This window comes from Podarcis liolepis (assembly GCF_965112155.1).
Source record: "Podarcis liolepis genome assembly, chromosome: 4".
Classification (NCBI taxonomy): Eukaryota; Metazoa; Chordata; class Lepidosauria; order Squamata; family Lacertidae; genus Podarcis; species Podarcis liolepis.
Genome location: NC_139558.1, coordinates 89,745,143 through 89,889,321, shown reverse-complemented (window position 1 = coordinate 89,889,321; position 144,179 = coordinate 89,745,143). Strand labels below are relative to the sequence as shown.

At 45.3% G+C, this 144,179-nt stretch overlaps 1 protein-coding gene across 4 annotated transcripts; it reads right to left on the bottom strand.

Moving 5' to 3' along the window:
• Window positions 1-37,105: 37,105 nt before the first annotated feature.
• On the bottom strand, window positions 37,106-142,081 carry SLC36A4 (solute carrier family 36 member 4). 4 transcript variants are annotated; one of them, XR_014525192.1, is made up of 12 exons: window positions 129,732-129,794; window positions 127,238-127,355; window positions 126,300-126,390; window positions 124,417-124,505; window positions 123,346-123,441; window positions 121,184-121,268; window positions 111,962-112,186; window positions 109,492-109,590; window positions 99,395-99,561; window positions 93,683-93,852; window positions 68,721-68,900; window positions 41,149-41,244 (listed from the first exon to the last, which is right to left on the bottom strand). XR_014525192.1 is itself a non-coding variant. In XM_083499748.1 (11 exons), the coding sequence occupies exons 1-11, from the start codon at window positions 142,002-142,004 to the stop codon at window positions 40,922-40,924; spliced, it is 1,491 nt and encodes a 496-aa protein (XP_083355874.1). In that variant the 5' UTR covers window positions 142,005-142,081; the 3' UTR covers window positions 37,106-40,921. The 4 variants fall into 4 exon arrangements, 3 of the variants coding, with proteins under 3 accessions (XP_083355874.1, XP_083355875.1, XP_083355873.1); XM_083499748.1 differs by lacking the exons at window positions 68,721-68,900; window positions 129,732-129,794 and adding an exon at window positions 141,977-142,081 and having other exon boundaries at window positions 37,106-41,244; XM_083499749.1 differs by lacking the exon at window positions 68,721-68,900 and having other exon boundaries at window positions 37,106-41,244; window positions 129,754-129,893.
• Window positions 142,082-144,179: the final 2,098 nt, after the last annotated feature.

Genomic DNA, 144,179 nt, shown 5'->3' with positions numbered 1-144,179 from the left:
TTGGTTCTAGCAAACAGCCAATAGGAATTTCAACCAGGCTGATTGCACAGAGGCAGCCAAAGGAGGAGCAAGGGGGCTGGGCTGAGGAAATATAAGTGCTGGCCATCAGGGCTGGAGTGGGCAGAGCTTTGGTAACCATATACCACTGTGTCTCTCATTTATTTGTCTGACAAATAAATTATTATTTTAATTTCTCTATTGCTGCATTGAATATTTCATTCCAGCTAAGCGTTAACCACAAGCAGGGTGCTACACTTGCACTGGCGTGCTTTCAAACTGCTAGGTTGGCAGGAGCTGGGACAGAGCAACGGGAGCTCACTCCGGGATTCGAACCATTGACCTTCTGATCAGCAAGCCCAAGAGGCTCAGTGGTTTAGACCACAGCACCACCCGCATCCCTTTTAAAGGTAAGATATGAAAACAATTAATGTTAAGAAATGTATATGCCACTTTATCTTCAAAAAGATACCATTTGTATGCCACTTCTTTGCAAATTTCTGCTGAAGATGACTTGCAACATATCAAAATACGGTTTGAGCATATTACATCCATCTTGGCCTGATTGCACTGGCTGCCAATTAGTTCACAGGCCCAATTCAAAGCACTAGTCTTGACCATAAAAGCCTTAAATGGCTCAGGACTGCAATACCTCAAGGACTGCCTCTCTGCATATGAACCCACCAAGACCCTGAGATCATCATCTGCGGCCTTTCTTTGTGTGCCTCCCCCACAAGGGGTCTGGAGGGTGGCAACATGAGAACAGGGCCTTTTCTGTGGTGGCTCCCCGTTTGTGGAATGCTCTCCCCAGGGATGTTCAGTTGATGCCTTCACTATACACCTTCAGGCACCAAGCGAAACCGTCTTCAACCAAGCCTTTGACTGATTAACAACCTATATCCTTTTAAATGAATGGGGGGGGAGGTGGTTATTGGTTTGGTTTGGTTTGGTTTGGTCTTGTTTTTATTATGTATTTTGTGCAGGACTGGTTTTAGGTTTGATGGGGCCCTAAGCTACTGAAGGCAATGGGGCCCTTTATATGTCCAGCTGTCCTTTGTCAACAACAAATGGCCACTGTTTTTTGTGTTGAATATATGCTATATGGTAATTTATGGACCGAATAGGTATCTAAAGCCATTTGCACATAACAAAATATGTATTTTATCAAAGTAATTGTTGAACTAAAATACAATTAAGAAGAAGTATATTAATAGTCAAAATAAAAAAATTCCTTCCAGTAGCACTTTAAAGACCAACTAAGTTAGTTCTTGGTATGAGCTTTCGTGTGCATGCACACTTCTTCAGATACACTGAAACAGAAGTTGCCAGATCCTTCTATATAGTGAGAAGGTGGGGAGGGGTATTACTCAGAAGGGTGGTGGGAAAGGGAGATTGGCAGATAGCTGAGATGAGATGAGATGCATGCACACGAAAGCTCATACCAAGAACTAACTTAGTTGGTCTTTAAGGTGCTACTGGAAGGAATTTTTTTATTTTGACTATGGCAGACCAACACGGCTACCTATCTGTATATTAATAGTGACATCATAGGAGCCTACACAACACAAAACATTGTTGCTGTATGTAGGTTTTATTTTATTGGTTTTTTTATCTTATATTTTGGAAATGTACATCCAGGTTTTTTCCCTTTAATTTTTTTGGGGGGGCCCAAGAGAGTGGGGCCCTAAGCTATAGCTTATTTAGCTTATACGTAATTCCAGCACTGATTTTTGGGGGGGTTATCTTGTATTTTTATGTTGTGAACCCCTCTGAGTTCTACCGATGAGTTATACCAATCAGCCCTGCCCCCCCTTCCTCTAATATTCCCCCAGTGTCACAATTTTAGATTTGCAAGGACGTCGGGGACGGGAGCTGTCCTCTTGTGCTTACAGAGTATCATGCACGCATATGATGACGGTGATGATGATGATTGCCAAAATGGTTTTGAAGCCATTTACAAGCATGAAACCAATTGCAATATATATATAAATAGACAATTAAAATTCACAATAAAACGACTCTATCAAAGTATTAAACTCCCACAATTAAAATGAGCAACGAAACAAGCCCATTAAAATAGCAAAACAATTAAAACAGTTAAATTAGGAAGACAGAGGCAGAGTAGATATCCTTATATATCAAGCAAAAAACAACATCATCTTGGGAGCTTAGCTGAGTTCTAACTATGCCTTCATATTATCCTTGGCATTTCTGCACAGTCATTGCGCAGGAGACCAGGCTAGAACAAAACACAAACTTAGGAATTAAGTCATTGCCTTTTAATTAACGTTATGTACTTAAAGAACATTAGGAAGGGTTTCCTGGCACCTGCAATTCCCAGGCTCCCGCTTGCATTTGGGGCAAAGCCCAGCTTTTACCGCAACTCCTGGATTTTATCCAGTGTTTCTTGATTAAGTAAAAGTTTTGAGACAATAACCAGTTTGGAAAATAATTCCAGAACATCAGTTTTTAAGAAGACGACTCTATGGAGCTCAGCTTAATATTTTGCAGCTGAGCACTTCATTAAAAAAATTTAAAATAATAATAATCCTCATTCTGTTGTTAACTACAATGGATGCCGCAAGCAGGTGGTAATTAGTATGTGTATGACATCAATTTAAGTGGCTTGTTTGTGGGAAGCAAAGACGAAACTACCGTTTGTTCTCAGTAAACAGGTTACAATAAGAACAACCACATTAGCAATCAAAGGTTTGGGCCATTGCAAATCGAGCATCTCGGAAGACGTTTATTCAATAGTGACTGTTGTGTTTGCCTGTTCTGCTAGCCAGCCTAACCCATTGCTCTCTCTCCTTCCCCTTCTAATCCAATTTTGTGTTGGGCTTCAGTCACAGGGCCAGGTCTACCATTCGGCAGGTTGATGCCATCCCCTCCAAGCATCCCAGTTTTCCACGACAGTCCCGGAATTACAGAAGCCACCCCGGCTTCGGCTTTGATCCTGGAATGTCCCTATTTCCCCTGCCTGTGCTGCCACCAATGAGCTTGGATAGAGGGATGAGCCAGAGCTTGTCTGTCAGGAGTGTGTGCAGGAGCCAGGCCCTGTGACCAGTAGGGCTTCGCAGGATTGGGGCCTTCTAAGTTTGTTCTGAGGAGGCACGGTGAGGCCAATTGGTAACTCACAGCACCTGGTGGCAAGAGCCAGGAAGAGATATTAGGTCAGCATTTCCCTTCAGCTCTTGGCCACAGCAACACGCTTCCTGCCTTGCTGCCTTCCTGCCCACACACTACAGCTCTTCCCCATCACAAGCTGCTCCTAAGTGCTGAAAGACCTTCTGGAATAGTGCAGCAAATAGTACAGAGATCTATAGCACTGGCAAAAACCAAGGCACATTGTCTTGTATGGATGGGTTTGCTTTTTCCTGCTGCAAAACCACCAATGGATTAATGTTGTTGTTGCTGTCATTGGCATTCAACTGAACTTACCTCTGGCTGCACTTCCTGTTCAAGCCAATGATCTCAGCAGTCCCACTGCAGGACCCAGATGTGCGCAGAGTTGCCCAGGATCCAAGAACTGGCATTGATGCTCAGCACAACTACCCAAGGAGAGGGACTAAGTGTCACCTGTAGGAACGTTGGTCATAACTTGAGACACTGTAGCTTGAGCTTATTGACAACACTGACAAGCCAAATGCCAACTATATTGGGATCCAGTCAGTTTGAAGCTCTTAGAACATAATTGTTTTTCCTATAAGAGACCCGAGTCTCGGAGGGAATGATGTAGCTGAACAAAACCCAACTTCGCTAGTCCCAACAGAAGTACTTCATTAGGCACACAAATTATGAATGGCTTAATTACGTTCCTCTAAGTCTAGGGTGGTGGGTCATTGACTGCTTTTCAAAAGATTTAAAAGGAATATTGAACTGCGGGGAGAGAAAGTATCTTTTTTTAACTCGGTCTTTCATGGAAACTGCAAACAAAAAAGAACATTCCAAATACAGCTATAATTTTCATATATAGCGTGCAGCTGTGATCTTTACTTTCAAAGAAACGCATTCCTGTTGTAATTTACTTTGGAATTGCCATTACTTTCTAGTTAAAAACGTTTGGTTTCAATTTTTTTTTATCTCCTTTCACTAGGGATTTGGGAGTTCAGTGATTAAAACAGAATCGTTTTCTACATTTAGAGGAGATGGAGGAACCTGCTCCATCAGATAATGCTAGACTGCACAATTTGCGACTCTTCTCCCCAGCCAGATATCCCACATAGCACTAACAGGAGCTCTTCAAAACAAAAAACAAAATACTATCTGTCTGATAGGGATGTGGGGAAGGGCTATAACTCAGTGGTAGAATGCATGCTTCCCACACAGCAGGTTCCAGGCTCAATTCCAGCCTTGGTGGTTGATGTACATTGGGAACTGGTAGAGAGGAAGACAGGGAGGACAACCGTAGGTCGAGGAAGAGTCAATTATAGTGGGAGCTGGAGTCCAATGATGCCTGAGGAGCAACCCAGGTTCTCCATCTCTTAATGGCACCTCTGTCAAGAAGGATGAAGATAATTTATTGATATGAGTTTGTTTTCTTTCTTAGCTTTCTTTCTTGTGCTTTTATTATTTGTTGCTGGGAGCCTCCCAGAGTGGCTGGGGCCACCTAGTCCAGGGGTCAGCAAACTTTTTCAGCAGGGGGCCGGTCCACTGTCCCTCAGACCTTGGGGGGGGGAGGCCGGACTATATTTTTTTGGGGGGGGAATGAACAAATTCCTATGCCCCACAAATAACCCAGAGATGCATTTTAAATAAAAGCACACGTTTTACTCATGTAAAAATGCCAGGCAGGCCCCACAAATAACCCAGAGATGCACCCTGTTTAGAGAAGCTTTTAATGTTTGATGTATTAAGGTATTTTAATATTTTGTTGGAAGCTGCCCAATTATAATTATAATTATAATTATAATTTAATTATAATTATAATTAATAATTATTATTTATTTTAAATAGAAGGACACATTCTACTCATGTAAAAACACAATGATTCCTGGACCGTCCGTGGGCCGGATTGAGAAGGTGATGGGGCCAGATCTGGCCCCCAGGCCTTAGTTTGCCTACCCATGATCCTAGTCAGATGGGTGGCATATCAATAAATCATCATCATCATCATCATCATCATCATCATCATCATCATCCTTGACAGAGATATTATTAAAAGACAAAGAGAGCAGAGTACTGGGTCATTAAGAGCAATGTAAATACTGTCCTTCCCCTTCCCCTGGCTTTCAGTAATGGACATAGACATAAGAATTGGGAGGGGGAGGTTGCCAGGGTTACAGGGGACATGATGTCAACATAGGAAGGGAGGGGAAGTATGGCAGTTGCCCCAGTTCAAAGTATCATAGAGTTGGAAGGGACCCTGAGGGTCATTTTGTCCAACCTGAATATGCAGCTGTCCCATACGGGGATCAAACTTGCAACCTTGGTTATTAGTAGCACCACGCTCTAACCAGCTGAGCTATCCTTCGTTTTGTGGGTTCCGTTGAAGACCAAGGCTATAAACCAAGGATGGGGGAGTGTGTGGCCCTGCAGAGGTTGATGGACACCAACTCCCAGCATGGCCGATCATCAGTGATGGACGATGACATAACCATGCGTGCCCTTGACGTCTTCCCACCAGTTGTGTGAAACTTCCATTGTCTTTTTTGACGCTCGAGACTTGTTTAATTTCCCAACCCTTTGAGAGTTTGCTTCTGCTTATCCATAGACATATGTAAATGAGTCAGAGTGATTCAGTCGTCCTTGTGAAGTGCCTAGCAAGAAAGGCATGCTATCACCAAGGATGTTGGGAGGAATGGAAGTAATTGCCAGCTGAACCCGATGTCCTCATATCATGCTTCACAAACACACAATGAAGCGCTGCATTCAAGTAGACTTGAGGGGTCTGAATCCGGCATTTCATGACTCACATCCACCTCTAAATTTATTGACAGCATCTTGGATTGGAGACTTTCTTTTCTCTGAAGGTTCTGTAGGAAAGGTCAGAGCATGCTATCAATTAACTTACGGAAAGCAACACGGCCAGGCTGTAAAATTGAATTTGCTGGCCTAGTGAAAAGAAGCAAAAACAGGGAGATTGGCTCTTTGAAAAAGGGAGCAGGAAAGGGATAAGGGAGGGTTTTGGGTCCCCAAACCATCACTTGAAAAATTAGTGGTTAGACAGGAACGACAAATACAACTAAAGGCAGAATCTTTTGAGCTGGTGTATTCAATCATTGGTTCATTTTATTTGCATGTCTCTCTCTCTCTCTCTCACTCACACACACACACACACACACACAAACAGACACACACAATCCTGCTCAAAGCAGCTTACAACAAAGAAACGAGAATGCATTTCAAACAAACATTCCCAATACTGTTAAGTTGTGGGTGAACATATCAGACGACACCGCGATTCTCCAAACAGCTCTTTTTTATTCACAGGTCAGGTCAGAACTGAACTGAAGGGTTCAGCCAGCCTGCTTATATAGAGCTCCATTAGAGCGCAACAGTAACCACTTTCTGTAACTATCCAATCACTGAACGTCACTTTCGATCCCTTATTTGCATATGTGGACCTGAACTATCTACAGTATCCCCCTGCTGGCCCAGGGTGAGAACTTCAGTACATAACAAAAACAATGTCACAATAATATAGCAAAACTATAACATAGCAACAATAACACAGCAAAATGAAAATATAACAACGTTCAATAAACCACATTTCAATACTATAAATAGAGCAAGATTACTTGAACCGCATGCAGCAACCAACAGCAAAAATAACAAGGGAGATTCAGTGTTTCACCTTAGTCCTGGAAATACCCCTCCCTGTAAATACCCCTCCCATGAGGTTAATGGGAGTGTCCAATTCAAACTCAAAAGAATCCCTTGCCTGTCACTGCCTTCTTCACCTCTCTGCTCCAATAATAATAATAATAATAATAATAATAATAATATAAACAATAATAATGTATTATTTATAGCCCGCCCATCTGCCTGGGCTTCCCCAGCCACTCTGGGCGGCTTCCAACAAAATATTAAAATACAATAGTCTATTAAACATTAAAAGCTTCCCTGAACAGGGCTGCCTTCAGATGTCTTCTAAAAGTCTGGTAGTTGTTGTTCTCTTTGACATCTGGTGGGAGGGCGTTCCACAGGGCAGGCACCACTACTGAGAAAGCCCTCTCAGTAGTGCTCCAAGACTTACCTTGGCAGCTTCAGCATGTAAGATGGCAGGCTGCCATGGACCCAGAGGTCACCAGCAATTGAGACTCACAGTCAGCTCAAAACTGGGCTCATATGTACCAGATCTGCAATCTGTCCATAGATTAGGTTGGCTGAAGAAGATGTGATAGCATTCCCCTTTAAGATTCATCCCATTCGTGACAGTAATGGGTTTTTGTTTTTGTTTTCTGCATTCAAAAGTATTCACAGCCTCGATGGTAGTGAGAAGAAGATACTTAGCTATCCCAGAATTAGAGCGTCTCTGCAAATGCAGAAAACAGGAACCCGATACTCTAGAGCAGTGTTTCCCAACCGGTGTTCCGCGGCACACGAGTGTGCCGTGAGACATCGGCTGGTGTGCCGCGAGATGCCTGGAGGGAGGCGGGCGAGTCGGGCGGCGAGAGGCGGGGCGGCGGCGGCGGCGAGGAGAGGCCGCGCCTCCTGCTGCTGCCTGGCGCTCCTCCTCGCAGCCGGCAGCGCTGCCTGGGCGCCTCCGCGCGACTCTGCCTCGCTGGGTTTGGTCTCCCAGCAGAGACGGGTCACATGCGCCCCTCCCTCCCTCCCTCAGCCTGCGCGGAGGGAGAGCCAGAGAGAGGCATCGCTCCTGCGCTCCGAGGCGGATTGAGCGCAGCTGAGAGGAGCTGCCGAGGGAAAAAACTTTCACTTTTGTGCGTCCCTCCCGGCGTGACGCTGCGCGCTGACGTCACGGGGCGGGGCTTTAATGGTGGTGTGCCGCGAGATTTTTTTTCAGTAAACAGGTGTGCCGTTGCCCAAAAACGTTTGGGAAACACTGCTCTAGAGCATATATTCTTTTCCTGTGATTTCGGCAGTTATGCCAGAAAACAATTATTTGAGGCCCTAAAATTTAATAGACAGATTTTTACACAACCAACTGTTCAGGACCTGCTGGCGGACAGCGATGATCAAATTACATTAATAGCGGCTGAATTTTTAAGTGCTGTCCATGAAGAAAGAATGGGCCATGATAAAGAGACTTAGTGGTTTTTAATGGTAGGTGATGTTGCTGTGTTGTATTATATTATCTTTGTACATCGATTCATTTCTTGGAGTTAAGAATAGGACTAGGATAAATTATGTTCGTTGAGCCCGTATTTTATACAGTCTGTATATGATGTTTGTTTGTTAATGTGTGGTGTGTTATGCCTAATAAAGGATTTTGAATTTTATTCACAGCCTTTAATTTTTATTGTATCAGCTAGCCTGGTGTGTTGTTGTTGTTGTTGTTGTTGTTAGCCCAATAAATGAATAAAAACTTATGGTGAGCCACAGGTTCCCCATGCCTGGCCGAAGCCTATGGTTTGAAACTGGAGCTAAGGTACCACTGCTGGCTTTGCCTTGCCCATTAGCAGAGCAGTAAAAATGTGGGAGAGATATTAAATCCTCAGCAGTCACAGCTCTTGAGGGATTAGGAATTAATTTAAAATAAATTGGACACTCGATATTTTTCACAAGGGAAAGACATCCGTGAAAAGCAAATGACTTCCAAATATTTGCTTTTGTAGCTTCTAACTGCAGCACTAACCTCAAAGATTTTCTAACAATGGATGCTCCCAAATGAGTATAAGATATGATACAACGCTCAAAAGATACAAAATTGATATCCTTTAACGTAAGAGCCTACACACAACTCCTGAACAACTCCTGAATTGGATGAGGCATGGATCTTGTTATTATACAAGAGAAACGAAAGCTGCATTCTCTGATTAAAGAGCAGGAATTGAACTTCTGAGGAATCTGTGTGGTTGTTTTTAAAAGCACCCGATAATTCCTAGTTCTGTCACAAATATGGCAGCAAATCAGGATTCAGCTGATGAGTCAGAACAATTTATCTAATTCCATAGATAACTGCAATTATCACTTGAGCATCTGAATGGATAGGGCTGCAGTAATCAGTAATATTCCAGTATGTCACCACAGATCTTCACTACTTGATCACTTGTTACTTACTGAATTTTCTTACGCAACTGACCAACATAGCAGACCCAGTCCAATTTCTCTTTGTCCACCATGCCTGCAAAAGGAAAAACAAAATAATGATGAAAATAAATATAAACTTTATTATACAGTGGTACCTCGGGTATTATACAGTGGTACCACATGACCCGGAAGTGTCTTCGGACAGCGCTGGCTCCCGGCCTCTTAAGCGAGATGAGCACGCAACCCCAGAGTCGGACACGACTGGCCCGTACGGGCAGGGGTACCTTTACCTCGGGTTACATACGCTTCAGGTTACATACGCTTCAGGTTACAGATTCCGCTAACCCAGAAATAGTGCTTCAGGTTAAGAACTTTGCTTCAGGATGAGAACAGAATTCGTGCTCGAATTCGTGCAGAATTCAGCGGCGTGGCAGCAGCAGGAGGCCCCGTTAGCTAAAGTGGTGCTTCAGGTTAAGAACAGTTTCAGGTTAAGAACGGACCTCCAGAACAAATTAAGTACTTAACCTGAGGTACCACTGTATATAGAAAAGGGGGAGAAATGTATGTATGTATGTATGTATGTATGTATGTATGTATGTATGTATGTATAGCAAAGCAGACTAAGGTCACATCTACACCAAACATTTAATCACAAGAGGAGGCACCAGCAAAAATCACGATACAGGAAAAATCTCAAAACGAGCAAAGCTCCATCCTTATTTCAGATATTGCGATATAATGTATAGTAAGGTTCCCAGATTTTTTTCCCAATGAATCCGGGGACACTTTTCAACTTCAATGGATTTTGTATGGTGACTAATTTGTAAATCCGGGGACTGTCCCCGGGAAATGGGGACATCTGGTAAACTTACTGAATAGATATATCGAGATGTTTATCACAGTGTTGAAGACCAGATATTGCCCTGCCCTACAATACACCCAGTATACTTAATTCCCACTTTTAAAGAAGGTGGGGAGAGATTGGTGTATAATTGCTGCTTTATGATGCATGTTGAATTCACTGCAGTTGTGGGTTTCAAACTATCTAGATATTGGCTCCATGTGCTCCCCCACAACCCTTCCTCCCAAACCAAGTTTCCTGAAGGTAGGAAGTTTAACAACCACCCCCCTATTGAACAAATAAATATTTAGATGTGGCCTCTCAAAGGGGAGCATTCATAAATAAGCAAACTTTCCTTGGATTATTGACATTCCTTCATGCAATAACCGCCTGATCTCAAAATTTTCTGTCTTTTTGGTCCGCAAGGTTGGAAAACAAAACGATCGGAAAAGGATCAGAAGGCAGAATCTATGCTCTGAAATCTTAGCATGTCAAAGCCGGGGAACAGCGGGAGAGGAGTAAAAAACCAGGAACCCTGGGACAAGGCAGAAGTCAGGCCTGAAGGGCATGTCAGATCTGAAACGGAAGGCAGGGGAGGAGGCAGAAGCAAGGAGATAGTCGGAAAACAGGGTCAAAGGATAAAAGGAATAACTGGAACATTGGATAATTTAATAGCTAGACTAGGTGGGTAGAGTCCGGGACCCGAAGGTACTTCACTAAAGAGCTGTGATTTGTTGCTTATGTGATAGGAATTTTGAGGTCTTAGATATATGGTAATGTTCATAAGCGTACTAACCAAGCACGTACATAGATCAGCACAGGAAGACCAACCTGGAACCATTTTGATTCCTAAACTGAGCAAATGTTTTCTCTGCAAGATCAAAGTGGGAAACCTCCCCATTCTCTCTTTCCTCACAAATCCTGTCTTAAGGGCACATTTAACATATGAATAGGGTGTGAGCCTGTAACCTGGCCCAGGAACTAAGTATTTATCACTACAAAAGACTGGCCAGGCTCCCCAGGCAATCCAATCAAGTAACCTGCCAGACAGGAGAAAAACAATGACAGGAGAAAAACAGCATTCAAATTTCTGTTTTAGACCGCCTTTTCTGTGATGTAGGTATGATGTATCTGTGGGGTGGTCTTAGGTTACACCCCTTCTGTGATGTATGTATGATGTTTCTGGGGGTGGTCTTGATCTACAGGGTGGCAATTTCAAAAGTCTTTATAAGGTCTTGCGCACCATTTTTCTGAGTTCCTCCTCTCTCCTGTGGGTAAGGGGAGCACCCTGTTGCCACAGATCAATAAAGATCAAGCTTACTAGCTGCTTTGCTTCTCAATATTCTCTGGTTGGCCTCTGTTATTTTCTCCTACCAATAGGGAACCTACGTAAGGACTCTATATGGGCTCCTTGATACCCCATAAGGGAAAAGGGCAATTTTTGTTTACAGCACTTATCACAAGGCAAGCTGTTCCCAGAGTTGCCCCGTGAGTGGAATTGCCCATGACAGCGTAGTGTAATATGTAGTTACTGTTGGGATACCGGAAGCCAAAACCCAAGTTTGGGGCATGCATTCTTTGCTGAGAGAATCCCAGCAGAGATTTAACATCGCAAAACATGCACAAGGGAAAACGTGGACATTTAGGCTGTAAAAGAATCTTTAAAATGTGCCCTTCCAGGGAACCCCAACATTGCCACCTTTTAAAAGTTCTTTCCAAACTGTCACTCTTCCCTTTGACAGAGATAGACCACGCATTTTGTAAGCTGCAAAATGGTTTCTAAGCTATTGGTATACAGTGGTACCTCAGGTTAAGAACTTAATTCATTCTGGAGGTCCGTTCTTAACCTGAAACTGTTCTTAACCTGAGGTACCACTTTAGCTAATGGGGCCTCCACACGTCTTCTGTTCACATCCCGAAGCAAAGTTCTTAACCTGAGGTACTATTTCTGGGTTAGCAGACTCTGTAACCTGAAGCGTCTGTAACCTGAAGCGTCTGTAACCTGAGGTACCACTGTAGGTAGAAGAATGCTCATTTCAGACGCCATTCTGGTCTGAAACAAAAGAGGCTGGTTAAAGCCATGCGGCTGGCTGGAGCGACTGGCTCAGAGCTCCTTACATACCAATATTCACATGGCGACTGCATTAACAAAAAGGCTTGGTTACCTATTTTCTCCCAAGGTGTGGAGAAGTGACATAGGCTAAGCCTGGCAGGACAGTTTACTCTATGGTTTTAACCCCTTCATGCATTCTGAGACTCAAGCATGCTGGTTATATATAACAGAGACATGTTTCTTGCCTCTGTTTTGCATAGACAGTCAGCTCTTGACAATTCACACAAGCTGTTTCACAGGCTATAAGTTTAATAAATCACTGCCAACCACAGCAGTACAAGCCATTTCTTCCCATCATTAAACTGCTGCAGCCTGTGATACTACCCTATTTAATAGTCATTAGCGCTGTCTTTTGTTACACCATGGAGCTGTAGCAGAATCTTTATTAATTAGCCCATTACAGGATCAACAAAAACGACTCCAGTGTTATTCTGAGTGGCCGAATCCGCCCCCTTCTCTCTATTGAAATCCAGGCGTTGTTACTTCCTGATAGCACAGAAAGCAACAAGAAGAAAGTACAGCATTATTTAATTCTAGATGATGAGGCTGGCAAATATCAAAGCCCACAAGGGGGTTGTGTGCCACAACTTGTATCAAAATCCCCCCAAGCTCTGTTGTTAAATCTTTAGAGAAATCTAAGGGGATGCAAGTGGTATTCCTACCGTCTAGTTTGCTGAAGACTCTGCTCATTTTCCCAGGTGATGCTTTCCATCTATTCTCTTTCCATCTCCCACAGTGGCAGCAAATATCCATCACATGCATACGATTTATAAGGGAGCGGGTGGCGCTGTGGTCTAAACTACTGAGCCTCTTGGGCTTGCCGATCAGAAGGTTGGCGCTTCGAATCCTCACGATGGAGTGAGTTCTTGTTGCTTGGTCCCAGCTCCTGCCAACCTAGCAGTTTGAAAGCATGCCAGTGCAAGGAGATAAATAGGTATCACTGCAGCAGGAAGGTAAACGGCGTTTCCGTGCTTTGGTTTCCGTCATGGTTTTCTGTTGCGCCAGTAGCGGTTTAATCATACTGGCCACATGACCTGGAAAGCTGCCTGTGGACAAATGCCGGCTCCCTTGGCCTGAAGCGAGATGAGTGCCGCAACCCTATAGTCTGGGTTTAACTGTCCAGGGGTCCTTTACCTTTTTACCTTTTTTTACGATTTATAAATAACATCTAGGATTTACAGACTTTTGTCCCCAAATGAGATTTATGGACACCCCCACACAAACAATGGGACGTGGGTGGCGCTGTGGGTTAAACCACAGACTCAGTACTTGCCAATCAGAAGGTCGGTAGTTCGAATCCCCATGACAGGCTGAGCTCCCATTGCTCGGTCCCTGCTCCTGCCAACCTAGCAGTTTGAAAGCAAATCAAAGTGCAAGTAGATAAATAGGTACCGCTCCGGCAGGAAGGTAAACGGCATTTCCGTGTGCTGCTCTGGTTCACCAGAAGCGGCTTAGCCATGCTAGCCACATGACCCGGAAGTTGTATGCCGGCTCCCTCGGCCAATAAAGCGAGATGAGCGCCGCAACCCCAGAGTCGTCTGTGACTGGACCTAACAGTCAGGGGTCCCTTTACCTTTACCTTTACACAAACATTGCATTCATCTGAAAATCTATGGCTCGAAGAAGAACACAGGCGTCTGCTTGGAGCTGTTGCCAGACCTTCTGCTTTGAGCCAAGATGGACAACAAACAAACAAAACCCCATTTTTTTTATTTGAAGCTAGATTTCCATAGGTTTGATTCTTTCAACTTACATTCCTAACTTCAAGCCTGTCTTCAACTGTAAGCAAGTTGAGCTTGTATTGATTCTAGTTTCTGCTTTATTTCCTTTTTTTAAAAAAAGCAACAACTTTCAAGTACTTATCTGTTATCTTTCATCAGTATTGGTTCAACAATCAATGTCACAGGAATGACACAAACCATCTCAGGCTAATCATTCTGTACCCCTGCTGGGGCTGTCAGCCTCCCTTAATTCAGTTATCTCTGGGATGGGATGGTATTTTTCACTTAGGTAACAAATTGATTGGGCTGTCAAGTTCTGTAAAATAATTTGTGAAGCCTTCTCAGGGCTTCCCATCACTGTTTTGCTGAATTAAAAAAATAATGGAGAAATGCTCTAAGACTCTTTAAAGCTCTTATGATTGTCAGGGAACAGTTTCACTCCAGATATCTCATCCATGAGTCACCCATCAGATCATAATCTCCGGATTAGATCAGTAATACCTCTGCTGTGTGGTATTCCCTCTAGTCTTTAAAATATGGTAGGAAGATGAATGATGCAAAAAAAGGAGTTTCAGTAAAAAGTAAGCATACATTAACATGATCTCTTGGTAAATTACAGAGATGACTGCAGCACTCTTCAATGTTGGGTCTCCAGGTGTTCCTGGACTACAAATCCCATCATCCCCAATGGCCAGGGATGATGGGATGTAGGGATGTAGCATACACACCCAAGCGTGCAACGCCTCGCCTTCCTATTGAAAGCGATGCCATCCAGAAATATTTGTACAGAGGGATGTACTCTTTCTACAGTCAGGCGATGTGAGCCCCCTGCTGCAACTCCATTTTTATACTGCCGCCGCCAGTCAATGGGCAGGATTTTAAAAAGCAAAAATCTATTTCCTCGAGTTCAAGTGAGCTTTAACTTCCAAACAGCTCAAGTGGGTTTCAGCCACTGCTGCTGCAAGGCAAAAGGCTTTGGAAACAGAGGTGACTTGCAAAAAAAACATGTGCGATGAGGCACAAAGAGCAGTTCTTCAAAGAAAGGAATTTGGAAGCCTCAATGGGCAGGAGCAAGCCTTTTGCACAAGCTGAAATACAGTGGTGCCCCGCAAGACGAATGCCTCGCAAGACAAAAAACTCGCTAGACGAAAGGGTTTTGCATTTTTTGAGCTGCTTCGCAAGACGAATTTCCCTATGGGCTTGCTTCACAAGACGAAAAACGAAAACGTCTTGCAAGTTGGTTTCCTTTTTCTTAACACCGTTAATACAGTTGCGACTTGACTTCGAGGAGCAACTCCTAGAACGCGGTGTGGTAGCCTTTTTTGAGGTTTTTGAAGACTTTGGTGATTTTTGAAGCTTTTCCAAAACTTCTTTTGCAGCCATTTGGTAAGTTAAACTTTTAAAACTTTTTTGGGGGGTTTTGGATTTTGGGTTGGGGTGTTTGGAATTCAAGGACTTGGTGTTGGGGAGGGGTTTGCAAGAATCTGGAAGCTTGTGTGTTTTTTTCCTGCATTTTTATGATTTTCTGTGACCATTGGGCCACTCTGCTGTTTTTTTTAAAAAAATCTGGATTTGAATTTCTGTGTGGTGGGCGGCTGGGGGAACAGTTGAGGAGGGGGTTCTTCAGCAAGAAGCAAAGAGTGGAAGAGGAACCTTCTTCGAGTTGTCCCCCAGAGTCTTAGAAAATGTACTGTACACTTTGTTGATTTTTAAATGTTTTTCTGTCATGTTTAGAAACTTAATTTATTGTTCCTTCAATTTTTGAAATGCTCTTTACAGTATGTGTGACTTTAAAGAGCACTTAATAAACTCTTGTTGTACCAAATTTGGCTTTGTTTGGACTTTTTTTGACCATAGGAACGCATTAATTGAATTTCAATGCATTCCTATGGGATTTCGTGCTTCGCAAGACGAAAAATTCGCTAGACGAAAAAACTCACGGAACGAATTAATTTCGTCTTGCGAGGCACCACTGTAGCTCTCTGGATCGCAGTCAGTGCTGTAAATACTGAGTTGGGTCCTTGGAAAAATTAACCAACAGTGTTTGCCTGCACAATAGCTCAGTCAGTAGACTCTTCATCTCAGGGTTGTGGGTTCGAATCCCATGTTAGGCAAAAAGCTTGCAGGGGGTTGGACTGGATGACCCTCGTGGTCCCTTCCAGCTCTACAGTTATTTGATTCTATGAATAGTTTCCTGACCCTTCCATCAGCCTGCAGCCCCTGTGATTCCAAAAAGTCTCTCCCAAAGGTTGGGAGCCCTGCCTCTGAGGTTCAGCTGGTCTTTAACAGAGACAGATCTTTAGCTCGAGAAGCCCTCCCCTGTGGAACTCCTTGCCACTAGAGATTGGGCAGGAGCCACCCCTGCTCATTGTGAAACACCGTCTAAAAACTGTATCATTCAGACAGGTCTTTCAGACTTGAGAGTCTTTGCCAACCAGCTCTTAAAGATATGTTTGACATTTGTATTGTTTTCATTGTAATGTTGTGTTTTTAGTCTGCATACTGTATTCTCATATACTATACGAGAGAGAGAGAGACGTGGGATGGGGTGCAAAGGGATCGCCAAGGGGAGGAAGAGATGGGTAACTTTCCTTATTTCCCGAAGTTAACTTTTCTTAGGGTCCAAGCCACTGTCTGTATCCTCAAACAACAGCCAGCCAGTTCTTAAGAATTGCTCTGGTCCTTTCAAAGAAAACAGTGAGAAGTTTAGGATAACAGACATCTGTCACAGATAGGTAGCCGTGTTGGTCTGCCATAGTCAAAATAAAAAAAATTCCTTCCAGTAGCACCTTAAAGACCAACTAAGTTAGTTCTTGGTATGAGCTTTCGTGTGCATGCACACTTCTTCAGATACACCATGTACGCCATTTTAATTTCAAGTCTCCACATTTCCTCATCAGTCTGCAATTTTTTTTAAAGTCCTCATGCAAGCCCATCAGCATTTTAGTAAGATTTCTCCTAATATACACGTTTGCATGCAATTTTGCCCAATATTTTTGCAAAACAACACTCCCAAATGTAATGCATTTAATATTCTTTTCACTAACGTATGCACATGCATTTTTGACTACACTGCTTGACCAAAGAGCTGCATTGCACCGCACTGCAAATTTTAGAAAAAGTGCAAAATTCTGAAGGGCGGCTGGGTTTCAAGTTCATGCATTGCTTCGGAAGATGTGGACCAGTTAGGTTCACATTTAAATGCAGACGGAATCAAATTCCTCTCCCTTCCCTAGTGCCGATATTATTTCGAAGACAATGTAGGTCAGGGAGAGTATGTAGGAGGGCGAATTATCATGGGAGGATGTGGGGGCACCAAAATGTAGGAGGAAAAGGGTTTTGAGAGCACACTGTGCTGCCAGCAAAAACTGTTTCCTTTTATATATATATATATCAATTATTTATCATTAACCTCAGCTAATGCTGAATGGAATAATCACTTGTGAATCAGGACGAGAGGCCAATGGCCGAGTCCATCTGCCTCTTTAGTTTAGCATAGAATCCAGCAGTGCCAATTCAACCCGAAGAGAGTCACTTGCCCCAAACAGGCAGGCAGCAAGACTGGTTGGCATCCCTGGACACTTGCCAAGGCTGCTGCTGCTGCTGCTGCTGCTGCTGCTGCTGCTGCTGCTTCTTCTTCTTCTTCTTCTTCTTCTTCTTCTTCTTCTTCTTCTTCTTCTTCTTCTTCTCCTCCTCCTCCTCCTCCTCCTCCTCCTCCTCCTCCTCCTCCTTCTCCTCCTCCTCCTCCTCCTCCTCCTCTTTGGTGATCACTCGTAGCCAAGTAAGATCGTCTTCTATAAACATGGTTTTAACAATGAGTCCGTAAGTGACTGTGGAGGCCAATTCTGGATCCACAGGTCCTTCCACAGTGAGGACATTGGTTTCCAGGTGGGAGTTGATCACGGTGTGGATTTACCAAGCATGCCTTCCTCCTAGCACATTTCTCCCTTGCATCCTGAGTTCGAGTGTCTTCAAAGCCCATGACACCTTTGGTAAAGGCTGTTCTCCAATTGGAGCGCTCGCAGGCAAGTGTTTCCCAATTGTTGGTGTTTATACTACATTTTTTAAAAAATTGCATCGAGACAAGTCTTTAAACCTGTTTTGTTGACCACCAGCATTACGCTTTCCATTTTTAAGTTTGGAACAGAGCAGTTGCTTTGGATGACGATCCAAACGTGACCAGTCCAACGAAGTTGATGTTGGCTAAGACAAAGACTAAGAGGTGATATGATTGTTGTTGTTTAATCATTTAGTCGTGTCTGACTCTTTGTGACCCCATGGACCAGAGCACGCCAGGCACTCCTGTCTTCTACTGCCTCCCGCAGTTTGGTCAAACTCATGCTGGTAGCTTCAAGAATACTGCCCAACCATCTCATCCTGTGTCGTCCCCTTCTCCTTGTGCCCTCCATCTTTCCCAACATCAGGATCTTTTCCAGGGAGTCTTCTCTTCTCATGAGGTGGCCAAAGTATTGGAGCCTCAGCTTCACGATCTGTCCTTCCAGTGAGCACTCAGGGCTGATTTCCTTCAGAATGGAGAGGTTTGATCTTCTTGCAGTCCATGGGACTCTCAAGTGTCTCCTCCAGCACCATAATTCAAAAGCATCAATTCTTCGGCGATCACCCTTCTTTATGGTCCAGCTTTCACTTCCATACATCACTAGGTGATATGATAGTCACCTTCAAATATCTGAAGGGCTGTCACACCGATAATGGAGAAAGTTTGTCTCCTGCTGTTTTGTGTTGTGCAAAACAGCACAAAAAAGATGGACATGATCAGGTAAGGAAACATCAGGGAGATGGGATGAAGCGCTGTCTGCATGTGGCCAAAGACCCTCCTTGCCTGAAGCATAAGTCTCTCACCAGCCTGCTTCCTGCCCATCTGCTCCTCAGCTTGTTAACCTGCCTTCACAGGACAGCTGCCTTCTTTGGCATGGGGGCCTGACTCTTCAGCAAAATATAAAAGCACTGGGAAACAAAGAGCCACTGGAAGGGCTCTCTCTGAGGATGATGCTGAACTTTCCTCTTGTAAAAAGATAACAGGAGAGTCAAAGTTGATTTCTTAAAAAATCAGGGACGGTTCTCCTGCTGTGAGGGCCCGCAGTCTGTGAGTTGCACAGTGCTTTTCTTGATGGCACAAAGGGCTGCTGCTTCTGCTGCTCGACAGAGTGGGCTCCTTTTATAATATTGTTTTTATTTTTTATCTATGTCATTTTAAATTGTTATTGATATTAATGTTGTATTTTTAGTTTTAGACTGTATGATTTATGTGGAAATTGTTTTCCCTTTGGTTGTGTGCCTTTTGATGTGTTTTATTTATTGTTTATGACTTTTGTTATGTTGGTAATTATGTAAATCTTGTTATGTTGTGAGCCACCCTGACCATGGAAAGGCGGCATACACATAAAATGATGATGATGATGATGATGACGATGATGATGATGATGCCTTTGGTTTCTCCTCATCCCCATAAGCATAGTTCATCCTTTCCAAAGCCTTTGCAAAGGAGGAGCCAAGAAGACCAGGACAGAATAACCTCTTAGAGGGCAGGAGCTGTCTCACAAAGCACACCCTGTTCTGCTCCATAATGGAACACAGCAGCCTAGGAAGCTGCCTTATTGAGCCAAAGATTGTTGATGCATCGAGTTTGGTATTTCCCACACCAGCTGTGGCTATCCAGGATTTCAGACGGGGTCTCTGCCCATCCCAGCCCTACCTAGGGATGGCAAGGATTGAACCAGGGGCAATCTTCATGCAGAGCAGATGCCCAAGAACTGAGCTATGGGGAGCTAGCAGCAAGCTGCCCTTGGAAGGAAGGAGATTTTTAGAGGGGGAATGAGCACACATCACCGCCCCTCAAAGACTTCTGGGCAATGTATATGACCTAGGACCCTCGTACCTACGGGACCGCCTCTCCTGGCATGTCCCACAGAGGAACTTATGGTCTTCAAACAAAAACATCTTGGAGATCCCAAGCCACAGGGAGGTTAGGCTGGCCTCAAACAGAGCCAGGGCTTTTTTGGCTGTGGCCCCGATCTGGTGGAACGCTCTGTCACAAGAGACTAGGACCCTGCGGGACTTGACATCTTTCCGCAGGGCCTGCAAGACAGAGCTGTTCCACCAGGCCTTTGGCCAGGGCACAGCCTGACCCCCTCCTTTGGTAATCCTCACAGAACTCTAGCCCAATGGTTGCCATTAATTTGGTTTTGAATTGATTTTAGAATGAATTGATTTTAGAATGCTGTGTTACTTTTATTGTTGTTAGCCACTCTGAGCCCGGCTTCGGCTGGGGAGGGCGGGATATAAATAAAAAAATATTATTATTACAGTGGTACCTCGGGTTACATACGCTTCAGGATACATACGCTTCAGGTTACAGACTCCGCTAACCCAGAAATAGTGCTTCAGGTTAAGAACTTTGCTTCAGGATGAGAACAGAAATTGTGCAGTGGTGGCACGGCGGCAGCAGGAGGCCCCATTAGCTAAAGTGGTGCTTCAGGTTAAGAACAGTTTCAGGTTAAGTACGGACCTCCGGAACGAATTAAGTACTTAACCCGAGGTACCACTGTATTATTATTATGGGTGAACTACAGGGCCCAGAATTCTTCCAGGGAATGAATATGTTTTGAATGTGTTTTTTAGCAATGTGTACACAGTCAGGATCCAGGTTAAGTGCTGAAACAGTTCCACGCTGTCTGCCTAAGGGCATCAAATGTTTTGTTAAATCCCTTGGAAATCAAGAGTTGATCCTCTAACCTTACCCACACACACACACATATACACACACCACTTCATATAGAGTCATGGTGATGACTTTTAGGAATAAAACTCTGCCATAAAGGCTGCTGTGAATTGCCCTCTGCTTACAGAAGGGAGACTGTAACAGCATATTAAGCATGCAGTGCGGTGCCCTGAATTTTGTTTCGGCAGGCATAGCTGCAAGAGCCGAAGAAGGGAGTCTCCAGAGAGGGATCCACTTCATCATCTTTAAAGCCCTAATGTTCTAATTACTGTACTGGAGAGAATGAAAGGCAGCCTGTTTGCCAATTCAGAGAGAGGCACGAGACAGGAGAAAGGGTAGGGAGGAAAGCTATGATGGATCACTATCGTTAAGAGAAAGAGTATTGCTTTGCCATAAATCCCTGGCAAATCTGCCTTTGTGTTGCAAATAATGAGCCACCATATATCTGCTGAAGCAAAGTAACACCTGTATGCCGCATAACTGAGAACGTGGCCGTGGGTATTTGAGAACAGACAGGACCAGCCCAGGAAATTTTGCTGCCCGAGGCAAAGGACAAGATTCTCACACACTCCCAATGCACAATAACCAGCTGCACGAATATAAGATGGGGGACACCTGGCTTGCCAGTAATGCAAGGATCTCAGCAGTCTTTGTAGACCACAAGCTTAACATGAGTCAACAGAGGATGCAGCAGCAAAAGAAGAAGAAAAAGCTAATGCAAATCTAAGCCGCATCAACAGAAGTCTAGTGTCTAGATCATGGGAAGTAATATTACCACTCTATACTGCCTCGGTCAGACCACACCTGGAATACTGTGTCCAGTTCTGGGGGCCACAATTTAAGAAGGATGTTGACAAGCTGGAACATGTGCAGAGGAGGGCAACCAAGGTGATCAAGGGTCTGGAAATCACGCCTTATGAGGAATGGTTGAAGGAGCTGGGTATGTTTAGCCTGAAAAAGAGGAGACTGAGAGGAGATATGAAAGCCATCTTCAAATATCTAAAGGGCTGTGCCAAGGAGGCTGGAGCAAGCTTGTTTGTCTCTTGCTCCAGAGGGTAGGACCCAGACGATGGATTCACGTTACAAGAAAGGAAAGCACAACAAAACAGCTAGAAAAACTTTCTGACGGTAAAAGCTGTTGACCGTGGAACGGTCTCCCTTGGGAGCTTGTGGACTCCCCTTCCTCGGAGGTTTTTAAGCAGAGATTGGATGGCCATCTGTCATTGATGTTTTGGCTGAGATTCCTGCATTGCAGGGGGTTGGACATTTTATCCCACAATGTCCTTAGTGCATGTAAAAAGGATCTAGGAGCCCTCGTATTTACAGGACCGCCTCTCCTGGTATGCTCCACAGAGGACCTTAAGGTCCATGAATAACCATAGTTTAGAGGTCCCAGGCCCCAAGGAAGTCAGACTATCCTCCACCAGGGCCAGGGCCTTCTCAGTGATGGCTCCGACCTGGTGGAATGCTCTGTCCCATGAGCCTAGGGCCCTGCAGGATTTAACCTCCTTCCATTGGGCCTGTAAGACAGAGCTATTCTGCCTGGCCTTTAATTTGAACTCAGCCTGATCTTTTATTTCCCTTCTCTTCCCTCCCCCTCCTCTTTTATGAAGATTACCCGCTCTGAGACTCCACAGCAAATTCTCCCCTGGCCTCCTCGCTGGCCCAAGTAGGACCAATTCAGCCAGCTAGCCCTGGGGATTATCTAATGCTTATTTCCCCTAAACTGATTTCTGAATTTTGAATTTTATTGTTATTCATGTTTTTATACTGTGTTTTATGCTGCTTTTACAATTAAGTGTTTTAAATTTGTTGTTAGCCAGTCCAGTTTTTGAACCAGGAAAGGCGGGGTATAAATAAAAATTTATCATTATTATTAGTAGTAGTACACCCCAAGCTGAACAGTGTGATGCAACAGCAAAAACAGCTAACGCTCTTGCAGGCGACATCAACAGAAGTATAGCATCCAGGCAAGGGAACTAATAATCAGTGGCGTAGCGTGGGGGGTGCAGGGGGGGCCGGCCGCACCGGGAGCAACATCTGGGGGGGGCACTCGCACTCGCAGCTCTCTGCCCCTACCTGGCTCACTGCTAAAATCCATAGGTTAGGGGCCGCAAATTACTTGCCTTGTCCCGGGTGCTGACAACCCACGCTACGCCACTGCTAATAATACCACCCTGTTCTATTTTATACTGAGTCAGGACATTGGTCCTGCACAATATAATCCACAGTGACTGGCAGTGTCTCTCTGGGGTTTCTTACATCTTGCATCTCTCAGCCCCACCTGGGGATGTTTGGGATTGAACCTGAGACCCCCCACTTGAAAAACAGATGCTCTGTCTTTGGGCTGCAGCCCTACCCCTCTCAGGAGGAGTGCCAGGGGAAAAAATTCCATGTTAAGCTGCTCCAAATGAATCCAAGACCCAGTTAATACGCTACAGCTGTGGGTTATTATCAGTTGATCACAATTCATTTATCTAGTCCAGAAAAGGCTCAGATTGTGTGCTCTTGGAGGTCTTTCCATCATTACATGGATGGGGAAGGGGATATGTAGCCAGATGCACAGCTGAGTTGGCTACACAAACAGAAAACTGGTCCAGGACACAGATATCCCTTGCTGGCTTGGGACAAATATTAGCTATTTTATTTTGCCCGTTTTGTTTCAAGTGCTGGAAAAGGGCAAATAGCTCAATAAAGCTGTCTGAAACCTCACAACAAGAAGGGAAAAACAACAACACCCTTTCAATGAGGGGTTGAAAATGCATATTGCTGGGTCCATTCTGTTGTAAACAAAAATCTGCCCTTTTTCTCCTTATGGGGTATCCAAGAACCCATATAGAGTCCTTATGTAGGTTGCCTATTGGTGGGAGAAAATAACAGAGGCCAACCAGAGAATATTGAGAAGCAAAGCAGCTAGTAAGCCTGATCTTTATTGATCTGTTGCAACAGGGTGCTCCCCTCACACAGAGGAGGACCCAGAACAAAAGTGTGCCTGCCCTTATATAGACATTTTAAATTCCCTGCCCTGGAGCTCAAGACCACCCCTCCATACATCATACATACATCACAGAAGGGGTGTAACCTAAGACCATCCCCCAGAGACATCATACCTACATCACAGAAAAGGCAATCTACAGCAGAAATCTGAGTGCGTTTTTTATCTCATCTGTCAGGGCTGCCTCAGGTCTCAGCTCACAAAAGACCAACGCCAAGTTCTTCTTATATACAAGGATGTTTATTGCAGTTCATAGTAAGTTCCACAACCGAGGCGTGCAGCCCCCACGTCTGTTAACCTTAGACCATAGAAGTCCCCTCTGAATCAGTCCCTCCCCTGCACCAGTTTAAGAGGCTTACGCTGCTCCACCTCTTTCTCTCCTTCCTTTTCCGCAGGGTCTTTCTGCCCGCTGGGGTTCCGCTTCTCCTGGATTCCCCTGACGCGGAATCCCCAGACTGCTCTTCCCCCCTCCTGCAGGCTTTGGGACCTGGCTCCTCCTCCGGGCTCCCTGTTCTTCCGCGCGCCTCCTCATTTGAACTTGGCGCGTGCGCCCAACCTCTAACCTTCCTTTTGACAGTTATGCTACTCCCCTCACTGCCCTCCTCCCCTTCCGGGAGAATGGCTTGCTCTGACCCCTCCTCCTTCTCTGCTGCCGGAGCTGTTTCCCCTGACACACTGGAACCTTCCCCCCCCCCTTCGCTGCGCTCTGGTGGGGAAGCTGGCCCTGATTCCCAGCTGCCGCTTTGGGGTCCCCTGCTGCCCCCCCCCACTCCTGACACTTTCCCCCTGGGGCTCCCCTTGCCCTGACCACAGACGCCCCCTTCTGGGAATCCTCTGATTCGCTGGAGAGACTCATGGAATCCCTTGCGTCACTGCCATCCTCTTCCTCGCAGTCCTGGGATTCCTCTCCATCGCTCTCCATTTCCTGCCTTCCCTGTGCCTCTGCCCCTGTACCCCTGACATCATCTGACAGGTTACCTGTTAATGCTCACTTGATTGGATACCCTGGGGAGCCTGGCCAGTCTTTTGCAATGATAAATACTTAATTCCTGGGCCAGGTCACAGGCTCACCCTAGTCAAACACAGACATACCCTTAAGACAGGATTTGTGAAGGAAAAGACAATGGGGAGGCTTTTCCATTTTCCGCTGACCTTGCAGAGAAAACATTTGGTCAGTTTGGGAATCAAAAATGGTTTCAGGTCGGTCTTCCTGTGCTGATCTATGTACGTGCTTGGTTGGTACATTTATGAACATTTAATATATATCTAAGACTTTAAAATTCTTATCACAATACTAAGGCTTGCAGTCCTGTATCCACATACCTGGCAGACAGCCTCACTGAACTCAGTGGGACTTACTGCCAAGTAGGCATACACAGGGTTGCATTATAAGCCACTTGACCTTAACTCCCATTGAAATTAATGGGATAACCTAATCATGCCTTGGTTTCAATGGGCACTCAATTCAAGCAACCTATTCTGAAGCCCAAGCTGAAGGCTGTGTCATGGAGGATGGAGCAAGCTTGTTTTCTCCTGCTCTGGAGGGTAGGACTCGGACCAATGGATTCAAGTTACAAGGAAGGAGATTCTGACTGAACACCGGGAAGATCTTTCTGACAGTCAGAGCTGTTTGACTGTGGAACAGTCTCCCTCTGGAGGTTGTGGGCTTTCCTTCCTTGGAGGTATTTAAGCAGAGGTTGGGTGGCCATCTGCCATGGATGCTTGAGCTGAGATTCCTACATTGCAATGCCCTCTGGGGTCTCCTTTCAACTCTACGATTCTAAGCCAACAAATCATATACAGTGGTGCCTCGCAAGACGAAAAGAATCCGTTCTGTGATTCTCTTCGTCTAGCGGTTTTTTTCGTCTTGCGAAGCAAGCCCATTGAAGGATTAGTGGATTAGCGCTATTAGCGGCTTTTAGAGGCTTTTAGTGGCTTATCTGCTGATCGGATCAGCTGATAAGCAGCTTAGCGGCTTAGAAAAGGGGGGGGGAAACCCCGCAGGAACTCGCAAGACATTGTCGTCTTGCGAAGCAAGCCCATAGGAGATTCGTTTTGCGAAGCACCTCCAAAACGGAAAACTCTTTCGTCTAGCGAGTTTTCCGTCTTGCGAGGCATTCGTCTTGCGGGGCACCACTGTAGTAGAACCTACTGTAGGCATTCTCAGTGTAGACTTCTTTTTTTGCTGATGGAGTATACACATTATTTAAATGTCTATTACCTCCTTGTGGAAAAGTAGCATACAGTGGTACCTCAGTTTACGCACTTTTTAAATATATATATATATAAAATTATTAGTTTTTTAACATACCATTTTCAACAATAATTAAACATACTTTTCCATCTTATTCAATTTTTTTGACTTAGATCAGTCCTGCCTGAAAATTTTCCAATCTAATCTCTTAGTATGCATTTCTTATTTTCCCTATTACATTTCAAACTCATAACCAATATCTCTATCTTTTTCTACTTTGTAACACTTCGTATATTTCTCCTTACGAAATTTCTTGTAGTCCTACTAGCGTAATTTGTTGATTACAATTGCTTTTCAAATAATTCATATACTTCTTCCAATCTTCTGTAAATCTCTGGTTTACGAACTTAATCTGTTCCGGAAGTCCATTCTTAAACCGAAACTATTCCCAAACTGAGGCATGTTTTCCCTAATGAGGGGTCCCGCCGCCAGTGCCCTTCCACTGTTCGACTTCCGTTCTTAGACTGAGGTAAAGTTCGCAAACCGGAGTTCATAAACTGAATAGTTCATAAACAGGGCTGTTCTTAAACCGAGGTACCACTGTATAAGTAAACACAACCAATCAATCAATCAATCATCAGGCTGAGGTGGGGGTTTTTCTCCCGTGACTTTTACATTAGGGATGGGGAAACTACAGCCCTTCAAATGTTGCTGAGCATGGCCATTCCTAACTACTGGTCATGCTGACTGGGGATGATGGAAGCTGGGAGCCCGACAACAACTGGAAGTTGTTGTTTAGTTGTTTAGTCGTGTCCGACTCTTCATGGCCCCATGGACCAGAGCACGCCAGGCACTCCTGTCTTCCACTGCCTCCCACAGTTTGGCCAAACTCATGCTGGTAGCTTCGCGAACACTATCCAGCCATCTTGTCCTCTGTCGTCCCCTTCTCCTTGTGCCCTCCATCTTTCCCAACATCAGGGTCTTTTCCAGGGAGTCTTCTCTTCTCATGAGGTGGCCAAAGTATTGGAGCCTCAGCTTCAGGATCTGTCCTTCCAGTGAACAACTGGAGGTTATTGGTCCTTCAACCTTGTTTCGAGCTGTGCGCCGATTAGTTGGGTGCCCTGCCGCAAGTTCCTTATTCAGCTTCTTCTTGCAGCTCACTTCTCTTCCCCCACAGCTCCTTGAGGATGAAAACCATCTTGAAAAAACGCAGGCGATTTAAAATGCCTTGAAGCAACCCAGAGGAGAGACTTCAAGAAAAACAGGCACCCTCTGGATATGTGGGTTTCTAAATGCCTTGCCTCATTTGCAGCAAATATCAATTCCTCCAGGAAGGCCCTTCAGATAAGTATTTGCATAAGTAGCTTGATAAAACATTTTCAGTCAATACAAATTTGCCTGGAGGGGAGGGGAAGGGGGGGAGGAGAGAACCAGCTACTCAGTCCCTTTAATCCTTCTCGAAGAATTTTTCAGAGCTGCTAGTAAGAGAACCACTAAAAGCAACAATGGCAAAAAATCCACCCAGCCCCAGTGCTTTTGTGAATCACATCGCTCCAAGAACAATGAGAATGCATCGCTACATATGGCTGGCGTTTGTATAAAAATTTAATAATAGTGTCATTAGCTTCACTTAGAGGGAAAACCAATCTCATTTAACATCGAACCACGGCACTGCAAAAATATTTTGCGTTTCCAACAGTTCATAGCGCCTTTGAAGAGTAACCTGGGTTTCAAAAATTAAATCAATCATGGGCTGCTCTCAGAACACACTGTCTGGAACCTCCCCAACGCCACATCCCAAAAAGAGACTTTCTTTTTTGTGACAAACAAGCCAATGGGGGGGGGGGACTGCTGTCATTTGTTTCCCCGTTTTTTGCCTCGGCTCACTAAACAAGTATTGAAAGTCAATCATCACCGACAACGTCGGTGAAATTGAGCAGAAGAGGACAGAAGCCTTTGCACTACAATCTGAAACACTCCCATCTCAGAAACTAGTTTGGATTTATAGATAGTTTTTGTACCAGAGGTCTGTTTTGAAAGCAAGATCGAAAGGAGAAAAGCAGGGCATGGTGTCCAGTTAGTTTCCGTACCGCCCCTCAAGGTATTTTCAAACACAGATCCCTTTGGGAAAGCCTGCGAGCGCTCCAACTGGAGAACAGCCTTTACCAAAGGTGTCATGGACTGTGAAGACGCTCGAAGTCAGGACAAAAAGGGAAAACATGCCAAGAGGAAGGCACACTTGGCAAACCCTCACCATGATCAACTCCCACCTGGAAACCTCTGCCCCCACTGTGGAAGGACGTGTGGATCCAGAATTGGCCTCCATAGTCACTTACAGACTCCCTGTTAAGACTATGGAAGACAATTTTACTCAGCTACGAGTGATCGCCAAAGAAGCAGCAGCAGCAGCAGCGCTGGAGTCAAAGGCATCTCTCCCAGCCAGCCTTCAGCCGGCCTGCCCAAGATGGATCTGTCCTTGTCCTCCCATCTCAAGCCTCCTATAAAGAAGGCCCTAAACTCTTCCTGTGACAACACACCTTTTACCCTGGCAACCTTCCACATGTCCACCTCAGAACAGCAAGAAAGGACAGTTCTCTTGCATTGCCAATGCCCCTCGCTGGCCCTGTATTGTTTCTTAAGGGTCCTAGCTTGTCCAGGTCATTTAGCATAGGCTAGCTCAGGAATTCCTCTGCGGCTTGGATTTTCCCTTCTTATCCCAAAATAATCAAAATCCCACCCATTTATTAATTTATAGGGTTTAGCAGGGTTCCACCCCACAAAAGCTATAGCAATGACTCCTGCTTCCCCACCAGTTTACCCCATAATCTGATATACAGTGGTACTTGGGGTTACATACACTTTAGGTTACATACGCTTCAGGTTACAGACTCTGCTAACCCAGAAATAGTACCTCGGGTTAAGAACTTTGCTTCAGGATGAGAACAGAAATCGCGTGGCGGCAGCGTGGCAGCAGCGGGAGGCCCCATTAGCTAAAGTGGTGCTTCAGGTTAAGAACAGTTTCAGGTTAAGAATGGACCTCCGGAACAAATTAAGTACGTAACCAGAGGTACCACTGTAGTTTCCTGATCAAGGCTAGCTGTCATGAAACTCAGGTCCCCCTCTTCACCTTAAAATATATATATCTGTAGCCATGGCCCCAGGGGCGGAGGGAAATAAGCAATAACAAGGCAACTCTGATCAATGTTGTAGGTAACTTTTCCAATTCAGATAACGCAAAGAGTAATGAGATTATATTCCCCACAGTACAATGTCACTGAGGGGTTCTGACATGGGCCGTTCCTTTCTTTCCCCTGTTCAGTCATGTTGCGTATCTTTTACCGATCCAAAATTTCATTTGAAACTTTTGGATTAATTCAGCCCAGAATTAATCATTACAGACTGCTGGGAGAAAACACACAAAAAACGTATTCAGTAACCAAGACTGCAGCTTTCCTTGCCAGCATGGTGTCATCTAAGAAGCTTCATGACAAGAGAAAATTGTGGGATGTTGGAGAGAATGCCTGCTTTGGAATAGATTTAGGACAAAGCCGTGTAATTCAGAATATATTCCGAGGCTTAGCTGTTTGCAGATCACCCCTCCAGGAGCTCAAAAAAGCACCAGAAGGGAGATACGGAAATGCTGAGCTGAAATACTTGCGGAGCAGGATTAAGAATCCCTTTTTAAAATTATTTATCACGAGGCACTATTGCAACTCTTTGGGCAGAAATGGATTTAAAAAATAAATAAATAAAACATGGAATGCTCACAGGTAAACAAAAAGCCAGGTGGGAACTTTCCATTTCTTCAAAACTTGGCAAGGGAACAAAACAGATCTAGCAGCAGTTTTAATGTGTGTCTAGGGGAGGGAGGCAGCTTAAAGTGTTTACAGACCGATATTTTTCGCGGCTGCAAAAGATGTATTCGTGGTTCCTTTCCCAACCGTGACTTGGAGGCTGCCAGACATGGCTGAGATTGTGTCATTTGCCAGCAGAGAAAATTGCCGCTTCTCCTTTGGCTTCATGGGCCAAATCACGCCTTCTGAAATAGGAGCATTAATACAAACAATGATGGGGAAGGGGTGTAGCTTGGAGGGCAGAGCATGTGGTTTAGGCGTAGAAGGTCACAGGTTCAATCCCCCACATCTCCAGGTGAGGCTGGAAAAGACTCCTAGCCCCATAGCCTGGAAAGCTGCTACAGGTGGGCAGGAAGCTGATGCACCACAGGTCCAGCTGGCAGGCCCTCCGCAGGCATCTGATGGGCCACTGTGAGAACAGGGTGTCAGGCTAGATAGGCAGCAGACCTTGATCCCAGCAGGATGTAACAGTGCCACTTGGTCTCCATATTAAGCCAAGACCTTTCGGTTGCAGGAGATAAGGCTATTGATCAGAAGCTGCTAGTCACAATGGCTATTACTATATTTTTCGCTCTATTAGATGCACCAGACCATAAGACGCACCTAGTTTTTAGGGGAGGAAAACAAGAAATAAGAAAGCAACGCAAAGCTTTGCGGGGCTATCCCTGAAGCCAGGAGAGCAAGTGGGATCGGTGTGCACCAATCCCTCTTGGCTTCAGCAAAAGTAGGCCTACTGGCTTTCCCCCCACCTCCTGCAAGAACCGTGCGCTCTTTAAAGGGAGCGTGGCTCTTGGGGGCTTTTCTGGGAGGTGGGGGGAGGCACAGAGACCCCGCTGCCCTGAGGAGGCTTCCCGCGGCTAAGCCAGAAGCTAGAAAAGCTAGAGGGAGCACTGCGCAGCACTGCCTCCAGCTGTTCTGGCTTTTGGATAGCCCCGCAAAGCCTCCGCAGGGCACAGGGATGAAGGCTCCCCAAGCCCTGCGGAGGCTTCGCACAGCTAAGCCAGAAGCTAGAACAGCCAGCAGGATCACAGCACTGCGATCCCGCTCGCTGTCCCGGCTTCTTGCTTGGCTGCACGAAGCCTCTCCCGGGCAAGGGGAGCCTTCTGTTATGATATTGAAGCAATGCAGCCGCGAGCTGCTGGTATCTTGAAAACAAAACATAATGGGAATGTTGGGACTGTTCCGTGGGAAACAGAGGGACAGTCAATTCACAGTGCAGAGGGCACCGGAATTAGCTCAGAGTGTAATATGAGCTGTACAGGAAGTACAGGAGGAGTTTGTCTCTCGACTGTTGGAGTTTGAAGAGAGCAGTCATGTTTTCTGTAACGCTGCAAAGACAGAAATAAAGGCATGTAAATACGTTTCTGTCTATCTCTTTCCCCTGCCTTGGGGGGCAGGAAAAAGGGGTGTGTTCTTCTCACGCTGAGAAGGATCGCCTATCGCGACCTCTGCCTGGATCTTGCTGGGAAAGTAGACAGGGAGGTCAACAGGAGACCAAGCCGGGTGCCTGGGAGAGTTGCCAGTTTCTCCTGATAAAGGCTTGATTTCCGACACCTTCATCCCCTGCCCGGGAGAGGCTGCACGCGGCCAAGGCTCCCCCCCATGAGCCGTGCTCCCTTTAAAGAGCACGCAAAGTATGTGTGCAGATCTTGGGGGCTTTTCCTGAGGAGGGAGAAGGGCAGCTCTTCTCCCTCCTTGGTGAAAAGCCCCAAAGAGCCACACACACGTTCCACGCGGCTCTTTAAAGGGAGCGCTGAGCAGAGCCTCCCACCTGCATTCGCTCCATAAGACGCACACACGTTTCCCCTTACTTTTTAGGAGGGGGAAAGTGTGTCTTATACAGCGAAAAATACAGTAATTGCTTCCAGGATAAGAGGCAGCATGGTTCTCAATGCCAGTTCCTTGGGAACAGCAGCAAGGCAAGGCTATTCCCTTCATGCCCCACTTGCTGTGGTCTAAACCACTGAGCCTCTTGGGCTTGCCGATCAGAAGTCTGGTGGTTTGAATCCCCACGACGGGGTGAGCTCCCGTTGCTGTGTCCCAGCCAACCTAGTTTGAAAGCACACCAGTGCAAGTAGATAAATAGGTACTGCTATGGCGGGAAGATAAACAGTGTTTCCATGCAGCTCTGGCTTCCGTCACGGTGTTCTGTTGCGCCGGAAGCAGTTTAGTCATGCTGGCCACGTGACTTGGAAAGCTGTATGTGGACAAACACGGGCTCCCTTGGTCTGAAAGCGAGATGAGTGCCGCACACCATAGTCACCTTTGACTGGACTTAACAGTCCAGGGGTCCTTTACCCTTTACCTTACCATACCACTCTCAGCACCGTTCCTCCATGAACCGTTCCTCCATGTGGGGCTGGGACTGGTGAAGCCACCACTCTGACTGCAGTGTAATTGGAGTGGGGAGAAGGAGTTAGACTGGGCCCAGTGGAAGACACCTGGAATGGACAGATAATGGTGATTTCAAGGTCTGTGCTTGCCGCCATCACCACCACCATCCTGACCATGATGGGCAAAGCAGATGGAGTCTGTGTTGGGAAATAACTGAGGTCAGTCCTGAAGTCTCATGTGTTTGAGGAACTACAAATGAAAAAAATGGCTGACTGCCTGAATTCAAAAAGCACACAGGGCTTGGCTCACTCTTTAGCCAGAACAGCCCTCAGCAGAATTTAAACACAAATCTATGCAGCATTTGCAAAGCATGGGAAATATAGGTTGCTAGACCTTTAAATGTCCCAGTATTAAGTGCTTACAGTTCTCTACCCCTCTCAGAGTGAATAGACCACAAACCTGAGTGAGTTTAAATGCTTTGCTTACAGTAATCACAGGTCTCACTCATGCATCGTTCAGCACATTAGCAGAAACAGCACAAGTAAAAGCTTCTTTAGTATAAAGTACAAAAGTATCTTCAAGCATGGAGTATGGACCTGGGAGCTCCAGCCACATGAGTGGTCAGTTACATAGTTCAAAACAGAGAGGGAGGAACGGTAAACAAACAATACTTCCTTCCTTCTCTAGGAATTTACAGCTCTGTAGTCCTTAACCCTTTCATTTGCTAACTAGCATAGATATGCATTGTTAGGTTTGACTGCAAAAGCTCCCACATTCTGGAAAACTGTTGCCCCACTAACACAGCCACCTGCAGGCAGGGCCTGTTGCTGACTTCTGCTGGGTTTTTGCTGCTTCTGCTGGAGCAGGGCGAGTTCCCTGCCACTGGCCAGTACCCAACAGTTGGGGGAAAGGATAAGTGAGTGGTAAAACACAAACAGGTTCTTCTTTGCTGCTGTTCACAGGGGGAATGGGAGAGATGGGAAGCGGGGCTCCTTCCATCAGCTCTGCTGGGACAGACCAGGTCTATCAGGCTTCCTCTCCCTCAGCTGTCACCTGGGGGCAGATGTTCCCTAAGGCTGCCTTAGTAGGAGAGATGGGAAGCAGAGCTCACATTGTACTTCATTATGAAGCTCCCTCCCAATGGGAGCCCATCTGACACCAACATCATGAAGAAGCAAGAAACCACCACTCTTGTGTCCTGAGAGCAAAAGGTCAGATTCAGGAAGGCCTTTCCTCACATCTAGCAAAAAAAGTCCCTGACTATGTGCCAGAAGTCTCCTTCTGAGCTCATACAAAACAAAAAACAAATGCCGCCCTCAGGAACATAATGAATGCATTTCTAGAGCTTAAAACTGCAAAATAAATCAAAATTTGAAAAATCCCATCTCCAGGTAATAAGTGTACCCTTTGCAAAACGATTAGTTTAAGCTCCTAATAATTTAAATATTTACGCCTGCAAGGGGAGATGGAAGATGAAGATAGGGTAATTTATGACACGATGTTTATTCTCCACTAATATAAAAACCAAGAAGAAAGAAAGCAAACCACTTACAACTAACAGGCAATAGACTTACTTGTTTTCATCCACTAATTCCTTGTTGCCCTGAAGCTCTTGAGATCCATTTTGCATTTAGCTGATAATGCACGCCTTACATAAATGGGCAACAAGCGACGTGAGGTAATCTTGTGTGGAAACCTGCCCCCCTCCCCCCCACACATTTCTCAAACGTTTTCTTCCCCATGAAAGAGGCTCCTGTTTTTCTGCCTCCTTAGCAAGGTGTCTTATAATGTCTTTATAACATGGGTAGGAAGCTTCAGGTCCGGGGGCCAATTGCATCTCTGTCTTGCCCTTGGGACACTCTAGAGCAGCCTTTCCTCAACCTGTGGGTCCCCAGATGTTGTTGAACTACAATTCCCATCACCCCTAGCTAGCAAGGCCAGAGCTCAGGGATGATGGGAGTTGTAGTCCAACAACATCTGGGGACTCACAGGTTGAGAACTGCTGCTCTAGAGGCTACATCTCCTTCCTCTCTCCTCAGGTTCCACTCCTCACCAGTCGTCCTGCATCTCTGTGTGTCCTGTTGCCTGGCTGGAGTGAGTCCTCAAACTCAGATGATGACTCCTTCTTGCCTGGATGGAGGATGGAGATGGGTTTGTGAGCGTGGGTGGAAACTCCTCTTCTGTGCTGCAGAGAACGACAGCAGAATGTTCCGGAAACAATCCAGTTAACTCAGGAGCAAAGCGACAAAAATTGGGGGAGCCATACCAGCATCCAGTTCTTTCCTGCTCTTTTCACGCAGGAATTGTGAGGTAATAGAAGCTTTGGAAAGGTTTGGGGAGCAGCAATGTTGTTCGGCGACGTCCGATGTTGTGCTGCACCGCACAACACCGGTGTGGACAAAATGTGGCATGGCATGGCAGTGCATCGGTCAAATAGCCAGTATTTTCTAATGCAACAAGTTATTGCAGTGCAAAAGAAATGTTAGGAATTGGGAGAGAAGCTAACGAAATTCTCCGCATGTCTGAACTAAGTCTCTTCTCCTACAGAAAGCAAGGAGAGGGTTGCCATGGACCGAGTGAGGGAAAGGGGCCATGGTACCAGTCGTCCAGTTTATAGTTTGATAACCTAAAACAAGTTTGTTTCTCTCCCCACTCCAATAAAAAATATGACAAAATGGATGGAACGTAACAGTGTGGTTGGAGGAGGCTGGCATCAAAACATCTCTCTTGCAAAAGGGAACAAAGAACCTTTGGAAGGGAAAAGACAAGACCATGTCGCTGGGGAAACCAAGAGGCTCCAGAGGCGTTAGTAATAGCAGCAGCTTGTTCTATCTGCATGTTTCTGCTGTGCTCACACAGTGTTACTTCCCCAGAGCAGCCAATAACCACCAGGAAGTATCAGCAGCCAGGCAGCACTATGTCCTGAGGATTCCTTCCCTCCTGTGTACACAATTTCCAGAGCAAGGCAGCTTTATGGCAGTTGTTATTTGCCATCTTGTTTCAGTGTCAGAAGCTGCTCGTCTCTACCTCAGAACAGTGAGGAGTGTTGTCTTAAGGTGAAAAAACAGGGATGCTATTGGTGTGGCTGTAGCACCTTTAGTGGGCCTGAACAACTTCCCTCTGACAGTTTCCTCCACCCGGGTGACCTCCTTTAGCTCAAGACAACAAGCAGATACACACCACACATTGAAAGCACACCAAACAGGCATGTAAAGGACATGGCTTCAAAGAATTCTGGGAGTTGTAGTACCCCCCCCCCCTCACAGAGCAGCAATTTCCAGCATCTTTCACAAACCAAAGTTCCATAGTTGGGGAAGGCTGGTCTGACTTAAGCTGTAACTTTTGCATGTTGTACAGCGGACGCTCGGGTTGCAAACGTGATCCGTGCGGGAGGCACATTCGCAACCCGCAGTGCCGCTTCTGCGCATGCGCAATCACCGAAACCCGGAAGTAACCCGTTCCGGTACTTCCAGGTTCAGCGCAGTGCACAACCCGAAAATATGCAACCTGAAGTGTCTGTAACCCGAGGTATGACTGTATTCATTTAATTCTTCTAGAGCCCCTCAGGTATTCTCTTAAGAGCAAAAGAGTGGCCATTGTGTGTGTGTGTGTGTGTGTGTGTGTGTGTGTGTGTGTGTGTGTTTTAAAGGCATTTTATAATAGAGTTTTGACATCGCAGTGGATGTGGTTGAGATTACAGAATGTTTTGCTGCTCGCTTTCCAGCAATATTTACCATCTGGCAAGGCGATTATGGACAGGATGGAAGAGAAATTGCGCAAGGGCTATAGACAGAACAGACCACTATTTGAAGGCTCTGAATGGATTCAAGTTACCAGAAAGGACATTCCAACTATACAAGGACATTCCATTCTATACAAGATCTCAAAGTAGCTGTTTTACTACAAAGGAATTTCAGAAATAGACTGGAAAGAGAAGCTGCTGAATTGCAACTCATTACCAAACTTAAAACCATGGAGAGACCTGGTCTGAACAGAGACATTGGATTCTTATCCCATTATACATGACTAAGCCATTTCTCACCTTCTCACCCCTTGCCTTTTCCTGTAAGACCTATTGCAGTTGTTAAGTTATCTGCCAATCACCCATTCCCACCACCCTTCTGAGTAATACCCCTCCCCACCTTCTCACTATATAGAAGGATCTGGCAACTTCTGTTTCAGTGTATCTGAAGAAGTGTGCATGCACACGAAAGCTCATACCAAGAACTAACTTAGTTGGTCTTTAAGGTGCTACCGGTAGGAATTTTTTATTTTGACTATGGCAGACCAACACGGCTACCTATCTGTAATTCCAACTAAACATCAGGGAGAACTTTCTGGTGGCAAACATTGTTCTGACAGTGGAGCAGACTCTCTCGGATGGTGAGAGGCTTTTAAGCAGAGGCTGGGTGTCCATCTGTCATGGATGCTTTAGTTGAGATTCCTTCATTGCAGGGGTTTGGACTAGATGATCTAACTCTACAATTCTGTGGTTCTAAGGTGTCTGCAAATGGCAACATTTTTTGCCTCAAAATATTGGTCGTCAAATGACGGGCCAGTCCTACAGCTGAAAAGCTACCCTAAAATATACTTGTTGCTTACTTTGAAGGCCTATACTGTCTTCCAATCAAATGACTCCAAAGGCAGCTTACAACCAACAGGTAATCTCTCTCTCTCTCTCATTCACTCACAAATAGTCCTTAGTCCTCTGAATGACAGAGGAACCCAGAACATGTCACCCTTTGGGTCTGGAGCTGTGTGTCCTTTCAGGCAGGGAAGAGGGAAGCGAACTCCCAGCGGCTGCTTCTCTTCTTCGGCCAATGGATGTCGCCTTACCACAATAGTCTTCCTGGGGGTCAGGGGTGCAACCGCACAGGAAGCTAACTTCACACAGTGAGTCAGACCACTGGCCGTTCTACATCAAAATGATGTCCACTCTTGATGGCCAACAGTTCTCCCAAGATTTCAGAAAAGGGATTTCCCAGTCCTGTACTTGGGAGATGGTGAGGACTGAGCCTATGACCATCAACCCAAGCCTCTGCCATCAGCCAGACTGCCTCTCCCAGTAGACCTTTGTCCCTTGACTGGCGGTGGAGGCCAGAGCATGCATCCCTTCCCCATTGCACCCTGAAGGTCCATCATGAAAGAAAAGGAAAGCAGATAATTGTGTTTCCATTTTTATTTGATACAGGCAAAGTAGGGCTACCGAACACATAAACTCACAGCCCTCTGGCCCAGCATCTGTGAATAAGCTACATTAAAACTGCTCAGAATATAGCCCACTTAAATATAAATTCCCATACGGCATATAAACATAATTCAATTGTATTCAATGCTTTGCGAACATAAAAAAAAACACACACCATTTATCTTACTTGCGGATGATTATTTCTGTTCCCATCTTTAAATACATGTCAGAGTCAAGTTCTACAGTCATTCATTAGTGCCATCTGCCTTCATCTAAGCATCTCAACTCGTTTGCAACATCTTTTAAAAAAAATACTACGTCACTATCTTATTTTAAAAAGAAGACTTTTGCTACATTTAAAGATCTTTGGCAAGTATTCCCCGGAACTTTTATTTTGTACATGCCAGCTGCTCTGGTTTCAATGTCTTTAGACCAGCTGAAGCCCAAGACACAACGCTAGAATACAAGAGTAGTGCCATCGACACAAGAGGCAATACACCTGTGCAAAAACTGCTGTGAATCAGCAAACACCAGAAGTAGCCAGGTCCTACACAGTAGGAAAATACACTGAAACATACACAGTGCAAACGCTTTAAATATTCACACATACAGAACGAACTCCCAGGCGCCGCGCGGTTTCCAGTTAAGCCGCATCTGTCGGCATGTTCAAATACGCTAGGCGGAAATTAAGGAGTCCTTCACACTCAGGTGGTGCCCAGGAAAGCAAGCCTGACCAGCTGGCCAAGTGAGGGGAACAACCAGATGAGAAAGCATTTAAGCTTTGCTGGTAGAGCGGAGAGTCTGCCACACGCTTTTGCCAAGGTTGTCGGCATCGAATCCTTGCAAGAGACAGGAACTAAATGCTCCCGATGCCCTGGATTTTGGAAGATGGAGTCTATTTTACAGCGGCAGGTGCTGGGGGTGCTCAGAGCTTGAGGATTCTGCCCCCAGCCCTGTTTACAAAAGGCACTTGTGGACTTACCAAACATGACTTTGGACGGAACGGCCTCTCAGCCTCGCCATCCAGGTTGTGTGGGCCAAAGACTCCTGCCAGCCAAGCATTAAGGGCTCAGTTCTTTCAGTGCATTTGGAGCAGGCTTTGCGCAGTCATCTCCAAGTGGGATTTATGGGGCAGGGAACAGATAAGCCAAGTGGATCTGGCAGCTTTATATCCCCTGAAGGCACACAGAGGATTGCCAGAACCACGGGAGCAGGGGAGAGAGAGAGAAATTAAACTTCGCTAGAGTTCTCAATCTGTTTTTAAAGTCTCTGCACAGCAGGGGTAGCCAACAGGGTGCGCTTCAGATGTTACATCCCACCCCACATCTCCCCTGGCCATTGGCCACTCAGGCTGGGCCTGATGGGAGTTATAGTCCGGCAATATCAAGAATGCACCATGTGAACAGATGCAGAGTAGTCAAGCCGAGGGCTGAAGTGAAGGAAATGGCAGCCAACCTGAGGTTCTGAACATTAATCTGCTGTGTTCGGGGTGGAAAAGAGAAAAGGTCGGATTTCGGGATCAAAGCAGGGGGGAGCGTGGATCTCTCCCCATATGCAGCTTAGCTGCCAGCAGCAGCCCTAGACGCAGAGCACCTGGGGAGCAAAGTGATGCTTTTGCTCATGGCGGGCATTCTACCAGCTCCGTAGGCTTTTTTCCGGGACTGCAGATCTAGGATTAAAGAAGCACACAGATCTAGTGGCAACATGCATTTTCACCAACTCAGTCCAAAGCGGTTGCTTTGCAAAGCAGGGTTTTTGAACCATCCTGCGTGGTGACGTGCAGCCTCCAGGTATCTTTTGCAAACAGCCCGGGGGAAGAGGCAGGGAAGAAGAGTCGAAAGCGTTGATGCTTTATGTTTTTATCATGCAGTGCAGGGTTTCTCAAAATTGGGTCTCCAGCTGTTTTCAGACTACCGCTCCCATCATCCCTGACCACTGGTCCCTGCTAGCTAGGGATGATGGGAGTTGTAGTCAAAAAAACAGCTAGAGACCCAAGTTTGGGAAACTCTGGTGTAGTGGTATCCATGGAAAGAACAACATTAGTGCTGATGTTAACTGTTGCATAGGCTTTTTTCATTAAAAAAGTGCAGGACACGACTACAGTTTTAAATGCAATTCAACACATACACACACACACAGAGAGAGAGAGAGAGAGAGAGAGAGAGAGAGAGAGAGAGAGAGAGATATCCTGGACAGGCAGAATGAAGCACGGATCCTGGACAGGCAGAATGAAGCAGAATGACTCCAGAAGCCCCACTCTGTGGCATGTAGTGTTAGCACTCAATTCATACACACAGAATTCACACTCTCCCCCAGTTTTAGGAGGGGAAAGGATCGCATGAATCAGGCCTACATTCAGGTGGGAGAAGGTGGCACAGATCCTGGGGGCCAGGATAAGACCCCTAGCTGGATTTAGGTGTGATCTGGCTTTTTATGAAGTAAGGGGTTCCATCTCAGCTGCTGATGAAGAGAAGTTAAAGGGGCCTGTAATACAGAACACACACACCCCCCCATCGTCATTTGAACAGGGCAAAAATCTAGCCTGGGCAAGCTTCACTGAAATTAAAAGGGATCTGCACACCGTCATTTCCATGGGAGCTTACACAAAAGGAACTTCCTAAAGTATGGAGAAGAACACCATACTGGCTGCACTCTTGAAGAAGATTACGACAAAGGAGAGATATTAGGAAGAACGAGTGCAGCCCCAAGTTAAGAGCCCTTTGACACCTGAAGTCCAAGTAGTTTCAACATGGTTCAAAACTCTAGACTCCTTTCAATTACGCCCAAGGCATTTACATACAATCGAAATTTGATTCCTAAAAGCAGAAGTGGGTGGAAACCTCATGAACTCAATGCAGCATGTTACGTTACTGTTGTTTTTTGCTTAAAGTAGAATACTGGAGAAATATCTCCTTCACAATGTACACTGCTCAAGTACAAAATAGAGGAATTGCTCTATAGTGTTAGGAATAAAATAGAAAAATATACAGGAGCTTGCAAGTTTGTAGAGTCAAAATCAAGTTACGACGGAGAGAGAGAGAGAAAAAACCATTTAAAACAAGCTTGCATGGGTACTCATAATCGTGGTTCTGCTCCGCAAAAAATAACTAAGCAGACATTGCACGTGCAAAATCTCATCGCGGCAGAGGTTATTTTTGTTGTTTTGCGTAAACAGGTTTTAATATCCTCATTGCTGCAATCGAAGACACAATTTCGACACATTTGGTCTCTCTTTACCCCATGCTATGGAACCTGTTCACTTAGTTACACTTCATTTCATGGGCAGTGACCCGCAAGGGGAAGGAAACTGCAGCAAAGGAGCTAGCTCAAAACCTGGCCCCTGGTGGAGCAGAATCTACTGAGTGGTGCCTGTGGCTAAGCCCCATAACCAACCTAACACAATTCACATTTTAAAAGCACATCTGTATTCTCTCAACTGCTGTGGGGCTTGCGATGGAGGAGATCTTAGACAGGCAGATTGTGGCCAAACAAGACATGAACAGGATAGTCGTTGGTTTGTATCGGCCAAACATGGTGTCAGAATAGTGTTTTGCTCTCTGGTCCCATTTGCAAATAAATATGTGGAAAGCCATAATGCTTTGAAACAGTACTCTTCACGAGGTCATATGGGAAAGGAAGGAATGCAAAGACCTTGGGCCCGAACAACTTGAATGTTGGAACAGGAGTGGCTTTAGGTTCTCAGAAATGCACTTGACAGGCTCCCATCTCTAAACCTTCCCATTCAGAATTTTTGGTTCTCAAAGAAGTCCAGAACAAGGAGCTCTGGAAAGTTCATACTTTTCCAAGGTTAACCGGCGTTCCGGCCAAGTGCGAAACATTGAAAGAGCCCGGAGACGGCTCTGTAGTGTTGAGAGACAAGAAAGAAGCTGGATAAACTATCTCTTTCATGGCCACGTACGTTCCGGTTACGAAGCCAATCACGCCCAGGGAGGCAATGCAGACGTCTTTCAAAAGCATCCACAGACTTTGCTTCTCCTTGTAAAACGTGAGGATTTCGACCAGCGGTGGCAGGATCAAGGCTAGTGTGCTGCTGCTGATGGCTCCGACGAGAGAGATGACGATGTCCAGGCGAGGGACTGAAACAGCCAGAATGCCTAAGAAGAGAGGAATGGGAGAGAGAGGCATGTTATTTTCAACTTTAAGGTATCTGGCGCAAGGATGGAAGAATGAGGAAATCCCGACGAAAGAGAAATTGATGAACTACGCAGAAATGGCTAAATTGACACACAAGCTGAGAGATAAGGACAACTGTGACTTTAAAGAAGAATGGGAACTTTTCACATATTACTTAAAAAGACAACAACATGAATTGGACTCCTTGGCAGGTTTTGAATAAGCATACACAAATCTATTGATTGTTAATGTAGTAGATAGATAATATAAGGAGTTATACAATTTTACAGTGTGCAGAGAACAATATGAGTTGAGAAATCAGAAAGAGGAGCTGAGGGGGGAGGGTTTGATGGGAAATGGGGGGGAAATGATGAATATGAGATGTTTTGATATGTTATTATGTTGAAATTGTTAATATTTTTTAAATAAAATAAAATAAGGTATCTACATGAAACAGAAGTGAACAAGTTGAAGCTCTCAGAGCTGAAGGATTCTGGGGGGTCTGAGAAAGCAGAGCTAATTCACTGCCAATAGCCTTAGGATGAATGAACCTGTCAATTTTGCTTTCTTTCTGTTTCTTGTTTTCTCATTGTAGGGTTCCATTGACCATATTTCCACATCAGTTTGCAAAATAAAAATAAAAATCCTCACGAGAATTCGCCAACATTTCCCCTAACACTTCTGCAACGGATTTTGCCTGCTGCATGCATCTTTTCTACTAAATCTTCTCTAGCAAAATGCACATTGTATCTTGGTTACATCAATGCATGTATTTTTGTGCATATTCTTGGGCTGCGGAACTGCACTGCAAAATTTGGAGAACCACGAATTCTGAAGGACACCTAAAGTTTTGGTTCTCCTTGCATTGTTTCCAGCAGTATGAATTAGGTCGACTTTGCATTAAAATGCCAACTAAATTTAATTACTTCGTCATCGCTACCACCGGACGGCCAGCAGACAGCTGCTTTCCACAGAAGGGTACAGGTCAAATGGGACCGTTCTACAGAAATGTGCAAGACTTGATGTTAGAAGGAAAAGTCTCCTGACTCAGTTGTTGTGGGGAAACAGATCTGGGCATTATCGGCGTATTGTAAGTGCCTCCGCTATGGAGGTGAGAGGAGATCACCACAGAAATATTTATTTCTCTCTGCTTTGTGGAAGAGACAGACAAACAGACTAAATGGCCTTTGGGTGGTTTGATGGAGGGTGGAATTCTGTTGCTTCAGTTCAAAAGAAACACCAGTCCAAGTGTGTTAAGCCTGAAGCCATATTTAAGTCTACAAATTATACCCCACAGGAATGTGGTAAACACGCCAATATATTATGTACTTAAATTTTAGATAAATTCCACTTTATCCCAGATGTTTGATGTGCGGAGTGTAGAGATGCAAAACCAAGACAGAATCCCACCAACAATAGCAAATCCAGGGAATGCCATGTATCCCAGGTGCACAACATTTAAAATCCCAGCTATATCATCCCCACCTCTGGGTAACAAATTTGACAAGCAATATTTGATAAACTGTTCCCAAGTCTCTTACCCTTCTCTGCTGGGAGGGGAAAAAAGATTATCAGCATCAGCATTTTTTGTACTCTCATAATTCAGATGTCTGTATAGCATGAAAATTATACAAATTGCCCCAGCAGGTGAACATCAGTTATAAAGTAATCTCAGCCTCTTTTAATTGGGCGTGAAATCCAGGTTGTTCTATAAAATGAGAAAATTCATCACAAAGTGCACTTTGCTAGCACATTTTTAATTCCGTTCTCCCTTCACGGAGTTTAGGGGCAATGTGCAGGGATCTCTCCAGCAACTCATTTCTCATGACAACCCTATGGGGTATAGCAGCAACTGGAGCAAGGTCACCTAGCAAGCTTAAATGGGGGGTGGGGGTTGAAACTGAACCCAGACCTTCCCTGTTCCAGACCTTCAGATACACCGGTTCGCACCTTTCGGTGCAATGTGACTTGCAAAGCAAACCGATTTTTGTGCAGCAGAATCAGTGCAGCTGGTTTGTAATCTGCAGCAACGGGTGCAAGCTCTGCATAATGACCCATCTGTCGGAATCTCCGCTCGACCGAGCTGATAAAGCTCATCTTCTAGAATCGCCCTTCGTAATTAACGACCTGAGCCTCTGATAAGGCTCCAGGCACATCCCCCATTCAGCAGAGTTTCCAGCACAAGAGACAAGAAGGTATGAACTGCATGCTAGGTTTTATTACTAAGCTACACAGACAGAAAGAAATGCATCCTCTCTCTGTGAGAGCAGAGAGCAACTGAAACAAAGGAAAAGGAAACCAGTACATCACATCCGTCTCCAGTCTCCCGTGAGACTTCCAACAGCCTGTAATGTCTCTGGAATGTAAACAGAGTCTTGTGACTTCAAAACACTGCACAGTGGCAAACAGAAACTAACACCATCTGCAGCTGATATTACTATGCAGAAGCCTTGAGACTCAATACATATATTTGGGGAGGGAGAAGGGAAAGAATGGACGCCAGTCAAACAGAGGGCAAGCGCTAGGAATTTATGAATTTATTAGTGAAACCGTTATACACAGCGTCTTCCGAGCCCAATAGCCCCTCCAGGGCAACTTAACAATTATAACTGTTGTAATAAATTTAATTAAATCTGAGAGCACCAAACAATTTTTACAAACTACGGAGTTGTCTTTTTCGCCACAACAGACTAACAGCGCTAGAATCACCTCTAAAAATTTATCAAGAGAACGCACTGCAGTTTTCCTAAATACACCATCAGAATCAGAAGGCTGTTGCCAAATAATTTCCTGGGTTCATCTGAATAAATGTGGCCTCCCTGCTCAGGACCTGCTCAATCTCACAGGTCCCTTAGTTTTATCAGGAGCAAAGGCAGCAATGATGGGAAAAATCTGGCGGCCTTTGGACTTCTAAGCCCTTCTTAAGGAGATGTCTCCGGTTCTAGACCTGGCAGTGCTATGTTCTAGATCTGTGTTTCTCAACTTTGGGTCCCCAGCTGTTGTTGGACTACAACTCCCATCATCCCTAGCTAGCAGGACCAGTGGTCGGAGATGATGGGAGTTGTAGTCCAACAGTATATGGGGACCCAAGGTTGGGAATCGCTGCTCTAGATAGCTTTACCTCAGACATCTCTCTCTCCCTGACCTCAGACTCAAGTCACACTTGAAAACACAGGGGGTTTGGAAACACAGGGGCAGTAAGGCTTCACTTCTGTGGGAAAAACAGGAGCAGCCATCAAGCAAGTGCTGAACCAGCATGATTACAAGCCACTTTTAAAAAGGAAGGACTTAATTAACTGCAGAAGTAATTACATAAACAAGTTTAATATAATTAATTAGAGTAGGGACCTGCTGATCCCAGTAGGACTGCAGAATGAGGCCAGAGATGACTCCTCTGCCGTTACACTGCTAACTGGAAATGGCGCGTTCCTGTTTCACAATTCGGAGACGCCATGTTTGCGAGCGACAGGACCAGAAATCTGCAACAGGGCGCCCTCCCATCTGCCATAGATATTTTCTTCTGTGGTCTCTGCCCAGCTGGAAAGAGGTGCACCATTAACTGCCCTCAGACCCTCTGGACTAAGAGCTTGACTTCCCGAACTGGCTGCCTTTTCAGAGTGCTGGCAGCAGCTGTGAGAAACCTATTTCTCTCGTCTCTCTCATGCCCTGACCTCAATTGGGGCCTGGGCCAAGCCCAGTGGATCTCCCACAGCCCCTCTCTACCTGAGTCTAATGGTGAGACAGGAAGATATGGGAGGGGGGGGGGAGACAGAACAACTTTACCCACCCTAGATCTCTCCAGGCATTGGACTGCAACTCCCAGAAGCCCCAGTCAGAACAGTCAACAGTCAAGGATGATGGGAGTTGGAGTCCAACAATGTTGGGAGGGTACCACACTGGGGAAGACTGAAATCAAGCATTCCTGTCCCCATTAACTGCCCTTCCCCTCCTCAGCAGTAGCATTTCCCAGCCTTCTCTGCTTGGTCAGAGACAATATCGCTGCTCTTCTCAGTCAGGCCTGTAACTGCTGCCTGAGGCGGTGCAGTTTCAGTCTGTTGTGTGAAGGCAAGTGTGTGAAATTTGGGCGACGAGAGCCACCTTTGGGTCTGGCCTGGCGCCACCTTGAGACCAGACTTCTCTGCTGCCAAGAGCTGCCAAGTGTTATGGCTGACACATGATTCAGGAGTGTCACCCTGATCAGGGCACACAGGAAAGATCAAGCAAAGAATAGAAGCAGTACGACGATAGCGTTAGGAGGGCAGCCATAACACACCCTTAATAAGATTTGCATTAAGGCTCTCTTGCTGGCAACACTATTTTAAAGGGCTTCTGTGACAGTCTGTTTCTGCACAACAGATGTCATCCAAGACTAAAATTCTGTTAAGAAGAAGAAGAAGAAGAGTTTGGATTTGATATCCCACCTTTCACTCCCTTTAAGGAGTCTCAAAGTGGCTAACATTCTCCTTTCCCTTCCTCCCCCACAACAAACACTCTGTGAGGTGAGTGGGGCTGAGAGACTTCAAGGAAGTGTGACTGGCCCAAGGTCACCCAGCAGCTGCATGTGGAGGAGCAGAGACGCGAACCCGGTTCCCCAGATTAGGAGTCTACCGCTCTTAACCACTACACCACACTGGCTCCTGTATGAATAGGTGTTCTGCAGCTAGGGCACAGAGCATCTGTGAAGAGAACTGAAGGACAGGACAAAATTATGTTGAATCTTCTCACCCACCCTTGCCTCCTGCCAACCTCAGATGCTGCTCCAATGCAGAGCGCAATTTCTTTGCCTCACTAGTATTCACAAAATGAAGGCCAGAATTAATGCAACGACTCCAGCAAACATGAAAGACATGTCCGAGAGCTCACCGTCCCCTTTCTTCCATCATATCCTAAGACCAAACCAGCATACGCATTTTAAGTAAGTTCCCATTCTTTAGAGACTCCTGCTTTGACCATGGCAAATGTTAAGACCTCGTCTCTTAACCATGGTTAAGAGATTGGGGGTTGGCCATGGGACAGAGTAGACTATGACTACCATCCTCAGCCCCTTCCATTTTATCTGCACATTCCTCCCTCACTTTCCTCGATGGTTTCAACCAGGGTTCAGCATTACACCTGCACGGAACTAACCATGGTTAAGCCCTCACCAGGTCCCACGACCCACATCGGGGTATGGCGGTCCTATCATTTGTGAACTGGTCTGATCACCTCCTCTGGCAAGCCATGGCACTTTGAGAATCTAGGAAGGTTCAAAGCACTTTGAGAATCTAGGAAGGTTCAGAATTTCTGTATCAACTTCTCTCTCATCACCTCCCTTCTCTCTCAACAGATGCCCAAGTGACAATGCAACCTTTGTGATGAGCCAGTGGAAAGGCTAAGTTAAGAAAGAGTCACATGGCTAAACTCATCCAGTGTACTTCATAGCTGAGCAGGGATTTGGGTATCAGTTTTCCACATCCAAACCTGAGCTACCAATTTGGCTCTCCAACATTTTGTTGTTTAGTTGTGTCCGATTCTTCGTGACCCCATGGACCAGAGCATGCCAGGCACTCCTGTCTTCCACTGCCTCCTGCAGTTTGGTCAAACTCATGCTGGTCGCTTCGAGAAGACTGTGCAACCATCTCGTCCTTTGTTGTCCCCTTCTCCTTATGCCCCCCCCCAATCTTTCCCAACATCAGGGTCTTTTCCAGGGAGTCTTCTCTTCTCAGGAGGTGGCCAAAGTATTGGAGCCTTATCAGTTTTCCACACCCAAACCTAAGCTACCAATTTGGCTCTCCAACATAACACACTGGATATAAATGAAATAAACGCCACACTTTGGAGGAGAAATGCCGCTAGGTACTGCTTGGTTTACAAACACTTCAGAATCCCCGCTTAAAAGAAAGCAAGGCTTTAAAAATGAACCAGGGACTTGTTAGCCTCAAGGATGCAGTAAGAATATGGCTAGGTTTGCTAATCGCTCCCATCTTCTGAACACCCCTGTTCTGTGTTTTTGTGCCTTCACTTGCAGAGATCCCTTTAGTGAAGAGGAGTCCCCCCACACTTCTTGAAATTCCCAGATGTTATTTAAACAGCCGAAGGCAGAGGCAATCTGGCTTGCAGTTCCACTTGCTCATAAAGCATGATTGCAAATGAACGAAGCAAGAAGAAACTCTGCAATTCGGGTTTTAACAAGTTCACGACCTGGTGGTTTGATAAAGAAACACAGCTGCAATATGGAGCAGTAGCAACTTAAACAAAGATTTTCTGAGAACGCATTGAATCAATATAGAATTTAGGATAGTGTGGGGATTTTGTGTCGTGTTTTCATTTTGTTATTTGTTTTTTAACTGACAATACACATGGAGAGGGGACGTGGGTGGCGCTGTGGGTTAAACCACAGAGCCTAGGACTTGCTGATCAGAAGGTCAGCGGTTCGAATCCCCGTGACGGGGAGAGCTCCTGTCACTCGGTCCCTTCTCCTGCCAACCTAGCAGTTCGAAAGCACATCAAAGTGCAAGTAGATAAATAGGTACTGCTCCGGTGGGAAGGTAAACGGCATTTCCGTGCGCTGCTCTGGTTTGCCAGAAGCAGCTTGGTCATGCTGGCCACATGACCCGGAAGCTGTACGCTGGCTCCCTCGGCCAGTAAAGCGAGATGAGCGCCGCAACCCCAGAGTCAGCCACGACTGGACCTAGTGGTTAGGGGTCCCTTTACCTTTCCTTTACACACGGAGACAGATACACACATCTGAAACCGGTTAGTTCATTTATTTATAATAAAATTTAACTCCCATTTTTTCCTGCAACAAGGTCAAGATGGCCTGCATTGCTCTCCCCATCTCCATACCATCCTCACAGCAAACTCAAGAGGTAGGTCAGTTTGAAAGTGGGTGACTGGGTTAGGGTCACCCAGTGAGCTTAGCTTCATGGCTGAATGGAGATGAGTGGAGATTGGAACCCTGTTCTTCTAGGGTTCTGTGTTACGATATAGAAGCGATGCGGCCGCGAGCTGGCAGCTTGAAAGCAAAACATAATGGGAATGTTGGGACTGTTTCCGTGGGAAACAGAGGGACGGTCTTTTCACAGTGCGAAGCACTGGAATTAGCTCACAGTGTAATATGAGCTGTACAGGAAGTACAGTAGGTGGAGTTTCTCTCTCTGCTGTTGGAGTTTGAAGAGAGCAGACGTGTTTTTCTGTAACGCTGCAAAGACAGAAATAAAGGCATGTAAATACGTTTCTGTCTATCTCTTTCCCCTGCCCACGGGGGGGGGGGCAGGAAAGAGGGGGGGTGTTCTCCTCACGCTGGGGAGGATCGCAGATCGCGACCTTGCCTGGATCTTGCCGGGAATGCAGACAGGGAGGTCAACCGGTGATTCAAGCTGGGTGCCTGGAGAGTGGCCAGTTTCTCCTGAAGGCAGGCTTGAATCCCGACATCCTGATCCAACACTATTACACCGCATGGGGGTGGGGCTGCATTTTTTTCAAAAAGTGAGCAATCTGGCACAGAGGGGAACAGATGGTCTGACAGGCACCTTGGCATACCTAGAGAGTTTATCCCCGCAGCTTGACTGTACAGTCTTAATTCCTGTACTGTTCAGAATCTTCAGTGTTTATTTTTGTCTTCATACTCATGCTCAAATTAAAACAGGGGATGCGGCACCATTCATGTACCGTGTTCATACAGACAATCTGAGTGAGAAACGACTCATTCAGGCTTGGAAATAGCTGCTTGCCTGCTCAGCAAGAAATAATTGCATCCAAGGTAACATATAGCATCTTAAAAAACAGAGACACCACCTTGCCGACAAAGGCCCGTATAGTTAAAGCTATGGTTTTCCCTGTAGTGATGTATGGAAGTAAGAGCTGGACCATAAAGAAGGCTGAAGAATTGATGCTTTTGAATTCTGGTGCTGGAGGAGACTCTTGAGAGTCCCACGGACTGCAAGAAGATCAAACCTCTACATTCTGAAGGAAATCAGCCCTGAGTGCTCACTGGAAGGACAGATCCTGAAGCTGAGGCTCCAATACTTTGGCCACCTCATGAGAAGAGAAGACTCCCTGGAAAAGACCCTGATGTTGGGAAAGATGGAGGGCACAAGGAGAAGGGGACGACAGAGGACGAGATGGCTGGACAGTGTTCTCGAAGCTACCAGCATGAGTTTGACCAAACTGCGGGAGACAGTGGAAGACAGGAGTGCCTGGTGTGCTCTGGTCCAGGGGGTCACGAAGAGTCAGTCACGACTAAATGACTAAACAACAACAACAACAACCCAAAAGCGATGTTAACAAGCTGGACACAAAGTTCAGAGGATTCTAAAGGATCTAGAAAAATAATTGTTTAGTCGGACACAACTAAACGACTAAACAATAACAACATATAGCCAGGGAAATAAGCATCCATTGTAAGGCTGGTGCCCTGCCTCCTCACTTTCAGGTTGTCAATGTGTCATCAACGAGAAACATAGGAATGTGTAAGCAGGTGGGCTAGTCAGTTTGGTGGGTTTGCAAAACTAATTAGCTTCTGTTCTCTCTCAGACCTGTGATGAATAATTTGAGGAGTGGAGTTCTGAGAGACTAGCTCCATGAGGCAAGCCCTGTTTTTATATTCAAGTTAAAAACAAACAAAACGCAACTGTCTTTTCTGGGTTTTGTTCCCAGAAAGAAGACCTTTCCCCAACATTATCATCAAGCGATAAAGGGAAGGCACAGTTCGCCATAACAGTACTTCTAAGACTTCTTTCCTAGTGTTCACAAATGTGCTCTTTTACATTGACAAAGCAAGCAAAAGGGTCAAGCAAAGGAAAATGATTTAAAAATGCAGTACTTATCTTCCCAGTTATGTGGAAGTCGTCGCCAAGAGCGTGCAAGGCTCATAACCAATTGCTTTAGATACAACCCATTCCCCATGCATCACCAAAACATTAACTTTCCCTTTTTATTTATTTGCACCTGTCCTCAAAAGATACAGGGCAAATAACATACCGTATTTTTTGCTCTATAAGACACACTTTTCCCATCCTAAAAAGTAAGGGGAAATGTTTTTTTTCTTATTTTCCTCTTCCAAAACCTAGGTGCGTCTTATGGTCTGGTGCATCTTATAGAGCGAAAAATACGGTAATTCATGTAGAAACTTTTGTGGCAGTTTTCAGTGGTTCCCAGTCTGCTTCCAGGCCCGGTTCAAAGTCTTGTGCCTACCTTAAAGCCCTGCTTGGGATCCAGGTGTCACTAGGCAGGCTCTCTCCCTAAACCCACCAATGAATTGTGAACACAATACATGAACTCTTAAAATCCTGACGAGGCTTCCCAATAGCCAAGGGATGAGCCTAGCCCCACGTACAGCAATGGAATACACAAAAAAGATTGTTATTATTTATTAAATACCTTGTCGGATTCTCAGGCCTTGCAGTCAGAGGTAACTGGCCTTACTCCAGGCATTCGGCCTGAGATCCTTGTTGACCTTCCCGTCTGCGTCTCCCGGCAGGATACAGGTAAGGTCACATTCGGCGATCCCACTCAGCGTGAGAGGGACACACCTCTCCCCCCTCCTCCCTGCTTCCCTCAGGGAGGGGAAAGAGTCAGACAGAAATCTATTTACATCGCTTTATTTCTGTCATTGCAGCAGTACAGAGAAACGTGTCTGCACTCTCCAGTCTCCAACAGTAGAGTGAGAAACTAACTCCACCCCTGTACTTCCAGTACAGGTCAGATGACACTCTGAGCTAACATCCGGTGCTCAGAACAGTGAATAGACTGCCCCTTTGTTCCAATAGTACAGTCCCACACATCAACATCCTGTTTTGCATTCCAGACACCTGCAGCTCGCTCTAGCATTGCTGCTTTTTCCTGACATACCTCCCTATACCCATGGGTCTCAGGGTGGTTCACAACGTAAAATCACAATATAAAAAGACAAAATACATATTAAAAAATAAAAACAAGAACAACCTAATAATCCCCTCCTCCCCAACACATTTTAAAAGGGCATTGGATGTCAAAATCAAAAATAGATGCCCGCTTAATATATACCGGTCACAGAACAGCTTTTCCTGGGGCCAAATTTGCATATAATGGCTGGGATGTAATTGGGCACCAAGGGAAGGCACAGGGAAGTCTGTTGTTGCCTTGGCGACGTTCCAACCTGACCTGGAAGCTTTTATTGTTCTTCCAGGTCAAGGGGAGCCAATGGCTGGCCCGGGCAGGCAGAGACATTCCAGAACCTAGGGACACTTAAGCCCCTAGGAAACCATTCATTGTGTAGCCCCGGTAGCTCACCATGTTAGGTAGTAGGCTATGAATCAGATGGTTGCTGGTTCTACTCCCGGGAGATCCTGACACTGAACTTCCGGGTGGCAGGCTTTTGAAATTTGAATTTTCTTTTAAGAGCAGCATTCATATAGCTAGCTGTTCTTTCAGAAAGCCTTGAATGCAGAATTAACCCGAACTTCCATGGACATAGAAGTATGGGCGCAGCCTCTCCCAGGCAGGGGGTGAAGGCTCCCCTTGCCTGGGAGAGGCTGCAGGCGGCTATCCCATAAGCCAGGACAGCCAGCAGGATCGCTGCGCTGCGATCCCAATAGCTGTCCTGGCTTCTGGGATTCAGAATTTTTTTTTTCTTGTTTTCCTCTTCCAAAACCTAGGTGCGTCTTATGGTCTGGTGCATCTTATAGAGCGAAAAATATGGTATTTCTTATCTGTTGCTTAAAGCAAATTACCACAATTCATTACAAAACGTTACCACTGGGCATTGAAACTAGAACCAAGGCTGGAATAAATAATCAAGCCAACTGTGGCCAAAATGAAAATCAAACACAACCTTAGCTAAATAAAATGGGAGCAGATTTCAAAAAGTTTCATTGACCTGATTTTTGTTACCCCAAAATGTGCAAAGTAACTAATAACAAAGGGTGTTTATCTTCTGATAAGACCAAACTCTCAAGAAAGGACAAATCAGAAGTCCCTTACCTTGCACATCGAACTACAGTGGTGCCCCGCAAGACAAATGCCTCGCAAGACAGAAAACTCGCTAGACGAAAGAGTTTTCCGTTTTGGAGGTGCTTTGCAAAACGAATCTCCTATGGGCTTGCTTCGCAAGACGAAAATGTCTTGCGAGTTCCTGCGGGTTCCCCCCCCCCTTTTCTAAGCCGCTAAGCCGCTTATCAGCTGATCCGATAAGCCGATAAGCCGCTAAAAGCCACTAATAGAGCTAATAGCGCTAATCCGCTAATAGGCTTGCTTCGCAAGACGAAAAAACCGCTAGACGAAGAGAATCACAGAACGGATTCTTTTCGTCTTGCGAGGCACCACTGTACCTTGAACTACCTTGCACAGAACTACAGCGTTAAGTACAGAACTACTTTGCTGGATGATATCAGTGCTCAAGCATCTAGTCCAGCATTTGGTTTCCCAACAACCAAGCAGGGCATGCAGTCAACAGCTCTGCCTACACTGCAATATCTACTCCTCTGAAGAAAAACATTCCATTTAGACAGAAGAGGATGTGAGTTCTGCACAGGTGCAGCTGTTTACGTTGCAAAGGAAAGGCGTTCTTCCCATCCTTCAAATGTACCGCCTTTACTTCAGGCAGAGCCCCAACACTGAAAATATGTCAGGGGCAGGAACTGGATCCAGCCGGGGGGACCATTCCTTATCTCCCCCATCTCTGTGGGGAGAATCTGGCATATGGTCAATCGCTTGACATGACAATGGTCCATTTTTGCACTGAGTTTTACAACAGGAGAAAACAAATATGTTCCATCCTCAGTGGCACGGCTTTTTAGATACAATGGTACCTCGGGTTACAGACACTTCAGGTTACGTATGCTTCAGGTTACAGACGCTTCAGGTTACATATGCTTCAGGTTACAGACGCTTCAGGTTACAGACTCCGCTAACCCAATAAGTTATACAAAAAAATTATGAAAAGCTTTCTTTTTCTTTTTCTTTTACTTTCTTTTCTTATGTATAATGTTAATGTTAATGTATTTGTGTGTTTAATATGTGTTTTAAGTTTGAAAACTTAATAAAATATTTATAAAAAAACAGACTCCGCTAACCCAGAAATAGTACCTCAGGTTAAGAACTTTGCTTCAGGATGAGAACAGAAATCGCACGGCGGCGGCAGGAGGCCCCATTAGCTAAAGTGGTACCTCAGGTTAAGAACAGTTTTGGCTTAAGAAAGGACCTCCAGAACGAATTAGGTTCTTAACCTGAGGTACCTGAAGATGGCTATGAGATTTTCCTCTCCTCTTATCCAGGCCAAACATACCCAACTCCCTCAACTGTTCCTCATCAGGCTTGGTTTCCAGACCCCTGATCATCTTGGTTGCCCTCCTCTGCACACGTTCCAGCTCGTCAACATCCTTCTTAAACTGTGGTGCCCAGAACTGGACACAGTATTCCAGGTGGGGTCTGAGCAAGGTGTCAGGTATAGAGCAGGTGCGTGTGGCTTGGTCAAAATGGCCTCATAGGCCGAGTTCTTGGTAAGCTAGTTGAGCATTATTAGGCCTGTGGGGCCAGAGCACAGCTGTCAACTTTTCCCTTTTCTTGCAAGGAATCCTATTCGGAATAAGGGAATTTCCCTTAAAAAAAGGGAAACGTTGACAGCTGTGGGCCAGAGGCTCCCCCAGCCAGGAAGCTGAGTTTCATAACTTGTGTTCAGGACAACATGCAGAATCCAAGCCCAGGATGAAAAAAGGAGGAGGAGAAGCCACCCACATAATCTATATTCTCTTTCAAGATTACAGCATCTTTGTTAGATGTCCTTCAAAGGGAGTAAATGAATTCAATCTGCTCAACTTTTAAATATTCAGTACTATACATTTATTCCATAAGTACTGTTCGTGTGGGGGCAGAGTGACAGTGAAAAACACCTCCAGCAGGAGTTATAATTACCATCATTTATCCCTTAGGCTTCTTACATTATCATTTCATAACCAAAAATTTTACATCTCTTCCTATTAGGGGTAATTAAAAAGAAGCCAATAACAGGAGAACAGGAGATTAATTTTTTTTAAAAAAGTCTTCTACCCAGTTCTCTCACTAGCAGAAGATTATTATAAGAGTAGCCAGAAAAGTGATGTTGATAGTTGTGGATAATTTATTTTCTCTAATTGCCACCTTAGGAGTAATGTGTATTTAATAAGATAAGAAGATTTTTTTTAAGAGTTCCAAAACATGAAGGACTTCTCTGGGAGCCTCTGGCAAGAAACGCCCCCCCCCCAACTCATTAATACTCAATTAACCTTCAACTCTCTTCGCTGTCACTCGGAGGAGTCCATTAAAAAGTGGGGAACACAACTACGCCAGCATGCGGCCTCTTGGGGCATTCTGTCGGAAAACCGGCACGCCGTGATTTACGACGGATTAAAACACTGCTTCCTTACACCTGTTTGAGAACAAACAGGCAAATGGATATGTATTTGTTCTTAAGGGTCGGTGCCAGTTCCACGTGTGCCCCAAATTATGACGCAAATGGGTGAACTGGAGAAGGTTCTATATCCAATTATGGCATCCCACTTGCACAACAAACTCCAGAGGGTTGACGGATCCCTACAGAGCTGCAGGGCATTATGGCAGGAGGAGTGGAAAAGGAAAAATCCACTGGCCCAACACTGGATCTTGCCCACACAGTTCAAACCTAGGCATGTTTACTCAGAAAGAAGATCCTTGGCATTCAGATGGACATATTCTCAGGTAAGCGTGCCTGTGATTGCGGCAGATTTCTGCAGATCAGTTGAATAACACCCTAATCCAGAAAATACCAAATGGTGGCCCAGAGGTTAGAACCAGCCTCCAAAGGACACCCCCCCCCGCACCCCCACCCTTTAAACTCCCATCCAAACTCCCATCCACATACTGACCAGACCAAGACTAGAAACTGGGTTTCAGTTGTCTCATTTCATCAATGCAATGCGAGAATTCATGGAAACTACCAACGAAAGCAGAAGTTTATGGTTCCAAGGAGAGACATAAATTCAATACCAGCGTGCCCCATTTTCAGTCTCTGGATACAAACTTTGTGAAGCCAAAAGGGGAATCTCACGTGTACAAAAACAAGAGACTGGTACACCCACGCAAAGAGCAAACCTTTAAAAGAATTTTTAAACAGTTACCTTGCAGTTAAAAAACATTTAAGCTTCAAATCCCTTCTTTAAAAGGAATTTCTTTTTCCCCCTTTTTCTTTTTTAAAGCACCACACAACATCAGAAGGCCCCGAAGAGGCAGGTTTTCAGATAAAATCTTTAATTAAAGTTTAATTTAAATCTAGTATTATATATTTACTTTTCCTGAATAATTAATCAATGAACAGACAGTTAAAGGTAATAGGATTTTGCGCTCTCTCTCACTTTTTTTGCTGATATAAACGACTCTGAAGTTCAATGTCAACATAAAAGGACATCTTAAAAGGAGACAATTACGCCAGTGTTTGGTTTCAGCATGGGCGTTTGAATACTGGGGAAGTATCGGCTAAAAAAAAAAGGTCTCAAGAGTGGCTGGAGATTATCAGCTCTGGAAACCCTGCTATTACCAAAAAGGAAAAAAGAGTGGAGATGACTCATCAAGACAGAGAGTACCAGTCCTTCAATATGGCCTCACAGGTACTCAATGCATAGGGGAAAAGAAACAACAGGAAATCCACCCAGCTCCTAGGGAGTCACACCCACAACGAGCAGGTTGCATTCACCTTGGTGAGTCATAAAATTGTGCAGGGCTATGATAACTCAGGATCCAGGTAGATGTAGAGTGCTCTGTTGTTGTCAGCATCCGTCTGTCTCAGGAGACAACGGAGGAGTGCGCCTTTGGGGTGAAGTCAAACTGCCAGGAGGTTACAGCGCCTGCTGTGGCTGTAGAGACGGATATGGGAGAGACATGTAGGGTTGCAAGGATAATAAAATAAGACAGGGTTGGGGAACCTGTGACCCTCTAGGTCAGCGGTTCTCAACCTGTGGGTCCCCAGATGTTGCTGGACTACAACTCCCATCATTCCTTACCAGCATGACCAGTGGTCGGGGTGATGGGAGTTGTAGTCCAACAAATATCTGGGGACCCACAGGTTGAGAACCGCTGCTCTAGGTGTTGTGGGACTCCAACTCTCGTAAGCCCAGCTAATTCACTAAGAAGAAAAAGGCCGCAGGAGAGGGCTTGTGGGAAACCCAGCCTCTTGCAAAATAGCCTTTTCTAACTTTTTTTTCAAGGGAGAAAATGCATTTTCTGTGAGGATTCGGATTTCAGATACTTTTGCAAGGATCTTAAGGACACATGCAATATTATTTCTAGCGCCCTCATGCATGGCTTGGGGGTGTTGTGGTACGGAGGGAGACAACAGAAGATGAGAAGAATAGCAAATGTGACTTCAGGCATGTTAGGAGAAAGCAAAAGCAATAAAGCAAGTTGTTTCCACCACACCCCATTAAAAATAAAACAAATGAACAGAGGTTCTGAAAATCAGTCTTAGCAGCCTGGTAACTAAAATTCTCACAGCTCTTACAAGGCTTATATGCAAGTACTGAACAAGTATCAGAGATATGCCTAGAGACAAATGTTGGTTAAAATATTTAATGTTTCTGCACCTAACTGAATCTTCTTAAAAATGCAGAAATGAACTGTTTTCATTTAAGATGCAGCTGGTCAGCAGTGTGCAAAAAACAACAACAACTCTTCAGAATATGAACTCTCCTTCCAGTGACTGAGTCATTAGCAGGACTGAGTTGTACACAGATGCAGAATCAGCGCCTCCCTTCATCTTATGTAGAGGGTAGTACTAAAAGGGCAGAAAGATTTAATTCTATATATTTAACCATCGAAGTGGGGAAGGGGAAGGAGGGGAACATCAACATGTGGAGGGGATCAGTATATCTATCTCTGTATACAGTGGTACCTCAGGTTAAGTACTTAATTCGTTCCGGAGGTCCGTTCTTAACCTAAAACTGTTCTTAACCTGAAGCACCACTTTAGCTAATGGGGCCTCCTGCTGCCACTGTGCCGCTGGAGCACGATTTCTGTTCTCATCCTGAAGCAAAGTTCTTAACCTGAAGCACTATTTCTGGGTTAGCGGAGTCTGTAACCTGAAGCGTATGTAACCCAAGGTACCACTGTATCTATGTTTGTGTGTGTATTACTTACCCTTATTACAATTCTGGGGAATTCTCTTGCATGCTTGTTATTTATGATCTGAAGCCTTGACTTTTACAAAATTAATTAGGACAATAAAAAAACAAACAAACACACACACACAACGCATCGTATGGTGGGAAAAATCTGTGGATAGGATTCACCTAATGAGAACCTGTGCAAGGACTTCCGCTCACACAAAGGGGCTTTCCCTTCCTTTCCTTACCCCCTGCAATGCCCCCTGAAGTGGGGGACAGTCAGGAGAACCCCCAAAATAGTTCACAGGGAGAGGAGAGAGGTGGGATCAAGATGTGATGCTTGCCCAGATGGACTGTTGCATCACTGTATTCTACCCTGTTAGATTTTGTCCAAACCCACAGACTGAGTCACGTGGCACTTGCAACACCCCAAGACAGTGAATCTGTAACAGGATCAAAATGTCTTCATCCAGCCACAGCCTAGCTTATCCTTGCCAGCTTTGATCAGCTCATTAAGAATCAGAACACTACAAAACTGAACAGCCTCCTATGTGTATAACAGAAAATGAAACTCTGGCATCACGTTCAAGGGATGGTCTTAATATTTAGGGTTTTGCTATTGTGCACTAGCTGACTGTACTCTTTGTTAGGATATTTCCGTTCCACCTTAAAAAGTGAGCAGGCTGTTGTGTGTCACAAGCCTGCATACTTCCTGCTCACAGGAAGTTTCTGTTTTGTATATAGCTTTTGTTTTCAGTCTGTTGCCTCGACACGAAGGCAGGCAGTCATGTTTTTCCTTTGTTCCGACCAACGTTGAATAAATCTGTAAAATATGCTCTCCTGGGTGAATCTTTCATTGTGGAAACTCTGCAAAAAGGGAGTGCACGAGTCCTGGAATGTGGACAGCTATTTCTGAGGCTCGTGTTGCTAATCGGCTGATACTGTTTCCACGGGAGACCGGGAGACGGCGTGGAGGCATGGTGGCGTTTGTCTCCCTGGCAGTATCCGAACACTCTTCCCATGTAGCCTTTTGCAAACCCACCAACTCACGCCAATAAATTTTGGACTACAGTTCTCACAAAACTTTACTGAAACTTCACAGCTAAGCAACATGCCCCTCAGTGCCATGTGCCATGTTGAGCACCGATCAATAAGCTTCACCATCACTTCATCATTTCTAAGCCCACCCTTGAACGGACTTCAATAAACAAATAACGATTTCAAGCTTACCCGTGCAACAACTTTAGCTTTGCAAAGTAAGAGTGTCTTATGGAATCGCTTTGTGCTTATAATTCACTCCCACCGGTACTCAAGCATGTAGGTTTAACTACCGCAGAGTTGCTTCAGTGTTAATGCAGCACAGCACTCAAATTAAAGCTAGCTGATAATCATAGAAATACAACATTGTGAACACATTAAATGGAAGAACAGTTAATCTTATGGTTCTAAAAAGCAACTTGGTGTGTTTCTAGTACAATCAATTTACAGAGTTTCTAAGAACCCAATAACAAAAGAGGCAATAGTATTACTTTAGGTTGGGATAGCCAATGTGGAGTTCCTGTGAGTGGTACTGGACCAGAATTTCCATTATCCCAACCACTGACCAGGCTGGCTGGGGCTAGAGAGTCCATCAGCATTGGGGGTACATCATTTGCTGCCACTGTTCCACTGGATTGGTTGATTAGACCTCTGTTCAACGCCTACTCAGCCTTGCATCTCATCGGAAAACCTTTGACACATCACCCTCTTCCAACCTGGCTAGGCCACAGCAAAAATGGTCTACGACAGGTCACTTAAGCAAAAAACTGTTTCTTGCTTTGGTCATGGCAAGGTATGTCTTACATTTATTGTCTTTCATGCCATCTTCATCACCTGAAGCATACCACCAACAAAATACAAAAGTAGGGGGAATGTTTTTTTAAGCTTCTGTTCTACAAGACACAAAATACTGGTCTTGAACTTCACTTGGCAATTAACCCTAAAACCCTGCTAGCGATCCAGAGCAGCGTGGAGCTATAACAAGAACTTAATTCCTCCAGATTACAGTATGGCAATCCATTTTTAATGGCTTGCTATCGTTTATGCCCTGACTCAGAAAATTGCTATGGCATACGACACACATTACTCTGCACGGTGTATTACATGGGGCATCGGGCTGTAGCTACACATGGCTCAGGACTGAGTAGCAACTAATGGACTGCTAAAACCAGGTCCCTAGAAGCGAGTCCAGGTAGGAAGCACAGCTTCAGGACCTTGGAAAGCTCCCAGGCACGAAAGAGGCTTCCATGGTGATCTGAGCACCCAAAACATCTCCTCAGACTCCCAGTCTTCTGCTAGCAAGTTTTTAAAAAAACGATCATGGACTTGGCATACTGGCACTCCTGGGTAGTGTTCTCTAGATGCACCTTCTATCTTCTCTAACAGCAATGTAGAGCAAAAAGCCTTGCAGCTGCAAATTGTTGCTTTAGGAAGCTCAGCTCCTGAAAAGCAGGAAAGCCTATGGAATGGTGCTCTCCTAGAACCGCCTAACTTGGCAGGAGAGCTCCCTTACTACAGCATCGTAGAACTGCAGAGTTAGTAGGGGCCACAAGGGTCATCTAGCCCAACCCCCTGCAAGGCAGGAATATTTCACCCAACATAGGCCTCGAACCTACAACCCTGAAATTAAGGGGTCTCATGCTCTAGCCAGTTGAGCTATCTATATGAATTCTTTTACATCGGCAAAAGACAGACAATCTAGGAAACTGCCTCAAATTATGGAAGACCATTTTTCCATCTAGCTTGGTATTTTCCTAGGCCAACTGGAGATGCCAAGGATTGAACCATCGAGAGCAGGTTCTCTACCACTGAGTACACCATTCTTCTGGCCCCCTCATTGTGGAAAGCAAGCACAATTCAACACTGAATGAGCTATTTTCAGTATGGGAAAAAACCATTGTCCACAAGAAACTTGAGAGTAAAGCACTCTCCCCCTGCGTGGAAGAGGACGAAGAGCTTCCAGCGCAAGCCAGTTCATATTTTTGGCTTCCCACTGTATTAGCTTACAACGGTTGTTGTATAAATAGCTTACTACAAAAATAGATTATCTGAAGCAGTAAATGTAACAAAATCCATAAGGTCTCTGCAGCTTTCTTGGATAACCTTGTTTGTTGAAGCTAGACTTTAATAAGCTGTTGTGGTTATTTTCGAACACCCCTCCTGTCCTCTGTGTAACCTCACATCTCTTTGGATTTCCTTGCCAGTCCATTCAGCTGTGTACACACTCATGCTGGACAAGGGGAAAACTACATGACCCACCTGCCCTCCACAAAGAGGAGAGGGGAGTATTTAAAGAACTGAACTGCTGACTCCCAGTTCCTCAATTATTTAAAGGCAAGATTAACTTTGTACCCACACTTAAGTGAAGTGTGTAGCACTGCAATCACAGGTCTTAAGAGGCACACAACACTCTTAAACCCTCTGGCACACTGACTGCGCAGCATTCTAGATAACACAACACTACCGTCTCAGCAAAGGGATGTGGGTGGCGCTGTGGTTTAAACCACAGAGCCTAGGACTTGCCGATCAAAAGGTCGGCGGTTCGAATCCCTGTGACAGGGTGAGCTCCCATTGCTCGGTCCCTGCTCCTGCCAACCTAGCAGTTCGAAAGCACGTCAAAGTGCAAGTAGATAAATAGGTATTGCTCCGGCAGGAAGGTAAACGGCATTTCTATGTGCTGCTCTGGTTTGCCAGAAGCAGCTTAGTCATGCTGGCCACATGACCCTGAAGCTGTACGCCGGCTCCCTCAGCCAATAAAGTGAGATGAGCGCTGCAACCCGAGAGTCGTCCGCGACTGGACCAAATGGTCAGGGGTCCCTTTACCTTTACCTTACCATCTCAGCAGATACATCAAATAATAATCAACGTGCTGCCAGATGGTCAGTACCTTTATAATGGTCATCAGAACTATCTCATGTTAAAACACAGAGCACAAATTATTATCAGCTGTTGTTATTAATCATTAGATTTGTATACTGCCCTTCATCTGAAGGCTCACATCATAAAAATACAAAATGAGAACGCAAACTACATAATGAAGCAAAAACAAACCGTTAACACAGCTCCCACAGACACAATTAAAAGGGCATGGATGGTTTAATCAGCCAAAGGCCTGGTTATAGAGAAACATTTCTGCCAGGTGCCTAAAGATATGTAGTGAAAGTGTCAGGCATGCCTCCCTGGAGAGAGCATTCCACAAGCAGGGGGCCACCACAGAAAAGGCCCTTTCTCGTGTTGCCATCTCGCGTGGCGGAGGCCCACAAAGAAAGGCCTCAGGTGGTGATCACAGGGACTGGGTCAGTGAATACAGGGAGAGGTGGTCCTTAAAGTATTGCAGTCTGGAGTCATTTAAGGCTTTGCAGGTCAAAACTAGCACCTTTAATTGGGTCCAGAAACTAATCATGCACAAACCATAAAATTTCTCCAATTTAGTTAATAATCGATGTGCTACTACCTAGGACCACCCCACCCCCAATAGCTGTGTGCCAGTGGACGTGGACTATGTAAAGTAAAGCTACAAAGGCAACAGAGTGCCTGGGATCGGCCGACAGTGGCCTTTTCACTGAAATTTTTCTCTCCAGCAAAAACAGAAGGTGAGGGTAATCTCTTGGTTGGTCAGCAAGGAAAACTGGAAAATACAGCTACAAAGAGAGAAGGGTGGGGGAGAGAACGGTGTTTACAAATTAACTTTTATTCAGAGCAGACCTACTGAAATTAATGCACTGAAGTTAGCCATGGCAATTAAATTAATCGAGTCTAGTCTGAGTAAATGTTAGCTGAATACAACGCCAGCCTTCATGCCACGATAGAATCTGAGTTGAGCAATATATGGGCCTTCTGGTCTAAACCTGAAAAAGGGACCCCCATGTATAGAACTGCCAGAAGACCCCCTATTCAGCCTTATCCTCAACCCTCCAGACAAAGAGACCCAACGCTGTCCTGTTTCCTAGGCATCTCTGTCTGTTTTTGGCCACCCTTCCCAAGCTGGTGCTCTCCAAATGTTCGGGACGCCCATTTCCGCTGTCTACGATCACTAGCTGTGCTGGATGGGGATCGTGGGACTTTGGGTTCAAAACATCTGGCGCAAAATGGGCTGGGGAAGGCGGATTTAAGGCATGGTTAATTCCAAGGCAAGACACAAATGAGAAAGCCTTCTTCTATGTTTAACCCCATCATTATTATGTAAGTGAAATAGTTTCAAGCTGGCCTGTATATCTTATTACAGAGCACTGCGCTAAGCTTATTTTAATGCTTCGAGGCATTTTTAATGTAATTTTTGGGAATATTGTTAACGTAATATTACACGGTTGCTCGTAGTTTTTAAATTAGCAGTTGCAAGTTGACCTAGACCCTTGAATGTGAGCAGGGTAGAAATGATCCGTAATGAAGAAAGATAACTCTACCTTCATTTTATTATACCTTGAGGACATAGGCAGAGGCATTTTCAATTCCTTTTGAGAGACTTCTAAACAGTTAATTTCCTAATTTCTAATCATTTAAATCCCTGTGTTAAATATTTAAATATCCATAAGCACATTTTATCATTCCCCCAAGCCCACCCCTAATTGATTCTCTAGGCAATAAACCTATCCCCACAGGATTTCATGCTAACAAATTATTTTTCTAGATCCTTTAGAATCCTCTGAACTTTGTGTCCAGCTTGTTAACATCGCTTTTGGGTTGTTGTTGTTTAGTCGTGTCCGACTCTTCGTGACCCCAAGGACCAGAGCACGCCAGGCACTCCTGTCTTTCACTGTCTCCCGCAGTTTGGTCAAACTCATGCTGGTAGCTTCGAGAACACTGTCCAACCATCTCGTCCTCTGTCGTCCCCTTCTCCTTGTGCCCTCCATCTTTCCCAACATCAGGGTCTTTTCCAGGGAGTCTTCTCTTCTCATGAGGTGGTCAAAGTATTGGAGCCTCAGCTTCAGGATCTGTCCTTCCAGTGAACACTCAGGGCTGATTTCCTTCAGAATGAAGAGGTTTGATCTTCTTGCAGTCCATGGGACTCTCAAGAGTCTCCTCCAGCACCAGAATTTTGGGTAGCAACGTCCAAAAATGAGAGCCAGTGTGGTGTAGTGGTTAGGGTGTTGGCCCAGGATGTGGGAATCCAGGGTTCAAATTCCCACTCTAGAATGAAGCTCACTGAGTGAACTTAGCCCAGTCACTGCTTCTCAGCCTAACCAACCTCCTCATCCTGTTCCTTCACAAGCAATCTGAGGTCTTGCCTATCTTTGCTCCGCCCTCTTCATACATCTCCTGGTCCTGGGAGACCGGGGTGGTGGCGGTGCTTGTTGCAGCAGGAAGGGGAGGCAGCCTGGCTTCCTCACCAGCTCAACTCAGCTCTGCCTCTTGCCTCCCTCTCCTGTCAAGCCTCTTCTTTTGCCTCTGGTTCTGGACTGTTCTCTGCCACAGCCTCTTCCTGCTCACTAAGGCCTGTTACCGCTTCAGCAGGAGTAAGCTAGGCTACAGTCCTTTCCTTGGCACCTAGTTTTCCATGGGCAAGGAACAGCAGTTCGATCATGCCATCTCCCCCTTGCCATCAGAAGTGGAACGGTTCAGGAAAGATTTTACCGCGTGATCCCTCGCTCACGTAGTTCAGGTCTTCGACGCAGGAAGTTCAGCTAACTTTCTTGCTCGAGATTCTTTGCCGCAGTTCAGCTGAGGTTCCCAGCGCAAGTGTATAAGCGAACAGAATCAAGACAAGGTTTAATTTCCTCCTGCGGCAATATGCAATTAAAAAAAAGGAGCAAGGAGGGAGTGTCTGAGGGGGAGTTGCAGAGGCAGCGATATGAAGCTTCCCGACAGGTTGTCAAAGAGTCCGTGGCTCTAGAAGATTGTATCATCTCCTGTGTTTCTGCTGAGATTTAAGTTTCTCTCTCTTCAGTATTTCCCCATATTCTTTAAAAATTAAAAATAAACCCCCCATTGCACCAACTTCCCTACCCCCCCCCCCGGCATGGCCATTAAGAGGAGACGGGAAGTTATTGGCTTCCATTTTTGTTTATCCACAGTTTAGTGTTAGGCCCAAACTCCTAAACTGTGGTTCATCTGAACTATGGCTTCCTGAAGCAAGCCAGTTCAGCTAAGTAGTTGCACATAGCTTGCTCACATCAACTTGCAGAGAAAGCCAAAAGTGTGAAGTTGCATAAATGCAGAGGCTGCAAAAATGAGAAAGGCACCAATCTGGGTATTTGGCAGCAACATTTCACCCCCACTGGAAGATGTGAAGCACCGACTAAAAGACAAGCAAGTCACAGTACATTTGCAAGAATTTTCCCAGATACATTAGAAAGCCTAAGTTGATTATGTCTCAAGAGCATTGCCCGGAATTGCAGATTATGAGACGTATTCAAAAGCAGTGACGAATACTTAGAGGTGCGCCTTCTCTCTCCCCCTCTCCCCCGAAACATTTAAGAGCTTCAGCTATGCAACGAAAGCATTTCTTAACTCTCTGGAGAGCAGTATTTATATAGCTCTAAGTGTTTCAAACTGAAACTGAAAATTGAAACAAACAGGAGCTGATCACTCATTTAGAGTTTCACCTAAGATGTGAACAAAAGCAAAAGCTGACAGGATCTTTTGTTTGGTGCTACAAAACAGCAAGTAAGTTTTTTTTCCCCCATTAATTTTTTTTAAGTGGAACCTGTAAGAAAATGCTGCAGTGCAGTGTGTTCTCGTTCAGGGTTGCTGCCAGCCAGCCAGACCCTTTTCCTGCAGATACTGTCAGGCACGGAATTAACTCTTGTCAAAAGTACACTTACAAGTTAGGAAGAGGCATGCCCATTAAGTTCCACATCTCTCAGCTACTCTTGGGTGAGCACCCAATGAGGCTGTTGCTGCAACAGAGAGGCTCCGCCCCTAACCTTAGCTTAGGTATCTTTCCCACCTGAGCTGCACACAAGCAGGTGAAGACTATGCCTGTGTGTAACCTTCTGCTCCTCTCGCTTTCATCCTCTACTGGTCCTGGGAGACAGTGGAGCAGGAGAGGTGAGGGCAGCAGGAGGAGGCATAGAAGCCCTAGATTCTACACTAACCTGGCCTCTGCCTCCCTCCTCCCTCACCTGTTCTTCACTCCCCAATCCTGCACCTTCTCCTGCCTCTGGCTCTCATCTCCCAGTTGTTACAAGTTCCCCCAATTCCCCGATCCCTTCTTCCAAGTCAGCCTCCAACCCCCATTTCTCCCGGTGCCCAGAATCCAGCCACCCCTGCCCAGCATCCGGCCAGTCCCTGATAATGCCCCATTCTGTTCTTCTTCTCTCCCCTCTCTCTGCTAATGATGCCATGCTGCTCCCTGGCCTTTCCTAAGGATGCTACAGTAGGGAAAATCAGCAGCGTGATCAGAAATAAAACTCTCCGAATGTCATAATGCCATTAACACAAATCTATGGCAAGACTGCACTGGGAATAACTGTGTAGAGTTCCAATCACCTCATCTCTAGAAGAATACTGCAGAGTTGGGAAGGGTTCAAGAAAGGGCAACCAAAATGATCAAAGGACTGGAGCAATTCCCCTATGGGGAACAGTTGCAGCGTTGGGGACGTTTTACTTTAGAGCAGTGTCTCCCAAACTTAGGTCTTCAGCTGTTTTCGGACTACCATCACCCCTGACTTGCTAGCTAAGGATGATGGGAATTGTAGTCCAACAACAGCTGGAAACCAAAGTTTGGGAAACACTGGTTTAGAGGGAAGGCAAGGTGGCGTGTTAGAAGTTCATGACCCTCAGGGTCCCTTTCAACTCAACTCTATTAACAGTGAACAAACTGTACCAAGGGACACGGGTGGCGCTGTGGGTTAAACCACAGAGCCTAGGACTTCCTGATCAGAAGGTTGGCGGTTCAAATCCCCATGACGGGGTGAGCTCCTGTTGCTCAGTCCCTGCTCCTGCCAACCTAGCAGTTCGAAAGCATGAAATGCAAGTAGATAAATAGGTACCGCTCCAGCGGGAAGGTAAACGGCGTTTCCATGCACTGCTCTGGTTCGCCAAAAGCGGCTCAGTCATGCTGGCCACATGACCTGGAAGCTGTACGCCGGCTCCCTCAGCCAATAAAGTGAGATAAGCGCCGCAACCCCAGAGTCAGCCATGACTGGACCTAATGGTCAGGGGTCCCTTTACCTTTTAACTGTACCAAACTAGTTGGTATATGGTGCGCGCGCGCACACACACACACACACACACACACACACATACACAGCCTTTACTTCCATTATTGGACCGCCACATGCATCTGAAATCAGTTTCAACATTGCTGTCACAATGCTGAGAGAGGTGGGGAGCTTATTCCACATAACAACTCAGCAGTGGTCTATAAATGTGCACGCGGGGCCTCTTTTCGGGGGCCGCACTGGAAAAGACCCAAAACGTCGCCACTTCGCCAACCTGAGAACAGTCTCCTGACACAAAAGCCAAGCTTGCAGCTGAATTGAGATGTTACTCCTGCATTGGAGAAACCAACAACCCCACCCCACCCCACCCGCCATGAACAGACAACAGAGAAACTACAGCCTACTCGCCTCCCGAGCTTAATTGATGCTACTGGGCATCTCTATATCTGGAAACCGCTCCATATATTTTAGTTAAGTATAGAGGACCAGCCTCAATTGCTCAACAAGCCATAATCAGCCTGTTGAGGAGTTTCCAGTTGTGCCTGGGCTTTTCTTCCTCTTTTTTGGAATACTGCATTTCCACGCAACAGCTGCATGGTAGAAACAATATAGAGAATGCTGTGAATAAACAACGTTTTTTGAAAAAGGGAAAGAAAAGAAGCTGTTTCAAGGGTTGGCAGAGCAGCTCTGCATTAAATGATAAATGTAGCTTTTTGGAAACCCAAGGTGCTGCACAAACAGAACGTCTCGTTACAACACCAGCCGAGCTGCTAAGTTATTGCTCAGAAAACACCAAGGCCTCTTAGCAAGAGAGGCAGAAGGGACACAGCTCAGTGACAAGAGCAGGTGATTTTGAAGGCACAAAATCCCAGGCCAAATCCCTGGTATTTCCAGTTAAAACCTTCCAGGCAGAAGGTGATGGGAAAGACTCTCTGCCTAGACCCTGGGGGACACACACAACACTCAGTGGAGAGGACATGCTCCACATGCAGAAGAGTTCCAGATCAGATCCAATGCACATCTCTCACCATCGTAGGTGAGAGATGGTGAGAAAGGTCTTTATCTGCTGCAGACTAATCAGTGTTAGAAACTCAAGATATATAAGCTAGGTGCTAAATGGCTCCTCAAACCAAGGTTAAAGTGGCCAAAATAGAATGTCTTCTTGCCATTTGGGGGCAAGACGGATCTAAAGTCTTATTTTTCAAATGATGGGCTGAGTGTGATTGATCCAGCGATGACAACCTTCAGCTAGGATAAGAACTTGGAGAACTTAAGAAGAGTCACTTGATCCAGAGACAGACCACATTTGGATTAGCCTGTTCCTATCTCTTTCTCTTAATGGCGACTGTTCCTGCTCAGACTGTGCAGAAAAAGCGTTTTGGTGCCAGAAATCCATTCCAACTGTGAAGATAAAATATAGAATTCTACAGGATGGGGTATTAGTGTGTGAAAACAGTCCAGATCCAATGATCCCCAGATGGTGTAATGTCAGGCGCCATCCTGGCACCCAGGCATCTTCACTTGGTCGCAAGTGGTCGAAAGGCAGGAGCAAAAGGCGCCTGGCACCTGGCTAATTTCGAACACCAGCTGCAGACCTTGGACAGTTTCTGCCAGTCAGAGAAGATGACACTGGGCAAGACTCAGTACAAGGCAGCTTTATATGCAGCTACTAAGCCCTAGCTCACCTGCTTTCACCACTGAGAGCCAGTGTGGTGTAGTGGTTAAGAGCGGTGGACTCATAATCTGGTGAACCGGGTTCGCTTCCCCGCTCCTCCACATGCAGCTGCTGGGTGACCTTGGGCCAGTCACACTTCTCAAAGTCTCTCAGCCCCACTCACCTCACAAAGTGTTTGTTGTGGGGGAGGAAGGGAAAGGAGATTGTTAGCCGCTTTGAGACTCCTTAGGGTAGTGATTAAGCGGGATATCAAATCCAAACTCTTCTTCTACTCTTCTTCTTGCTGCCACTACCCTTGTCCTCTCTCGGGGGAATTACATATTTTTCCTGCATTTGGCTAAGGAACTCCCCATTCTTATTACTGCCCCTAGAGAGGATGACAGACGTCGGATCTAAATCTGCTTAGAGGACTCCAAGGCCCCATACCAAGCAAAACTGAACTATCAACACCTGGCAATAAAACACTCTGAACGCCTGGGGTTTTGGTGAAATAACTGATGGTGTCTGTGTGTGTTTAAAGCCACTGAAATGCTGCAATGAGATCAAACTCACACCAAATTAGAACTGATTCTTACCCATACTGATGAGTCCTCTAGAGCTTTAAACGTGACACATTCGAAGAGCCGGCTTGCAGTCCTCCTTTGAGGACTTTTCCTGAAGTTTCGATTTGTATGCCACCAGCCATGCCAAATAATAAATTAGCTTGGAGAGTTTCTATACAGTGAGGTGGCTACATCCCCTTTCCTCCACATCGCCTGTTGACAACATTAAAATTTTAACTAAGAGAGTAATTATACAGTCTGGGCCTCAAGGAAAAGCCAATAAAACCATAACTGGTAAGGCACAAACAACTCATTTTAATGTGCATCCAACGAAGATTCAGCTTCCGGGCATTAATAATAAAAGGCACCCCATACGTGATGCTTCACTGTAAGCTTTTTCTCACATGCAGAAAATTAAGCATGAAAATGCTTAACTCCTTTGCAACGGGAGTTTGCAAACTAATGCGTATTTTAAAAATCTGAAATGCAGATAGGCAAGCACATGATGCACAGATGGTCCATTTGAAATCCGGGTAAGAGTCATGGCCTGGTTCACATGGCAAGCTAAGCCAAATTCACACTAAGTTTTGTGTGAATGTGCAAGCAGACAGGCAGGCTCCAGGACAGGAGAACATGGCTGCTTGGCTCCTCTGTGCTTATTTTGGGCTCAGGATTCACTGGTTCAGCTTACCCCAAACCTTGGACAAACCTTGGTTACAGCTTGTGGTTAATCTGGAGAATGCTAAACCATGGCCCCATACTAAGCCAAACCATAGATTAATACAGTACAGCAGTTACGTACACTCCATCCGCTCTGCTGAGAGACACCAGTTTTGTTTGTCTCCAGTGTGGTGTAGTGGTTAAGAGCGGTAGACTCATAATCTGGTGAACCGGGTTTGCGTCTCCGCTCCACCACATGCAGCTGCTGGGTGACCTTGGGCTAGTCACACTTCTCTGAAGTCTCTCAGCCTCACTCACCTCACAAAGTGTTTGTTGTGGGGGAGGAAGGAAAGGAGAATGTTAGCCGCTTTGAGAATCCTTAGGGTAGTGATAAAGCGGGATATCAAATCCAAACTCTTCTTCTTCTTCTCCTCTCCCTACCCAATTTCCATTCTAGCTTGCCATTATGTTTAACTTTGAAGAAACGGTGTCTGAGCTTAACTCATTTTCTTCTTTCCTCCTCATCCCCTTTTTCCTTCTGTATTGTGGCTTTTAGCCTATGGGCAAGGGCTGTCATGTTATGTGCTGATCTTCAGCCACGTTTTCAGCTGAGGAACGCTTTAAAACCAACAAGATGTCTCGCCAGTTCTTGAGACTCTGCGAGGTTTCGTATAAACTTCAAGAAAGACCTCGTGGCTCCTCTCGCACATCTGGAACTGAGCATCTTGGTAGTAAAGGCCAGTGGTCAACTGACAAGTGTATTTGCAGACCCCTTGCTAAGACTTCAGTGAATTTAACTGAACTGTTGGTCACTCAGCTTTCCAAATACGCTTCACACCCTGCTGAAAACTCCTTCTTTTTTAAGTGTTAAAAGTTCCACTGCAACTTTTCCGCACCAGCTATTAAGCGCACCCCTATCAGAAATGCCCAAATCACAACCAGCCAAATCGCAAGTTGAATACATTTTTAAAAAGAATCAAAATATGGCATTGGAGGCTGTCGAAAGCATTCTGAGAGAAGTGCAGGGAGAAGGAAGACGAGGGAACAGCTGAAAGAACTGCCAAGAGAATAGGTACAACCCTTAAGGTATCTTCAAGGTATCTTCAGGGTGGCTAACAACAAGTACTTAATTCGTTCCGGAGGTCCGTTCTTAACCTGAAACTGTTCTTAACCTGAGGTACCACTTTAGCTAATGGGGCCTCCTGCTGCCGCTGCACTGCCAGAGCACGATTTCTGTTCTCATCCTGAAGCAAAGTTCTTAACCCGAGGTACTATTTCTGGGTTAGCGGAGTCTGTAACTTGAAGCGTATGTAACCCAAGGTACCACTGTAATAGTAAGGCCAGAAGGAGCCTGGTTTTCATTTTCTCTTTCTGTCTCTTTTCATTCTGGTATGGTGTTCTGTACATAGTCTGCTTAGTGTTAAGGTTTAGACTTATTTACAGTGGTACCTTGGTTTATGAACATAATCCGTTCCAGAAGTCCGTTCTTAAACCAAAGCATTCTAAAACCAAGGCGTGCTTTCCCATAGCAGCGGGAGACTCAATTTACAAATGGAACACACTCAACAGGAAGTGGAACATGTTCTGCTTCCAGGGCAAAGTTCACAAACCAAAACACCTACTTCCGGGTTTGCAGCATTCTTAATCCAAGTTGTTCATAAACTAAGCTGTTCTTAAACCAAGGTACCACTGCATCGTAAGTTTGAGCTAAGTCTGCTGCAACTGGATTTCTTATGGACAGTGCCAACCCTGAATGTATTGGATTTGTGACCATTATGCTCATTTGCCGTCAGCAGCAGTAAAGCTCTACTGGATGAAATACAATTGCCTCTGGTCTGTTTTTGGGGAATCCTGCAACGTGTTTAAGTTGTTACTAATTATTATTATTACTATTATTTATTTATTTATACCCCGCCCATCTGGCTGAGTCTCCCCAGCCACTCTGGGCAGCTCCCAATCAAGTGTTAAAAACAATACAGCATTAAATATTAAAAACTTCCCTAAACAGGGCTGCCTTCAGATGTCTTTTAAAGATAGGATAGCTGCTTATTTCCCTCACATCTGAAGGGAGGGTGTTCCACAGGGCGGGCACCACCACCGAGAAGGCCCTCTGCCTGGTTCCCTGTAACCTCTCTTCTCGCAATGAGGGAGCCGCCAGAAGGCCCTTGGCGCTGGATCTAAGTTTCCGGGGCTGAACAATGGGGGTAGAGACGCTCCTCCAGGTATACAGAACCGAGGCCGTTTAGGGCTTTAAAGGTCAGCACCAACACTTTGAATTGTTACTCTGCTAACTATACATCAGAGTTCTGCTCTGGATCAATAATGAATAGAATCTCAATGACAGTTTCACCCCATCCAAATCCCCTCCAGCACGGTGAATCTGAATCATAAATTGCTCTGCCCATTAATGACTAAAGGCTGTAGGCCAGTAACTCAAAAGTCACAGTTTGGTTCTCTGCACAGTACCTATATGCCACCCCAGGTTTAAACTCAAGAGACTAGAGGTTTATAGGAGGTGCAACAGCTGAGACAACTAGATTTGTTGGCAGATCCCTATAGGGTACAGAAGACCCTTCTCCGTAGAATCTTGCATAGATTCCAATTGAGGTTTGAATCAAGACTCCTTAAAAAAACACACCAACCCCCCTTTTTCCAAGGATAACCTGCCAAAAGAAGCAGAAAGAAAGTGTACAATAGGGGAAAATGAGTGTGGAGTTCGGCATTGCTGAACTGCCATTAAAGCATAGGAATTTGCGCTGGAGAAAACAAAACCATGCAATTACGTTGTAAATTTCTGCTATTTCACACAGAGGAATGTCTGGCGAGAGATGGCATTAAAAAGCAGGCTCAAGAGATAAATACTGTGTAATCAAATGGTGGTTAAGTTGAATGTCGAATAATTAAAACTGCCCTTAATACAGCTGAGAGTCACAATGACTTCTTCGTCCTCAGCGGTGCGGAACATAATCTACAATTCTGAGAGATTTATAGCACCAAGCAAGAAAAGCAAACCAGGAAACTTGAAGTCCAAAGGGCTTTGGAGCCATGGATTTTCAAACTATTGGAGGACTCTGGTGGTCTTCAGGCGCTTAGCCTCTTACTCTTCTAATTGTGGAAATTTATGGCTTAGTGGCAGATAAGATTATCCTGGATTTGGTCCAATATGACCGTTCACCAGCCAGCTAAAAGAGCCGAGGAACTCCTGGTTCTAAGCATGGCACATTCTTGTGCAAAAGGACACTTTTTCAAACCACAAATCGATCACCCTTGAAATATTCAGGGCAGAGGAAAGATAGAATGGATTCTTTCTTGTAGATACACCACTGGGGGATTTGCCATAGATCAACAACAGTTTGACTTAAAAGAAGGGGTCATCTGCCATGGCAGACCTTGTGCTAATTATTACTTCCTCTCTCGCCTCACTTTCATGCTTGATCCGATTTTGATTTAATATCTGCATGCCGCTTTCCCAACAACCAACGTGAGACCGAATCATGCTCCAGGGCAATTACTGCAGGAGTATGCCACCAGACAAGTCAATATGGAAGTCTTATTAGATACTGGAAAGATCAAGAACCACTGCTTAGGTTAGGGGGTTTGTTCTGGGTTCATAGAATCGTGGAGTCGGATGGGACCATTAGGGTCATCTAGTCCAACCCCCCACCCCACCCCAAAAGGCAGGAATCTTTTGCCCCATGTGGGACTCAAACCCACAACGCTGAGATTAAGAGCCTCATGCTCTACCGACTGAGCTATCCCAGCGCCAGTGAGTTCCTGGTGAAGAGCACAATTCAAAGTGTTGGTGTTGACCTTTAAAGCTCTAAACGGCCTCGGCCCAGTATACCTGAAGGAGCGCCTCCACCCCCATTGTTCATCCCGGACACTGAGGTCCAGCACCGAGGGCCTTCTGGCAGTTTCCTCATTGCGAGAAGTGAGGTTACAGGGAACCAGGCAGAGGGCCTTCTCGGTAGTGGCGCCCGCCCTGTGGAACGCCCTCCCATCAGATGTCAAAGAGATAAACAACTACCTGACATTCAGAAGACATCTGAAGGCAGCCCTGTTCGGAGAAGTTTTTAATGTGTGACATTTTAATGTATTTTTGGTCTTTGTTGGAAGCCGCCCAGAGTGGCTGGGGAAACCCAGCCAAATGGGCGGGGTACAAATAATAAATTATTATTATAATAATATTATTATTTGTCACATTACACATGCCATTTCCACGAACCATTCTCCAGCAAAGTAGTTTGCTTTCTTCTGTGTGCAGAAGGATGAGAGAGGTATGCTAAAACACTATACAGTGGTACCTCGGGTTAAGTACTTAATTCGTTCCAGAGGTCCATTCTTAACCTGAAACTGTTGTTAACCTGAGGTGCCACTTCAGCTAATGGGGCCTCCCATTGCCGCCAGAGCACAATTTCTGTTCTCATCCTGAAGCAAAGTTCTTAACCCGAGGTAATATTTCTGGGTTAGCGGAGTCTGTAACCTGAAGCGTATGTAACCTGAAGTGTATGTAACCCGAGGTACCACTATACCAGAGATGGGGAAGCCCATGCCAAATGTGCCCTCCAGGCAATCTATCAGGCTCTCGGGACTCTCTGCAGGCCAAACCCCTCACAGTGGCTTGCTCTAGGTCCTTCTTGAGTGCTTCTGCCTGGGTTGAATGGCCCTTGCACTATTATAATGCTTCGTGCTTACCTGGATAGAGAAAAGAATGTGTGAATTGGCTGGGAAGTGGCCTACGATACAAAGGTAAGAGTCATCCGCTTATGGCTCTGGACCCAGTGTGCAAGTCTTGTGTGGTATTGTGCATCTTTTCTGTCTCTCCTGAGCCTTCTGTCAATCCTGCTGGACCATGAGGTTCCAGCACAAATGGAAGAAGGAAACTCTTCAGCCAAAACAACCCTAATTTCACACGCCTCTTATAAAATCCAGTGTGCTACCACCTGACAAAAGCAGTGCTATGAAACTAGGAGATCCACGGGCAGTTTAAGGTCCAGTGTGAGTGGGGGGAAACTGTTTGAGGGCTGTGTCATGTGTGAATAAAAGCTGGCTTTTACCACCCTCTGAAGACTCACGTGGACAACTCTCTTCAGCTGCAAGCCTTGGTTATTCTGCATATGCAAAGTATAAGAGCAAGCAATACTCAAGTTGACGAGGTTTTTATCTGCATAAGCACGGAGGACTAATCCACAGCCTTCTTGCATGCTAACCTAAGATAACCACCAATCCGAAGAAGAATTTGGCAGGGAGTCAGAAGAAACTAGAGTGCGGGAGAGAGGGAATAGAAGTATCTAAAGCAGGAAGAGATTAGAAAAATCAGATGGGGAAGGAGGGACACTGTCCAAGCCTCACAGGTGCCTTTCTAATCCAGCCAACTTCCAGAAGATTCTAGCTGGCTCAATACATTAAATCCATGAGACTGGACAAGACTGCCTTGTATCAAAATTGAAGGCCCTCGTTGCCAACTATGGGCGTTTTTCAGAACTCAACACCACTTATTCAGTGAGAGATTCACTAGCAACATGGGAAGCTGCCTCATTCCAAGTCAAACCACTGGTCTATCTACCTCAAGTATTGTTTTCTGTAAGGGACGCGGGTGGCGCTGTGGGTTAAACCACAGAGCCTAGGACTTGCTGATCAGAAGGTCGGCGGTTCGAATCCCCACGATGGGGTGAGCTCCCGTTGCTCGTCCCTGCTCCTGCCAACCTAGCAGTTCGAAAGCACGTCAAAGTGCAAGTAGATAAATAGGTACCGCTCCGGCGGGAAGGTAAACGGCGTTTCCGTGTGCTGCTCTGGTTCACCAGAAGCGGCTTAGTCATGCTGGCCACATGACCCGGAAGCTGTCTGCGGACAAATGCTGGCTCCCTCGGCCCATAGAGCGAGATGAGCGCCGCAACCCCAGAGTCGGTCACGACTGGACCTAATGGTCAGGGGTACCTATAGTTTTCCGCAAGCAGCTCCCTTAGGGTTTCAAGTCAAGTCCACTCAACTCAGTCTTACCTGGAGAGGCCAGGGACTGAACCTGGGACCTTCTGAATGCAAGTGCCACCACTGAGCTATGACCCGCCAAGCTGCAAATAAGTGCACTTGTCTGAAGTTATGCTTGAAAATGCTCCTCTCTCTATCGCCACATAAATCCGGGGGTGTTTGCTCAGACTCAAGTTTGGCCAAGTTCCACAGCAATCATTCCCAAGCAAGGCTGCACGGAACTGTAGCTTTTTGGATTTTTGTTCTGCAGTATCCCTTACGTGAGGTATTATAATGCAAAGCCATCTAACCTAAAAACCTCTAGAAGCTTTCCTCTAGTTGCAAACAGTTAGGTGTGGGAGGCTCCAGTTCTGAATGGTAACATAGCAGTAGAGAGTTAAAACCTTCTTTCCCTATCTCACAGACTAGATTTGTCTGGGGCTGGGGCTCAGTATACTATAATAATAAATAGTAGTAGTAGTAGTAATAATAATAATAAGTTATATAATAATAAGTTATATATTACGATATATATTATTCTATTTTTATTATTTTAGTAATTAATTATTAATTATTATGTTATTTATTATTTTTTATTATTATTCAAAGTGTTGGTGCTGACCTTTAAAGCCCTAAACGGCCTTGGTCCAGTATACCTGAAGGAGCTTCTCCACCCCATCGTTCTACCCGGACACTGAGGTCCAGCTCTGAGAGTCTTCTGCCGGTTCCCTCGCTGTGAGAAGCCAATTTACAGGGAACCAGGCAGAGGGCCTTCTCGGTGGTGGCACCCTCCCTGTGGAACTGATTCCCATCAGATGTCAAGGAAATAAACAACTACCTGACTTTTAGAAGACATCTGAAGGCAGCCCTGTTTAGGGAAGTTTTTAATGTTTGTGTTTTATCATGTTTTTAATATTCTGTTGGGAGCCACCCAGAGTAGCTGGGGAAACCCAGCCAGATGGGCGGTGTATAAATTAACAACAACAACACATAGACTCCACCAAACTATTTGAGAAAGTCTACACTTACTTTGGTCTCAAAACAAATCTTTCACAAATTCTCTACCCACACTGTAATTATTTAAGTTCTGAAAGGTCTTTACACCCTTTCTGCTCAACATTCTTTTCTTTAGGTCATTCATCTGTAAACTAAATGAATTCTATTCCTGTTACAGATGCCAGCATAAAACGAGCTGTCAAAAATGAGGAGTTCCATTGACAGTTCCTAGTTGCCTCCCACTGTTGCACAGATGAATTAAGTTCTCCCAAGGACTTCAAACTGAAGCCTCAATGCATACCGGTTCCTATTTACCGGTACATCCATATCCCAAGCCTTTTAATAAATGAAACCTCAAGTTTGCCACTCCAGCAGTAAAAATAAAATAAAAATTCTGCCACAGTTCATAGTAAGATTTATAGGTTTAAGTACAGTGGTACCTCGGGTTAAGAACTAAATTCGTTCTGGAGGTCCGTTCTTAACCTGAAACTGTTCTTAACCTGAAGTACCACTTTAGCTAATGGGGCCTCCCACTGCCGCCGCTGCACGATTTCTGTTCTCATCCTGAAGTAAATTTCTTAACCCGAGGTACTACTTCCAGGTTAGCGGAGTCTGTAACCTGAAGCGTCTGTAACCTGAAGCGTCTGTAACCTGAGGTACCACTGTACAAGGGATGCCCAGACATCCATTTATATATGAAAAAACTTACTGATTAAAAGTAAATAGAATATCTGGTGCCTTCCAGATATTGCATTACTACTCTGTGTTGCATGGGGCTGATGGGAGTTCTTGTCCAAAATAAGCTGGAGGGCACCATGTTGGGGAATGAAGTCCTAATTTCCCATAGTTTCTACCCTTCCACAAATGACAGGCACAAAGTGATTTCAGCATCAGTGTACATTCCCTGCCTTTAGTTTGCATGAGACCATATTATACAGGATTTTAATAACCTCCCCTCCTCACATCCCTAACCAGCATTAACTGCTGGTTGCGCAGTTTGCTAATTAAAATACATGAACAGAACAAATAAAAATTCATGATAAAAATTCTGCCAAGGCAAAAGTATCACTGAACAGCTTTCAAAACTTGATAAACCTGCACATTCATGCTGCTTCCAAGGGATGCAAACTACCGTATTTTTCGCTCTATAACACGCAGATTTTTTCTCCTAAAAAGGAAGGGGAAATGTCTGTGCGTGTTATGCAGCGAATGTGTGTCCCTGTAGCCGAAAAATAAGGCAAAAATCAAACCGCGCTTCAGGGAGAAGGGAGCTCCGTGAGAAAGCTGCTGCTTTCCTGCATTCTGCCTCAGGGTCTTACTGCCCACCCTGCTCTGTTTCGTTGCTGTGTTTGCTCAAACGGAACAAAGAGCAGGGAAAGCCCCTCCCCTCCAGGCAAGTAGAGAGGAAAGCAGAGCGTCCCTCGCTCTATCCTGTCCCTGCTCCGGAGGGAACAATGTTTGTGAAGGGAAGAGAGATTACAGGTTCGGCTTAAAATTCTGATTTGACTTCCTGCTTTTTGTTTTTGGAGACACACAGCATTCAAATATGCTTTCTTCCATTTAAAAGGATGAAATCCTTAAACAGTGGCTGGCTTGTGTGGGTGGGTGGGGGAAAACTTTTGCCTTCCTTTCCTCACGTTATAGCCCTCTCCTGCATTCTTAGCCTTCTGTGTTTTTCCTTCCCTCCCCACTTAAAATGTGGTTACAAAGCATGGATCCACATGGATCCTCAGGATCTTTGCATTGGGTCACCCCAAATTTACCATCAGAGCACACAGCATGTCCATGGCTACAGCCTGTCCCCCCAAAAAAAAATCACACACCCATTGTTGCCTGGGGCTGCAATGGTGCAAAAACGTGGTTACAAAGCATGGATCCACAGGGATCCTCAGGATCTTTGCATTGGGTCAGCCAAAATTCACCATCAGAGCACATAGCATGTCCATGGCTACAGCCTGTCCCCCCCCCAAAAAAATCACGCACCCACTGTTGCCTGGGGCTGCAATGGTGCAAAAACGTGGTTACAAAGCATGGATCCACAGGGATTCTCAGGATTTTTGCATTGGGTCACCCCAAATTCACCATCAGAGCACATAGCATGTCCATGGCTACAGCCTGCCCCCCCCCCCAAAATCATGCACCCACTGTTGCCTGGGGCTGCAATGGTGCAAAAACGTGGTTACAAAGCATGGATCCACAGGGATGCTCAGGATTTTTGCATTGGGTCACCCAAAATTCACCATCAGATCACATGTCTGTGGCCACAGCATGAATCACAAAAATGATACGTCCACTGTTTCATTCAGAATATTTTTTCCCTTGTTTTCCTCCTCTAAAAACGATGTGCGTGTTATGGTCAGGTGCGTGTTATAGAGCGAAAAATACGGTACTTTAGAATTCCCCTTTCCTCAGGCAACAATTCTTAAATAAAATTTCCTTATACGGGCTCATTTCAATTAAAAAAAAATCCCACGCCAATTTCTTTTAAATATGATTAGCAAAGTTTACATTTATGGGGAGAAAGTTACTACCCCCTCCCAACTTCCCAATAAGCAAAGCATGCATTTTTTTATTTTTTAAAAAAATTGCCCGCATCTTGAAGTTTCAAGTGCTGAGCTGTGTTGAAAGTATTTAGATTTTTAAAGAGAAAAGAATTAAAGAACTTGGGCTGCACATTTAATATTAATTAAGGAAATAAAGGAGGTGGAGGGGGGAGAAGAGAGAGCAAGAATGCATGTGTAGCAGAGTTGATTTGATGTAAACAAATGTAAAGGGATGCAAATTTGGGGCACAAGAATTCATAATTTCACATATTCGCTCAGGGGTCTGAACCGGGAGCATCTGACCGGGAAAGAGAGACCGGGGTGGGGGCAGGTCATAGTGCACAGTTTGATGAAAATGTTGACCCAGTGTGCAATGGCTATGCAAAAGGCAAAACCCATGCTATGGATCATTAGGAAATGGAATAAACAGAAAACTGCCCGTATTGTATTAAAAGTAAAGGGACCCCTGACCATTAGGTCCAGTCGTGACAGACTCTGGGGTTGCGGCGCTCATCTCACTTTATTGGCCGAGGGAGCCAGCGTACAGCTTCTGGGTCATGTGGCCAGCATGACTAAGCCGCTTCTGGAGAACCAGAGCAGCGCACGGAAACGCCGTTTACCTTCCCGCTGGAGTGGTACCTATTTATCTACTTGCACTTCGTGCTTTTGAACTGCTAGGTTGGCAGGAGCAGGGACCGAGCAACAGGAGCATGGGGATTCGAACCTTCTGATCGGCAAGTCCTAGGCTCTGTGGTTTAACCCACAGCGCCACCCGCACCCCACATTGCCATTATGCAAATCTATGGTGAGACCAGACTTGCAATACTGTGAACCATTCTGGGTATTAAAAAGGATATTGTGGACTTGGAAAAGGTGCAGGAAAGCCTGTCAGTATTTGGGGTGTCTTAGCTTAGAGAAAAGGCGTGTTAAGTGCAGCCATGATCAAGATGTTTAAAATTATGCAAGGTGTGGGGGGAAAGGGAAGATGTGAAGGCTTTTCTCTCTGTCTCATAATACGTACAAGAACTCGGGAACAAACAATAAAGCTGAATGTCAGAAGATTAAGGACAAAAGTTTCTAAACGCAGCACATCGTTCAAGCACAGAATTTCTTCCAATTGCATGCAGTGATGGCCACTAACGTAGATGGCTTTAAAAGAGGGTTATTTATTTATTTCATAAAATGTATATACTGCTGGATTGTAAAAAAACAAACAAACCTCAAAAAAAGGTTTACAAAGAGACAAAAGGAGGTTGTATTTCCTGAGAATGCTCAGGGGACTGAATCTATCCCAGCACCTACTTCTGTACTATTATCATAGTACCATCGAGAGTGTCTTAACCTATAGTATATTATCGTGGTATGGGAGCAGCTCTGAAACGGATAAAAAAGCTTTACAGAGAACAATTAAAATTGCCCAGAATGTTATTGGGCTCCGACTACCAACCCTGGATGAGATCTTCACATCTCGCATCTTGAAGAAGTCACATAATATTCTGAGAGATCCCACCCACCCTGCTCACAACTTCTTTGAACTATTGCCTTCGGGCAGAAGATATAGGACAATGAAAACACGAACTACACGCCTTCTGAATAGATTCTATCCAAGAGCTCTGATTGCACTAAATAATGATCTCAGGGCCAGTTGCAAGGTTTAGCAAGCAGGGAGTAGGAAGGAATGAGATAGGTTTTAGATTATGTTATGCCTTTAATAGGTCATGCTATATTCTGGATTATGTTATGTTTTATAGATTATGTCTGAATAGGATGAGAGTGTCGGAGATACGTGCAAATGTATATGTGAACCCGGTCTTTGGGTGGGTGTTTGATTTTCGTTGTTGTGTATACTGTGTATATACGGACAATGACAATAAATTTATCTAATCTAATCTAATCTAAAAAAACCACAAAATTCAAAACCGTACAGTCGTACCTTGGAAGTCAAATGGAAATCCGTTCCGGAAGTCCGTTCGACTTCAAAAACGTTCGAAAACCAAATCGCGACTTCTGATTGGCTGCAGGAAGCTCGAGATATTCGAGATATTAGCAGTGGTTTGCACCACCCTAAAATGTCCCAGGATCCAAATATCCTCCATTACCAAATAGGCAGGAAACAGTGGGTTTCTTTTAGAAGGCAGTTCATAACTGAACTGACTTTTTCTTTTGCAAATTTTCCTTTAATCGAATCGTTACCTAATTTACAAGCTGCACAGGGTTTGTTTTTTCCTTCTTCTTCGTCATCAATAGATTTGAGTTTCAAGACTGATATTCTGCCAGCAAACAGAGAGAAAGGGAGAGGGATTAAACCCTCATCACCCACCCAAGTACCCTGATTTGGCCTTTTTTTCTGCTGCTGGTGAACTTATTGCCTTCCACAGAGGGTAAAAATTGCTATGATATCTGCAGAGGGAACAGAATGTTCTGTTTCTCTCTTAGCTGACTGGAAAATAAAAGTGTTGTAAGCGGGGGGGGGGGGGACAGATAGCAGCCTTATTAGTCTATGGTCCAGGCATCTAAAAATGGGGCGCTTGTCCCCATTTGGGGTGAACAAATGCAGTCACCTATTGTTGTTGCTTTTGATAGCCTATGACCCTAATAAAATTATCAGCCTCTCTGGTCATCGGTAAGGAATAGGTTTTCACTGAAAAAGCACCTTAATTATGGAGGAAATAGCCAAAAAGTGCAATATCCAGTTTGGGGCTATAGGTTTCACACCTGTTGCCCAAGAGGGCTCCAAACTGACAGAAAACAACCATAATGTATTGAAATAATTTTTGGGAGCATTACTGGGGGGAAACAGAGGACCTGGCAAAACCTGTAATTAATGCAAGTAAAAAAAAGCTGTGTCTTTTTCTTTTTTTAAGAGTTCACTTACACATAAAATTGTTCAGAGAAACTGAATGGTGCTCTAAGAAGCTAAAATGTTCCAAATTTAGCCTGCCAATTTGCCCTAATCTGTGATCAATCATTTCTCTACTGCCGTGATATTCCTGGTGCAAAACAATAGTCTCCTCTCATCATTTGTCAAGCCAGTTCCACAACGTGAGACCAACTGAGTGCAGGACACATGTGGCCTCTTCTCCAATAACTGGAGTTTTCTTTACCCATAAGTAGGTTGTTTAAAGCAAGAGACTGGCAAGCAACAGAATACATAATCGGGATGCAACTCCAGAGAGTTAAATCCTGGGGACAGTGTAGGAGATTGAGCTTTGGTCAACCGACATGTTAACTGAACACTGATAAATTATCAACGGGCCTGTGAATTAAGGGCTAAGTTATTTAGCTGGGAGGAAAAGCTGTTTTGATTCTACACAGTGTGAATGTTAATACGGAACGAAGGAGAGTATTTACGACGGTGATGAACATCCTTTGTGGTTAACCTGAAAATCAGCACACTTCCTTCAGTATCATAAAGAGGGATTGATAATCCAGAAATGCATATTAAACCAATTGACTAATTAGGTGGGGGAGCTAAGGATACTCCTTGACAGCTCCAGTGTTTCCCAATGGCGTTGGAAAAGAATATGAAAGAAGCCGTAAGAGTATCAAAAGAAATCCAACTGGAGAGAGACCTGTTGGAATGTAATGTAAAAGTGCTGTTTATAATGTATAAAATATTATTGGAATGGAAGACAAAAGATGAGCAAGTAAAATCCTCAGTGATACACTGGGCAATAGATATTGGTCATAAAGTAGACATGGTCGCATGGGAACGATGGTGGATTATGGATATAAAAATTACAGCATGTTATGGTCTAAGAGAGAATTATATAAAAATGATATATTGATGGTATTTAACACGGAGTAAATTGGCGAAAGTGTATAAATCTAAATCAAATAAGTGTTGAAAATGTAAAGAGAAAGAAGGTTCTTTTTATCCTATGTGGTGGTCTTGTAGTAAGGTTAAAGCTTACTGGGAAATGATATATAATGAATTGAAAAGGATGTTTAAAATAACTTTTGTAAAATAAAAAAAGATAAAAAACCCAGAAGCTTTTCTTTTGGGAATTACAGGGACAGAACCACCTAAACTGTATAGAAACTTATTCATGTATGCGACTACAGTGGCAAGAATGTAACTTGCCCCAAAATGGAAATAAACTGATGTCTCAGTAAAGGAAGAATGGATACAAAAACTTATAAGAAATCAAGACAACAAATGTTTTATGCAAGAATAGAAATGGTTTATTGAATATTTACAGATAAACTGTAAACAGATTGGCAGGATTATTGTAAAAATCTGCAGTTTTATAAGAGTATATATTTAAAGCAAATGAATAAATGAGCAAATTAAGTTAATTTGGATATGCAGAAGGTATTAAAAATAAATTTAAGGAACTGCAGAAAGAGGGGGAAGGAAGTCAAGTTTTGAAATGTTAAAATGATTGTAAAATTAGTGAAATGTACAAATCTGAAAAGCATAAATAATTTTTATTTTAAAAAAAATCCAGTCTATTCAGAATGCCTTGCTAAATTCACGTTTCGGAATTCCTCGCTGCTTTAAAGTAAAGCTACACAATTATATACCAGGTTTTAATTTCAGCCAGTATTCAGATCTGTAACAGCTTTCTACAATAAAGGCCAAGTTTAATAAATAATAATAGTGATAGTAATAAGTGGCAGAACTGAAATAGAGTATGTCAACGAAATGTCCAGAGTAGAATTCTCAGTGGATTCATTTAACCAGCAAAGCTTTTAAATATGACAGTAAGTCCCCTGGGTTTCCTTGAAATCCAACATCTCTTTTCAGAGTTTAAACACTGCAGTTTATACATTCAGGTAGATTCCGACTTACTTTCACAGATATTTTCTCCTTCGAATAAAGCTGTGGTGTTAGAGGCAGCTCTTAAAGGTAAAGGTAAAGGTAAAGGACTGGACCATTAGGTCCAGTCGTGACCGACTCTGGGGTTGTGGTGCTCATCTTGCTTTATTGGCCGAGGGAGCTGGCGTACAGCTTCCGGGTCATGTGGCCAGGCCAGCATGACTAAGCCACTTCTGGCAAATCAGAGCAGCGCATGGAAACGCCATTTACCTTCTTGCCAGAGCGCTACCTATTTATCTACTTGCACTTTGATGTGCTTTCGAAGTGCTAGGTTGGCAGGAGCTGGGACTGAGCAATGGGAGCTCACGCCATCGCGGGGATTCGAACTGCTGACCTTCTGATCGGCAAGTCCTAGGCTCTGTGGTTTAACCTACAGTGCCACCCACGTCCCATTGAGGCAGCTCTTACTGTATACTAAAAGGCTCCAAGGCAGTGATTCCTAAACTACGATCTGGGACGCACGACACAACAGGTAGGAGAATTGCTAGACTGTGCCTTGAAAAAACCATGCTGCCATGCGAGATAATACCCACTTAAGAGATTTTATTACAATCAAGTGGTAATATACATTTCGTTAAATGAAAAGGAAACAAAATGCAGGGATGTTTTCTGATCAACGGCACAGTCGCCCCTCGCCAATGTCATGGGCAGCAACGCCATGCTGAGGGAAGAAGCAAGGGCACTGTCAACAGAATTGCAACATGGCAGCCTGAATTATAGTTAACAGACTGAAGGGAATGCCAAAAGCATCACCACTGTGCAAAAAAAAAAAAAAAAACAACCCAACGGTGTCAGGGTTCAGGATAAAACTAAACGAGGCAAATGAAAAGAAGGGCATGCAATGCTAACCAAGTTATCCTACAGCCGCAAAATGCATGCAATGTTTAAGGGTGTGTGTGTGTGTGTGTGTGTGCATTCACACACCATATGGAGCATAAGGCTGAAGCGGTGCCTTCAGTTTTCATGTAGTAATAATAAATTTATTTATTTATTTATATTATTATTATTAATAATAATAATAATAATACCCCGCCCATCTGGCTGGGTTTCTCCAGCCACTCTGGGTGGCTTCCAACACAATAATGCATCAAACATTAAAAGCTTCCCTAAACAGGGCTGTAGAAAGAAACTCTGTACATTAGGAGTTTGGGGGAGACAAGTCTAAGGAAATAGAATTGTTTTTGCAAGATTGTGAAACTTAAGACTTAGGGGTTGATAGCAACCTCAGGCACTAGAATAGGAAACCCAATGTATTTGTTATTGCCACTTGTCGTATTTGATAGTTTCTACCCAAACACACAGAGCCTAGGACTTGCCGATCAGAAGGTCAGCGGTTTGAATCCCAACGACGGTAAGCTCCCGTTGTTCGGTCCCTGCTCCTTCCAACCTAGCAGTTCGAAAGCACATCAAAGTGCAAGTAGATAAATAGGTACCACTCTGGCGGGAAGGTAAACGGTGTTTCCGTGCACTGCTCTCGTTCGCCAGATGACCCAGAAGCTGTACACCGGCTCCCTCGGCCAATAAAGTGAGATGAGCGCCGCAACCCCAGAGTCGGCCACGACTGGACCTAATGGTCAGGGGTCCCTTTACGTTTACCTTAACACAGAAGTTTTCTCATTCATTCAACTTGTGCTGTATACAGTGGTGCCCCGCAAGACGAATGCCTCGCAAGACGGAAAACCCGCTAGACGAAAGGGTTTTCCATTTTGGAGGTGCTTCGCAAAACGAATTTCCTATGGGCTTGCTTCGCAAGACGAAAATGTCGTGCAAGTTCCTCCAGGGTTTTTTTTCCTTTCCCCCCTCTTTTTCCCAAGCCGCTAAGCCACTTATCAGCTGATCCTAAGCCACTAAGCCGCTTGACAGCTGATCCGCTAAGCCGCTTATCAGCTGATCTGCTAAGCCGCTAATCAGCTGATCCGCTAAGCCGCTGAACTGCTTATCAGCTGATCCGCTAAGCCCGCTAAGCCACTAATAGCGCTAATCCGCTAAGCCGCTAATGGGCTTGCTTCGCAAGACGAAAAAACCCGCAAGACGAAGAGACTCACGGAACGGATTCTTTTCGTCTTGCAAGGCACCACTGTACCCTCTTTTTAAAAAAGAAAGAAAGCCAGCCAAGTCCAGCTGCCACATTTCCTCTGCACAAGAGTCATACAGGGGCTGTGTTCACACGCCACAGTAAACCGCAGGTCACATCAAACCCTAGTTTATGGTTTACCTTGAGCGAGTCAAACAAATGACAACCGGTAAAGCCAAGAATCAAAGTTTGCTGCCGCTCACACTTAGGGAATGACTTCTGCATTCAAAGTAAAGAATTACCGTATTTTTCGCTCTATAACACGCACCAGACCATAACACGCATGTAGTTTTTAAAGGAGGAAAACAAGAAAAAAATATTCTAAACAAAACAGTGGATGTATGATTTTTGTGGTTCATGCTGTGGCCACAGACATGTGATCTGACGGTGAGTTTGGGGTAGCCCAATGCAAAAATCCTGAGGATCCATGCTAAAGTCGCCCTAAAGTCGCAGGGGCGCTGGGGGAGTGAACAGGAAGCAGGAGGAGGAGAACAATCCCTCTCACACACACAGACACACGGAGTATCAATCCTAAAGTCACAGGAGAGGCAGGGGCGCTGGGAGTGGGAAGCAAGAGAAGGAGAACGATCCCCCCCCTCTCTCTCTCTCTCTCTCACACACACACACACAGTATCAATCCTATAGTCGCAGGAGAGCGTAGGGGCTGGGAGTGGGAAGCAAGAGAAGGAGAACGATCACACACACACACACACAGTATCAATCCTAAAGTCGCAGGAGAGCGCTGGGGCGCTGTGAGAGAGAACAGGAAGCAGGAGGAGGAGAACGATAGCTCAAGCACACACTCACACACACACAGCCCCTACAGTGGCTGATCCAAAATCGGACAGCAAAAAACTGCAGGCAGGGACAGAGAGCACGGGGTTGTTTTAAAACAGCCAGCGCCGCTCTGCTTTTTTCCCTCCTCGGCTAGGCTGGCTGAAACGTTTTGCTGCTACTTAGCAGCTCAGTGGGGAGAGAGGGACAGAGAGCACGGGTTGTTTTAAAACAGCCAGCGCCGCTCTGCTTTTTTCCCTCCTCGGCTAGGCTGGCTGAAACGTTTTGCTGCTACGTAGCAGCTCAGTGAGGAGAGAGGGACAGAGAGCACGGGTTGTTTTAAAACAGCCAGCGCCGCTCTGCTTTTTTCCCTCCTCCCCGGCTCCGCTCGCTGACAGGAGCCGCTTACACCTGCTTTGCAGTTTCAAAGAGAGCCACGGACTGCTCACAACTGCAGCGGATTCCCCTGCCATCCGTAGGCATTCGCTCCATAACACGCACAGACATTTCCCCTTACTTTCTAGGAGGAAAAAACTGCGTGTTATAGAGCGAAAAATACGGTAACTACGGTTTACTGTGATGTGCAAAACTGAGCCATCACTTTTATCTACCACCAGACAGACTCAGAAAGCAGGTATGAAGAAACCGGTCACAGTGCCTGCCCTTTATTAGAGGAAAACCAGGATTGTTCTAGCGGTATCACACACACAACCACAGCACTATGTTATCTAATAAGACATATTGTAAAAGGTGAATAATTCATAAGCAAGGAGCAGCAAACTATAAAACGGAGAAAAAGAGTATGTTTATCTTAAGAATAGGGCCCTGTATTACTCAGAGTTCTTTTAAGTTATAATTCGATTGATGACTTTGATTTTTCTTCCGCCCCTTGAGTCCTTTTGGGGGGGAAGGGAGTACATTGCTGCTCAGTCATTCAACGTTCTAGCCAAGGCAACACATTAATAAAGAAAGCAACTGTATATATGCTTTCCAAGAATATCCCAACTGTTTTCAGATGAAATTGAATGAGTGCTGTTTTCCTAAATTATTTTGCATCAGACAACAGGTAAAGATGTACCTCTCCATCCAGAGTTTTGGCGAGGGGTGAAGCGTATGGCGATACTTTAATTCCTCTTCTGTTGCATGATTTATCTGTGATTGTTACTATATTGATTTGCCCAATTGTGCATGGAGTTTGGCCTTACCATTAGCCGGAAAAACACCAGCAACATGGGTCAGGAGATGTTGCCAGCACTCCACACATCAGCACTGGTGACCACAAGCTGGTGGTAGATGATTTTGTCTACCTGGGTTCCACCATAACAAGTAACCTCTCCATCGATGCTGAGCTGGAGAAGCGTGTTGGCAAGGCGGCTATGGCAATGGCTCGCCTCTCCAAAAGGGAATGCAACGCTAACGTCCAATACCAAGAGGAAGGTCTACCAGGCTTGCACGTTGAGCATGCTGCTTTATGGTAGTAAGATATGGGCAACTTACTCCCATCAGAAGCGTCAACTCAACACATTCCACATGTGCTGTGTCAGGAAGATTTTGAGCATCACATGGCAAGACACGAGTCCGAAACAATGAGGTGCTCTCCCCCAAGCCCACATTCCCTGCACGTTCACACTCCTGTCTCAGCAACCTCTACACTGGCTTGGTCATGTCCACAGAATGGAAGATGGCAGGATCCCCAAAGACGTGCTCTACAGGGAGCTGGCTTCAGGCACCAGGCCCATTGGTAGATGTCAGGAGCTTGCCGGCTGCCGGCTTGAGAAAACAGCACACAAGAGGTAATTAATAGATTTATTGCACACAAGCAATTAGCCTCCAACCGCTCTCTGCGAGCATCCATCACAATCAAGTTGACCCCTCTGAAGAATCCTTCCGGCTACTGCAGAATATCTTGAACCTCCTACGTCTTCTGCCTTGGACTTTTCCCATTTGTCTAGTCCTAGGACTGATGGGTTCAGCTACCTCCTCTTCCGGTGAGTAAATGCTCTACCTCCCTGGTGTTGTGAGTGACTGTGATTCCTCAAAGAGCTGGCTCTCATCCAGCCCGCCTCTCCTGAGCTGCTAAGCCTCATTCCTGCCAGCTTCAGAGAGAGGACGAGGCATCAGCCCACTGGTTCCAGCTGTCTGAGAAATCTGCAAGTCTCTCTGTTCTCCTTCTGCCTGCCTGCCTGCCTGCCTGCCTTCTATCTCAGGCTGTCCTTCCTGGTTTTGGGCTGTTGTGTTCATGACAGTAGACCAACTCTATGTTACAAGGATTTCTGCAAACATGACATGAAGAGTATTAACATCAACCCTGCCATGTGGGAATCTCTTGCAGATGACTGGGAATCCCTGGAGACATGCGGTCAGGTCAGCAGTGACCAGAGGAGAAATGACCATTGGGAGCAGCGCCTTGGTGCATCTGCAGCAGCACAAGTGGATGCCTTCATCTTCCCCAGCTGCAACAAAGCATGTCTCTCCCACATCAGTCTCTACAGCAACAGCAGGAGCTGTAACTCTCCAATGGTTTGACTTTACCCCAAAGGCACGTTCTTCCATTGTCCCACAAGACAGATAGATGCCAGCCAGCCAGCCAGTTACTAAAGGGATGTTGTTTAATTTTTTCTTGTTAATTGTCATCGTTAGGTCTGTTTTGTGCCACCCTCATAACCTTGGGTGACGCGTGCATCACAACTACCTCCAAATAAATAAATCGCAAGATTGTAAAGTTGGCAGGGACCCTGAGAGTCACCTAGTCCAACCCCCTGCAAAGCAGGAATCCCAATTACAGCATCCCTGACAGACGGCCACCCGACCTCTGCTTAAAAATCTCCAAGGAAGGAGAGTCCACAGCAAAGGAGAGTCCACTACAGTTCAAATAAAAACCGGAATATAGAACAATCCACAATTCAACCGATAAGATCAAAATATTAGTATAAAAACACAGAACAATTACAAAAATAATTTTACACCTGCTTGCTGAACATGCACAAAATTCTATCAGAATACTTTTCAGATAGTTCTCCGCCCTCCCCTCCCCCCCCCCCCCCGGCTCGGAGCATACTTGCAACATTCATAAGAACCGCACAGAGAATTACCAAACTCAGTACTCTCAAGACGCATTAAATAAAGAGATGGTGGGAGTACAATTGAAGTTAAGTTTTGCATACTTTGTGTGAATGATTCATGGTGGTGGTGGGGATTTTTATGGGGGGGAGGGAGTCTCGAACATTTCCCCACATCTCCCTTTCTGAAACAATAAATCTCTCGGTTTACTTATCACATTTACATCCTGCCTGTCTTCTACAACGTCAAGACAAAGTAGCAGACAGAGTTCCTATCCAAACACTGATGAGATTAAGGCTGCATTCACATAGATGTTTATTCAGTTTCCCCAACATTTCTCTAACCCTTAATTTCCGCATAATATTTGCAGTTTCACGCGACATGAGAATCACTTCCAGAAATCCAGCAGAATATTGGAGAAGTATAGTGTGGATTTCTGTGTTAATTGCTTCTGGGGGGTGGGACACATCTGCAGCCCCCTTAACCCAGAAAATGAGAAGAGTAAAGTGACAGAATTTGGGGTGGTATCCCAGCATACAGTTCTTTCCTGCTGTTTTCGTGAATGACTCATGGAGAAATATTACATGAGCAGAAAGGGGGGGGTGGACACAGCAATGTTGTTCAATGACGTTTGTTGTTCTGCTACACTATGCCCATTGGTGTGAATGAAATTTAGTGTGACGTATCAGTCAAAAAGTCACAGTTTCATAACACAAACAGGCATTGCTTTGTGAAAAGAGCATTGGAAAACAGGACATACGTGTACCCTGGACTTTTTTGCATGCACATCAGATAGATGCTCTGCCACCAAGCTGTAGCCTTTCCATGTGAACCGATCATAAACAAAACTTACGCCGATTGCATCAGCAAGCAATATTAAATGGTGGAGTGGGCAAGCAAGGTCTGTAAGCATTACGATGATGAGAAAGAAGAACATAATACTCAGAAATAATGGCTGGAGGAACAAATAAATAGGGTGCTTCCAGGCGTCTGCTTACTTGCACAAAGTTTGGCTGTTATCCCTCACTTTCTAAATACCGTACTTTTCCATGTATAAGACTAGGTTTTTTTCCTTTAATAATTATGCTAAAAAGTGGGGGTCGTCTTATACATGCATAGTGCATAGGGTGGACGTTTGACTGGTGGCTGCCTTGGCTGTCAGCAGCTACTGGGCGTGTTATTGGTATGTCTGATTTAGGTTTTACAGACTACCCTTAATTCCTCTCCTTGTGCTGCTAAAATGATGGTTACCAGAAGCTGTGCCACCTTCGTGAAAAACCAACTTTCAGAAGAGACTGCCCAACTGCCTCTGCAGTTTAGGATCTTTATGGCAAGAAATCTCTGAAGCACTTGCCTGGAAGTCAGTCAAACCTGCGACACAGATAAAGGCTTCAGTGTTCAAATGCAGGGATCAAATCACCGTGAAATGCATCTGGAGCAAACTGTTAAGATATTTGGAGGGCAGGCACAAAGAGAGAGAGAGAGCACGCGACGGAGGCAGACAGAAGGGGAGAGGATAGAAAATAAATTCTTGGCACCCTCTGGTGTTCTACTCATGCAAAATGCGTGCAGCACACATGTTCACTGACAGCCATGTAGATATTTCAACAGGGAGTTTATCCCAGGAACGCATTGAAGATTAGGCACCATAATTTCTCCTAGTTTGCCTTGTTGCTTCCGCCCACCTCCCTTGTTCCTTTGTTGAATAATAATATTAAATTAGCACCCGCTAATGAAATGTGCTACACATGCCTTTGGCAGCATCCAACTCACTCATTCCATCAGCGAAAGGATTACTGCCAGCACAGGAAAAAAAAACCTCCACATTCCACATAATCTATTCTAAGGGATACCCCAATGCTCTGGAACAGATCTGAGGAGGGTGGGGGCACAAACAGGGAGCGAGGGAGGAGAGTTCTACTGCACAAGAAGTAATCCTTTTGCTGATGGAACGAGTAAGCTGGATACTGCTCAGTTACTTTGGCCAAAAATTCTGCAGTTCGCAATTCAGTTTAGACTGCTCAGTGTCACCTCTGCCCTTTCCTATGCTGTAAGATCACTGCCTGAGTCCCCATCCCAAGTACCAAATGAGGAATGGTGGCTGGCTAAGTGTTCGGGCCTTTTCGGTGGTGGCCCCTCAGTTATGGAATGTCTTCTCCAGAGAAGACCACCTGGCTCTGACTGGTGTATTTCTGGCACCAGATACAGAGCTTTTTACTGTGCTATGGGTCCAACATTATTTTAGCTTTGCAATGGGTTTGGCTTCTGTGCTGTCTTGTTTATTTTAATTTCCTCTTGCTCTAACGAACCCAGTTTGTTTGATCTTATAGCTGCAGGGTTTCCTTCGTTCCAGCTGCATTTTATGCACTTAAGGTTTATAACGTTGCTGTTCACCCTCACCCACGACCCAGAGAACTGCCAGCAATGGGCAGCTGATAAATTAAATGAGTAATAAATAAAATTTGGCTCCCTTCCCATTTACACCAGCGTGAAGGCCTTGGGCAGAATGTATGGATTATGCATTAACTGCCCTTGATCTTCCTTCGTTCCTTTTGGAAAGAAAAAAAAGGGCAGCGCAAGGCGAGGCTCGTACGTCACGCACGCCTGAACTTTGGTTGCATCACTGGTGGTTTGGAGAGGCTGTTGACGCATCTGGGTGTATCTGACGGCCTACGCAGCAGGTAAAAGCTTCCCTCCTCCCATGCCAAATCCAATCACGTCTCCCTAGAAAATCATCTTGACACAAATGCACACAGCATAATCGAGTTAAGCTGCGCAGAAACCAGAACAGTTTGAATGCAAAGTGGAAAGATACTTGACCGGCACCTCTTCTTCAAAGGGCTTCATGACTGTGCCAATTGCCCAGCTGCAAGAACAGAAGTCATGATCGAGCCTTTATCTTATTTAACACGGCACCATCAGATGAGCAACAAGGGGAACAGCAGAAGAGCCGTTGTAGAATTCCTACGAATTATCACCTCTCTCTCTCTCTCTCTCTCTCTCTCTCTCTCTCGTTTGAGCTGAGCATCTTAGTTTTATCAATCCTGATGGGCCTTCGTGGATGGGGAAAGCTTAGCCACAGCAGATCCACACACTGGAATCTTCCAGACTAAACCAGTGAAATGAACTCTACACAAGGCTCTCCTTGAAGAGCTCCACATGAGCTGGTGATCTGTTTAAATTTTTTTAAATGTGGTTTTTATTGTGCATCTACCTATATATAATTATTGCAAACTATGGGGTATTGGTGTTTCGTTATACGTATATAAAAAATGAAAACTGAATCCAGGTCACATGGATATAGTACACACATCCACAAAGCTGCAAGGTTGGTTTAAAACTGAATTAGCTTTAAGCTCAGAGCAGGACGACATTATAATGGCACGCTGCAAACATTGCACGGAAACATCTCAATGGCCAAAAGATAACAGCAAATCACATGAATTCAGATATGTTCCTTGATGTGTCTGTGTTCATAGGATATATGTGGGCATTTGGCTACTTTATGGAGGGGGGCTTAAAGTTGAGTCAAATATCAGTAAATGCAATTTAAATCCTAAATTCAGCAGGCCCCAGTGAACCCTTTCCTCACTGCCCAAGATACTGCTTGTCAAGGGAAACCCAAAAAGGTACCGTATTTTTCACTCTATAGGATGCACTTTTTCCCCTCCAAAAATGAAGGGGAAATGTGTGTGCGTCCTATGGAGTGAATGCAGGGGGGAGGCAGGCAGGAAAAGCCCCCCAAAGCCGCACACAAGCTCCGTCCAGCTCTTGAGGGCTTTTCCTCAGGAGGGAGAATAGACTGATGCGGCCAGTCAGTCCCTTCTCCCTCCTCGTAGAAAAGCCCACAGGAGCCGCATGCTCCTTAAAGGGTGCGCGGCTCCTGTGGGCTTTTGCGGGAGGTGGGGGCATTGCCAAAGCCGTGCGCAGCCTCTCCCTGCCAGAGAGGTTACACGGGGCTAAAGAAGCCACAGCCCCGTTCAGCCTCTCCCGGCTGGAGAGGTTGCGCGCAGCTATGGCAGAAGTTGGAAGTTAGGTCCAACACATCTGGAAGACACAAAGTTGGGGAGGACTGCCTTGCACACAGCCTCGTACTTACAGGTTGAGCAGACCAAGAGCACCCTGACCGCCATCTCGCAGAACAGCTTCAGCTTCTGCTGCACTCGGGAAGCAACGGCCGGAATGAGGATCTCAGCCGGGACGTAGAACTGAATCGAATAGGTAATGAAAATCCCAAAAGAGTAGAGAATCTTGACCATATGGTACAACCTGTTGGAGGAGGAGAGAAAGCCACACGTTTGGACAAAACTCACGCTGGTCAGAAGGATACGATGAACAAGTCTGCTTCAAGGAAAAGGCGCAATTTCACAAAGCATAGTCTAAGCACCTGCCCAGGCATTTACTTGAAGGATCACCTCACTACAAATCTGCCCATTTGACCGCTAAGAACTGTGCAACTGGCACTTTTACAAATGCCACATAATACTCATTTGCACTCGGAAGAAATCAATCTTTTAGTGTTTTAATGTGTCGGAAGACGCTGAGAGTGGGTGGGGCAACCCAGTCAGATGTGCGACATATAAATTATTTTTATTTTTACGCTTTGGAACTCCCTGCCCATTGGTATTAGGAGGGTTCCTGCCTTCAAGGTATTGTTTTCACCGGCTGCTAAGAACTTTTTTGGTCTAGCAAGCGTACCCAGGCATGTACGGTGGTACCTCAAATTACAGGTGCTTCAGGTTACAGACGCTTCAGTTTACAGCCTCCGCTAACCCAGATATAGTGCCTCAGGTTAAGAAATTTGCCTCAGGATGAGAACAGAAATCACACGGTGGCGGCGTGGCAGCAGCGGGAGGCCCCATTAGCTAAAGTGGTACCTCAGGTTAAGAACAGTTTCAGGTTAAGAATGGACCTCCAGAACGAATTAAGAGAGCATGCTCTGGTCCATGGGGTTACGAAGAGTCGGACATGACTAAACGACTAAACAACAACAAAAACAGGCTCCTATGATGTAAGTCATGGGCCCCGCCTGCTAGCCTGCTCCCTAAAATATCACTGGTTTGCTTGTTTCTATATATAGGGTGCCTCCATTCTGCATGGACTGGTTGCATGGCAACATGTGCAAATGGCTTTATTAGGTCCATAAATTACCATATAGCATATGTCCAGTTACAGATAGGTAGCCGTGTTGGTCTGCCATAGTCAAAATAAAAAAATTCCTTCCAGTGTGTATCTGAAGAAGTGTGCATGCACACGAAAGCTCATACCAAGAACTAACTTAGTTGGTCTTTAAGGTGCTACTGGAAGGAATTTTTTTATTTTGACATATAGCATATATTCAACACAAAAACAGCGACCATTTGTTGTTGACAAAGGACAGCTGGACACATAAAGGGCCCCATTACCTTTAGTAGCTTAGGGCCTCATCAAACCTAAATCTGGCCATGGGTACAGCACAAATCTAGGCAGATTGTTGCAACAGGGCAAACAAAAATCAGATGGACTAGACAAGCATGGCACACGTATAGATAGCTCTAGGGGAAACCAGTCCATCCATGAGGTGCGATGAAGCAGCTGCCTCAGGCGGCAGAAATTCAAGGGGCAGCACCCATCCGCCACAGAAGCAACCCAGGTAAGGAAGGTGGTAGTGGAAGAGCAGCAGGGTATTTCATTGGCCAGCTTTGCCCCCCCTCATGGCAGTGTGGGGCCGGTGGCAAAGCTCTGGCGAACACGTGGCCTCTTGCTGAGCCCTTGCAAAGCCTCACTGCCAGGAGGTGAGACTCTGAGAGGGCTTTTCCTCAAGGAGAGCGTCATGCGGCAGCAAGCCATTTCGCCTCAGGTGGCAAAACGTCTTGGGCCACCCCTGCCATAGGGCAAAGGTAGATCCAAGGTCGTTTGCAAGAGGACAGAGGACAGAATGCAGAAGGAGAAGAAAGCTCATTAGGATTCTTAACCTGAAAAAGAAATAACTTCACAAAGACTTCAAAGCTGATGGCGGTACAAGCTGACTTCGAGCAAAACTCTCCATTCTAACAGAGTAAGCATATTTCCGGCACTAAAAAGCATTCAGGAGAAAAATGTCTCCATATTCGGAAACTATTTTAAGAAGTATTAAATTAAAATTGACTGCTGATTTATTAGCTGCTTCCAAGCAAGCTTTAAAAAAAAAAAATACAAAGGAGATTTTGTTTGTGACTGTTAATCTCTTCATTCCAGCTGGATTCGGTTCTACTTGCCAGTGTGTTTGTGTGTGTGTGTGTGTTTCACATTTGAAACAGCTAATAGTAACAGTAATCTTAAAATTCTGTACCTTAACTAACATAAGTAAGCAATGAATCTCTGAAAGATGTACGTATGTAAACTAAAAACAAGAATACATTGATAGAATACAATAGAGGTGGTATTCAACTGAGTTATAACTCAAAGTAGACCCAATGAAATTAATGAATGTGAATGACACACAAAAAAGCATCCTGACAAGCAGATAACACAAATCAGGAACTCAGTAATCTTACTGTCATACCCACTCATTCAACGACCATATTCTCCTTGCAACCAGCCACTCAATTCTCACTTCAACAGAACACTTAGCAACCAATAACCACGTACAAAACTGAAACATAAATAGTGCGAGACCCAATCATTTCTTCCCCAACTCTCACCTGGAGAAATGCAAACACACTGGGTGGCATTCAGCTAACTCAGAGTAGTCCCGCTGAAATTAATCTAATGCTAGGCCCATTAACTCCTGGCTAAGTTTACAGCTGTTATATCAGCATCAAATACTGGAGAATATGGGACACAAAGGGTTAGGTTTGCAGAGAACAGCCTTCCAACAAAAAGAAAACTACTCTGTGAAAAGGCATCTTATCAGCCACTGCTGCACAAAGAAGAATTATTTGGACATATCCCACCCATCCCCCACAAAAAAAGTTTCTTCAGAATACCTTTCCTGAGGACTTGAGACCGATTGGGACATATTTGAAAAAGACTTAGCAGTCAAAATAGAGCTATAGGCAGTTGTTCAGGAGTATTATTGTCCTCCATTCATGTGTGTTCTCTGAAGTACATTACAAGTATATTTTCATATTTGTAGGTCTCACTGCTAATCCGTTTTTTAGGACCAACTGTAGCCTCCTTGAGTGTTTCCAAGCTTAGCTTCCTGGAGTGAAACATGTCTCCAACCTTGGTTCAGAAAATGAAATAAACGTCTGTTTGCTATCTGAAATTCCATTATTTGTGGAGGCAGCTGGACCATACAGGTTGCCCTCAACCCTGACACAACTTATGCAGCTATGCTAGACTCAAAGCCACAGCCAGAAATTACCAATTCAAGTAGCCCCATGGGTTAAGCAACCTGACGGGACCTAGTACAGTGGTGCCTCGCAAGACGAACGCCTCGCAAAACGAAAAACTCGCAAGACGAAAGAGTTTTCCGTTTTTGAGTCGTTCCGCAAGACGAATTTCCCTATGGGCTTGCTTCGCAAGAAGAAAGCCCATAGGGAAATCTCCGGGGACCTCTTTTAAAATGCTGGCGGTCGGGAGCAAAGACTTTCGCCCACCGCCGGCCTTCAGAAGAGGTCCTGGACCTCTTCTGAAGGCCGGCGGGGGGCAAAAGTCTTTGCTCCCCCCCGCCTGCCTTCCTGGGACAGCGGAGACTTCTCCGCTGTCCCGGGCGATCTTAAAATGTTGGCGGGTGGCAGCAAAGCCCTCCTGTCCCCGGAGCTTGCGGGGCGGGAGGTGGGGAGAAGGGCTTTTCTTCCCACCGCCAGCCTTCAGAACAGCCTTCTGAAGGCTGGCGGTGGGAAGAAAAGCCCTTGTCCCCCCCCCCCAGCCTTCAGAAGAGGTCGGGGGACAGACTGTCCCCGGACCTGGTCTGAAGGCGGTTTCCATAGGAACGCATTGATTGATTTTCAATGCATTCCTATGGAAAACCGTGCTTCGCAAGACGAAAAACTCGCAAGAAGAAAAAACCTGCGGAACGAATTAATTTCGTCTTGCGAGGCACCACTGTACTTTCACATCCGGCCTTTCTTCCATCATGGAACTCAAGGTGCATGCAGAAAACATTCTTGTTCAGGCAATCCTATCCAGACACATAGAACGTTGGCACGTGTTTTAAATCAGGTTTGCAGCTTTTCAATGATTTTAATTATTCTTCTGGATCTTTTATTTATTTATTTTTATTTATTTTAAATGACAAAAACTTTGAGTGATGAAAAACTAGGTGTAGCATTAGGACAAACAAGGTTTGAGCATCACTGCAGCGTTAGTTTCCAGCTTCTCTTCTTTATACTAGAAGTGCAATAGATTGAATATTCAGAACATTAGTCAATTAAACTTCACTCCCAGACCCAGAAAACTGCATAGCTAAGGAGTAGTACAAATACATTTCTGCAAAACCCCTGACGATCAAATCTATTTTTTGCTGTGATTTTGGTACAAATGTGATCACCAGCACTGATCTTCTGGATCTTTTAAATACTGTAGTTGTTTTTCACTAGCAATTTTATTCTTTTTGGAAAACCGCTTTGAGTTTTCATTACAACCGTACAAATTTTGCGGAATGAGTAAAAATAAGTAAGTACGTGGGGTTCCTAGCTGGTCACCCATCCAGACGCCAACCACGCCTTGACCTGCTTAGCTTCAGGACGTTGGGCTGCCTCATATGCCTTCGGACTATGGCCTGGGATGGCAACAAAGGAAAAGCGAGTCTCTGCCCTTTGCTGGCAAAGAGAGAACAATACTTGCCTCTGCACCTTCCTTCCTTCCTTGCCTTTCATTCTACAGCAGGACTGGGTAGAAGGTGGATTGGGATCAAATGGCAGATCCCTGAGCCATATGGGCAAGGGTTTCCAACTCCCAGCAGCTTCAATGTTTCCCAACAAGCTGACTTTCCCCACCTGGATTAGGACGCTGAAATGGAGAAAGCTAAGCAGGAGAGGACTTCTGCATGAAAGAACTGTGAGCTCAGCTCCGTTCTGGCACTGAACACCTTCTGTTTTGTCATTCTAAGGGCAGCTGGCTCTGATGGGTAAAGGAAAAGGTAAAGGGAGCTCTGACCATTAGGTCCAGTCGTGGCCCACTCTGGGGTTGCGGCGCTCATCTCGCTTTATTTGCCGAGGGAGCTGGCATACAGCTTCCAGGTCATGTGGCCAGCATGACTAAGCCGCTTCTGGCGAACCAGAGCAGTGCACAGAAACGCCATTTACCTTCCCACCAGAGCGGTACCTATTTATCTACTTGCACTTTGACGTGCTTTCGAACTGCTAGGTTGGCAGGAGCAGGGACTGAGCAACGGGAGCTCACCTCGTCGCGGGGATTCAAACCGCCGACCTTCTGATCAGCGAGTCCTAGGCTCTGTGGTTTAACCCACAGTGCCACCCGCGTACCCAGGCTCTGATGGGTAGACGCTAGGATTCTAGCAGGGAGGAGAAACAAGTTGTTTCTGGTAAGACCGCTGTCTGTTCCCCTGCCCTACAAAACTAATCTCTTTTATAGAGCCACAGCCACTTCCTGAATCACATAAAAACTATGATTCAGCAGGCAGACCCTTCAACAAGCTCTTCCCTCCGGTAATTACAGGTCCTAGTTATGCCATAACACAGTTGTCTACACTGATCAAGTCCCGTGGTTGAAAACTTGACCTTGTCCTTATATTCCCCTGCCACTGCTCACCTTGCTACTCATCATCTTCCCAATGCACTTTTTACACAGTGATGGGTACCATTCAGATTAGCATTCAGGAGCGGAAGGCGAATTAAGATCCCCGAAGGACACTGGAGTTCTGCAAAGTTATGTCTCCGCTTACCATGCATGCGGCAGGTTCAGAGTGATGCTGCCTTTGATTTCGTCCCCAAAGCACATATACCCCAGGGTGGCCAAGGAGACGTACAAGGTCATCACAATCGACATGCCAATGTTGAGGGCCAAGGGGAAGCGGTCGACTTCTTTCATCCTATTCTGGAGGGGGAGGACCTGAGAAAGAGAAAGCGGGAGAGAGAAGAAAGGTAGGCGAGAATGAATGATCAAAGAAGAGCTTTTTTGTTCATCCATTGTTGCAAACTAAGGTATATAAGCTAGGCGCCAAATGGCTCCTTAAACCAATCACCAAAACATAATGTCCAGTTGCCATTTTCGGGCCAGGCAGCTTGGGAGTTTTCAATACGACTTTTTGGTTCCCGAAATTCATTCCGATTTGAGCAGATAAAACGTAAGGGATAGAATTCTACAGGATGCGTTGCAAGTGCAAGGAAACAGCCAAGACCCAAGGATGCACCTCCAGATGGTGGAGACGTCAGGGAACAGCCATCCTGGCACCCGGGGCATCTTCACTTGGGTCACAAGTGGCTGGTGCAAAATTGTATTCAACACTGTGCAAATAATAATAATAAATAATAATAATAATAATAATAGACTTCCACTGTTTGCCTCATGCGTTTTTAATAAACCATTCATCAAATCCTCTGTTCTTTTAAAAAAACATTATATTTGTCTTTTAAAAAACATTTTATTTGTCTTTTACAAAACATTTTATTTAAGGTAGATAAGGACAAGATAAAATTATACAATCGAATATAAATATAGATGGGAAACGGCTATGTATAGTGAATTCTTACCTACTTTAAAAAATTTTCACTTATGATCTTTTTCTTTTACTTCTTTATTTTTTATTTGTCGTCCCCCCCCCCCGATATCTTTGATATCTTACTTTCTGATATCTTTCTTTTCATTTACTCCTTTATTGTGAATAGCATTTTATAGAGGTATAAATACCTGTAAATTTTATAGAGGTATAAATAACTGTAAATATGTAAAGAGACAAAGTATTCTCTATTTCTTTCCTTGGTTATATGTATTTTCTTTTTCTTTTATATTTTCTTTTGTTGTAAATATGGATGTATTTAATTAATAAAATAAAATAATAATAATATATTATTTATACCCCCCCCCATCTGGCTGGCTTTCCCCAGCCATTCTGGGTGGCTTCCAACAAAATATTAAAATACAATAGTCCGTTTCCTGTAGCGTTTCTTGCTCATGCAACAAGATCTCCGAAGAACATAAGGAAAGCCTGCTGCATCAGGCTAGTGAACCATCTCGTCCACCATCCGGCAAACTCATTGGTCCACCAGATGCCTATTGGAAAGCCCAAAAGCAGAGTCTGAGCAACGGAACATCCCCTTCCTCGCCTCTCCCCAAGAGCCCATCTGCTTGTGGGGGAAACCTTCTGTAGCCTATTTTGAGGGTGCAAAGCAGCGGTAGATGATAGGGGGGGGCACAAGTGGAACAGCTCTGATGCACGCAACATATTGTAGCGACACCCCTTTCCATCCCCCCCACCCTCAATATTAAATTTAAATTCACCTAGTAGCAGCCATTCGGACATACTACCTGAACTTTTCCAATCCCAATGTAAGCACTAGAACTTTCAAGAGGTTTACAATCACTTACCAGCGCTGTTGCAAAAGGTCACTGTGTTTATTTTGCATGCGTTCTAGCTCTAACTGTATTGAACCAGTCTGCAGTTTTTGCATTTTATTTGCACTGGTTTATTTGCGCTGGTTAGAATCCAACCCATCCATTTTCAGGTACACTGAGGGTTGCACTTCACACACCTGTTGAAGCAGATTCCAGCCCACGAAGCCTTATGCCAAAATTAAAGCCCTTTTTAAGGTGCCGCAAGGCTCTTCGCAGTGAGGAACAGCAAAGCCTGAGCTACAGCATTTACAAAAATGGGAGGTTTTGCCTTAAGATATGCAATCACTGCACTGACAAGGGAGTGAAAGGATTCTTCTTTTTAACAGATAATCTTCCAAAACCAATTTTGTTGTTTGCATTCAATTTCATTATGCGGCTAGCCTCGCATTCAGTGCACTGACAGCAAGGAGGGGTTCCCCCCACACACATTCTTCTGTTGCATTTCAGTTCCAGGCATATTAATAAGACGACTTTTCACAAAAACCATTAAAATGAGATTATCCAGTTGAAGCCCAAAGAGAAGCAGGCGATGCATAAGGAATGCATTCTGAGGCAGCCTGAGAAAAATGAGCCATGCACCCGAGGCAGGAATAAAATTAACCAGCTTCAGCTACAGTTACTCTTGGTGCTGGCTGGAAGGGTAAACCTTACCTAGATATAACCTCTTAAAAACATAGCAAATATTCATCTTATCTTTGTGGAAGATTGGCAGATGCGACTAATGGACTATATGGAGATGGCGGAAATGACTGGCAGAATCCGTGACCAGGGAGAGGAGACGGTGGAGGAAGATTGGAAGAAATTTAAAATTTATTTGCAGAAATACTGTAAAATTTTTGAATGTTAAGGACATTGAAATGAGTCGCAGGGGCTTTAGCAACAAAGTAAAATGTAAGATTGGATTAACAACAGATAAATTAATAGCATATGAATTTGCTGAATTAATTTCTAAAAAGGGATACAAGAAAGGGAGACGTGAGGAAGTCGGGAAAATAAGTTAATTGAAGATGAGAAATTAAGAAAGAGGGAATTTTTGTTTTTTGTTACTATATGTGCTTTTATTTCTTTTTTCTTCTTCTTTTGATGTGTTTAATGTTTGTATTTTTGTATTGTATTGTTTTTTGTGATTTTGTACTTTCTTTGTCTTTGTATGCTTTTTTATTGCGAAAACTGAATAAAATATTTATATATATATATATAAAAAATCTTTGATCAGTTCCCGAGCCAGACTGCATGAGTATTTCACATGGCATCTGTACCGCAGAGGCGCGGGGCAGAGAGTCCACTGGGCTCTACTTGGAGGACAAACCATTTAAACCATCTCCCAGGCATCTTTGAGCACTTCTGTAGTGGTTTTCAAACAGCTGGGAAACAGTTAAAAGGCAATTGTGATTTAAGTGTGTCAATCCACAGCTGGGGAGCCTGTTCCTCGAGGCTTGAAGATCATACTATGTAGAAAACAAGAAGGGACCCAACAGTGGTGAGTGAGAAACCAAAACAGGTATTTTGGTTTTGCATGAAGTCTTTCTCTCCTTCACACATAACTGGACCTCCTCCTCATTTAAAATGCTGGGCTCAATTCATTTAACCCTCTGCACAGACCTAGTTCACACGTAACTCCAAACCATGGTTTGGTTAAAGAAACCTCAAGTGATCAAACAAGCTCTGGTTTGCTTCTCCAAAGTTTAGCTTGTTTTTGTTACGATACTCCGTTCCACCTTAAAATACCGTAATTTTCGCTCCAAAACACGCACTTTTTTGCTCCGAGAAAGTAAGGGAAAATGCCTGTGCATGTTAAGGAGCGAATGCACGGATCAGAGCGATGGCTGCCATCAGTCAGGCAAAGCGGGAGCCACTTACACGCTCTACGAGGCTCTCACTTTGCTTTCTTTAAAGCGACCTGGAGCCAGGAAGGATGGAGGGAAGGAGAGCCATGGCAGCAAAGCCGGCAGCAGCCGCTTACACGGGAGGAGGGACAGACACTAGCAAAGGTCTGCGCGCTCTCTAAACAGAGCAATGAGGCTGCAGAGAGACGGCAGGAAAGATAAAATTTAAGCAACCAGCAGCAAAATAAAACCAACCTCGAGCTCTGAGCCAGCGCAGTGAAAACCAGGAAGTAAAAAAAAAGGCTGGGGAGGGCATGAGGGAGAGGGGAAAACTTCGTAAATCCCCGCGTCTCAGCTGATCGGCTGGGACAGAGCAGCTTGTTTTCAGGCAGGATAGATTTGAGCAATGTCTGGGTCCTAGTGCCCCTACCGCTTTGTTGTGCTCCATTCTATTGCTGCTGGTGGCTGCTTATCGTTCAGGCTGCAAGGAGGAGCGCTTTTACACAGCTAATGGCGAATCCCCTGCAATCAAAGTCCTCCTCACTTGCTCAAATCTATTCCGCCTCAAAAGAAGGAGCGGAAGGAAAAGGCTGCAAACTGTTAAATGGAAAAAAAAACCCAGGCACAGGGCAAATACCTTAAGTATACCTTTAAAGCAACAGTGCTCTTTCCCTCCCTCCTCCCCGCGGAAAAGCTCCTTGTCCCTTGAGTTCTTTTCCTTCCCTCCCCACTTAAAACATGGTTACAAAGCACGGATCCACATGGATCCTCAGGATTTTTGCATTGGGCTACCCCAAACTCACTGTCAGATCACATGTCTGTGTCCACAGCATGAACCATAAAAATCATACATCCACTGTTTCATTTAGAATATTTTTTCCTCGTTTTCCTCCTCTAAAAACTACATGCGTGTTATGGTCAGATGCGTGTTATAGAGCGAAAAATACGGTATATGTGGAGTTGTTGTATGTCACGTGTCTGTTTACATTCCAGCACAGCTTGCTGGGAACTTCCGTTCTGTGTATAGCTTTTGCTTATGCTTCTTGCTTTGGACATGAAGGAGAGCAGACATGTTTTCTTTGTCCTGATGCTGAATAAAACGCCTGGAAATACGCTTTACACAGCCTCTATCTGCCCTTCTGTTGCAAAGAGTTTACTCTGCTGGCTTATGTGCTCAGCTTCTGAAGGTTTCTGAAGCTCGAGTTGCCGTTACATGCTGATCCAAGGACCGGTCGGTGGGCTGGAGCCAGCTGGGGGCCTGCCAATCGCCCCTGTTCCCTTGGACGCATCCCAACAATTTTTTCCCGCAGTTCTTGCCTTACGACTTTATCATCCAGAAGTCATCAGGGGAACAAACCAAAGGTTAAGGGGGGCTTAGTTCATTTGCAGTGTCAAACTAAAGTTGGCCTGTAAACCAACAAACCATTGTTTTAATCTGTTGAAATTGAAGAAACCATAGTTAAGCTGCCAGGCAGACGGGACACATACTACTAAACAATGGTTTGGTTAACTAGTTCAATGAACTATGGTTTAGCGTTATGTGTGAACCAGGCCACTCGGTGAATCTCACCACCATATCTCTCTCTCTCTCTCTCGTTCTCATGGCTTATCAGACTCATGGCATACCACCAGACTCAAAAGACCAACAACATATTGGTGGACATCAGGTAACATGAGATTAGTTGTCAGTGGAAAGCCTCCTACCCTGACCTTAGGGCACCAATAAAAGAAGATTGTAGAGGAAAGAGCGTCGTTTGCAGGGATAAAATATAAAGCTGTCCAAAAAGGGGGGGGGGGGGAATCTGACAAGTGGCTGCTCGCTTTTAACTCTAAGCATTAATAAGACTGTTTGCATCCTCTGTCAAGATCCAAGTCAGTAGCATTTTGAAGATGATAATCCTGTTCTTTAAAAGACAGGGAAGGAAGAAGAAAAAAGTAATCTAGCAGCCACTCAACAAATCCAGAGCTTGTTTGCTTTCTACAAAATAACATGTTCTCTCTGAAATGCAGAGATATCCCCAATTTTATTAAAAAAATGAAACTTTGAGAGGTATCCAATTCAAAGAAGGTTCACATCTAAAAGAAATTAAATGTTTTCCTTTTGCTTAGCTCATCATTATCTATAACACCTCGCGGGGAGCGGGGGCAGGGAACTGCAAACATTCACTTTTAAACAGAATGCAAAGATCAACCGAGTTCCTTTCAGCAGGAAAAGGCTGCCTTTAGGAATGTTAAAAGCGTATCTCAGCATGAGTTCAGAAAATAGGAACAAGGTATTCCTACGTAGTGCTTTACAAAGATAATCTGCCAGACTTCACCTGTGCAGAACAAACACCGTGCAAATTTCGCAGGCAGGCTAGCGCTTTCTGGAAACCTAACCCATATGAATATCTAGGAATAGCTCTTTGCTGGGAATCATTTACGGTGAAAGTTAGCTATTAACATGCTTTGGGGAGGGGTGGTCTTCATAAGGCCACCTGAACTTATTTAATCCAGCTCAAAGATGTGGAGCTAGAAAACAGCAAAAATTGAAGATCAATCCTCACTTGGTACTTTTCTACTTATAGAGGGCATTAAAAATATACCACTTGCCGTGATCTGCAGATTGAGGTAGTATTCTTCAAGGGCAGCAGTACCACTTGACTGTTGATCAGGCAATGATCTGACTTTTAGAAGACATCTGAGGGCAGCCCTGTTTAGGGAAGTTTTTAATGTTTGATGTTTCATCGTGTTTTTAATATTCTGTTGGGAGCTGCCCAGAGTGGCTGGGAAAACCCAGCCAGATGGGACGGGTATAAATAATCTATTATTATTATTATTATTATTATTATTATTATTATTATTAGTTAGCTGTAAAAATATTAAGCAAGATACTGTCAGGTGTCTGGAACAGCCCCAAATAAAAGGGTGCAAATATAAGAATTATTTCCAAGTATGGCTGGAATATATCGCATTAAAATCTTTTGTTTCCCTAGTTTCCCGTCCCACCCTTCCTCCTTCCCCTCTTATAATTTGCATGCACAGAATTAAAGAAGGCTGACAAGACTGCAACACTGCTGTCAGCTCCTACTGTCAATACTCCCTCAAGTCATTGTCATGACATTTACAAGGTTAAGGGCAACAGGTAACCTCCACCTGTCACTCTACAGTGACAGCACACACCCCCAAAGCCCCCTATATACAATTCAAAATACGGAGATTTAAGAAAGCCAATTTAAGTCTGAAGCCACGTCCTAAGGCTGTGCCAAGTCCTGTAAACGGAAGCAGTCAGTTGAAAGGCACAGATTCAGCATTTAAGCTCTTATTCCAACAGTGAAGTTTTGCTAAGCAATGTGGCCTGGCAGAAACAAGAGAGAGAGGAGAGAGCAGGTGAATCAGCTTCCAAGGCCCACAGAGACGGAAGAGGTCCAAGCAAGCAGTTCCCTCAGTGGTTTCACGACCAACCACCCTTCCCAGGCTCCCCGAGGGAAATAGGAGTCTCACACAGCAAGCTACAGTCCATAGGATTATTTCGGGGAAGCCATGAGAGTTAAAGTGCTAAAATACTGCTTTACATGTGTAGTGAAGATGGGGACCATGCAAAGAGCATCAATTTAAAGTCCTGTCCTATCACCGGGCTCCAAAACAGATCTCACAAGCTTCTGAACGGCCTCAAGGTGTTAAGCATAAGTAGACCTCTCTGTATTTTGCATCTGAAGGGGGCATAGGATTGCACCCTGGTTAAACAAAAACTTCTTGGAGGTCCCGGGCCACACGGAGGTTAGGCTGGCCTCAACCAGAGCCAGGGCTTTTTCGGCCCTGGCCCCGATCTGGTGGAATGCTCTGCCACAAGAGACTAGGGCCCTGCGGGACTTGACATCTTTCCGCAGGGCCTGCAAGACAGAGCTGTTCCAGCAGGCCTTTGGCCAAGGCACAGTCTGACCCCCTCCTTCTGTAATTCTCACCGAACTCTAGCCCAATGGTTGCCATTAATTTGATTTTGAATTGCTTTTAAAATGAATTGATTTTAGAATGCTGCATTACTTTTCTTGATGTTAGCCGCTCTGAGCCCGGCTTCGGCTGGGGAGGGCAGGATATAAATAAAATTTTATTTATTTATTTATTATTATTATTATTATTACTATCCAAATTCTGCTCCCCATGTAAGGTATGCCAAGTGACCACGTCTAAGCAATTTCTTTTATTCGTTACGGAGCACTTTCTGCTATTTTGCTTCATTTATTTTGATATGCTCTCTATCTTCTACTCTGGGCTGCTTGCCTTGCCATATAGGATCGTCTATCATTTTCTGCCAACTTTCCAGTTCAGAAAGATCAACAAGTAAAAAGAATGATACAAACAAAAAACTGTAACTCACAGAGGACGGTCGTTTTAAATAGCATAAATTTTGTCCTCTTGGGACATGTTTCATTTTGTTCCACCTTTCCGAGGCTGATCTCAGCGCGTCCAGGCTTCGCGGACCTCTCCGCAAGCAGCGGGAGCGCTCCCGCTGCTTGGGGAGAGTTGCCGGCATCCCGAAGCCTGCGCGCGCTGATCTCAGCGCGTCCAGGCTTCGCGGACCTCTCAGCAAGCAGCGGGAGCCAGCGCTGGGCTCCCACGGCTTACAGAGAGCTGCCTGTTTAGGGGCTGGGGTCGAGGGAAGCTCGGGCCGCCCCAGCCCCGCACCTGGGGGGGAAATAAATTTTTTCTCTTTATTTCCCCCCCAAAAAACTAGGTGCGCCTTATGGGACGGTGCGTCCTATAGGGCGAAAATTACAGTATTTTGGGGGGGGAAGCACTGAATAGAGGTAATTTCAGACAGAATGTCTAACATAACTGCTTTGGAAACTTATAGGAGACTTTCCGGTCTGCTGTCGGAAATCTAACCTGCATGTGGATTATCAAATGATCAAGGAATCTCTTACAGTGAGGCTATTATTCTCTTTGCCTGGTTTACTGGTCAATTTCTAGCTTTCAAGTCTATTACAGGAAAACAGGTATCTCCTGTAGAAGAACCTGGATTGTTCTCTTTCCTCCTTTCTTTACCTCTCACCCCAAAACTTCGCATTCATCTCTAGTCTTTGGCCCCAAATCTTTCCAATGTTTTGACTAAAGTGTCACCTTCCTGCCTCGCTCCCAGCAGAGTCTGAGCCCACCGGAGCTCAGCTGCTCTGGAGACCTTACAGTAGCACCAAGCTCCAGCCTGCTATCAGGGAGTCCAGGGGGAGGAACAGCAAAGCCCTTTCCCTCATTCCAGGAGAGATCTGCAGCCTGCGGTGGAAGCTACGGTACAGTATCTGCTTCCACCGAGAGAATGGGAGACTGGCACAATCTGTTTCCCGCCAGCTTCTTCCACTGCCCACACATTTCGAAGCATGCCATTCTCAGCCCTAAACACTAAAAAAAAACATGTGTCGTTTTTAGGTTCTTAGGAACCTGGATTCTGAACTCGGTGCCACACTCAGCGCTTCTAAGTCATCGCAGCATGCACACAGCACGTGATCTGGGCTCGAGGGGCAAACGATGAGTTAATAACCTTTGACAAAGTTGGTAAGTTCACAAAGGTAAGAAAAGGAGGAGGCTAGGCAAGGAAGGTTGGCATCCATCTTGCACCCTTAGCATGGCAAGTTGTTGTATAGCAGCTCAGGCCATTGGTGCATCTTGTTCGTAATCATCTATCTGATTTGACTGAGAGTTGTTCTACCTGGCCTTTGGCTTGGAATCAATTTGATTCCCTCCCCCTTTTTCTTTTTTCCTTTCTCCTTCTGTATTGGAACTCCTATTTGGGGACTTCCCTGGCTTTTTTCTGGCCCATGTAGGACCAGTCTGGATAGTTAGCCTTAGTGAAGACTTGACGTTTTTATCCCAAAAAAAGTTTTTGATTGAGTTTTCACTGAAATGAGGCTGCATTTTAATGTTGTATTTTAATCTTGTTTTTAAGCTGTATTTCAATCTTTAATCTTGTTTTTTAAGCTGTATTTCAATTGTTTTTATATTTGGTGTTAGCCCAGTCTTGGCTGGGGAGGGCGGGGTATAAATAAAAAATTATTATTATTATTATTATTATTATTATTATTATTATTATTATTATTATCATCATCAATTATTATTTCCAGCTGCCATCAGTTCTCCAGGGTTTCATGCAAGGTTTTCCTCCAGCCCTACCCAGAGATTCCAGGGATTGAACCAGGAAACTTTTTGCAGACAAGAGTGCATGCTCTACAACTCAGCTGAAGCCTTTCTCTTAGAATAAAAGCCTCTTGCGCCTTCATGGAAAAGCACTAGCAACAATTCTAGGTCCAGGCTGTCAGTGTTTTGCGGGAGGTTTGCACAATCAATACAGATTAAAGCATCCTGCTGACCTGGCACAACACAAGGACTGAAAAGGATCAGATTTATTTTATTTTATTTTTTGCAATGGGGAAATGCACTGAAAATTGTGGGAAGAATCTTCCCTATCAAAGGCACACACAAATTTGGGGGTCTCGTTTACCCTGAAGGTCTAGTTCTGGCCACTGGAGTAAAACAGAGGCCAATTCTATTTTTCCCGAGGTGGTGAAGAGAAGCGTTTCAACTGCTGTTGCCTTTAGGTAATAATCTTAAATTCTAAAACGGCACTTACCACTCCTATTCCTTCAAAAGCGAAGACAGCCGTGCCAAAGAAAAGCGGGTACCTCTTCCAGTCAGCCACTAGAGGCAGTTTTCGAGGAATGGATAAACCCTGGCAAGAAACATCATAACGAAAACAATATTGACTTTCTGTAGTCCGTTATGCCAACCCAATACAAGTCTGTCCAGAGCATTCTGTACCATTGAAGTTTCTGTACAGACTTCAAGGGCAGCCCCACATACAGAGCACTACAGCCATCTAACCTGGAAACGACTACGGTTGCAGTCCTAAGTGTGTCTTCTCAGAAGTAAAATCCCGCTAGATTCAATTGGGCTTACTCCCCAGGAAGCGCAGCTAGGATTGCAGCCTAAGGCGTTAGTAGGTGGGAAACTATTGAGTATTTGTGGAAGAGCTGGGCCATTTGAGTGCACTAGCGCAGCCCAATGGCAAAAAATCTCCACTGCTGGACGAAGGAAGCCTCTGCGTACCGGCTGCAAGGAACCGCGACTGGGGCGAGTGCTATTATGCTCAGGTTCTGCTCGCAAGTTTCCCATAGATATCTCATTGGCGAGAACGAGATGCATGGGTCACTGGTCTTATCCAGCAGCCAGGTTTTACTTATGTGGAGTCATTTTTGAATTTTATTGATATTGATGCTGCATTTTATGTTGTATTTTATGCTGTTTTTAAGTCGCATTTTAATCAATGTTTTATATTTGTTGTTAGCCGCACTGAGCCCAGTTTTTAAGCCGGGAAGGGTGGGGTATAAATAAAAAAATATTATTATTATTTAGTATACCAGAATTATACTCTACCTAGGGCTGGGTGAGTCCTGGTTTTCAACATCATGATATATCACCAGTTAACATCGCGATGGGACGCGGGTGGCACTGTGGGTTAAACCACAGAGCCTAGGACTTGCCGATCAGAAGGTCGGCAGTATGAATCCCCATGACGGGGTGAGCTCCCATTGCTCGATCCCTGCTCCTGCCAACCTAGCAGTTTGAAAGCACGTCAAAGTGCAAGTAGATAAATAGGTACCGCTCCGGTGGGAAGATAAACGGTGTTTCTGTGCGCTGCTCTGGTTCGCCAGAAAAGGCTTAGTCATGCTGGCCACATGACCCGGAAGTTGTACGCCGGCTCCCTCAGCCAAAAAAGCGAGATGAGCGCCACAACCCCAGAGTCGGCCACAACTGGAGCTAACGGTCAGGGATCCCTTTACCTTTATCAATACATCACCCAGCCCTACTCTAGGCAGACTGGTAGCATCCATGCCAAATGCGTGGGTTTGGAACACGCCAGGTTTGTATTTTACCTGTTAAAAACGCCCAACTATAATTGGGGAGTGGGGCAGGGGGATTCCCATGCAAGGCAAGAAGCACACAATCCTGTGGTTGAAATCTTGGGCCCCTTAAGGCTCACTAATGGACAGGTCAGCGTTGCCCCTGCACCGGACCCTTAAAAATGCACAAAGGAAAAGGTAATTGCCCTGTATTCCCTAAGTAATGGAGATGCGGTGGTGAATCACGATGACCTTTAAACAGATGAGTGAATCTGAACAAGTCGACTAAAAGGTCGTTGTCATTCAGCGGTGTTGGTTCTGGCTATCCACCGGATGCATCACTCAGAACTGTCAGCTTCTGTTGTTGTTTTCACTAATCTCCATCCACCCCCAAACCTACACACAACATGGGGCTGAAGGTTTCATTACACGTATGCAATGAAGGTGGGCTGGGAATTAAGCCAAGACCTTTTCGGTTGCAGGAGATAAGGCTATTGATCAGAAGCTGCTAGTCACAATGGCTACTGAGTGCTTCCAGGATAAGAGGCAGCATGGTTCTGAATGCCAGTTCTTTGGGGACAGCAGCAAGACAAGGCTATTCCCTTCATGCCCTGCTTGCTGTGGTCTAATCCACTGAGCCTCTTGGGCTTGCTGATCAGAAGGTCGGCGGTTCGAATCCCTGCGACGGAGAGAGCTCCCGCTGCTCTGTCCCAGCTCCTGCCAACCTAGCAGTTTGAAAGCACGCCAGTGCAAGTAGATAAATAGGTACCACTGCGGAGGGAAGGTAAATTGCATTTCCGTGCGCTCTGGCACTCGTCACGGTGTCCTGTTGTGCCAGAAGCGGTTCAGTCATGCTGGCCACATGACCCAGAAAGCTGTCTGTGGACAAACGCCGGCTCTCTTGGCCTGAAACCGAGATGAGCCTTGCAACCCCATAGTCGCCTTTGACTGGACTTAACTGTCCAGGGGTCCTTTAACTTTTACCTTTTTACCTGCCACCTGGTTGGCCAGATGTGGGGAAAGGAATGGCGGACTGGATCAGCCTTTGCTCACATCTCGCAGGGCTCTTCACACCGAGCTCTGTGTATGCTTCCAGTAGTGCTAAAATGGATTATCACCCGCGAGCCAAAGCGCAGCCCCCCAAGTGTGACGCTGGGAGGAAGGAAAGAAAAATGAGTGCAGAAGCAGGTCCTTACTCACCTGGATAACATATTGATAAATGATTACAAGACTGATGGCCATGGCTATGTTTGCGAGGAGTGAGAGCACAGACAGACTCCGAAGATCGCGGATGAAGACCAAGAGGACAGTAAAAGGGAGGAAACACAGCATATATATTCGCAGATCAGTAGTCATTTTGTCTGAGGGGCCACTGACTCCTGTGGCGTTCACACCAGATTTATTTCCAAGAATCCCTTCGTGCACCTGCAAGAAACAATACAGGTTATTTTTAAATAACTGAAATTAGTCAATTAGTATAGTTTCACCTTGCCGACAAAGGTCCATATAGTTAAAGCTATGGTTTTCCCAGTAGTGATGTATGGAAGTGAGAGCTGGACCATAAAGAAGGCTGATCGCCGAAGAATTGATGCTTTTGAATTATGGTGCTGGAGGAGACTCTTGAGAGTCCCATGGACTGCAAGAAGATCAAACCTCTCCATTCTGAAGGAAATCAACCCTGAGTGCTCACTGGAAGGACAGATCCTGAAGCTGAGGCTCCAATACTTTGGCCACCTCATGAGAAGAGAAGACTCCCTGGAAAAGACCCTGATGTTGGGAAAGATGGAGGGCACAAGGAGAAGGGGACGACAGAGGACGAGATGGCTGAACAGTGTTCTCGAAGCTACCAGCATGAGTTTGACCAAACTGCGGGGGGCAGTGGAAGACAGGAGTGCCTGGCGTGCTCTGGTCCATGGGGTCACAAAGAGTCAGACACAACTAAACGACTAAACAACAACAACAAAATAGTTTCAAAATGAGGGAAATGCCTTGTCTTCCCAGAAGAGGGCACCTTTATGTTCAGCTCTTAGACCAGGGGTCATTTAACCGGCCCATGGACCCCCCACTGCCCGCTCAGTTGGCTCCCATGCACCGTGCTAAACAAGTCTGGAGCACAGTGGGGACCACCTTCGGAGACGCTGGCCGGCTTACCATTGGCTGCAGGAAGTTTTTGCAGCCAATGGGAAGCTGCGCACACCTCCTCCGCGCCGCAAGAAGTGCCGGAAATAGCATTTGCACATGCGCGTGTGCGCACGGACTCCAGCCCACTGAGGCGTCTGCAGGACCGTGAACCGGCGCAAGCCACAAAAACTTTGCCGACCCCTTTCTTAGACCTCCTATATGCCAATTAGCTATCAGGGTAAGCTAAAGGTGCTGGTTTTGGTGTATAAAGGCCTGCAGTTTGGGGCAAGGATACCTGAAATATCGTCTCACCTCTTAAATACCTGATCAGTCTCTGACAAGCTGCAGCCTTTGTGTTTTCTGCACAGTTGCCATACAACCCAAGAAATCTTGGTCAATCAAAGCAAGTTTTTGCCCGTGAAACCTGCACACATTTGATTCTGGACAATAAAAACAAGTTTCGAAGGAGGAAAGCGTGCAGTGTTTTGACACAGACCAGACGGGACCTTAGGAGAGGCACTAGCTCCGCTGGATGAGTGCCTCTGAGACAGCCTTCCCCATCTTGGTGTGCTACATTTGTTTGGAATGAAACAGCAAGCATTGGCTGGTTCGGCTGATGAGAGCTGCCATCCAAAATATCAAGAGAGCATCCGGATGAGAGAATGCTCTTCTAAGACATTAAAACTTTCCGGTAGCAGACACCAGGCATGTGTGTGTTAATAACGATTCACTGAAATGATGATTATCAGGGTGCAGAAACAGGAATGTTTTTGAAATATCAACCAGGGGAAAATAACATGCTGCCCGAAGAATAGGTGATGCCTTTCATTCATTAAAAAGCTTTTTATGATCAACAAATGTCAGCTAACAGTCAGCTTTAAAAGGTTCAAGCCCCACATTGGGTGAAAGATGCCTGCATTGCACAGGGTTAGAACGAATAGCTTTTAATGTTTGATGTTTTATTATCCTTTTTATATTTGTTGGAAGCTGCCCAGAGTGGCTGGGGCAACCCAGTTAGATGAGTGGGGCACAAATAATAAAAATGTTGTTGCTGCTGCTGCTGTTAAGCAAAATGGCTGCACTTCACTAACTTCAAGGATGCCATGTTACATGACAGGCAAAATATCCGATTTGCCAATTGCAGCACAGCTGGGACTGAAAAGCAGGCAGCCTGAACAGAGACGCGCACGCAAGAAGTTAACAAAACAACCATGAAAGAGCAACCGGCCTCCTCCTCCTTCTCCCACATTTCGTCTGGGGCCGAGGAGCAGTTTACTGCTGATTGCGATAAGATGATTGGTAGACATGTGACTCATCTTCTGCCTAACCTAGTCTCCTTCGCAATGTCAGACTCAATATCATCAGCATCTCCAACCACTCGGTCACCATCACTTTGAAGCAATGGCAATTTCCTCCAGTGCGTCACATCACAGAGTTAGTCATCTTGGGCCAGGCCATGGTAAACATTATCCTGCTCTCCCCACACACAAAAAAAAGAAGAAAAAAGAAACATGGTCAGAAGTAACTTGGCAAAACAATACTTCCAACTTTGTTATTTCCTACATGCAAGATTTTCAACCTTGCTGGCCCCAACACCGTAAAACAGAGGGTTTCTTTTTTTTTTCAAATGCCCCGCGGAGGACCTTAAGGTCCAAAAATAACAACACTTTGAAGGTCCCGAGCTTCAAGGAGGTTAGATTGGTTTCAACTAGGGCTAGGGCCTTTTCAGCACTGGCCCCCGACATGGTGGAACGCTCTGTTACAAGAGACTAGGGCCCTGCAGGACTTGACATCTTTCCACATCTGTTCCGCCTGGCCTTTGGTTTGGACTCGGTCTGACCCTTATGTTTCCCTCCCCTTGTGGTCTTGATTTATCAGCTACTTTAAAATGAGGCTGCATTTTAAATTGCATTTTAACCTGTATTTTAAATTGGTGGGGTTTTTTCCCATCCCCCCCCCTTTCCCCCTATTATGTTTTTACTGCGATTTTATTGCTGTTAGCTGCCCTGAGCCCGGCTCTGGCTGGGGAGGGTGGGGTATAAATAAAATTTAGTATTTATTATTATTATTAAACGTTATATTTAAAAGCTTATATGCCGTCTGTGCAGTTGTACTGCCTAAGGTAGCCAAAGGCGGTAAGAGCAAAAGCAGCATGCAAAGAGCACGAGCAACCCAACAGGCAGGCAGCCCTAAGCCTGGCTCTTAAGTAGGGTTGTGGACAAGTTGCAGGAAAGGCTCTGAAGAAGAAGAGAAGAAGAGTTTGGATTTGATATCCTGCTTTATCACCACCCGAAGGAGTCTCAAAGCGGCTAACATTCTCCTTTCCCTTCCTCCTCCACAACAAACACTCTGTGAGGTGAGTGAGGCTGAGAGACTTCAGAGAAGTGTGACTGGCCCAAGGTCACCCAGCAGCTGCATGTGGAGGAGCGGGGTAGCGAACCCGGTTCACCAGATTACGAGTCCACTGTCGGATTCTTAAGCCTTATCAGAGGGAAACTGGCCACTCTCCAGGCACCCGGCTTAAGATCCTTGTTGACCTCCCCGTCTGCGTCTCCCGGCAGGATACAGGCAAGGTCACTATCGGCGATCCCACTCAGCGTGAGAGGGACACACCACTCCTCCCCTCCTCCTTGCCTCCCCAAGGAGGGGGAAAGAGACAGACAGAATTCTATTTACATGTCTTTATTTCTGTCTTTGCAGCAGTACAGAGAAACACGTCTGCACTGTTCAAACTCCAACAGCAGAGTGTAAAACTCCACCCCTGTACTTCCAGTACAGGTCAGATGACACTCTGAGCTAACATCCAGTGCTCAGTACAGTGAATAGACTGCCCCTTTGTTCCCATGGTACAGTCCCAAACATCAACATCCTGTTTTGCTTTGCAGACTGCTCTTAACCACTACACCACACTGGCTCAACACCAGTGAAGGAGCTCAACACTCATGAAAGGTAGCAACATCCTTCCCAAGCAACCAATGGCAAAAAGGAGAACAGAGATGGCCTTCCAAAGCCGTTGGGGTAGCTTACGGAGGCTTGGAGCAACATTCAGATGAATAATGGACTGCTATGAGTATGAATAGATGTGCAGCCTTCACTCTCGGGTCGCTCTGAAGTACAGCAGAATACTGCAGCACACTGCCTGAAGAACAGAAAGGAGACAGCGGCTTGGTAGCAAAAGAGCCCTTGCCCAAGAGTTAAGTGCCTTCTGCTCGTGCAAAGTGGGGGACTCCGATTCCCCTCATCCCCCAACTGCAGCCCCTGGATCTGTGTTGTTAGCACACCCTTGCAGAAAGCCCCTCGGACTTCCAGAGGGACCACTTTTCAGAGCGGGAAAGGGTGGGTCTAGAGAGCCCCACTGCGTAAGCGGAACTCTGTCTGTGGTTCTTATTCAAGTCAGTAATGACGGCAGCATCAAAAGCAAGACCACAAGTGGTATATCAAAGAGAGCTTGGAGAGAGCAAGACAGAGACAGAGAGGAGACAGAGAGGAGGCAAGGCACGGTGCTTTGCTTGACACAAATAATGCTGCAGAACATGGCGCATAGCCGAACTACGGAATTCACTCCTGCAAGGGGCAGTGACGGCTGCCAGCTTGGATGGCTTTGAAAGAGGATTAGACAAATTCGCAGAGGAAAAGGCTGTCAATCCACGGCTTCCAGCCACAATGGCTAGGTTCCCTCTCCACTGTTAAGAGGCAGCATGCCTCCAAACACCAGGTTTGGGGATCTGCAGGTGTGGAGAGTGCTGTCATGCTCAGGCCCTGCCAATGGGCTTCCCGTGGGCATCTGGCTGGCCACAGTGAGAACATTTTTTCCTATGTGCCCCAAGTGTTTCCACATCGGTAATGAATTTGGGAAAAGTTGGATGGAGGCGATCTTGGTTCCTGGGTAGGAATGACCGTACTTTTCCATATATAAGACTGGGGTGGTGTTGTTTTTACTAAAAATAATGTTTAAAAGGGGGTAGTCTTATACACAGGGGCAATCTCCCCCCTCCCTCCATTTTCTTAATTTTGGGTCCCCCAAAATAGGGGGCGTCGTATGCATGGGGGCATGTTATACACAGAAAAATACGGTAATTTGGGGAAATAAGGTGACTTCATCTAGACCAGTGTTTCCAAATGTTGGGTCTTCAGCAGCTTTCGGACTACAACTCACATCATCCCTAGCTAGCTAGACCAGTGGTCAGGGATGATGGGGATTGTAGTCCGAAAACAGCTGGAGACCCAAGGTTGGGAAACACTGATCTAGACATAAGCTAGGAGGAAAGAAGAGGGGAGGGGGGAACTGAATTGATTTTGGAGCAGAACCTATTGGGAAATAAATAGAGGAGGAAATTAAGAGGAAGTAATCTGGGTCTTAGTACCCATCTCCAACTTCTGCAGTGAAGCAGACTGTATGCTGTCAGAGAATAGATTTATAATAATGTAATAATAATAATAATTTATTATTTGTACCCCGCCCATCTGGCTGGGTCTCCCCAGCCACTCTGGGCAGCTTCCAACAAAGATTAAAAATACATTAAAATGTCACACATTAAAAACTTCCCTGAACAGGGCTGCCTTCAGGTAGTTGTTTATCTCTTTGACAGCTGATGGGAGGGCATTCCACAGGGCGGGCGCCACTACCGAGAAGGCCCTCTGCCTGGTTCCCTGTAGCTTTGCTTCTCGCAGTGAGGGAACCGCCAGAAGGCCCTCGGCAGTGGACCTCAGCGTCCGGGCAGAAGGATGGGGGTGGAGACGCTCCTTCAGGTATACTGATTTATCTCTGGTATGTGTTTCAATGGCCGTCTACTGAAGGCAAATGAGCATAATGGTCACAAATCCAATACTGGGGTGGGGTGAGAACTGAACTTGCTTGGGGGCGATTTGCAGAGGTAGCTGTTTAGTTTGCCTTTGGCGAGAGTTGTTATTTCAAATTTCCACCTATACATACAAATCAGCATTCAGATTTTATGAAAATGAAGTCTTTAGGTGTGCCCAAAATACTGTAAGGACCTAGCAACACTCTTGACTGCTTGGGTGGGAACAACTGGTGAAAGGGCCCACTCTGTTCCTTCTTATTCTTTGCAAGTAATCAGCAACTGCTGCCGCTTACCTTCTCAACACAAAAGGAAAATGGGAAGGGAACAGCCAACACTTAAGCCAAGCTGAAGATGCTGTTCAGAAGAACAACACAGACAGTTTTCACCGGTGTTACATGTGGGCGTACGGAACAGCTCTTTTGAACAGCAGGTGTACGAAGCAGCCAGAGCTAAACTGTACCCACAGATTTTAGTGCAGTTGCCACAGCAAGAAACAAAGGAGGCAAAATTGCAGGGCATTTTTATGAAGACAAGGGGCTGCATTCAGGCCTCACCTTCGCCAGCCTCCTAACCATGGTTTGATGATCGGGAACAAGCTCTCCCCTCCTCTTCAAGTTCTCAGCAGGGCTGGGCGATATATCGCCCAAAACTGGTTTGTACGCCATATTGTGAATCGGTTGCATGATTTCTGACCTGGCAATAGATCGCGAACCATGATGTGTGTGTGTGTGTGTGTGTATGTGTGTGTGTGTGGTATGCCAAAATCACAATGCGAGAAAAACTGTGAAGCCAGCCAGTGCCTCTACATAGCTGCATCCTTATTTTAGACATTGTAGTATATTGGTATATCACCATGTTTAGCTGGTGATATATTGAAATGTTGAAAACCAGGTATCACCCAGCCCTTGTTCTCGATTTAGTCTAAGTTCCCTCTATTTATACCAGTCCCCTCCCTTTTGTGTTGCATTTCAGATTATAAGCTCCTTGGGGCAGGGGCCTATCCTCTACTACTTTACAAAGGTCCATGTCCAATACAGTGGTACCTCGGGTTACATACGCTTCAGGTTACATACACTTCAGGTTACAGACTCTGCTAACCCAGAAATAGTACCTCGGGTTAAGAACTTTACCTCAGGATGAGAACAGAAATTGTGCACCGGCGACAGCGGGAAGCCCCATTAGCTAAAGGGGTGCTTCAGGTTAAGAATAGTTTCAGGTTAAGAACAGACCTCCAGAATGAATTAAGTTCTTAACCTGAGGTACCACTATAATTGTTTAATTATTATTCGCTGGTGTTTAGTTTTACTGTTTACTATTAGATTCTGATGGATTGTTTAATGCTGGTTTGTTTGATATAATTTGTTTACTGTAAAGTTATTGTGACTTTTTGCTATTCCTATTAATGTTGGATGTTTTATTATGTGTTTGTATGTGCTGGAAGCTGCCCAGAGTGGCCAGGGGCAACCCAGTCAGTTGGGTGGGGTATAAATATTAATAATAATAATAATAATAATAATAATAATAATAATAATAAATTGCACTGTATAAAGGAAGAGGAGGAGCAGCAGCCTGGTTACTCAATCAGGCCCAAAAGTTCAGTATCCTGTGGCGAAGAAGGACTTGAGCACAGTATCGATTCCCAGAAACAGGTATTCAGAAGCAACACCCCTTCCACTACTCCCTAGGTTCCTCCTTCCGGTACATCAGAGAAAGCAGAAGGAAGAGAGCAATTCCTCAGACATTACAGGTTCACCATGCATTTGCTTTGCAAACAGAAAAGTCTCTACCAGCACGCAGAAGTTCACTGCAGAGAAAGAAGGCACACATGGTTTCGAATAGAGATACTGTGACACAAGGGATGTGGAACAGCAATTTATATTTTTTTTTGCTATGGCTAGTTTACTGTGGTTGACAAGTGCACACTGCAAAAAAAAAAAAAAAAGTTTTCCCTTTAAGAAAAAGAATTGCATTTAATAGCCATTCTGATAGCTAGCCCTTTGGCTCCCCCTACAGAGTGAATATTCCATAGCAAATCTTCTGACATGAATATGAACTGGCCAATCTTATCCATGCTGACTGGTGGTGGCTCTCCAGAGTCACACACAGGGGAAGACACAAGACTTACCCACTCTGGAAAAATGGCAGGTGAAAGTGATGGACTACATGGAACTGGCGGAAATGACTGGTAGAATCCGAGACCAGGGAGAAGAGTCGGTGGAAGAAGATTGGAAGAAATTTAAAGACTATTTACAGAAGTATTGTAAAATTAATGAATGTTAGAATGATGTTTGAATGAAGTTAAGCGGTTTCTAGCTGTAATGATATAAAAGAATATGGAAAATTGGATTTTTAAATAGGTAAAAATTTAATGTTATAATATATTAAGATTAAAGATTAGGATAATAAGGGGGGAAAGAAATTGCTGAATTAATTAATTGAATTGGAATACAAAAAGGGGAGGTATGAGGTCAGGGAAACAAGGATATGAATGTATAATATGGAAAGGTTGATCTTTTATTTTTATTTTTCTATCTGTGTACTTATTTTGTATTTTTCTTGTATTTTTATTTTTGTTTTTTTATTCTTGTATTTTATTCTTGTATTTTTTGTTTCTATGCAATTCTTTTTTCTGAAACTTCAATAAATATATATATAAAAAAAAAAACAGAGTCACACACAGGAATCTTTTCCCAGCCCTACTTGAGATACAAAAAGCTGAACTTGGGATGTTTGGCTTGCAAAGAACATCCCCTTTCACTAAGCTATGACTCTTTCCCACTGAGATGTGTTCTGGTCAGCAACCGAACAGCAGACAACATACAACCAACAACAAACTGCACTGGCCTAGGAGCGCTCCAGTTGGAGAACAGCGTTTACCAAAGGTGTCATGGGCTTTGAAGACACTCGAACTCAGGACGCAAGGGACAAACGTGCTAGGAGGAAGGCACGCTTGGCAAATCCACACCATGATCAACTCTCTCCGGAAACCAATGTCCCCACTGTGGAAGGACGTGTGGGTCCAGAATTGGCCTCCACAGTCACTTACAGACTCATTGTTAAAACCTTGTTTATGGAAGACAATCTTACTTGGCTACGAGTGATCGCCGAAGAAGAGAAGAAGAGACAGCCAAACATCCCATTCACACTCACTCTGACTCAATTCAGTGGAACTTGAAACATGAACTGGATTGAACTGGCGGCGACCTTTCTCAGGTGGGCCTTTTCAGCAATGGCTCCTTGTTTGTGGAATGTTTTCCTAGCATGCTATACCTTTATCAGGAGGAATTTGAAAACATTCCTGTCTACCCAGGGATTGGATGGCTGAAGAATACTTTTCCTAGCCACCCCAAGATCACTGGAGGGAATAACGTTTTCAGCTGTAACAGCTTTCAGAATGTGTTTTGCTTTGTTTTCGAAATTCTGCATCCTTTTTTTAACCCTGGGCTCCTTCAGGAAGACAGGTGCAATATCAAATCCACGGATAAATTTATTTGCTTACTTGTTTCACGTTTTCTGCCAAGAACACGATATAAACGCTGCAAAAGCCCAGCTGCGTAATCACAAGGAAGAAGTCCACAACGTATCTGTAGTGGTGCAATGAGAGAGAGAAAACACAAGTTAACTAGTGTTTATCTGCGGGGAGGCAAAGATTTGGAGGTCACATTCAATGCACTGAGGAGTCGTATGCAATCAAATGAAGCTTTCCCTGCAAAACAGCAATTTGCTACCTTCCTTCTGGAGTGCCTACACTGACTAGGCAACGTACATAAAATCAAAATATAGTGGTGGGCAAATCTTCCCTTTTTTCTTTCTCTTTTTAAGGAAGGGAAATGGAAACACACTAGTTAGTCAGTGCAAGGACAGAGATATATTTCTCTTAAAACAGGCATGAAATCCAGGTTGACGTCGAGCTTTCCTAAACCTGTTAGTACTCCCTGAACCACAAGGATCAAAGTGCTTCATGAAGTCTCCAGGCAGATTTCACACCCCCCAAGAGAGTCTGTTGACGGGTTGGTGTTGTGCACAGACAGCGGCAGGTTTACAGGGCAAATCAGACAGGGACGACTCAGCAGAAGGCCTGGGAGCGAATAGTGGTGCAGCAGTGCTAAAGCAAAGCTATGTAGACCTCGGTGGCTAGAATAGATATCACTGAGTCTTCAAAAGGGAGAGTGGGAAGAATACAAGCATGGTGGGAGCAACAATTGGGTGATGTTTCCAATCTCTGATTCATAATTGGGAACATCTTTATGCATTTTAAGCATGTGAAATTTCAAGCATGAGTGTGATAGGATGTTCAGCTTAGACCAGAAACACATGTAAAGGTAAAGGTAAAGGGACCCCTGACCATTTGGTCCAGTAGTGACTGACTCTGGGGTTGCGGCGCTCATCTCGCTTTGTTGGCCAAGGGAGCCAGCGTACAGCTTCCGGGTCATGTGGCCAGCATGACTAAGCCGCTTCTGGCGAACCAGAGCAGCACACGAAAACGCCGTATACCTTCCTGCCAGAGCGGTACCTATTTATCTACTTGCACTTTGACGTGCTTTCGAACTGCTTGGTTGGCAGGAGCAGGGACCGAGCAACGGGAGCTCACCCCGTCGCGGGGATTCGAACCGCCAACCTGCTGATCAGCGTCCTAGGCTCTATGGTTTAACCCACAGCGCCACCCGTGTCCCTAGAAACACATGTACATTGTTCCAAATTCCTTGGAGAAGGTGGGGGAATGGATATATCAGGGATGTCCAACAGATCAGACTGGTCGATCCCCGGGAGGTTGCAGTCGATCGCTGTTGATCACAGGCTCATTTTCCTTTGCTTTTGCCTAAGAGCACCCGGCCTCGCTCCCTCTCCCCTGCCTTTTCTACTGATATCTGTAACAGAAGATGGAGTTTTTGCTGTGAGGCAAAATGCTCTCACCTCACAGTGCTGTTTTGGTGAGCGACTAAGCCCTTTCCCCCTTAAAAGCCCCCCCCCCCAAAAAAAACCAGAACCCCAACAAAATGGGCATATTCCACCCCCACACCAAATACTTATTTTTTATGAAACCAGCAACACAACAACACCTATATGAGCTGCAAAATTCCCTTCCAACACGTAAGGGCACCTGCATTACATAACTTTAGCAAACTACGAAACACGTCCGTCTTTACCCTGGCTTTCAACGCCCGAGATACAGTATTTTTTCATGACCCACCCTAGCCTTCTGGTTGTAAAAGGTTTTTATCTGATCGGAACATTATATTTTTGCACTGTTCACCCCGCCTTATGGTGAAAGGTGGGCAAGAAACCGAATAATAGCAACAAATGAATAGCAACGATATAGATTCTGTGTACTGTTATTTATCTACTGCGTTCTTATCCCATGGGATAGCTCAGTTGGTAGAGCATGAGACTCTTAATCCTAGGGTCATGGGTTCGAGTTCCGAGTCAGACAAGAAGATTCCTGCATTGCAGGGGGTTGGACTAGATGACCCTCAGGGGTCCCTTCCAACTCCACAATTCTATGATTCTGTCCTACTTTTCAGGAAAGGACTGCCTCCCAAAGCAACTCATATTGGTATTGAGGGGCTCTACAATCAGACTTACGAACTGAAAAGGCAAAGGCAAGGAGAGTGGAGGGTGATAGAGGAGGGAGATCAGTTTCAAATTCTTGTAGAAGCTTACCTTCCCCAAGAAGCTCGTTTCTGCAATACGTTAAAAGGACCAAATTCCATCGCATAGCTAACTGTGTCGCTATACCCTAAGGTAGTTTTTTTCAATCTGGCATGAACGAGAAAAGAAAATACTGATTATTTCCCAACTACGGTTATTGAACAAGATGCAACTTTGCAGAAATGAGTTGCTTTAAAAAAAAAAGCGCTCAGCCAGCAAACAAGGTCCAAATTGGCTAACATGCATTTCAAATTAAGCAGGCTAATTGAAGTGGGGCCATCGAGAGCGGATAATGCCAAGAAATGCAGATAAAGCTAGCCCCAGCCATGTGGCCACTGTGGCACACTCTGAAGTTAAATATATGATTCTATAAGCCTCCTTCCAAGAAACCGAGAAATACCGTATTTTTCGCACCATAGGACGCACCGGACAATAGGACGCACTTTGTTTTAGAGGGGGGAGAACAAGAAAAAAAAAATCTCCCCCTCTCTGCCCAGCGCCCCTTCAGTGAAGCGGCAGGAGGCGCTGCACAGAGAGGGGGAGAACTTTCCCCCTCTTGTTTTCCCGCTCTAAAACAAGGTGCCGTTCAGGCGGCTACCTTGGAAGCCTGGAGAGCGAGAGGGGTCTGTGTGCACTGACCCCTCTCGCTCTCCAGGCTTCAGGTTCCTTTCGACCTGCTCTTTGGGGCTGGCGGGGGGAAGCCCACCACCAGCCTCAAAGAGCAGGTCAGGGAGCAGCGGAAAGGCGAGCGGAGAGGCTCCTGCCATAGCCGCGCGTCACCTCTCCAGCCGGGAGAGGGTCGCGGGGGGCTGCTTTAGCCCCGCGCGCTCGCTCTCCCGGCTGGAGAGGTGACACGGGGCTGTAGAGGTTCCTGCCATAGCCGCGCGTCACCTCTCCAGCTGGGAGAGGGTCGCGGGGCTATGGCGTCTTCGCTCCATAGGACGCACACACATTTCCCCTTCATTTTTGAAGGGGAAAAAGTGCGTCCTATAGAGCGAAAAATACGGTAAACTAAGGAAGGCATCTTGCAAAGGGGAGGGGAGGCAGGTTTTGACTTCCCTTGAGCCGTCGACAAGCGCTTACCTTTGGGCTAGGTAATGGCTGCATCGCACCAAAATGTGCATGCAGTGGATGGATACAATCCCAATGAACAAAAGACTGAATGGCCCAAGCTGTGTGGAAGAGAGAAACAAAGGCACAGTAAGAAGAACTGCTTCCCAGGCCACACCCCTTCCAGCCACGCCCTCTCCCCAGGCCACACCCTCTCCCCAGGCCACACCCTCTCCCCAAGCCACTGTGAGATTTTGATCAGCTCTGGCCCATCTGGAGCTGATATAGCAGAGTGTAGTTCGCGGACAAAAGGATGAGGAGATATTGTGCTACATGCTAAAGTTTATTTACAAGCTATGCTGAGAGCATACAAACATCCATCCTGCCTCTGTGAGAGCAGAGAAGCAACTCCTCTCGACACAAAGAAAACCGAGAGAACACTGAAAAACTGGAAACCAGTGTACATCAAATCCAGTCTCCCATTCCCGTGGGAACCCAACAGTAACTCTGACTGTGGAATGTAAACAATTGTCTTGTGACAAGCCTTTTGCTGCACAGTGAGGGAAATAGAAACCAACAGCCACAACCCTTCTAGCTACGCCCTCTCCCCAGGCCGCACCCTCTCCCCAAGCCACCCCCCTTCCAGCCACACCCTTTCCCCAGGCCACACACCCCTTCTGGCCACACCCTCTCCCCAAGCCATCCCCCTTCCAGCCACACACTCTCCCCAGGCCACACACCCCTTCTGGCCACACCCTCTTCCCAAGCCACACCCCTTCTGGCCACACCCTCTCCCCAAGCCACCCCCCTTCCAGCCACACACTCTCCCCAGGCCACACACCCCTTCTGGCCACACCCTCTCCCCAGGCCACACACCCCTTCTGGCCACACCCTCTCCCCAAGCCACCCCCCTTCCAGCCACACACTCTCCCCAGGCCACACACCCCTTCTGGCCACACCCTCTTCCCAAGCCACACCCCTTCTGGCCACACCCTCTCCCCAAGCCACCCCCCTTCCAGCCATACCCTCTCCCCAGGCCACACACCCCTTCTGGCCACACCCTCTCCCCAGGCCATCACCCCCAGGTCCCATACCTCACTGCCTCTGTTTTGTGCTTTTCACCTAGCTGAAATGTGTCTAATAATGCTTCTTGCTTTTCTGAATGGAGGATAAAGAGGGTGTGTGTGTGAGAGAGAGAGAGAGAGTGAGTGAGTGAGAGAGAGAGAGAGAGAGAGAGAGAGACTAGACTGTTGTACTAAGGTAAAACTTGCATTCATTGCTCTGTCCATTTTTACACATGCTGACCACCATCATGCGGCCCCTGAAAGCTTGCACAGAAGTGAATGTGGCCCTCGGACTTGAGAATGATTCCCCACCACTGTCCAAAAGTGTTTAACAGGAGGGTGCCTTTGCTTAACCCTGTACACTAACAGTAAACTCAATTCCTCCGGTTGCCAATCCGGACGTTGCCAAAACAGCACCATCCACACATGGCCAGCAGGCTTGGGAGTGGCCCAAAGGTTTGCAGAATACGTAGTAGTAGTATTTCAGGGGGAAACCCAAAGGGGACCAAAGAAAAAAAAAGACAACGGCCACCAAACGCAGCTCAATGAAGTCTGAGCATACTCTGTAGTCGTGGAATGCTCCCTGGCTATTGGGAGGGGAACAGAATACGCTGGCAAAGTGCCTTGATCAGAGTGACTCCACATTGCAGTGCTTTGGGCTGCGTGACTCCTAATCCGAGTAGACCCAAGGGAATCATGCATGTTAATTTCAATGGGTGTGTTCCAAGTAGGACTAACATTAGATGCAACCCTTTTTTTGCAGGACCCATTTGGAGACTGCCAACACACAGCGGTCAACAGTAAAATTTAAACTGGACGTTCCCCCCTCACCGGAACTGATGAGCCACTTACCAGAAGGCCTGCATTTTTCATTGCAAGCGGGAGGCCTAGAAGTCCAGTTCCAATGTTTCCCTTGAGGAGATGAGTAAGCGTCTGTACAAACCTAAAAATGAGAGAGAGACCAACATCTGTAAACTAGGACAATGTAAAACCACAAAACTCACTGGGTGACCTGGGGCCAGTCACACACCCTCATCCCAACCTACCTCACAGCGTTGTTGTGAAGATTAAATGAGGAGGGAGAGAACTACCCTGAGCTCCTTTGAGAAGAAGGTGGGATATAAATGCAATAAATGTAAAAAGGTAAAGGGTAAAGGGACCCCCGACCATTAGGTCCAGTTGTGGCCAACTCTGGGGTTGTGGCGCTCATCTCGCTTTATTGGCCGAGGGAGCTGGCGTACAGCTTCCGGGTCATGTGGCCAGCATGACTAAGCTGCTTCTGGGGAACCAGAGCAGCGCACGAAAACGCCGTTTGCCTTCCCGCTGGAGCAGTACCTATTTATCTACTTGCACTTTGATGTGCTTTTGAACTACTAGGTTGGCAGGAGCAGGGACCGGGCAACGGGAGCTCACCCCGTTGCGGGGATTCGAACCGCCGACCTTCTGATCAGTAAGTCCTAGGCTCTGTGGTTTAACCCACAGCGCCACCCGCATTCCAGCAATAAATGCATAGTATTTTATATACAGTGGTACCTTGGGTTACATACGCTTCAGGTTACAGACTCCACTAACCCAGAAATAGTACCTCGGGTTAAGAACTTTGCTTCAGGATGAGAACAGAAATCGTGCTCCGGCACCGCGGCAGCAGCAGGAGGCCCCATTGGCTAAAGTGGTGCTTCAGGTTAAGAACAGTTTCAGGTTAAGAATGGACCTCCGGAACGAATTAAGTACTTAACCAGAGGTATCACTGTACATATATGTGTTTTTTTAAGTAGAAATACGGTACTTACGAAATGCTATCCTGGTTATCGAGCTGATACTTCTTCTCTGGCGGTAGCAATTCATTTTCATTCTCGTCTTCACTGTCCGAATTCTGCTCTGCTATTAAAGGCTTCATTACTTCCAGATCTATTAAAACATGAGGGGAAGAGGGAAGGACCCAATACATTTCGAGGTCGTCAAGCCGTTCATCCTGCCAGAAATTTTCTTCAGGCAGCGCAGGAAGCAACAATGGCCACCAACGTGGATGGCTTTAAAAAAGGATTATGTACAGGTTTGTGGATTAGGTAAAGGTAAAGAACCCCTGGACAGTTAAGTCCAGTCAAAGGTGACTATGGGGTCGCGGCGCTCATCTCGCTTTCAGGCCCAGGGAGTCAGTGTTTGTCCACAGACCGCTTTCTGGGTCATGTGGCCAGCATGACTAAACCGCTTCTGGTGCATGGAGGACTGTGACGAGTGCCAGAGCACACGGAAATGCCATTTACCTTCCCGCAGCAGTGGTACCTATTTATCTACTTGCACTGGCGTGCTTTCGAACTGCTAGGTTGGCAGGAGCTGGAACAGAGCAATGGGAACTCACCCCGTTGCAGGGATTCGAACCACCGACCTTCCGATTGGCAAGCCTAAGAGGCTCAGTGGTTTAGACCACAGCGCCACCTGCATCCCAGTTTGGATTATAAGACTGCCAATGGCTACTAGCCACAATGGCTTCAAGGTAGGTGACATTCCCAGGTCTGCCTGGAGATGCCTAGGATTGAACTTAGGAACTTCTGCATGCAAAACAGATGCTCTACCACTGAGTTGCAACCATTCTCATTATGTTAGGCACCTTCTCACGAAGCAGGGGGACACCAGCTGACCTGGAACCAACTATGACATCATTTGGAACCAGGCAAAGCTTTCTGTTTACACTGGCTTATCATCATACAGCTAGTTGCATTTTTTCGTGCTATCCATACCTCTGAATTTTATAGGATTATTTTCAACTGGTGCTTTTCGCTATTTGACAAGAAGAAGAAGAAGAAGAAGAAGAAGAAGAAGAAGAAGAAGAAGAAGAAGAAGAAGAGTTTGTATTTGATATCCCACCTTTCAGTCCCTTTAAGGAGTCTCAAAGCGGCTAACATTCTCCTTTCCCTTCCTCCCCCACAACAAACACTCTGTGAGGTGAGTGGGGCTGAGAGACTTCAGAGAAGTGTGACTGGCCCAAGGTCACCCAGCAGCTGCATGTGGAGGAGCAGGGAATCAAACCCGGTTCACCAGATTACGAGTCTACCGCTCTTAACCACTACACCACACCGGCTGTGTATCTGAAGAAGTGTGCATGCACACCAAAGCTCATACCAATGCATGTGGAGGAGCGGGGAATCGAACCCGGTTCACCAGATTATGAGACTACCGTTCTTAACCACTACACCGCACTGGCCATTTCTTTTTATTACGTCTGTTATAAGCCAAGGTCAACTTTTTTTTCTGATGGGAAGCTTAAATAAAATGAGTGGTGCAGACTCTTGGGTTCCAAATGGTCTTCAACTACAACTTGCGTCAGCCCTGACCACTGGTCCTGCTAGGGATTATGGGACTTGCAGTCCAACAACTCCTGGAGACCCAAGGTTGAGAAAGCCTAGTTTAGAAACAAGTTTCATACCTCATCTGCTCTTTGGATTAACTAGGCCATCGCCCTCATATTACAGGGAAGCCAACATGGTTCCTTCCAGATTTTGCTGGACTACAAGTCCCATCAACCCTGTCCATTCAGCATGACAGTTGGGAGCTTATGGGAGATACAGACCAGGGCTTCCCAAACTTGGGTCTCCAGCTGTTTTTTGGACTACAACTCCCATTATCCCTGACCACTGATCCTGCTAGCTAGAGATGATGGGAGTTGTAGTCCAACAGCTGGAGTGTTTGGGGAACACTGATGTAAACCAACATCTGGAGAACACCATGTTGCCTAACCTTGCCATATTAAATTTCACTGTGCAGGTTACATTAGCAACCGTATTTTTCGCTCTATAAGACGCACATTTTCTCCTCCAAAAATTAAGGCGAAATGTGTGTGCGTCTTATGGAGCGAATGCAGGCTCCTTGGCTTCAGCAATAGCAACGCGAAGCCTCCAAAGCACAGTGGGAGTGCTCCCACCACGCTCCGGAGGCTTCGGGTTGCCTTCACTGAAGCCTGGAGAGCGAGAGGGGTCGGTGCGCACCGACCCCTCTCACTCTCCAGGCTTCAAAAATAGCTGCCTGAAGCCTCCGGAGGCTTCGGGTTCCTTTCGCTGAAGGGTAGGTGCCCCTTCACCTAAGGCACAGCGCCCCTTCAGCTAAGTGGGAGGAGAAACGGAAGGGGCTCCATTTCTCCTGCCACTTCGCTGAAGTGGCGCTGGGCAGAGAGGGGGAGGCATTGTTTTTTCTTGTTCTCCCCCTCTAAAACAAGGTGCGTCCTATGGTCGGGTGCGTCCTATAGAGCGAAAAATACAGTAGTTGGAAGATTGAAATAATATAGCATACAGAAGTTGCGATGACCCCATACCCTCTTCATGAAAAACACATTAGTTGAAGGTCATATTTCAGTGCCATCTTATCTATGCCTTAATTACAGACGAATTCCTGTTCAAAGATAGCTTTAAGTATTTCCTCATCAGTGCGTCACAATGGCACATTCTGCTTCGACATAACAACGCTTTGGAGTCTTACTAAGCTGGAGATGCAAAAGCAGTTCAGTGCTTTTTCCCACAGCTACTAGATCTTGATTTTAAGGATTCTGGCGCCCTCAAGTGAGAAGGTGGAGCCAGGGAACAACCTGGTGGCTCATGGGGTAGAGCTTGGGGAAATTTTAACACCTTTCCATGCCCCAATCTACTTCTACTGGTTAGCAGCTCTGCTGGAAAACTAGGCCCGATGTCACATAATGCAAGAAAAGTATCCTCAGTCGCTGGATAGCAGCAAGAGGCAATAAGTTACTGCGTTATAAAGCCCTAAAATGACTCAGGGGCCTAAATATCTTTGGGACTGCCTCTCCCAATACCAGCCGACTCAAATCTTAAAACTGGCTAGAGGCTCTGATTCTGGTCCCCACTTGGGTTTATAAGCAAGGGGCCTCTTCTCCATAGCGGGGGTCTCAGCTCCAGAATGACCCCCACCCCCTGAAGTGAGGTCCTCTAGGTGCTTGTTATTTATCCAGACTTTTCAAGAGTTTGGCAACAGAGGGGCTTGATCACTAAAAGCACTATCACTCCTTCCTTGGAGGTTTTTAAGCAGAGGTTGGATGGTCATCTCTCATATATGGTTTAGCTGAGATTCCTGCATTGCAGGGGATTGGACTGCATAGACCAGGGGTAGGCAACCGAAGGCCCGGGAGCCAGATGTGGCCCAATCGTCTTCTATATCCGGCCCGCGGATGGTCTGGGAATCAGTGTGTTTTTACATGAGTGGAATGTGTCATTTTATTTAAAATGCATCTCTGGGTTATTTGTGGGGCCTGCCTGGTGTTTTTACATGAGTAGAATGTGTGCTTTTATTTAAAATGCATCCCTGGGTTATTTGTGGAGCATAGGAATTCGTTCATCCCCCCCCCAAAAAATATATATATATATATATAGTCTGGCCCACCACATGGTCTGAGGGATGGTGGATGGCATTTTTTCAGCCCACAGCTGAAAAAGGTTGCTGACCCCTGGGATAGATACTTGGGCAATAAACAACTATCTGACATTTTAAGGCAGCCCTGTTTAGGGAAGTTTTTAAAGTGTGATGTTTTATCATAACAAAATAATTAAAAATCCTTCCAGTAACACCTGTTTCAGTGTCTCTGAAGAAGTGTGCATGCACACAAAAGCTCATACCAATAACAAACTTTGTTGGTCTCTAAGGTGCTACTGGAAGGCGTTTTTTTTATTTTGTTGCAACTACGGCAGACCAACACCTGTAACTATGTTTTATCATGTTTTTAATATTCTATAGGGAGATGCCTAGAGTGGCTGGGGAAACCCAGCTAGATGGGTGGGATATAAATTAATATTATTATTATTCCAACTCTACAATTCCAAGTGAGCTTGCGTTATAATGCTCCTGTTTTGTTTCACATATGCTTTATTCACTGATGTGCTTTATTGCTTATTGGTGGTTGTGCATCACTCTGGCCCTCTTTGGAGGAAGGGCAATTCCTAAACAACATTCACCGCAGGGATGGTTTCCGCGATCAACTGCAGCCCTCGCATATCAGCTCAAGTACTCAGCACTCTGACAGAATGGTTTTGCTGGATTACATGGCATTTCTCCCAATCGATCAAAAGTCGTGGCTACACAAGTCTTGCCCTCTCTGCGGCCAGATATTTATCAGCCTTGCATTTATCAGATGTGAAATCTGCAGCCAGACCCAACTAATCCACCTGACTTCTCTCTCTCTTTCTCCAGAGAAGCCACTGAGAAATCTACCATTGTTTGGCCCTGTAGCAGCTGGACTGCCAGGAAACAATGCATGAGCCACCAGTCAGCTAAACATTAAGCTAAACAACACATTGGTCTTTTCAGGCACCCACAAAGGGTTGCTGGAGTTCTAGAAGCTTCCGGAGGTGAACTTAGCCCCCTTCTGCCTCAGAAAATAGCACCCGGAGACATAGAATAACAGAGTTGGAAGGGAGTCGGGGGTCATCTACTCCAACCCACTGCAAATGCCGGTGATACGGAAGGGGGGGCATGTCTTCTTCACCTCCTTCTTTGCTACAATATATCCATTTATTTCCAATTGTCAATGTCAAAAGGGACTAAAATCTATAAAATTCATAGAAAATCAACGTGCCAATTAGCTCAATTTCTTTAGGACTCCATGACACCTCCCCTGTCCTCCACAATCCCTCAAGCAAGGTGTCAAGACCCTAATCCTGTCAAATCACTCTGCCAAGCCTTTCCTCTGGGCAATGCCAGGTGGCAGACCATGCATACATGGACCATTGTCTTCTCATCAGGTACTCAGGATGTGCTTATCTGCGCATATCTCCAGCTCTGCATATTCCCCCCTCCCTCCTCCATATGTTAATCCTGTGTGACCCAACCTCTTCTTAATGTACCGTATTTTTCACTCTATAACACGCACCAGACCATAACACGCACATAGTTTTTAGAGGAGGAAAACAAGAAAAAAATATTCTAAATGAAATAGTGGATATATGATTTTTGTGGTTCATGCTGTGGCCACAGACATGTGATCTGACAGTGAGTTTGGAGTAGCCCAATGCAAAAATCCTGAGGATCCATGTGGATCCATGCTTTGTAACCACGGAGGAGGGAAGGAAGGGGAACCATGGATCCTCTGCTCACGACTGCAGCAGATTCCTCCCCCCCCCCCGCCACCCGCAGGCATTCGCTCCATAACACGCACAGACATTTCCCTTTACCTTCTAGGAGGAAAAAAGTGAGTGTTATGGTGCAAAAAATACGGTATTCATGATGTAATCTGTGTAACCCAACCTCTTCTTAATGTATTCATGATGTAACTGGGATGTATTTTGCACTGTATTCTGGGACATGGAGGGAAATTTCAAAAGTTCATGTCACCCCTTTCTCGCTGTTCAATCTTGTCTTGAACCTGTTGTGCAATAAACCTGGATCTTCTCCAGTTTGCTCCTGTCTCCGGCTGAGCTCATTTTCTTCCGCAGGGACCCGCGGACCTAGTCCGACGAGCTGGGTGGCAGAGTAGCCCCGCACCCAGATTTTACCGTAACAGCCGGAATCTCAGCTAATGCACCCACGACATATATAGCCATCCAACCTCTGCTTAAAACCACAAGAAAAATCCAAAGCCCCACAGGCATCACATAAAGCTGGTTCATCAGGTTTTCAGCTCATTTACTCATGCAGCATAATACTAGACTAGTAAGCAACATAAGGGAGTTTAGAAACAGGGAATAATCAAGGGTAGAGGGACCATCTCCTGTTTGGGTCAAGGATGCAACTCAGAAGGCAGCTCTATGTGTTCATGAGTAGACAAGACATCACTATGGCCACAATATTTAAACCAGGCTTATACAATTTTATCAGGAATGGTTGTTAAGGCTGCTGCAGCTGTGGCTTTCTGGGGTCAGCAGCATTGCTAAACTACAGTTCCCAGAATCCTCTGGGGGAAGCCATGACTATCAATAGGGCATATATGTGGATGTCATCTGTCCTGAATTATTTATTTTGCTCATGCCGCAGAAATATGATTCTGATCACTTTGGTTAGAAGATGCTGAGACCCTATCTGCCCACGGACTGCCTCGCCAGAGTGGTACATGCTCTGGTTATCTCCCGCTTGGACTACTGCAATGCGCTGTATGTAGGGCTCCCTTTGAAGGTGACCCAGAAACTACAACTAATTGCAGCTAGACTGGGAGCGGACGCCGAAACCACATAACACTGATCTTGAAAGACCTACATTGGCTCCCAGTACATTTCCGAGTGCAATTAAAAGTGTTGGTGCTGACCTTTAAAGCCCTAAATGGCCTTGGTCCAGTATATCAGAAGGAGAATCTCCACCCCCATCGTTCTACCTGGACACTGAGGTCCAGCGCTGAGGGCCTTCTGGCGGTTCCCTCACTGCGAAAAGCCAAGTTACAGGGAACCAGGCAGAGGGCCTTCTCGGTAGAGGCACCTGCCCTGTGGAACGCCCTCCCACCAGATGTCAAAGAGAACAACAATCAGACTTTTAGAAGACATCTGAAGGCAGCCCTGTTTAGGGAAGTTTTTAATGTTTGATGCATTACTGTATTTTAATATCTTGCTGGAAGCCGCCCAGAGTGGCTGAGGAAGCCCAGCCAGATGGGCGGGGTATAAATTAATAATAATAATAATAATTATTATTATTATTATTAATTATTATTATTATTATTATTATTATTATTATTATTATTATTATTATGCGACCTTTCTTCCTGTAGAACCGTAACTTAAAACATTCCTTTCCCGTTCTTCCAAAGCCACCTGCGAAATTTGGGGACATTATTCTCAGGTCACCTTTACTTCCAACAGTGGCGTAGCGTGGGGGGTGCAGGGGGGGCGGCCGGACCGGGCGCAACATCTGGGGGTTAGAGTTAGGGGGCGCAAATCCACGGGTTAGGGGGCACAAATTACTTGCCTTGCCCCGGGTGCTGACAACCCACGCTACGCCACTGACTTCCAATTCTCCCTCGGCCAAAGTTGACTCTCATTTCCCTCAGCTGATGGGCAAAAAGTTGTTTCCCAGCTGACAAACATCCATTTCCCTAGCAAATGGCTAGTAATCCTTTCCAATTTCCTCTCCACAAGAGTGCAAAAAGGAGTCACACAATAGTAACGACTTTTTTTTTTAAGTTTCTTCATGTGAAATCAATATAAATGGTATCTCTATAATGCAATCCCAAATTATGGTTGCCCAATGTAACTGACTCACTTTATCCATTAAGATGGGTAAATCTTACAGCAATGACGCCAAACTTGGAACATTTCAGAGGAAATGTTTCAGGCACTGGATTTGATTTCAGGGAGTGGGAGCAAGAGAACAAGTAAAAGTAATCCATTTAGGTCCTTGATGGAAATGCAGGTGTAAAGAGGAGGGGCAAATGTGTTCAGGAACAAAGTCAACACTTCTGTGTCATTTAGCTTCCCCTCTCTTTTGTTCTTCAACTAATGGATTGAACCAGCGTACAATGGAACCTCGTGTTAACCTCTTTACGAATGCTTCAGTTTATGAGCTCCGCTAACCCGGAAGTAGATGCCCCTTCTTGCGAACGTTGCCCCAAGATGCGAGCGGAAGTGGCGCGCCGGTGGCGTGGCAGCAGCAGGAGGCGCCATTAGCGAAAGCACATCTCATATTAAGAACGGTTTCGGGTTACAAACAGAATTAAGTTCGTAACCGGAGGTACCCCTGTAGCTTCAAACCACATTTTTGCCCGGCAAGAGTTTCCAAAAGTCTTCACTCACCTACTTTTCTTTATGTTGGTCACCATCAGTTCCATGCTGTTTCTGTTCCTAATCTATAGCTTTGATTCTTATATATATATGTGTGTGTGTGTGTGTGTCACTTCATTAAAGGGTTACACCAGCACTAGGAACCAACCAATCCGATTTGGCTATGGGATGAAGGCATTAAGTGCCACTATCACTCTGAATAGGCTTCTTAATGAGGCCATATAACATGAGGTTTTGCTGCTTGGTGAGCATAACTCCTGCCCTCATTCTGAATTGGGGGGGGGGGGAGCCTATTTCAGAAGCAGGTCTTCCCATTCTGGTTTAGCCCTATTGCTATCCTCTTTGGTATAAAACGAAAAGGGGTAGGAGAAACACAGGAAGACAGGGAAGAAATCTAAAATGCTGCTGCTGAGCACTTATATTAGCATTTGGTGTGGAAGATGGGGGTAGAATGAACAGGAAAGAGAAAAAGGGAATGACAGTGGTACCTCAGGTTAAGAACTTAATTCGTTCTGGAGGTTAATTAATGGGGCCTCCCACTGCCGCCGCTGCACGATTTCTGTTCTCATCCTGAAGCAAAGTTCTTAACCTGTGGTACTATTTCTGGGTTAGCAGAGTCAGTAACCTGAAGCGTCTGTAACCCGAGGTACCACTGTAGAGGGGGGAGGCACAAAATAAGAGAAGCTAGATGAAACCTCCAGTTGGCAAGGGATAGCTCAGGCGGTAGAGAGTGTGATTCTTAATCTCGGGGGTTGTAGGTTCGAGCCGCACCTTGGACAAAAAGATTCCTGCATTCCAGGGGGCTGGACTAGATGACCCTCGTGGTCCCTTCCAACTCTACAGTTCTATGATTCTAAGTTGAAACATTTGCCTAACCGTGCAAAATACCTAACAGGGTCAACGGAGACAGGGACATGCAAGCCCCACCCCATCCCTTGTGCCCCCCTCCATCCCTGCCAGGGGTCTTCCACCTGTTTGCAAGAACATTGGGGTGGAGTTTAAACCTTACCTGGAGAATCTGCATGTCCAGGTAGATGCCTGAACATGTTTATCCTTGCAGTCCGAGGATCCAGACCCACACCCAGAGATTTGACTTTATGTATCATTTACCCAAGTGCCCCAACTGGCTCAACAAGTGAGGCCGGGCCAGAAGCAGACTCCTTTGCTGAATCAGGCATTTGCTCAAAAGCCAACACCAGAACGGTGCTTTCCAATATTTGCAAACAGTTGTAAAAGTGAATGCCTAGAGGAAATTGGACGGTGCTCGTGCAAACAGATTCTGAATGAAGCATCTACCAGTGCAGAGATCAACACTAAGCCACGTTTGACAAAAAAAGCATCGCAAAGATCCAGCTATTAAAATGAATTGTACAATGTTGTATGTTAGCTAATTTATAAAATGATGTATAAAATTTTTGCATTTTCCTTTGCAGGCCAGACTGAGCTCAATTCAGCCTATCAGCAGTACTTGTGTGTCCCATTTCCTTTGATTTCAAACTATGTGTGCAAAGTTACAGGTAGGTAGCTGTGTTGGTCTGCCGTAGTCGAAACAAAATAAAAAAATTCCTTCCAGTAGCACCTTAGAGACCAACAAAGTTTGTTCTTGGTATGAGCTTTCGTGTGCATGCATTCTGAAGAAGTGTGCATGCACATGAAAGCTCATACCAATAAAAAACTTACCGTAGTTGGTCTCTAAGGTGCTACTGGAAGGAATTTTTAAATTTTGTTTCATGTGTGCAAAAGTAGCATTTCACTGCAGGACTTATGAGCACCAGTCAGCTGATTGGCGCTTTGAGCAAGCCCAATTTGGACAGCGATCAGCTGTATTATATCAGTATCAGGTGCTATTAAGTGTCAATCAGCTGCTTGGCACCCACAGCAAGCCTCATTTGTCAATGAACAATTGAGAGCAATTGAGAGTACACTTTTAAGGCTTCCAGATCCATCCTTTGCAGAAGTGTCTTTACCTGCCCTGCACCTGGTGTCACATATGATGCCAGCTATGGGACAGGTTTGAGGGAAAACAGCCTCCCAGTACGAGGCATAATTTGGCCTGTGAGCCAGGGGTTCTCCCCACCACTGATTAAAATGATTAAGTCCATCATATAATTTGTCCAGCAGATAATTTTTAGTGCAAAGGTGGAAAGCAACCTGTGCAAGAAAAATAATGACCAAGCAAGCACAGTCTCTTCCCATACTTACAGATGGGTGAAGAGAACCAAATCAAAACTTCATGCTAACTCTTCAGCCAGTGTTCTATAAACAGGTAAGACTAGATACCATGCCAAGTATACCAGTAATAAAATAAGCAGTCCCGGAAAAGATTATTAATATTAATGTACTAGCTCTGTACAGTCTGTATTAAAGAAAGACCCACATATTAATGTAACAGAATGCACTTTTTATGGCCTAAACCCAACCCACTGAATGACAAGGCAGGCATCCTTTGCTATCTCAGCGATACACAATGAAGTATTTGTCTCTCGATTTTGTAATCACATGCACGTTGCAGTATCTTGCAGGGTGGATTTGATTCAAATCATCCATTTAAATCACTAGTCAGTAAGTCTTGATTTAAATCTTTTTTTTTTTACAGAAAGACTCATTCTTGCTGGTATAATCTTAATATTTACATCCAGATGAAGGTTTCAATTTTGGAACAATAAATTTTCAGAGTAGTTTTTACAGTTATATCAAAAATTACTGATTTGGTTATATTATTAGAAATTTGTTTCTAATAGACAATAATTATGCTGTACTTTATTGGAAGGAGAAAAATAACAATTTCCTTTACAATTTAAACAATTTATTTAAGTAAAACAATAACATTATAGCATACGTATCCATGTTTGTTAACTGATGTGGTTAAACGATTTAAAAAAACAAAACAACTTAGACTGAGTTTTAGCACACATTAAAAACTTAAAACAAATCCTTATTTCCTGATGAATAGCCTTTGGACTATAATGTAGCTTAAATAGAAAACTATCTTTGGAAAGATTTTTCCTCCAAAAGCATTTTATTTTAAAAATCCGATTTAAATTTTTAAAAATCCTTTTTTTTTTTTAGCATTGATTTTTATCCACCCTGGTATCTTGGCTAGTCAGAAGATGGATAAATGCTTTGTCTGAAAGAGCAATTCATCATACATGAATTGGGATGGGGACTATGATTATAACAGCAATCCATGTTGCTCTGGTCTACAGAGAACCAGATTAAATGGTATATTGAAAGATCAAGGAACAAGGCTTGTAGTTAAACGCAGTCATGTGGCTAAGCCAAATATGTAAAGCCTTTCAGAAATGTGGAAGATTCGTATAAAGCTTCTGGATGAACAAGTCAACCACACCAGTGTTTGAGAAATGGAGAGAAGCAGTGCTATTTTTCTAGAAAAAGAGGTGCCGAAACTCACCCTTTTTCTCTTGGAAAGGCAATGGCGCCCACCTTAGAGGTGCCAGAGTTGAGCTCCAATGAGCTCCAGCTGCGGTGGAAAGCCCTGGATGGAAGCATGTTCAATTGCTGAATTAAGTAACTCAAGTGTTCTTTTGGAAGACTGATCATGTACCAGTTATGCTTAGCCCGTTCAGCTTGGTCATGTGAACACAAGTTAAGCCAGCAAAAGGGGTGGCATAAAACAGACCATATTTAAAATGGTCATTTTCTCTCTTCCAGGATTAGGTTAGCTCTAAGCTAGCTGTAGCCCCACTGCTGAACCCAGTTTGAATCTGATGTAATTTTAAGCCAGTTTGCTTCACGTCACCTTTCTGTGTATAGGATTGCTCCCTCAGATTGTGTTTTTTAATTAATGCTAATTTAATTAAGATCCGTGAAAAGGCTTACAGTGTCAAGGTGGAAAAGGATAATGCAAATATTTTGAATTCAGAATTCGATCCAGCACTTCTCTTCGTCGGAAGCCAGTCGGAACATACGGTACATAGAATTTCTTGCAAGCAAAACAAGCATAGGAGAAGCTTGCGTGTTAATAAATCAAGAGCACTTGGGCTTATCTTCGGGGGGGGGGGGGGCTGCTTTGAGGGGATTTACAATCAAGCTGTGGATAAATTTCATGAAATAAATAAATAAACAGTTTATTGCCTCAGCTGCTTGTGTGGCTCAGTGCAGTTTGTTTGATGGTTTTTTCCTTCCTTGCAGCCACAGTAAAAGCCAAGGGTAGATTTCCATTACCCAACTCCCTCTTGCACAATGCTGAGTGATCAGGTCCAAGGAGGAATACAGTAGTCTTAATTGCATCTCAGTACTATTTCCAAAGTAAACCTTGTGGCTATTACATCCATCGTATCCTCCACAGGGCAGAAGTCCTAGCTATGGTGTTCACACACACACAGACACACACACACACACACAACCCTTAACCCATTGGAAAGTGGGAATCCCATTGAAAATTGGGTTGATTAAGGCAAGTTGCTCAGATGGCGAAAGAGGGGCAGGGTGTGTGTTAAGAGCTGGTGCAGCAACATCTCATATGAACACATTCACACATGGCAAGATCCATCAACACTCACTGTCTCCTTCCTTGCCCCACATTTAAGGTGATTCTGAGAGTTTACGGCATGCGGAATCTTACTGTCCTGACAGTAAGAGCTGTTCGACAGTGGAATTTGCTGCCAAGGAGTGTGGTGGAGTCTCCTACTTTGGAGGTCTTTAAGCAGAGGCTTGACAACCACATGTCAGGAGTGCTCTGATGGTGTTTCCTGCTTGGCAGGGGGTTGGACTCGATGGCCCTTGTGGCCTCTTCCAACTCTATGATTCTATGATTCTATGAATCAGAGTTGTAAGTGCCCTCAAAAGGTTATGTAGTCCAAGCGCTGACAATGCAAAAGAAGTATACACGCAAAGCAGAACCGTCACACCCAAATAAAAACATGCACATCCCTTTCAGGTGGTCTTGCTTCTCCGGTTCAAATCACCACTCATGTATGACTTTGTCTGAATCCACCCACCCGCTGGATTGCCAAATGCCCCAAATTAAAATTCAGAGAGACCACTTACACCCCCACCCCCATGCACTCATTGTGCAAAGGGGAAGAAATAAATATTCGCTGCAAATATGAAAAACTCAGCCACACAGTTCTTGGAGAGTGGGCCATTTGCAAACCTGCACACATTTTAAGTGGGGTCAGTAGTAACAAACTAGTTTAATGCGTTGGTTCCTTCAAGACAGGATTACTGCAATGCGCTGTTTGTGGGGCTTCTCTCGTGCTTGATCCAGAAGCTGCAGTTAGTGCAGAATGCTGCAGCACAATTGCCAACAGGAGTGATGCCTTGTCAACCTACATGCACCTACTCGACCACTTCAATTGGCGGAATCAGCACCACTACAGGTGCCACATCACACCTGTTATTGCATTGGCAGTAACTCCAATCACTTACAGGTAGGTCTGCCGTAGTCGAAACAAATTTTTTTAAAAAATCCTTCCAGTTTGGGGGGGGGGGTGGATTTGATATCCCGTTTTATCACTACCCTAAGGAGTCTCAAGGGACACGGGTGGGGCTGTGGGTTAAACCACAGAGCCTAGGACTTGCTGATCAGAAGGTTGGCGGTTTGAATCCCCGCGACGGGGTGAGCTCCCGCCGCTCGGTCCCTGCTCCTGCCAATCTAGCAGTTTGAAAGCACGTCAAAGTGCAAGTAGATAAATAGGTACCATTCCAGTGGGAAGGTAAACGGCGTTTCCGTGCACTGCTCTGGTTTGCCAGAAGCGGCTTACGTCATGTTGGCCTCTTGACCTGGAAGCTGTACGCCGGCTCCCTCAGCCAATAAAGCGAGATGAGCGCCGTAACCCCAGAGTCATCCACAACTGGACCTAATGGTCCGAGGTCCCCTTTACCTTTAAGGAGTCTCAAAGCGGCTAACATTCTCCTTTCCCTTCCTTCCCCACAACAAACACTATGTAAAGTGAGTGGGGCTGAGAGACTTCAGAGAAGTGTGAGTAGCCCAAGGTCACCCAGCAGCTGCATGTGGAGGAGCGGAGACCGAACCCGGTTCCCCAGATTACGAGACTACCGTTCTTAACCACTACACCACACCGGCTGTGTATCTGAAGAAGTGTGCATGCACACCAAAGCTCATACCAATAACAAACTTAGTTGGTCTCTAAGGTGTTACTTGAAGGAATCCAATCACTTAGTGCAGCAGCGCCTGCACTTCGGAACTTCCTGCCTATTGAGATCCAACAGGCACCTTCTCCGCTCTGTTTTTTAGCGCTTGCTAGAAACATTCTTGTTCAGGCAAAGCTACCCAGGTGCTTGGAAAGCTAAGGTCCCTTTAATCTGATTTCAACCTTTTGCACGTTTAAAAGAAGCTGCCTTTACAGTTATGTCTTTTGTAAACCGCCCTTGAGGGTTTTGCAAACCGCCTTGACGGTTTGGTTTTGTTTTTCACAATAAATCTTATTAAATGAAATAAATACAATAAAAATACGGTTCCCCATCCCCCCCTTTTTTAAACACACTGCAATCCCCCTGCGAGAGATAAAAGCAAAGGCGGATTTTGCTAACTCCAACGAACCGGCCTCCCCTCACCCTCCCGAGGCTGCAGCGCCAGCCCAGGCTAAGCTGGGGAAGGGGCTCGGTTCAAACCTGCGTCCCCCACACCCCTCCAAACAGGATGGTCTCTCCCGACTCCTCGGATAGAGCAAACGCGAACGGGGCAAACCATGACGGGCGGAGAGGGGTGACAGGGAAACAAAAAAAGGGGATATAAAAACACCTTTCCCCCCCTCCCCGTACTCTCAACACTTCTCCCATTTAACGATCAGAGTTACTCCCCCAACCACCCATTCAATGCCACCCGGCAAACATAAAGATACGTACCTAATTCTTCTCTTGCCGCCGTCTCCATCTCTGCCTTCTCTATGGTTCGCTCCACGACTCCTTCCGCCAATGTGGAGCCCCGGCGCCGCAGCAGCGGCTGCGCATGCGTCTACAAAGCCGGTTCTGGTTCCCCCCTCCCGCTGGGCTCGCGGGCAGCGACTTACCATAGAGGCGCATGGGGGCTAGAGAGGGCACAGGAGATACGGCCATCTCTCTGGGTAGTGGAGGGAGGAAAATTCCACAGCCAGCGAGGCTCTTTGAAGCAAACCCTAGAAGGGCCTTTTCTTTTTATTGGCTGGTGTGGCCCAAGACAGCTGTTTTGTCTCTCACATCCAACGCCAAATCTCAGGGATAGTATGTGCTACTTCCCTAGTGTCTGTTTCTCACATACATTTTATACGTATATACACACAAATACATTTGTATTGTGTAAGTGTGTGTGTAGGAAAATAAATATCCCGTTCTTCGCAAGCAGCCAAAGCGACTTGGCAACTGAAACACATTTTTCAAAAAATTAAAAAGACAAGCAATGATTTATTAAATTTCTATGACGCCCTTAATCCGAGGATCACAAGGCAGTTTGCAATGTAAACACCCACAAACGAACGAGATAGTAACAAGCAAAACAATGGCCCCTTTAATTAGTGTTAAATTTGTGAATGAGCCCAGGGGCTTGTTTGAGAATACACAAGAACCGAAATGTAAAATACTAGCAACAGTAACAGGCCCAAAACTGTTTTAAATAAATAACCCACTTAATTTGCGGGATTACCTTCAGAGAGAATTGCAGAAGAAGCCATATCAGTTGAAGAAAGCACAACAAAATGAAAACTATCAGCGCTGGGAAAAGCATCTCTGCAAAAGAGCTGCTACTTTACACTCACTCCTCTTTTAAAAAGAGTATGAAGACTCTCACCTTACTTATAGCTCAAAGTACTATGGGAAATCTCAGCCTCACAAACAGGTAGACATCTTTCTCAGGGGAGGAGACTCACCCTACAAGTAATGAAGCATGAAGGTGGCCAGGATGTCTTGTAAGAGGGAAATGAGAGAATAAGCCATTGTCTTAAAAAGGACTAGCATAGGTCCATCCAGATTTTAAACTACTGTATATGCATTTTAGAACAAACTCTTCTGAAACCTTGTATCTTACCAGGGGGGTGGGGCAGGGGAATTGGTGATTATTTTATATATATTTAGTACAGTGTTTGTCTAAGTTTGCTTAGGCTTATTGAAGTATATGTTTGTTGTTTAATTGTTTAATGCTAGCTATTGTATATGATTTGGCAATTGCCAAAGTCCAGTTAATTTTCAGTGCTTGTCAGGCTGGGAGGTAACATTATTGCGCTTATAGTATGGTCATATTTAGATAGATGATATAGATATAGATATAGATATAGATATAGATACTGTATAGATATAGATATATATGCTATTCGGAAATAAGTCCTCCATGTTAACTGAGGCCTACTCCCAGGTAAGTGCATAGGATTTGTACAACAGCCTGGCTTTTTTAAAACCTAAAAGGGGGGAAAGAGGGGAACATGCACCATGTGCTTATTCAACCATGCAAACAAGCCCCATTAAGTTCAGTGCATAAACTGTGCTGCACAGATGTTCAGTGGGTGTTTTTCCTAAACAAGTGTACTAAAGATTGTGAGCTTGCAACCCAATCATTACTTCAGAAATAAGCCATGCTGAATCCAAAGGGATTTTGCTCAAATCCTGTGCACAATAATTTTTGGGTGCAAGTATAATAAGCTACTCTTAAAGGAACAGGAGTATACTGAGCCATGGGTGTAGCCGGGGGGGGCATGGAGGGGCAGCTGCCCCCCAAATCAATAAAAATACATAGCAAACTGAGGTTCTCCCCCCTCCCGCCCCCAACAAAAGGCCTGCCCCCCCAAACTCCTGGCTACACCCATGTTAACTGAGTCTGCCTTGCATATTTTGTTATTTTTAAAATAAATTTTTTCATACCTCAAGAAAGATCAAGTTAAGAAATAATTCATTGGGGAGTAGCAGCAGCTTATTTTAAGAGCTCTGTTGTAAACAAAATCTGCCCTTTTCCCCTTATGGGGTATCCAAGAGCCCTTATAGAGTCCTTAACTGGGTTCCCTATCAGTAGGAGAAAATAACAGAGACCAACCAGAGAATACAGTGGTGCCTCGCAAGACGAAAATAATCCGTTCCGCGAGTCTCT

What these genes read in the sequence shown, in the direction of transcription:
- SLC36A4 (XM_083499747.1), bottom strand. Translation starts at nt 129,762, where the DNA reads ATGAAGAGGGTATGGGGTCATCGCAACTTCT. An exon ending in TGAAAAATGCAGGCCTTCTG is followed by an intron (nt 124,506 to 126,299) that starts GTAAGTGGCTCA and finishes TCTTCCACACAG; the next exon opens with CTTGGGCCATTCAGTCTTTT. An exon ending in CTGAACCTGCCGCATGCATG is followed by an intron (nt 93,853 to 99,394) that starts GTAAGCGGAGAC and finishes CTCCTCCAACAG; the next exon opens with GTTGTACCATATGGTCAAGA.